The 142,327-nt window shown below is 41.6% G+C and overlaps 6 protein-coding genes and 14 non-coding genes across 20 annotated transcripts; 5 read left to right on the top strand and 15 right to left on the bottom strand.

Moving 5' to 3' along the window:
• Window positions 1-1,738: 1,738 nt before the first annotated feature.
• trnav-aac lies at window positions 1,739-1,811 on the bottom strand. Its single transcript has one exon. It is a non-coding gene; the product is annotated as a tRNA-Val (tRNA).
• Window positions 1,812-3,596: 1,785 nt separating this feature from the next.
• On the bottom strand, window positions 3,597-3,669 carry trnav-aac. Its single transcript has one exon. It is a non-coding gene; the product is annotated as a tRNA-Val (tRNA).
• A 2,020-nt stretch (window positions 3,670-5,689) lies between these two features.
• LOC116040340 lies at window positions 5,690-9,623 on the bottom strand. Its single transcript, XM_035995202.1, has 5 exons — window positions 9,504-9,623; window positions 8,775-8,860; window positions 7,462-8,512; window positions 7,210-7,375; window positions 5,690-6,977 (listed from the first exon to the last, which is right to left on the bottom strand). Exons 1-5 carry the CDS (start codon window positions 9,621-9,623, stop codon window positions 5,926-5,928), a joined length of 2,475 nt encoding a protein of 824 aa, XP_035851095.1. The 3' UTR covers window positions 5,690-5,925.
• Window positions 9,624-35,773: 26,150 nt separating this feature from the next.
• LOC116040341 (trace amine-associated receptor 13c-like) lies at window positions 35,774-36,949 on the top strand. Its single transcript, XM_031285650.1, has 2 exons — window positions 35,774-35,946; window positions 36,082-36,949. Exons 1-2 carry the CDS (start codon window positions 35,774-35,776, stop codon window positions 36,947-36,949), a joined length of 1,041 nt encoding a protein of 346 aa, XP_031141510.1.
• A 23,231-nt stretch (window positions 36,950-60,180) lies between these two features.
• On the top strand, window positions 60,181-61,523 carry LOC116040342 (trace amine-associated receptor 13c-like). Its single transcript, XM_031285651.1, has 2 exons — window positions 60,181-60,356; window positions 60,707-61,523. The coding sequence occupies exons 1-2, from the start codon at window positions 60,181-60,183 to the stop codon at window positions 61,521-61,523; spliced, it is 993 nt and encodes a 330-aa protein (XP_031141511.1).
• An 11,804-nt stretch (window positions 61,524-73,327) lies between these two features.
• Window positions 73,328-74,734, top strand: LOC116040343 (trace amine-associated receptor 13c-like). Its single transcript, XM_031285653.1, has 2 exons — window positions 73,328-73,503; window positions 73,889-74,734. The coding sequence occupies exons 1-2, from the start codon at window positions 73,328-73,330 to the stop codon at window positions 74,706-74,708; spliced, it is 996 nt and encodes a 331-aa protein (XP_031141513.1). The 3' UTR covers window positions 74,709-74,734.
• Window positions 74,735-74,741: 7 nt separating this feature from the next.
• LOC116040304 (trace amine-associated receptor 13c-like) lies at window positions 74,742-89,330 on the top strand. The gene is made up of 4 exons (XM_035995201.1): window positions 74,742-74,763; window positions 86,654-86,883; window positions 87,843-88,018; window positions 88,370-89,330. The coding sequence occupies exons 1-4, from the start codon at window positions 74,742-74,744 to the stop codon at window positions 89,184-89,186; spliced, it is 1,245 nt and encodes a 414-aa protein (XP_035851094.1). The 3' UTR covers window positions 89,187-89,330.
• An 8,205-nt stretch (window positions 89,331-97,535) lies between these two features.
• Window positions 97,536-97,606, bottom strand: trnag-gcc. The gene has a single exon. It is a non-coding gene; the product is annotated as a tRNA-Gly (tRNA).
• A 2,373-nt stretch (window positions 97,607-99,979) lies between these two features.
• On the bottom strand, window positions 99,980-100,050 carry trnag-gcc. The gene has a single exon. It is a non-coding gene; the product is annotated as a tRNA-Gly (tRNA).
• A 2,373-nt stretch (window positions 100,051-102,423) lies between these two features.
• Window positions 102,424-102,494, bottom strand: trnag-gcc. The gene has a single exon. It is a non-coding gene; the product is annotated as a tRNA-Gly (tRNA).
• A 2,373-nt stretch (window positions 102,495-104,867) lies between these two features.
• Window positions 104,868-104,938, bottom strand: trnag-gcc. The gene has a single exon. It is a non-coding gene; the product is annotated as a tRNA-Gly (tRNA).
• A 2,372-nt stretch (window positions 104,939-107,310) lies between these two features.
• Window positions 107,311-107,381, bottom strand: trnag-gcc. Its single transcript has one exon. It is a non-coding gene; the product is annotated as a tRNA-Gly (tRNA).
• A 2,374-nt stretch (window positions 107,382-109,755) lies between these two features.
• On the bottom strand, window positions 109,756-109,826 carry trnag-gcc. The gene has a single exon. It is a non-coding gene; the product is annotated as a tRNA-Gly (tRNA).
• Window positions 109,827-112,199: 2,373 nt separating this feature from the next.
• On the bottom strand, window positions 112,200-112,270 carry trnag-gcc. The gene has a single exon. It is a non-coding gene; the product is annotated as a tRNA-Gly (tRNA).
• Window positions 112,271-114,643: 2,373 nt separating this feature from the next.
• Window positions 114,644-114,714, bottom strand: trnag-gcc. The gene has a single exon. It is a non-coding gene; the product is annotated as a tRNA-Gly (tRNA).
• A 2,372-nt stretch (window positions 114,715-117,086) lies between these two features.
• Window positions 117,087-117,157, bottom strand: trnag-gcc. The gene has a single exon. It is a non-coding gene; the product is annotated as a tRNA-Gly (tRNA).
• A 2,372-nt stretch (window positions 117,158-119,529) lies between these two features.
• On the bottom strand, window positions 119,530-119,600 carry trnag-gcc. Its single transcript has one exon. It is a non-coding gene; the product is annotated as a tRNA-Gly (tRNA).
• A 2,373-nt stretch (window positions 119,601-121,973) lies between these two features.
• trnag-gcc lies at window positions 121,974-122,044 on the bottom strand. Its single transcript has one exon. It is a non-coding gene; the product is annotated as a tRNA-Gly (tRNA).
• A 2,373-nt stretch (window positions 122,045-124,417) lies between these two features.
• On the bottom strand, window positions 124,418-124,488 carry trnag-gcc. The gene has a single exon. It is a non-coding gene; the product is annotated as a tRNA-Gly (tRNA).
• Window positions 124,489-126,751: 2,263 nt separating this feature from the next.
• On the top strand, window positions 126,752-131,314 carry LOC116063597. The gene is made up of 6 exons (XM_031318590.2): window positions 126,752-127,139; window positions 127,261-127,365; window positions 127,641-127,721; window positions 127,830-128,937; window positions 129,141-130,288; window positions 130,608-131,314. Exons 1-6 carry the CDS (start codon window positions 127,058-127,060, stop codon window positions 131,312-131,314), a joined length of 3,231 nt encoding a protein of 1,076 aa, XP_031174450.1. The 5' UTR covers window positions 126,752-127,057.
• The last annotated feature ends 11,013 nt before the right edge of the window (window positions 131,315-142,327 follow it).

Here is a 142,327-nt window from a genome sequence, read left to right as displayed (position 1 = left end):
AAGAGGTTGAGGCTCAGCTAAGGTAAGAACAATAAGGCTAAGAACAACAATGAGAGTATAAGAATTTACATAAATATTGAAATATTTTTTTATTAAAATATGCTCAATTATGTTATTTAAATACTGATAAGAATTTGGAGAAAGGACAACAATGGCGAAAAGTAAGCCCAGGGATTTACTTGCTTGGACCAACCATGAGTTGGAACTGCTACTGAAAGGCATGCAAGCTTACCTAACCGATGAAACTGACTGACGTGGGTGTCTGCATTCGTTTCCAAAGTTGTCTGGTTCTGCCTGTACAGACAACAACGCAACCCTGCAGTTTTCAAACTTAAACGGGGTGAGCAATGTTTCCAAATGTCTTTGTGTAAGGGTCGCGGAAATGCCGGAGTCGTGTGGATACAAGGCCTAAACATAGTAAAAGATATGCTTTTTTAAGGAAAACAGTATTAAAGTGGATATAGTCCAAGAAAGACAAAAGTTTTACAGCAGCATTGAGCATGTTCCTGCTATCAAAGAGAGCTTTACAATGACGATATGATCACCTACCTCAGGATCCAGGAACGTAAAACAACAACAATGAGGCTAAGAGGTTGAGGCTCAGCTAAGGTAAGAACAATGAGGCTAAGAACAACAATTAGACTATAAGAATTACATAAACATTTAAATATTTTTATTTTACAATATGCTCAATTATGTTATTTAAATACGTAGGAAGGAAGCAGGAACGTAAGACGGATCCAGGAACGTAAAACAACAACATTAAGGCTAAGAGGTTGAGGCTCAGCTAAGGTAAGAACAATAAGGCTAAGAACAACAATGTGAGTATAAGAATATACATAAACATTGAAATATTTTTTTACTAAAATATGCTCACTTATGTTATCTAAATACTGATAAGAAATTGGAGAAAGAACAACAATGGCGAAAAGTAAGCCCAGGGATTTATTTGCTTGGACCAACCATGAGGTGGAACTGCTACTGAAAGGCATGTAAGTTTACCTAACTGATGAAACTGACTGACGTGCGTGTCTGCATTCGTTTCCAAAGTTCTCCGGTTCTGCCTGTACAGACTACAACGCAACCCTGCAGTTTTCAAACTTAAACAGGGTGAGCAATGTTTCCAAATGTCTTTGTGTAATGGTCGCGGAAATGCCGGAGTCGTGTGGATACAAGGCCTAAACATAGCAAAAGATATGCTTTTTTAAGGAAAACAGTATTAAAGTGGATATAGTCCACGAAAGACAAAAGTTTTACAGCAGCATTGAGCATGTTCCTGCTATCAAAGAGAGCTTTACAATGAAGATATGATCACCTACCTCAGGATCCAGGAACGTAAAACAACAACAAAGAGGTTGAGGCTCAGCTAAGGTAAGAACAATGAGGCTAAGAACAACAATTAGAGTATAAGAATTACATACACATTTAAATATTTTTTATTACAATATGCTCAATTATGTAATTTAAATACGTAGGAAGGAAGCAGGAACGTAAGACAGATCCAGGAACGTAAAATAACAACAATGAGGCTAAGTGGTTGAGGCTCAGCTAAGGTAAGAACAATGAGGCTAAGAACAACAATGAGAGGATAAGAGACGTTTTGCTTGTTTGGCGAATGTACTATGGACACTTCGATACGTCTAGCCACAATTTCACGACAGGGAGTTTTTCATGCAGGTTATTGAGATTTTCACTCAGCAGAGTTTGATTGTGTGAAGTAAACACGAACAAAGAAACATGTTTCCGCCCAGTTTCAAACTGGGGACCTTTCGCGTGTTAGGTGAACGTGATAACCACTACACTACCAAAACTGATGAAAAAGGTTCTTTAGCATGTTCGTGGGGAAATGCACCAATCACATTGTACTGCAAATGTTCAAAATGCCGTTTCACATGTTTATTTTTGACACATAGATATGTTAAACAGGATTCAGTCATAGCTGCTCTGTCATGGATATGAGTGACAGTGAATATGTAGTGAATCTAAATGTTTCTACATATATTCACTGTAGCCTAAATGCTGGAATGGCGCCACCTAGCGACTGCCATGCCAAATCTAGGGTTTGGGCAGTCCTCGTTAGTATAGTGGACAGTATCTCCGCCTGTCACGCGTTAGACCGGGGTCCGATTCCCCCACGGGGAGATTTATCTATCAGCTGCTAATTATTTACCAAGGCTACATCGACACTACTACGTTTGCCGGCGTAGTGTGGATACGAGACCTAACCATAGCAAAAGATATGCGTTTTTAAGAAAAAAACTATTAGAGTCCATATAGTCCAAGAAAGACAAGAGTTTTACAGCAGCACTGAGCATGTTCCTGCTATCAAAGAGAGCTTTACAGTGATGATATGATCACCTACCTCAGGATCCAGGAACGTAGGAAGGAAGGAGGAACGTAAGACAGATCCAGGACCTTAAAACAACAACGAGGCTAAGAGGTTGAGGCTCATCTAAGGTAAGAACAATGAGGCTAAGAACAACAATTACCTAATAAGAATTACATAAACATTTTAATTTTTTTTCATTACAATATGCTCAATTATGTTATTTAAATACGTAGGAAGGAAGCAGGAACGTAAGATGGATCCAGGAACGTAAAACAACAACAATAAGGCTAAGAGGTTGAGGCTCAGCTAAGGTAAGAACAATAAGGCTAAGAACAACAATGAGAGTATAAGAATTTACATAAATATTGAAATATTTTTTTATTAAAATATGCTCAATTATGTTATTTAAATACTGATAAGAATTTGGAGAAAGAACAACAATGGCGAAAAGTAAGCCCAGGGATTTACTTGCTTGGACCAACCATGAGGTGGAACTGCTACTGAAAGGCATGTAAGCTTACCTAACCGATGAAACTGACTGACGTGGGTGTCTGCATTCGTTTCCAAAGTTCTCTGGTTCTGCCTGTACAAACTACAACGCAACCCTGCAGTTTTCAAACTTAAACGGGGTGAGCAATGTTTCCAAATGTCTTTGTGTAAGGGTCGCGGAAATGCCGGAGTCGTGTGGATACAAGGCCTAAACATAGCAAAAGATATGCTTTTTTAAGGAAAACAGTATTAAAGTGGATATAGTCCAAGAAAGACAAAAGTTTTACAGCAGCACTGAGCATGTTCCTGCTATCAAAGAGAGCTTTACAATGACGATATGATCACCTACCTCAGGATCCAGGAACGTAAAACAACAACAATGAGGCTAAGAGGTTGAGGCTCATCTAAGGTAAGAACAATGAGGCTAAGAACAACAATTAGACTATAAGAATTACATAAACATTTAAATATTTTTATTTTACAATATGCTCAATTATGTTATTTAAATACGTAGGAAGGAAGCAGGAACGCAAGACAGATCCAGGAACGTAAAACAACAACAATGAGGCTAAGAGGTTGAGGCTCAACTAAGGTAAGAACAATGAGGCTAAGAACAACAATGAGAGGATAAGAGACATTTTGCTTGTTTGGCGAATGTACAATGGACACTTCGATAGGCCTAGCCAAAAATTTCACGACAGCGAGTTTTTCATGCAGGTTATTGAGATTTTCATTCAGCAGAGTTTGATTGTGTGAAGTAAACACGAAGAAAGAAATGTGTTTCCACCCAGTTTCGAACTGGGGACCTTTCGCGTGTTAGGCGAACGTGATAACCACTACACTACTGAAACTGATGAAAAAGGTTATTTAGCATGTTCGTGGGGAAATGCACCAATCACATTTTACTGCAAATGTTCACAATGCCGTTTAACATGTTTATTTTTGACACGTAGATATGTTAAACAGGATTCAGTCATAACTGCTCTGTCATGGATATGAGTGACAGTGAATTTGTAGTAAATCTAAATGTTTCTACATATATTCACTGTAGCCTAAATGCTGGAATGGCGCCACCTAGCGAGTGCCATGCCAAATCTAGGGTTTGGGCAGACCTCGTTAGTATAGTGGACAGTATCTCCGCCTGTTACGCTTAAGACCGGGGTCCGATTCCCCGACGGGGAGACTTATCTATCAGCTGCTAATTATTTACCAAGGTTACATCGACACTACTACGTTTGCCGGCGTAGTGTGGATACGAGACCTAACAATAGCAATAGATATGCGTTTTTAAGAAAAAAAACCATTAGAGTCCATATAGTCCAAGAAAGACAAAAGTTTTACAGCAGCACTGTGCATGTTCCTGCTATCAAAGAGAGCTTTACAGTGACGATATGATCACCTACCTCAGGATCCAGGAACGTAGGAAGGAAGGAGGAACGTAAGACAGATAAAACAACAACAATGAGGCTAAGAGGTTGAGGCTCAGCTACCATTCGTTTCCAAATTTCTCCAGTTCTGCCTGTACAAACTACAACGCATCCCTGCAGTTTTCAAACTTAAACGGGGTGAGCAATGTTTCCAAATGTCTTTGTGTAAGGGTCGCAGAAATAGTGTGGATACAAGGCCTAAACATAGCAAAAGATATGCTTTTTTAAGGAAAACAGTATTAAAGTGGATATAGTCCAAGAAAGACAAAAGTTTTACAGCAGCATTGAGCATGTTCCTGCTATCAAAGAGAGCTTTACAATGACGATATGATCACCTACCTCAGGATCCAGGAACGTAAAACAACAACAATGAGGCTAAGAGGTTGAGGCTCAGCTACGGTAAGAACAATGAGGCTAAGAATAACAATGAGAGTATAAGAATTTACATAAATATTGAAATATTTTTTTATTAAAATATGCTCAATTATGTTATTTAAATACTGAGAAGAATTTGGAGAAAGAACAACAATGGCGAAAAGTAAGCCCAGGGATTTATTTGCTTGGACCAACCATGAGGTGGAACTGCTACTGAAAGGCATATAAGCTTACCTAACCGATGAAACTGACTGACGTGGGTGTCTGCATTCGTTTCCAAATTTCTCCGGTTCTGCCTGTACAAACTACAACGCATCCCTGCAGTTTTCAAACTTAAACGGGGTGAGCAATGTTTCCAAATGTCTTTGTGTAAGGGTCGCGGAAATAGTGTGGATACAAGGGGCCAGTCGCGTATAGGTGTAGAAGACTTTTTTCGAAAAAAAGGGAAAGAAAAAAAAAGATTTTTCCTGACCGGAAGCCTCTTCAAAAGAACAGGGTTCGAATCCCACCTTACCCCCAAAAAAATGTCCTGTATTTAGTTCAGAATATTATGCTACAGCATGTCTGTATTACACAAAACAATTATATATAAAGTTTTTAACCGTTTAATGGTAAATTTAATTCAATATTCTTTTGAAAAATGATGTGGAAACAATTAGTCTTTTAGGATGATAAGACCTCATGATTTGAAGGTTATGACAATAATACTTTTACATGCTGCTACTGGTAAAAGTTGAATTTAACTTAATAATAGTATATTATTATTTAATGATACAAAATTCCAAAGCACTATATATATTTATATGTTTAATTTTATTTCATTTTTTAAGACTTTTACTTCCTCAATCAAATAAAGACACAGTGATGCTTTGAAGATATTTTATTAAAAAACTACCTAATTCTAAAACACACCAAATAAAGATCTAAAACACACCAAATAAAAAACTAAAACACAATAAACATCTAAAACACACAATAAAAATTAACACACTTTGTATAATAAAATGTAACAAATAAATATAGAAAAATATAAAAAAAATACATAAAAATATATGATATAAACTTTCTGAAATGTTATTTATCATTAAAATATTACATATTAACAAACTTATTTACACTGTTACAGAATAGTGCCTTTGAAGCTTCTAACTGAGAGACTGTGATGTGATGATGAAAAAGTTATGATGATGATTCAGACCAGATATCCAGTGAAGGTGAATAAAGTTGAATAAACTAAAATATCACAATGAAACAATGAAAGTACAGTACTGTGTGTGTGTGTGTGTATATTTGAAGTTGAAGTGTTCATTTTTTTTTCTCTGCGACCCATCTGTCCCTTTCAGCCTCATAGAAGTCCGACAGTTTGAACTCCCCCCAGGTCATCTCCTTCCCCATGCCCTGTGTCTTGTAGAGGGAGAACACTCTGGAGGGGCAGTAGATGTATTTCCCTGGTACCCCGGGGAAGCTATCATGTGTGTGAGGACTGTCAGGGCCCTGCTTTAGGGGTTGATGACAGAACCTGCACAGGCGACCTGTTGGAAGCTGCACTGCTGACTTCCTCTTTGCCCTCTCCTCTGCCACCCTCCTCCACTCAGCCCCCCTCTGTCTGGCGCCCTCCAGCTCCCTCACAAAGAATGGAGACGCAGCAAAGTCCTCAAAAGACATCCGAGTGTTTGTGAGGCCTTCGTCTGCGTAGGTCTTAAACACCTTTGTGGAGCAGTAAAAGTATTTGATGGTTTGGGTCTGATAAAAGAAATGAACTGATGAGCCATCGCCAAGATAGTGGGACTTGGGCTGACCACAGGCTACACAGTTCCTGGTCTTTTTTTTCTGCTGCTGCTGCGGCTGCTGCTGATGTTGTTGTTGTTTGGCCATTAACTCTGCTACAATCCGCTCCACTGTAGCCCGGCTCAGGGACTCCTCCTCGGGTGGAGCAATAGGTGGAGGGTTGAAAGTTGCAGGAGGCAGAGTTATGACAGGCACGCTGGTCGTTTGACTGCCTGTAGTCAAACTCTGCCACAGCTGCTGTGTCTCCAAAACTTTCTCTGGGCTGGTATTGAGGGAGGAGCTGGTGTTTTTTAATTTGGCCAGATGCTTTACATATCTGGAGATATGTTGGCATGTGGTTGGATGAAGGAGGCTGTTGGGGTCAGTGCACGCCCTCTGGACCATGGCAGCATAGTCTGTGTCCACCCGCTTCCCATGGTGTTTAATCAGAAGCCCGTCGATGGCCGCTCTCATGGCTTCTGTCCACCGGCTGTGGTCCAAGACTTGAATAAGGCCTCCTGTCTTGATTGGTCCAGTGCGGGCGGCCTGGGGAGAGGAGGAAACAGGCAGCGGTGCTACCCCTGGATGGTCTAAACAATAAAGCATATATTATATTGTTTTCTGCCAAACTTGGATAAAACATGGATACATAATTGTATATGTTGATTGTGTGAAGAGTTAAATTTGTTACATGTATCATATATTATATTCTTCCATAGTTTTTACACTTTGGATACACTAAGTTATTCCTTATTCAATATTATCAGGCCTGTTTTATACTGTGAGGTCTGTATGAGGATGGTAGGTGGGTAAATGGAATACCTGTATCCATCAAAGACTGATTCTCTGATTTGGCTCTGGCTGCAGCTGGTATCAAGGGTGGCTGGGACTGCTGGGACTGCTGGGATTGCTGGTATTGGGAAATGGTTTCAGTGCCCTGCTGGAAAGATAGGATGGGCACCGCTCCAACTGACTCATCACTGGTCTCCTGAAATATAACATAAAATATAGTGATTTAGTCAGTCAGTCTGTCGGACGGCCAGTGATTGACAGTGAGTGTTTAGTCTGGATTACCTGAGAGTCTGTGCCCACCATAGCAGCAGGGCAGTGATCCTCTGTCTCCATGGCTACAGCAGCTGGGATGTTGGGCTGTACCTTGTGCTTGTCCCAGTTCAACACAACAGGACGACAACCTGGCTCCACAAACTGCAGTCCAAATTTCTCCCCTGTGTCCCTGTTCGTATTTTGCAGCCTGGGGTATTTAGCTTGGCCTGTTACCTTGACAGAGGCTGTGTTCAGTCCTAAAATTAACAGGGGGTCAAACACAGCTGGCAGCTCCACACCAGGCTGTTTCAGGTCCACCAGCCTCTGGAAGTTCCACCGCACCACTCCAGTCATTGCCTGGGCCTGGAAAAGTTCACAGGACACCCGGTTGCCTGTCACCCACTGGGCTTGGTGAAAGTGGAAGCCCTCCTGCTGAGAGGTGCCTCTCACTGGAATCCAAACAGGTACAGCGGCTCCTGCACCCTTGTTGTAGTTGAGCTGCAAGGTGCCACCATACCTGTAGAGAATTCCCTCCCCCACCTCAGGGTCGCTCAGGCAGCCTCTCAGGATGTGAACGTGTTGGATCCTCCACAACTTCAGCATGGAGGCCTTAAACAGGGGCACATCATTGGCGTCCTTTGCCAGGTAGAAGAGGTGCAACACATCATCAACCCTCTCCAGCAGCTCCCTCGGCTGTGGCACCTTTGTCCTGCAGTGATCTCTTATGTGCTGCTTTGTTGGATTTGCAGAAGAGATTCTGCAGAAGGTGTATGCCTCTGTGAGCCTTTGTAGATCCCTCTGGTCCACCACAACAAATGCTGCAGAGAGGAACTGGCAGAAGGAGCTGAACAGAGGGTGATGTTCAGACACACACTCCCTGGTAAAGCGCCTCGTGCAGTGAAACAAGTCTAACTTGATGACAATGTCTTTGTTAAACTTGCTCCTCGAGGCACTGTTGTTTGCCAGGTTGCCAGAGGTCGCCTTCGCCACGGTGGCCTCTGACGTCCTCCAGCAGTCCCACAGCAGGTGCTCCTGATGACCAGGGTCCAGGACCTTGAAGGCAGCACAGCAGTCCCTAAAACATTGACAAAGAATTTCATTAGAGCCACTACAATATGTTTTGTACACAGTGAGTCTTATTATATTTACAGTTTAAAAGGATATACTGTAAGTTTACTATATCATTTGTGTTTGTTTTTTTTTTATATGAACTATTAACAAGGAGAGTCAGATTACACAATAAACTGCAAATTAAGTAATAAAAAACAGACATGAAGACAACAACAAACAAAACAACATAAAAACAAGTATATAAATTTAATTTAATTTAAACTTATATTTATACCCACTGGTAGCTTGCCTTCCTCACTCCAGCTGCAGTGTAGCGCCGAGACAGCCCCTCATACAGAGGATAGAGGGACCGATCGCACTCACACACAGGGTTGTTTTATTTCTAACATTATTTTATCAACAGACATTTACATCGATAGTCTGGCGTTATAATTTATTTGCCTCGGGTGTACTGTGGAGTGTGTAAGACTGCTTTTAATGGCAGGCTAGCAGATACTGTTGACTTGAGCTAGCCTAGCACCAGCGAACTCTGCAACTGGAAGGACTGGATGAAATGTGTTGAAAACTGTCTCCACTAATAAATAACACCCTGGCTAACTGGGAAATGAGACAATGAGGACAATTATGGCGCAAAATGAACCTAGGGGTTAATAACAGATGTGTACCCACTCGATCGTTCTCTGGGACATGTTTTCATGCTAATCAAATGTGTTTGTAGCTTGAAAGAAGCTAGCACGGACCGCTGATTAGCTTACAACGCTAGTATTCGGGGCACAGGGAAAGTAAAAACAAATCGCTAATTTGTACCACTAAAAAGGCTCAAAATATCAAGTATTTATTCAACTTCCGCAGGTGTGTGTGTGTGTGTGTGTGAGAGAGAGAGAGAGAGAGAGAGAGAGAGAGATTATGACTGGTGTTGTTTATTGTAAGTGTTTGTTGCCTTTTTGGTTTCCTTTATCATTTGTGGTGTTGGCTCCCATTTGAAACAGTTCGGCTCAAACCCAGCCATTTTCAGGGTCATGATTAAGGACAATGTCCCGTCCAGAGACAAGCTGTTTCGTGTTGAAGTTTTGTTCAAACCGACCATCAAAAATACCCTCTCGGGTGATTAATGCATCCATGGCTAGGATATAATTATAAAATATGACATGGTTTTAAAAGTGACCTATAAAATCAACTATGCTATACACTTTAATTTATTTAGTGCTAATACCATTATTAAGCCTATTTGGAGAGAGAGATGGTCATAATGTGACAATATGTCAGTCGTCGTGTGATAACGAAAATATGACTAGGCCTAGACTACTTGTTCTGAGCAAGTGTTGTCAGTGAACAGGCTGTAAAACTGTTGGCTAAGTTACAGACATTCATGAAAACTGATGCTAATTATCTGGGAAACATTCTCTAACAGCAGTCAAGTCGTCATTGTTTGTGTCAAACAAGTTGTGAATTTGTTGTAACATTAAAACAGGAAATGACTTACTCTGTTCTCATGCTCGGAGCTCCAGTGGTTTCCTCTGTGGGTGAACGGAACTTTCTGGAAGATGTAGCAGAATCACGTGAACAATTCCAGGATAAGCTTTTTTTTCATTGGTTGTTGCGTTAAATGTTACCCAGATACAATAGTGCTATTTTCTGATTGGCTATTGTGTAGCCCCTTTCTTTTTTTTTTATTGGCTGATAAGTGGCAGGCTCGACTAAGAACTCCAGGGGAGATGCGCTTGATTCCTGCCGGTTCCAAAGCGAGAGCGGCGCGGCCAGAGAAATTTTGGGCGCTGCGGCATATTAAATATATTATAAATAGTTTTTCCGTGTGAGAAATACAATGTGTGGCGGGAGTGCGTGACAAAAGACCGAAATGAGTGACTGTCACGCTCAATGCGTGACACTTGAGAGCCCTGGTTTAGAAAGACAGTACCTTTCACGTATACAGGCGGGCGCCATCTTGTGAAAACAGTCCGACCAGTTGAACGACGAACGCTGTGCAACGTGAGCTGAACTGTCACATGGAATCTCCCATGGTCCGTTGTTGCCGGAAGAAAGCACTGAGCGCATAAGAGAAGCACTGAAAGCAACAGAGACTAGTGCTTCCACAGAATACACACTAAAGAGATGGCGATTTATTATTATAGACTTGTGGCTTACGGGTGGTTCTGGAGTGGGGACTTAACCTGTTAAAATCCACCTCTTTTGCCTGATTTTCGTCTATTTCTCGTTCCCAAAGGGAAAAGCTTATAACAGAAGAACTGCAAGGCCAAAGTGCATGTATGAGGAAACCTACCTTCATTTGAAACCTACATTCTTCTTGTTTATGGATATGTGCTTGATTAGCATGTGATTAAAACATAACATACACTACAGCTGTTCAAACATGGTTGAAAATAGTTATTTTGGTCCCGTCTAAAAAAAACTTAATTTTTGAGAAAAAAAAAACTGTGATAGACTTCAAGTGATCCTGCAAGTGTCCAATTCAAATACATTATTAAAAAAGAAATAGCAATATAGAGTGTTGATAGATGGGTTACAAAGTTGAAGTGTACTACAATTGCTATTATGCCTGTGTTGTTAGTGCAATTGTACAGGAGAACAGTGCTACTAATTTTCACAGCTGTGAACTTCCTATCCTTTTGAGAATAAAATAATGAACTTTTAAGAAACAATTGAATTAGCGTGAGCGCATACCTGTATGTTTGAAAAGCGAGTGTTTTATCCATAACAATGCCCTTCAAGGCACGGAAAGCAGGAGAATCATTTTTCAGCCATTTTTCCATGTTTGGTCCTCCTCTGTGAGTGAAGGATGGATGAAGACATTGGTATTCTAAGCCACCATCCTCCTCCCATCTATGAACACCACAAACCTGGTACTGCAGTGATGTCGAACGCCACACACAGTCCTGATAAACAAAATAGAGTAGACTGTGTTTTATCCTGTCACATGTTTTTTTTAAGAATACCCTAATTGTTTAAGTATGACACGATGTCTTCAGCCACACAAAATGTGTTTTCGGACATATACAATACACAGTATTTCAAAAGTATGTCATGTCAACCAGTACACAATGTCACTGTTACCTCCTCATCACCATGGCTTGAGCTGCAAGATCAATACAGGTGATTGCTGATTGCTGATTTTTCCAAGCCTTTCATCAACAACTACATCAACACTAATATATTACACACTTGTAGCTGAACTCACATCCAATGTAAATACACATAACCAAAAAACAAATCATATAGCCTACAAGTATTTGTATCAGTTCAGGTTTTGTATAGATTTGTAAAAACGAACAACCATTATTTGTAAAAATGAACAATAGAACCATGAAGTGATCGAGCTGATTGAAATGAAACAAACCAAACTGATTGAGAGGGAATTGATCAATAACTGATTAAGAGAACTGTTATGGACATTTGTATGTACATGTGTGACACTTAAACAGTGTCCAGCCAAGGTAGGGTGCGTGTGTGCACCTAGTGGGTTTTCCCCAGGGAGGTGTTCTCCTGCACACAATGGGACAGGCTGTGTGGCACAGTTTTTGCTCTTCCACGCTTTGTGTAAGGGTGGTCTTTCCTGGAGCTCTTTGGAGGTCTGCCTGCTCCGAGAGCTCTTCTTCCCCCCAAAGCTGCCTTTGGCGCGGCACTTCTGTTGGTTGCATACCAATCTTAGTGGTCGTTTGCAGAAATCCCCTTGATGTGGCACGGATCCTAGTAGGCACACAGCTGGTCTTTCCGAAGGAGAACAAAGCTGACTGAACAGCACTGTCAGTTTTCATTTTTTTTTTAACTGTCCACAAATGACTGTAGAGGTGCCTCGAATGTTCCATCCAGCTCCCTCTCAAAAGACTCTGTCGCTGTGCCTGGACAGATTGAACAGCAATTTAATTGACTATTCTGTTTAGTGTTGGTGGCAAGTGAAACAATTGGATCATGCATTTCTCGTAGACAACAATGAGGTATGTGTGAAACCAAAATGAGATTATGGCTTATTTCTCCTGTTTCTCATGTTTTTCTCCTGAGAAAAAGCCTCACAAAATCTCAAATTAGTCTCCTTTTGAGTTTCAAAATAGATCTCATCAAGCTCTGAAATAAGTCTCAGATTTTCTTAAGTTTTGTGGCTCTTTTTGATCTCAGGCAGAGATATCAGAGAGCTCTCTTTATAAACTCAATCTACTCACATCCTAGTCTAATTCATGCATCTCTTGCTGCACTCAGACAGAACAAACAAAGAGCTCTCCACAAGCACTCTCTGAATTCTCATCCAGATTTATTGTTTTCTTTAAAAATAAAAAAAATGAACTCAACTTGCCCATTGTAATGACGTTTATATATATTTATATATGACAAAAAACAAATTCCCATGACATTTTAAACAGATGTTTTGATATTTACATGGTGAAAATTGGGGTTACATAATGCAGACAAAAGCAAAATTAAGAATATTTTTCACTGCATATTTCAAAATCAATAATCTATCAATATTACTTGCTCTTGAATAGGACAAATAGACAGAACAAAACAGCTAATTGGTAACGAGGATGATAACCAGTCAGTCTGTCATTAATATCACTCAGCTCCAAGTGTCTTTCAAGTTCATAAAATTGTCACTTTCAAGACAGCATTTTAGTTGTATCAAAGCAAAATGGACCAAAATCTTAGAACTGGCTCATAACCGGTGTAAGTATATTCAGATGTTTTTTATCTTAGCATACAGGGCCCAAAAGTGACCTTTTATTTGTGACAACAGATATGCCTACAAAAATACCACTGCGAGATCACTAGTATTTGTTTCGGTATGGCATCACAATACAAATATGTCATGTTTGTCTATCAACTAGTTGCAAAAATCATGGGCTCTTCTGTTCAGAATATGACCTCCTCTTTGACTTCAAAATATATTCAGTCCCTTTCAAGTCTGTTGGGGAAATGTGCAGCAAACACGATTACCAGGCATTGAGGACAAATCAATAATTACATGTGATTACTCTCACTTATTCACTTTTGTGGTTGAACAAATTTAAAGCAAAAAGATGTGAACTTTGAACCAGCATCAGGACATTTCATTGGACAAGAGCACTGTCAATTACACATGCTGCATCATGATTGGTTAATATGAAAAGTGGGATGATTAACGTAAGGGGAACACAGAGAGCGCAGAGAAACGCCACATAGAAGACAAAAGTACTCACAAAAGGTAAAATACGTCTTTGCTAAGTATACTTTTGTAACAGAAGGTATTTATTTGGAATTGAATAAGTTTCAGAAATAGTTTATGAAACCTTTTGAAGAAAATGGTCCACATACTGTATATGGCACATACCGGTACTAAGGCTAGCTAACGTTAGCCTTAAACCTAGCTAGACTATGTGGCTATGAACATGAGAATGTTAACATTAGCTAACTATTAAGTAGCTATGAACCTCTTAAAAAAACCACGGGGAAACCCGCGACCTCGGCCAAAGGCACATAACGTTATAAAGGTTAGCTAACGTTAGCATTAGACCACATGCCTATGCACTTGTAAATGGTAACGCTAGCTAACTATTTGGTAGCTATCTTAACTACCATGCTACAATAGAGAACCTATTAAAACCCGCAGGGAAGCCTGCAACCTCGTCCGAATTACTCTCTTTCACCGTGTGCATAGGGGCCTCATATTTTAAGACAGCTCCTAGCTAAACCTGACTAGACTACGCAGGTTGTTGTGGGGATAAATTGTGTTCCAAAGTTCTACTTTGGCAGGGAGAAATTGGCATTGTTGCCCCTTTGCAGACTTTTTATGTTATTAAAATGCAGTATTAGGTAAAAGCTAACCCAAGTAAATGCTGTAAAATCATCAATTGTCAAACGTTTTGATATCAAGTCACAGCATGAATTTTTCTTAGTTGTTCCTTAAGTGCTTGGTGTCTTAATTTGGTATTTTTCAGGTATATTTGAGCATGTTTATCAATTCTTGAGTGTTGTAAAATGGTTAAATTTAGCACTGTGTCACAAAGGGTATCAGTGCAAACATACTGAGACGACGAGTAACCTAGAACTGCATTTACGTTTTCATTTACATGGGCTGTACTTTTATGTATGTCACAGAATGGATTGCCAAGAGGAGAAATCTAAAAAAGATATGCCTAAAAGAGCATGCATAAATAAATATTTCTTAATTTTAACTTATTTTGGATGATATTATGATAATAATCTAACAATATATTTAGTTTCTAGGATTAGGGCCACAATGCACTGACCACACTACCTGAAAGCCTAAATTAATTATAAATACAAGTTAAAAAAGCTACTTGATTTGCAGCATAGTAAATCCTTTGAACCTAGTAAGGACATTACTCAAACAGTAACGGAGTTTATCGCCCAAGACATGATGCCCCTTAGTACAGTCACCAAGCCTGGGTTCATGGCTACACAGAGCGTCTGGTTCATGTCTACACAGAGCGTCTGTTTAGCACCGGATAGATAGACTTGATGCGAGTATGAAGTACACTGACAGGAGCTGGATCGGAGCGGGAGTTGCTAATGGTGAGAAATCAGGATCACTATGGCTGGTAGCGACATACTCACTGCTCTTTAGTCTGCGTTGTGTGTTGCTGTTACTGACTAGAGACTGACTAGACAGTGATTAGATTTAACTTTGAGTTACCTAAATATTTTAAAAGACGTAAAGGCGTAAATTTCTCTCCTTTTATTTTCTGCATTTTTGTTTTGTTACTGACTGGAGATCAGTAAAATAAATAAATAAATAAATAAATTAGGGCTGTCAAACGATTACATTTTCTTAATCGTGATTAATCGTTGAATTTCTATAGTTAATTGCGATTAATTGGATTCCGGTGCTAAAGCGGTACTTTTAAAACGGTACCGGTGCCTGAACCGATACTTTTTAAGAAAGTAAAAAAAAAGAAGGGTACTAAACAGTTGACGACATTAAAGAATGGCTTGTTTATTGCTAAGGCCATATCGTCAAAATTAAATGTTTAATAATAATGTATAATATAATATAACAATAACTTATTTCACTAGTAAATAGCTGTTGAATGACAAAAACAACCACCAGATGGGAAAATGTCATTTAACAACAACTTTGAATGCACCACGAGTCTGTAAATTACCAGTTTCATTGAACGCACCGTCTGTGTTTTTCCGACAATAGCAGCTGCAGATTGTTACTTCCTGGTGTCGGAATCCTCTACAGTGAAATACAGACAAACTTAGTAGTAGTAGTATATATATATATATATATATATATATAGTAGTAGTATATACTTAGTAGTATATATCGAGGGCTTGGAGCCAGAGGGGCGTAAGTGGCTTTTGACAAACTTTACAGGAGAGACAAAACAAAATTTTGACCACACTTCAATCACCTGTATTATTAACCTTAAACCACAAACATTGCAACCACAGGCATACTTACATGAATGAGTATTTAAGTAATAAACTTATGGCATACTAACACAATGAACATGTTCTAAAACATTTTAAAATCAAAAAAATATGGCAAAAACGTCAGATACGCCTTTTTGACACCAAACATTTCCAAGTCTTCTATGAACATATTGGGCATATCTGCTGAACAATGCAGAAAATAATTGGTCAAAAGGGGAATTGATTGAATAATTAACACTTGAATAACACTTGAACAAGTAATTAATTTTCATTTAACTCATTCATTAATTCTTTTTTCTCATTTCACTTTTCCATTCTGGGCATCTGTAATAAAAGTCACTGAATTTGCTAAACACACTTTTGATTGGCAATTCATGAGTTGTTCAATTTATTTCATTACATTCATTAATTTTTTTTCAAATACTCTTACTCTATACAATTGACAGTTATCTCGTGTTCTTTTTACTCATTTCACTTTTCTTTTTTGTTCAACCATTTCAATTACTCTGTGAGTCTATTCATTGACCACATCCAAAGAATCATGTCGCGTCTTATTTGCTTTTCTGTTCACTAGTTTTAGTTCTACTCACTGTCCACTGTCAGAGCATTGTAGAACTCTGCGTATGTGTGAGGAATACTCCTTTTTCTTCCTCTTTGTGGTGTGTTGGCATCCTCTTCTTGGCCACTTTCAACCCCTCCCTCCTGAACAGGCTCAATGTCTGTCTCACTCCCTCGATCTTCTTCTGTCTCCTCTTCCTGGCCACTGTTAGCCCCTCCCTTCTGAACAAATTCTAGCACAATGTCTACTGTCTCAGTCCCTCGATCCTCTTCTGTCTCCATGTGTCCCTTATCAATTGCATGATCTGTCTCCCTGTCTGTCTCTCTTCCTCCATCTTCTGCTGTCTCCACGTGTCCCTCTCTCTCTTCCATCTCATCTCTCTCCCTCATCTCATGCCGTGTCCCTAAATTATATCATTAATATTTATTAATATCCTACATGAATGCCCTTATACTAATAATTCGGGGTAAGGATTAGATAAGGTGAATGTTCAAAAGTCAGAACTCACTTCCTCCATCATGTGCTGTTTCCATGTGTCCCTCAAGTTGATCTCTCTTCCTCACCTCATGTGGCTGTGTCCCTTAATGGTTAACACATTAATATTTATTAAAATAATATCCTACATGAGTGCCCTGAATCTATTAGTTCAAGGCTAGGGTAAAGTAGATTATGACAAAGTTCAAAAGAATATTCTATGTCAGAACACTAGGCTAATTAGCATGCACAGTTAGCCAAATCAGACCAAAACAATGAGATTAACGTTAGCCATGCTAGGCTAGGCTAACAAGGTAAGGCTCTCAAGGCATGATTATGTCTTACTGTCATCACTCTTGTGAGGAAATGCTTTCAAAAACAACTCTGACTCATCTTCAACTTCTTCAATATAGGATTCATCAGTTTGTTTCATAATATTCATCAAAATATTTTCTTTTCTGCCTCAGACAGTTCCATGTCTGCAGTTGTGTTAGCCATTTTGAATGCTGTTTAAGGCACCAACTACACTTACGCCCTTCTGGCTCTGAACAAAAATGTGGGTCCTACATGTATTTTTCAGAGCCAGAAGGGCGTAAGTGGACTTACGCCCTTCTGGCTCCAAACATTACTCACACTTTTGTGTTAGGTCTTTATTGTTTTGTTGCTTTATTCAATACAGGTTGATCTCAGATAGGTCTTTTTGGCACCATTGGATAGAGCTCATCGAGACCTTTATTTTGATATTAAGAACTCATATTCGCCCAAAATGCCACTTACGCCCCTCTGGCTCCAAGCCCTCGATATATATATATATATATATATATATATATATATATATATATATATATATATATATATATATATATAATTTTTTACTAATTTAACTGTTTATCGCCCAAGACATGATGTGTATATTATATATATATATATATATGCTAATCGAATATAATGCTAATCGAAGGAGTTTGGAGCTTGAAAGACGCTAGAGCGAACGCTAGTATTCGGGGCACAGGGAACGTAAAAACAAATCGCTATTTATACTACTAAAAAGGCTCAAAATATCACCAAACTTCAACGGTAGCATAATGAGGGTGCCTAAATGTTAACCGAAGCATTGAGAACTTTGTAAGTGTACAGACAGTTTATTGAAAAGATAGATTATAAAGACACTTGCGTTCATGTTTACATGCCGCCGCCGTCTTGGAAACCAGTCATGACTTACAGCTGGCGATGCAAACTAAAATCAAAATCAATTTGCTCAATATATCTGAAATAATTGCACTCTGCATAACTTGTCTAGTGTACTTACTCAGTGGATAACTGTCCATCTGGTCCCTGGTCTGGGTTTCAAGTACAGCCCTGTTTATCAGAGAGGGGAAATCTTCAGACTGTACAAAACATCATGCGTCTATTGGGCATCGCGACGCAACAGGTCCCACTCCTTGCAACACAGACAATCCTGTTCGGTGGCCATAGCTTCACAATGTCCGCAGGTACACCACCAGTTTCCCGAAGTACGAGGCTGTGTTGCGGCATTGATTACCGGTAGCTCTCTCTCTCTCTCTCTCTCTCGTAGCCCTTTCATGGAGCTCCCGCAGCTCTTCGTTCAATAAACTGTCTGTACACTTACAATGTTCTCAATGCTTCGGTTAATATTTAGGGACCCTCATTATGCTACCGTTGAAGTTTGGGGATATTTTGAGCCTTTTTAGTGATATAAATAGCGATTTGTTTTTACGTTCGCTGTGCCCTGAATACTAGCGTTGTAAGCTAATCAGCGGTCCGCCCTAGCTTCTTTCAAGCTACAAACACATTCGATTAGCATGAAAACATGCTAAACAAAGAGGAATAAAAAATCATCTTTTGGAAATTGATCTTAATGCCTTAATTAAAAAGAATGAGGAAAAATCACCCTAGTCCAAGCAAATAAATCCCTGGGCTTACTTTTCGCCATTGTTGTTCTTTCTCCAAATTAAATAACATAATTGAGCATATTTCAATACAAAATATTTAATGTTTATGTAATTCTTTTACTCTCATTGTTGTTCTTAGCCTCATTGTTCTTACCTTAGTTGAGCCTCAACCTTTTAGCCTCATTGTTGTTGTTTTACGTTCCTGGATCCGTCTTACGTTCCTCTTCCTACGTTCCTGGATCCTGAGGTAGGTGATCATATCATCATTGTAAAGCTCTCTTTGATAGCAGGAACATGCTCAATGTTGGTGTAAAACTTATGTCTTTCTTGGACCATATCCACATTAATACTGTTTTCCTTAAAAAAGCATATCTTTTGCTATGTTTAGGCCTTGTATCCACACGACTCCGGCATTTCCGCGACCCTTACACAAAGACATTTGGAAACATTGCTCACCCCGTTTAAGTTTGAAAACTGCAGGGTTGCGTTGTATTCTGTACAGGCAGAAATGGAGAACTTTGGAAACGAATGCAGACACCAACGTCAGTCAGTCTTATGGGTTATGTAAGCTTACATGCCTTTCATTAGCAGTTCCACCTCATGGTTGGTCCAAACAAATAAATCCCTTAGCTTACTTTTCGCCATTGTTGTTCTTTCTCCAAATTATTATCAGTATTTAAATAACATAATTGAGCATATTTTAATAAAAAAATATTTAAATGTTTATGTAATTCTTTTGCTATCATTGTTATTCTTAGCCTCATTGTTCTTACCTTAGCTGAGCCTCAACCTCTTAGCCTCATTGTTGTTGTTTTACGTTCCTGGATCTGTCTTACGTTCCTCTTCCTACGTTCCTGGATCCTGAGGTAGGTGATCATATCGTCACTGTAAAGCTCTCTTTGATAGCAGGAACATGCTCAATGCTGCTGTAAAACTTTTGTCTTTCTTGGACTATATCCACTTTAATACTGTTTTCCTTGAAAACGCATATCTTTTGCTATGGTGAGACCTCGTATCCACACTACTCTGGTAAACATAGTAGTGTCAATGTAGCCTTGGTAAATAATTAGCAGCTAGATAATTCTCCGCTTCAGGGAATCAAACCCCTGTCTTCCACGTGTCAGGCAGAGATACTGTCCACTGTATTAACGAGGACTGCCCAAGCACCAGATTTGGCACAATCAAACTCTGCTGAGTTAATACTTTTGCATGCACTATATTTGTCACATTCCCATCAGGGGCTTAGCCTCTCTAAAGGTCTGATCCTAGAATCGCCCCTGCTGCTGACAGCCTGCAGATTATCTGGAAGGTACACAGAACAATTGTTTGTATGTATTACACAACCTTTGGTTTTAATATTATGTTGTAGTACTGTACTTGTTTAGAGATTGTGAACTACAGTAACAAGGCTACTGAGTGTAGGATTTACAAACAGTTCAACTTTGGTACCATCCAGTGGCAGCATCGAAAAAGGGTCCTGGGCACAGAGAGATGCATGCCTCTGTTTCACAAACACACAAACTATACAATGTTTTGAAGCTTATTCTAGTTAGAATGTAATAAAGGCATTTTACCTTATTTCTAAAGAGGAGGGCATTGGATTATTTCTTGATGCTCACTGGATGTTAATGCCATCCTACCAAAGAGCACCATCTTATTTTCACAAAGACAAGTTCCAACAAGCTCCCCAGTTCTTCGTCTTTTACACAAAACATTGTGTACTTTTACTTGTAGCAGAGAATTTCTACACTGTGGTATTTCTACCCATACTTAAGTAAAGTACGAGTACTTCCTTCTCCACTGACAACCAGACCTCTTAAAAAAGAGAGAAACATTTCTAAAACAGGGAGCAGCCTGCCTCTGCATGTGTCTTTCTCTGCCACTTGATCATTGAAGCAGTGCATGCTTTCCTAACTAATTTCTTTGCAAATTATATATTTTATAGAGTCCAATAGTGTTTTGCCAACAAGTCCTCCAAAACATACAACCATATCAGTTGCTTGTTCCTACCCTCTAGTACGACCCACAGGAGCGTTTCATAAGTTAGCACCCCTTGAAGAATGTGACGGTCCTGGTTTTAAACACAGCAAGTCATAACTACTACGGCCACTAATGGGTGCCACCACTATAAACGTAAATATTAGTCGTAATTGCTGCTCGAACTAAAAAACTCTGGGAAAGTTTTTCGGGGGAGGACAGTCTCTGTTTAGTCTGTGTTGATCTGTTGTGAAGGACTCAGACAGCCTCTCCAACACAAACTAAATATTCATGTTCAACCAGAGGCCCACGGACAAGATATGTGCCATCAAGAGGAAGGAGTTTCAGTGTGTTTCAGCTTCCTGCTCACCTGACGGAGCAGCCACACCTCTTTTCCATGGAGGACCTGTTAAGGGTGAAGAAGGGTTAGCTTATGGTGCAGGCCAGAGCGCTGCTACACTCTGCTATCGACCATGCTGAAAACTGTGAGGTCAGCATGGAAATTTACAAAATACATATTTCTATTGCAGTATTTTATTATTGTTCCTTAATCTTCATGATGTATAGAGTATGTATCTGTTTCCATGGGTTAGTTTGTTTGTATTATTGTGTGACTGTGTGTGGTGTTTTTATGAAGATGAGATCAGATTCACTATACACATAAACGCATTTTCTATATCACGGCCTTCTGCAGCAAATAGAGATTCTCAGGTGTGAAAGATCACATATTTGTTTGTTGTTTGAGAGGCTGTTGTCCGTGCACTGGCTGTGGAATCAAACCTCTCTGATCTGAACCATCCTTCCGACTTTTTGAGTTCTGCAGAGAAAGAGACATCATCTTTCCTTTTCAGAGTGACACATGTAAGCGCTGTCCAGGTAAGCACTTGTTACTTTTAACCTCTTAAGCCCTAGGCCTTTGGCTCAGGACCCTACTCGAAAATGATAAATCCAAAAGGAATGGAGTATATCTCTGCAATTACAAGGTCTAATTTAATGATCTTGGTATCATATAAAGGTAATAATAAACACTTGTGGGCTTCATGTAGAGGTGTAAGCATCAATATATATGTTACTGGGTCAGAGTAAATGAAGATGAAGCACAGCATAAATTATATAATTTCCGCCTAACAAAACTATCACTTGTTAGAGGGAATATCCCTCTGGAATAATGCAGTTGCAGCTCACAACTTCTACAAACCCATAGCACAACATCTAAAAATGACCTGTGAAAAGATTTAGGCTTATAAAGTGAAGCAGAGCAAAGTTAGAGGGGCTTTAGCAGAAGCATGTTTAGGCGGACATTTGGGTACCATCTGTGCCATTTGACTCTTCTCAGGTACCAAACTTTAAAACACATTACATTTCACTTATATGTCCCTGTAGGTATTTATTCCATCTAAATATAATGTTTCTGGCTTTGATCTTAATAAAATCTATATTTTTTTTCCATTCAAGTAAAACCAAGGGAAATTAAGTTTGACTCTTACAGTTAATAAACAACAATTAATTGTACTGTATATAAAATCTAACACATTTCCATCCTGCCACTGCTGGAAGCTGTTCTTTTTTTTAACACAGGTTAGAACACAGGTAATAAACAATTACTTTTATATACATTACATATCTTCACCGTGTCACTGCTGGAAGCTGTTCTTTTTTTTAACACAGGTAAGAACACAGGTAATAAACAATTACTTTTATATACACTACATATTTCCATCATGCCACTGCTGGAAGCAGTTCTTTTTGGAGTTGAGGCACAGAGGGACCTGGCACTTTCTGCAGTAAATAGGCATCTTCACCCTTGGGTTCCCAGTATCCTGGCACTTCCTGCAGTACCTTGTGTAGTGTGTAGATTGTAGTCAGCTACAGTGTCCGGAACAGGTACAGCCTTAGTCTGCCACACACCAGCGCTTTTTACTTTCCGTTTCACGGTATGTCCACTGAAGGCTTCGTGTACTGTAGAGCACATAGTCACTTCACAGGTGTCCATCCACTTTACAAACAAAAGTTTGTATTCTCTCAGCCACCGCAAATCGCCCCTCACAGCCTTTTTGGGTAAGCTGTTCTGCTCAGTCTGTGGAAAACCAATTTGATTCTTCCTAATCGTCCCACAACAACCAATGTTTTTACGAGAAATGCTGAAAGAGGGCAGGGCTGGTGTAAAAGTTGTCTACAAACAATGTGTAACCTCCACCGAGCAGAGGAAATGGTAGACTGAGGAGTAGCTCAGACCCTGGCCTGTGGTGAACACACTGTTCCCTGTGTACACAAAAAAGTTCCATGTGTATGCAGTTAAGACATCTGCGAGAACTAACAGTTTGTATCCCCACATTGTGGGCTTGTCCTTCATATACTGTTTCATACTAATGCTGGCCTTGGATGACACCATCCTTTCATCTATGGAGAGGTTTTGATATGGCTGGAAATGTGCTTTGCAGGCGGTCACTATCTCGGTGTACAGGGGCTTGATTTTGAAAAGCCTGTCATATTCTGCAGTGTTTCTCTTGCGCTCGTTGTGTTAGGTGAAGTGAGGAATAGTGGACCCAAATGCAGGGAGAGGCAGGCAGGAGATGGCTTGAGTTCAGGGATTTGTTAGATAACAAAAAACGGCAGCTCAGAGGCTGGAAAAGCCACACAAAGAAACTCAGAACAAAATATTAAAGCAACAGGAAAAACACAGGCTGACGGCAAACACGGGCAGGAAACTAAAGGAGCAAACTTACAGGGACAGGACGCAACAGAATACAAACACATACAATGATCTGACACAGGACAAGGGGAACACAAAGACTAAATACACAGGGTAACGAGTTAACACAAGACAGGTGACACAAGGGCTGGGAAACAGGTGAAACACATTAGGGCTGGGCAGTACAATCAAAAAAGGCGGGAAAACACAAGACAAAGTAAAACCAGACTAGACAAGACAGAAAACCAAACTATCAAAATAAAACAGGAAACTGAGCAAAATACAGAACAGAAACAGACTACCAAAATAAGATAAAACACACCAACCCATAACACGTTGTCCTTGTCAAAGCGATCCTGTGTAACTTTTTCACTGGGGAAGGTAAAGTTATATGGCCATTGCTTTCTCCAGTAGTCCGCTCTGTTATGCACATTTACAAGGCCAGAGAAAATTTAAATCGCCAGAAAACATAAAAATCGCTCACCATCAGCGCTCTCCGAATAAACTTATTTCCAGCTTGAATTCTCCTGGCAGCGTTGGCATTGGTGTTTTCAATTATAGTTCTAACAACAGAAGTGCTAAAAACTGGAGTTGGAAAAGGCTCAGCGGTGTCCATGATGCAGTGGTGTCGAATGTTGGGCCAGGGACACTGGCTGGCATAAATCTGAGTGGATCTGGTCTTTGGTCCTTCTCCTCTCTGTTGTGCCAACCTATCTCTTCCTCCATCACTCTTGAAGTCACTGACCCACCCATTGACCACGCTTAGGCTGTGCCGATGTGTGTACAGCTTTTCCTTTTCTTTTTGGTTGAGTTTTTTCAGGAGACTCAGTCTGATGAGGAAGATCGTGGCTGAGGAAGAGGAGCAGATGCAAGACGCATGGAGCGCCCTGGCTGGGGCTGAGTGGTGTGACTAGATGCCGATGGCCCTGGCTGAGGGGGCAGGGTCAGTGATGGTGCAGATGCACGTCGAGTGGAGCGCCCTGGCTGTGACTGAGGGGGTGGTGCAGATGCTGAGGCAGTCGCCATAGGTGGCTCATACTCATCATTATCACTGTGGAATCAAAATGAGGGAAAAATATATTTAATTATGCTGCTTTTAAAATGTAACTACAAACACACAATTTAATTTAATAAAACATTGTATTTTATAAACTACATGTGTTTTGTAAAAAGATGTACATAACTTATATATTTTTTTCCTGCTGAGCCCACTGGAGGGTTTAAACTGACACGTTTAAATTATATTCAGGGCTAAAGTTATGCACTCTCCACCTCTTTGCCCATTTTTGGATTAGCCGACATCAGGCACTGCCAAGATGGCGACCGCCGGTACAGGTGTTGTATAAAAGACTGCTCCCCCGTCCATATGCGTTCCTCATACTAAACTTGAGGCAAACCATATCCCTAATGTTAACCATGGAGCGGGGCGCTACACATTTTAACAGGCGGGAAAACTATTTGGCAGGGGAACATACTTCCTCATAACACCGCTGGATTCCTGCCCACGTTTAGTTTCATTGTGGATTTAGTTTTACTAAAGTCATTGCAGGATAATATGATAGACCGACAATTTCACACTAAATCAATAAGTAATCGATAACAAAACAGACCTTACTGGTGATGGAATTTCATAATCGGAATCGCTACTGTTATCCAGTTCCTCTCAGTCCGGCTGGCAAAGATCATTATCTTCCAATGAAGAGTCAGTTGGAAAAACAGTTGCCCCGCTGTTGTCAAATAGTATATCCGGTACCTCTGCAGTTTTGAACATCTTCTTTTTCCTGTCTGCCATTATTTCTTCAAAAAAAAACGAGTTTTGTGGATTTCGTAGGGGAAGAATGAATATAATATGTTTGCTCTAGTATCTATGTGTGTATTTTGCATAATGCAGATGAGACAAAAGTCAGACACCGTATGCAGCACAGGCAGATATCTCGAGAATCCATTGGCCAATTTGGATAATTGACACCTCTATTGAACTGTCAGAGCCAATAGATTTGAGTGACAGTCTCAAGATCAATGTCAACAACACCAGTGGCCAACCACAACAAGGCTTATACACTGTAGGCCAATAGATGCCTCTATTTATTTCATGTTAGAAACCTCCCCCCCGAACTGTCGGAAACTGTTTCAAAGGGACACAAAAACATTGGAATAACACTTAGCAGCGTCGATATGCCTTTGAGCACAAGTTTTCATCACAAAACACCAAAGGTAAGACATAATTTATGGTTATGGCTGTATAAAGTGAGGTTACTTTTTTGCTCTTCTTTGGCTGCTATCTGAGTGTTTTTGTTGTTGTAGAGTGGTAAGACATATAGCGTTGGAATCAGTGGAGTTTCCACTTTAATATGACATATCGTTTTTGTGGATAGTATGAAGAAACAAAATCGCTAGTGTGACATAATCCTCATGTGCACTGTACTTGTGTTTTTCCCATGTGCTCATTTAGTTGCTTGGTGTTGAATTTGTATTTTGTGTAGACAAAAATGGTTATCATGGCCGTTTAGCCAAGTTCTGTCCTGTTAAGCAGATATGCTACATCAACATGTTGCTACGTGTTTAGCATGCCCATGTATGGTGTTTGTGTTTTGAGTTACATCACCGTTCCCGATACCGGGGGCGCTCGGCTTAAGAGGTTAAAGTAAAGGACAGGGTTCCCCCCCTAGAGAGGTTGTTTAGCCTGGTGGCTAGTGCTGTTTTTTTTTTCCCAATGAGGCCCCAGCTGGGGACAGTCACAGACTAATTGCAGCGTTAATGAAAAGCCAAATAGTTTCTGTGTTAACAAGACATAGACGGATTCGCGAAATTTGAATCTAAAAACGCTACAAAACAGACTCCATAGAGCCCTACATTAAGTCAGTGCTAAAAGCTAACTGGACAGGGTTAGAGGTTAGGTTAGGTTTGAAGAAATGGAATTCTGCCACCAAAGGTGGCATAATTAAAAGCACAAACCATGAACATTGGCTATTCCCAAACAATCTCATCTCTCATTAAGACCCCTAGGTAACAAGGTACCCAATTTGGTAATCCAGGTCCTTTCCACTCTCCTTCTCTGTTTTACAGACCAGTTTGGATTGGATTCCAGTATGGTGGCTCTGAGATAAGCCCACCCATGCTCCACTAAAGGGATATGCATATTTTTCTGATTATTAATGTTGTATCTATGCTGTGTGAACCTGATAAGCATTGTGTTGCCCGTTTCGCCGACAAACTGTATAGAACACTGTACACATCTGATCAAATAAACACAGTTTTTCATCAAGACCTCCTTATTACTCTGGTTTTGCCCTTGTTTATATAGTGCCTGAAATATTCACCTTGTGTTCTGGTCTTAGGTGTAGTTAACCCTTTCAGTTTAGCTTTAACCAAAATATCCCTTAGGTTGTGGTTCCTTCTGAATGCAGCAATGAGTTTATACTCCTTTAAAAAAATATTATTACCTCCTGAGAATACAAAGTTACTCTTAAGCCTCCTGACAAAGTTCACATTGGTTGCTGAGTAAGTAGTTATAATTGGTAAAATTGGATCACAGCAGATGGGTTTGATTTGGGTAAAAGTCCGGAGTGCCTGACGGAGCATGGTGAATGAGTAGCCTCTGCTGGTGAGTGCGGAGAACAGCACCTTCACAGCTTCTTTGAAATCCTCATGCCTAGTGCAAATCCTTTCAAATCTCAGTAATTGTGACTTCATGAGGCCAGCAAAAGTATGTTTGGGGTGGTAGCTGGTTTTAAACAGCAGAGCATGTGTGTCGGTCTCCTTAAAGAAAACTTTCACCTCCAATCTAAGTTCCTCTGCAAAATCCTTCCCTTTATAGGTCGTAGTGTCTAAAAATTCTATAGAATCCGGATTAAGTGTGGCTTTAAGTTTAATTGACTGTCTATGGCAAATTGGAAATCCTCTTCTGAATACTGCCAAATTCCCCATATATCATCTAAGTACCTGTAATAATGTAAATGTAGTGGTCTTTTTTGGCAGGAAGCCAGGGCTAGTTTCAGTCTTCTGTGATATTGCTGCAAATCCAGTTTGGTCTGGTCCTTGGAGCTCTTGTGGTTGGTTTTGTAGACCGATGGAATGAAAGTCAGGCCCTTATTTAATAAAATAGTCTGTGCTGCAGTCAGCTGAAAAGTCTGAGAAAGGTTGATTACAGTTTTTAACCCCGCTGTCTCTGGAGTGTTCCCGGGGCCTATGCATTTAAATGAGCCAAGGGAGAGGAGGTGAAAGTGGTGAAATCGGATCTACATCCTCTCCAGGCTGGTGCCGCTGCATCTCCTCTCGTGCAGGTGAGGTGTGTTCCTCTGGTCTCTGAGGGGCTGAATGTATCTCTCCATCGACCTGGAGTGGGACCGTACTGGGAGCCTGTCTTGGTGCTACTCTCTGCTGTAGTCTTGGCTGTCGTTGTGGCAGAGGTCTGGCAGGTCTCGGTGTTTTCTCCTCTGGAAGTTCTGTAATTTCTGTGCTCCTGTCTCTGGTCATTCTGGACTGAGCCTGTGTGGGCCTGGCACGGGGAGGGGGGGGGGACTGTGGTGGTGGTGGTGTTGCTGGAGGTTATGTTTGTGGTTGTGTAACTGTCTCTACCCCCACTGTGGCTGAGGCAGGCCTGTCAGCAATAATGTCTGGAGATGTCTGTGTTTGGACCACCTCATGTGTTGGTGCCTGTGTGTTAGGCTGAGTAGCCTCCACTAATCTGGCATAAACAGATTCCAGTGTTTCTTGACTTAACTTTTTTCCATAGTGGCTGCGAGACCATGCAGCAGCAATGGAAAAGTTCTTTTTCCAATCATTACGAGACAATTGCAGTAGAATTTGGAGATTGTTACTCAAACTGGTCTGATAATGGTCCCTGAGGATGAGGACAGTGGTGTATTCCCACTGTCTGGCATTCCCCATAATTAAGGCCCCTGTACTGGGGTCGGGGTCCGCAGGTTTAATGGACTCTTGTAGTGTCTTAGTGATCTTAGCAATGGCAGTCGGTACATTTTTGGATGAAATATTACTAAAATGATGTGCAGCTTTAATCATCCTATGTATGGTGCATAGTTTAGCTGAGAAATCAGAGTTGTAGTCGTTTTCTGATCTGTTCTGTGGGTTATGGAAGGATTTGACAAACCTTCCATTGCGTTGGTTTCCCCTAGCCCCTCTGTAGGTGGGTTGCTGCTGAAAACTGCGTCCACGCTGTTGGCGGAAATTATGAGCTCCGGTGTAAGGCTCTCTGCGTGGCTGCTGGTAGCCTCCTCTCTCTCTGTTGTTCCAATAATTGCCTCCATTGTTGTTGTAATTAATCCGGTTGGTACCTCTGTTGAAGCTACGGTCCGTTCTCTGCTCTCTCCGCTGCGCAAAATGGCGGGCCTCTCGTCTCGGCCGCGCCTCGCCACATCTGCGTAGCTGGTGTAGCCGTGGGACTGCTGTCAACGATGGTGGTACGAGGGTTGTCTGTGACAAGGGTTGTAAGACCCTCTCTGTCTGTTTCTACCTCGTTTATAACGGTTTGCCAGCCCTCGTCCTCCCAGTGGCGGTCAGCCATCTTGTGGAGTTCCGCGGCAGGAGCAATAAAAAAAAAAATACTGAATAAACTTAAAACTATCTCTAAAAAAGTTAGACTTGATGGTTAGCGTTGTCAAGGTTTTATTGTTCAAGTAGCGACGCGTTTCGACATACAAAAAATGTCTTTCTCAAGCTAGGGTTACCGGCAATTTCCACTGGATGCGGAACGTCTGCGTCCCTACTCCGTCCCAGCTCCGGCGGTCCGCAGCCCTCCGGAGCAGATACGCAGAGCTTCTATTGCCGGACGCCGGAGAGCTCCGCAGCAATTCAGCACACGGCAGATAGTGCGGGACAGGAAGTCGAGCACAGAAACAAAATAAAAATCCGGTTAATTTTCAAAGTAAAATACACTGTGCTCACGGCGGATCATATTTCCCTGCACTACACCTTGAAAACACAGCACAGAGTTGTTTCCCCTCTACTCCTCTGGATGGAAACAAACTGTTGTTGGTTTTGTGGTTCTATTCTACGTGAATTCGCGAGATCTTGTGGGTCCTCGTGACTACAGCTGTCAGTCATGGCCGCAGCCGTGCCGCAACAAATCTGGTGGCCTGGTGGGTATTGACGGACGGCGGAGCACGCAGCCGTTCTGCAGCGGGGCCGGTCCGCAGAAGTTCCGCATCCAGTGGAAATTGCCGGTTAGGGTTAGAATCTAACGGGGGATTAGGGTTAGACTCTAACTTGGGGTTTAGGGTCAGGGTTAGAATCTAACTGGAGATTAGGGTTAGGGTTAGAGGTTAGAATATAACTGGAGATTCGAAAGTATGACTAAATACATCTTACCAGGCTTGCAATACCCTGAAGGAGATATGCAAAATATAGGACTAATAGAGGCAAAAGGGCAGCAAAAACATCAAATAAAAAAGGGCTTATTTCCAGAACTAAGCTTCTGTATGTTATTGGGAGGTGGGACAATCTGGCCAAAGATCTTTTCTAGGGAGTTTGTGGAGACCAAACATAGCTAAAAGAGAGTGAATATTGCACCTTAATTCACAAGTTGACAAACACAGCATAATTAGGACGGAAGTGCCACTTTTAAGATTTAACATATTCTCGTTTTTCGGTCAAATGGCCTTTTGAATGGGAGTGCTCGGGACACTACTATGATCGCATCAAAATCACTATTTTTAAAACACTACAAACACTGAAAACACTGAAACTTTGCTCGAAGTATCACCAGGGGCTCTACCCATGAACTTGAGCATTGAGAAAAAAAATTGTGTACACAGAGTTTACTAAAAAGAAAGGTTTTGAACGACTCACTTTAGCAGTTGCTTTTTCCGGTCGCTGCCATCTCGCCAGTCAAAAAGAGTTTGTGTACAATGTTCTCAATGCTGGAGTTCATGTGTACAGCCTTTGGTGATACTTTGAGCAAAGTTTCATGTTGTGTCGAGCCTTGTTATTGTTTTAAAAATAGCGATTTTGATGCGATCATAGTAGTGCCCCTATTACTCCTATTCAAAAGGTCATTTGACCGAAAAACGAAAATACGGTAAATCTTAAAAGTGGTGCTTCCGTCCTAATTATGCTCTTGAACGAAAGTTTGACTCATGTACATTCACAAAAACTCCCTAGGTTGCATTTTGGTGAGAGTTATGCTTTAAAACGGCCAAGTTTGCACTTCAATTTAAAAGGTGATATATAAGTGTTGTGAAAATGACATTTGTAAAAATAAAAGTAAAATAAAAGTTAACAGCAAACTTGCTGTTAACTTTTATTTTGAACCCCGGTTTCCTAGGCAAAAGTCCTGCATTTGTTTGACACATCTACCCCCCAATCGCCTCCTTAGGCAAAAATCTGGCACTCTTATCCTACATCTTACTTCCTGCTTTGCAAGCAGGGACATGATTATTGTAGTTTTATAAAATTATCAACTGTATTTTTTTTTGCTTCTTGTTTTACAGTGTGTAGGGCCTGCTTTTACAAATGCTGCTTTGTGGAAAAGAACTGTCCCAAATTTATGGATCACGGATCCAATCACGGAAAAAATGTCCAGAGGATCCATGAAGTAATATCTGAACGGCTGCAGCTATGATTCATTTGCATGTCTGCAGCCATACTCCCCTTAGCGTGGTCCTACCAGACTCTCATACATTTCATTTGTACAGAGAGTCTGGCCTCTCTCCATTGACAAGTGTTAACTTCCTTGAAGGCGGGTACTCTGTTGAAGTTTAAAACTATTGGATCTGCCCAGAGCCACTCTGGATCTGCCATAACCAATCTAAATCAAACTTTTCCCGAACCCCGTGGGGAGGAGGGCAACAACATCATGGCCAGCAACACAACTCAGCAAATATTGTTCTTGCTCGGGCTTTAACTTCTGGATATTCGGCAGTGTTGCTGCCACAACGGACCGAATGGCTTCGCTCGCATCTTTCTAGTGCACGTCCTCAATGTCATCGTTCTCAGCCACTCCCTCTGTTCGAAACCCAAGAATATACTGCAAACCCAGACGGAGTAGTGAAGGAAAATGAAAATTGAGTGGAAGTACGTAGGAGGGCAGAGCCAGGCTAATACTCCCTAACTTTGATACCGCAACTATTCGCAAAGACTTTGAAACCAAAGCAGGCTTCTGTCTCTCGGTTTCAAAGACTTGTGTCCTGCACTTCTGGTGACTTTTAAAGAATAGAAATAGGCTAAATTAATAAGTACACTGCAACATTTTAGGTTAAATTATAGAATAATTTGCTCTTCTGGCTTGAGGATTTCTCTCTCTTAGTACTCTCCATATTTCTCTCTGTCTGAGGAGGACTAGGCTCTCTTTCGAGTCACGTGCATGTCACAAAAATTTGGTGTAGCTGTATAGTTGTCTGGATGGTAAAAGTAGACGTTTAGAGTCGTAGGGCTTAAACTCGCTGTGCAGTGACAGAAACAGGTTGAGATGACAAAAAGGAAAGAAAAGGTGTGAAAATGTTTCATAAATTGGGAGAAATACAGGGGAGTTGTCACCCTGGGAGGAAACAGGGAGTGGGCAAACAGGTGCCAAATGGAGGTGAATTTTGCCATTGGCGGCTAAAACTCTCAATCTGCCACATTGGCTGGTAGCCAATGAGAATTGAGTGACTCATTTGTTTTTTGCCATTAACTGTTGTTCTTTTCACATTTCAACCAAGTCTGTCATTTCCTTGAATTGAGCTAAAACATGTGATAGATCTGTGTTTGTTGGGCTAAATGACCATTTACTTTGTTGTGTATAGTGGGCATCGTCAGACATACAGTTAGGTCCCGTGAGATTTAATTTGCCTCTCTGTGAACAATGTTTTGCAGCTCATTAGTGGCTCCTAAAGGCGGTGTGCTGAACCCCTCGGGACAGGAAGTTTGTTCACACCTGCATGGGTTAGTCAGATGATGACATCTCGCGACCAATGAGGTGTCACTGCAATCAGAGGTGTGAAGACAAACAAGCATCAGCATGAACACATCAACATGTGATGCAATCATTACTGAACAGGACTGTTTTTTTCAGTTTATATTCTGTCTGACAAGTCAATAATTTAATCAATTGGAATTTTTTTGATTTAAAAAAAGGGATTCAATTATCATGTGAAATGTGAGAGGGGCAGTGATGGAGGACTCGAGTCTCTATTCTCTGGACTCGAGTCCGACTCGAGAATCTATTCTCTGGACTCGTGACTTGACTTGGACTCGCGGACTGAGGACTCGAGACTCGACTCAGACTCGAAAACGAACGTTGGATGAAGTTTCTGACTTAATAGGTTATAAAAATTTGATATAAGATGTTACACTTTTCCTTTTTCGGCCGGGATCTCTTTTTTTCCTCACAGCCACACATACGCTTCTCAGTCGGACACCGCTCGCTCTCCTTGCTTGACAACACACTCACACTCTTTTTCTTTTCTCTCACTCTTTTGTCCGGGTGGCGCGCACGCCCGCTCGCGGTGTGAGGCGCATGTCCGCGCTATTCTCCGACATGCACTCACAATCACTGCTGATAGACGGCCTTTCCTACAGCTGCCCCCAAATAGCAGTACCTATTTAAAACTATGAAAGGCTGTCCACTCTAGGTGGGGGTGGGTTGGAAGGTTGGTCCTCATCATCTGGTATAGCTGGGAGGACAACCAGCCGGGCCATGGGCCTGGTGTAGATCTTATCCTATATCGCCTAGACAGATTTTACATCCAAAGCTGGAAAGAGCAGATGGATTGATATTGAAATATATATCAATATATTAGGTCGCTGCTGTATTACTGTGTTGCAAGTGTATATGTAATCAATAAAACAAATATGCTGTGTGGCAGAAAAAAGTCAGTAAATAAACTCCCTTTGCAATCGTGACAGTGGTGTCATTTTTGTTTAATGTAGACCCTCTTTTGTAACTATATCAGCTCTTTAATGCTGCCAGAGTGGAGAAATGTAGACAGTCTTGAAATATAACACAGACTCAACCTTGATGACTTGACTTGGACTCGAACACTGGGGACTCGAGACTCGACTCGGACTCGAACTCAGGTAATGGTGACTCGACTTGGACTCGACTCAGACTCTTTGGTGATTTGGACTTGGGCTCGGACTCAACAGTTGGTGACTCGACTACAACACTGGAGAGGGGTTGCTGCCACTCACAAATCCACAGACAATTATCTCCCAACTTTGCAGCTCCTCACAGCTCTACAGAGTGTTTTTAAGTCACTGGTATTTTCATTTCATTTTATTATTTATCTCGAACAATCAAAAATATTGCAAAAGAAAAAAATTAAATTAAATTAAAACCACAAAATAACACACAAACAATCAAAATTTACCAAAAACAAAAAAAAATTAAAAAAAGGATTAGTTCGAGAAGGAGCAGGCGGGAGCAAATAGCTTATTTGGTCCTGCTACTACTTCACAATATCATATTATTACAAAACAAATAGATATGCAAATACAGCATACAATCTTTCAGGTCTTACAATAACTCACAACAATACATACAATACGTTGATTTTGGTTTTATGGCCCAAAACCTTTACTGTTTTTGTTCACTCTCACAGCTCTTAGGGGCCAATTGAGCAAGGCATTAAATAAGGACACAAAGTATAAGAGTGCCAAATTCCATGTAAGAAAGCAGGTTGGGGTGGTGGATGCATAAAAAAAACACAGGACTTTCAGCCAAGAGACCGGGGGCCGTGTCCTGTTTAAAAAATAAAAGTAGTGGGGCATATTTTCTTGCCAAGGATAGTGCTTTAATTCATATAATGCTCCTATGGGTCGTATTAGAGGGAGAAGGAATAAAAAAACTATATTGTCATATGGGTTGGAAGACTTGTTGGACACTTTAATATCCTACTGGTTCTACTTCTGCATCTTTTGGTCCTGCAGGGTGGGTGGTGAACATCCAATGGTGTTATTTTTTAGTGTTTAACAACAAGACAGCGCCAGCAAAATTCAATCAGACTGCAATGGAGAGGATAGATGGGAGGTGGGAAGGCCAGAGGCTTGCTGATTTCTGGGCTATTCTCACAGGCCGAGAATCAGAATAGTTATAAGTCGGCAGGAAATCAAGCAGAGGGCTAGTGGGCAACCTGATTGGCTATGGAGAAGTGCTAGAGGGCCCATGAAGGCACTGGAGACCTGGGAGAAAAGTTCGGAAGATTCAGAGGAGACTGGAACAGGCTAAAGAGAGCCATATTCTGGAGCAGAGCTTTCACCTGAAGAATGCCACTTGTTGGGCAAACTCTGGCATCCGCTCACAGATGGAGTGAGGAGTGTTAGGAAGTAGTGCGCAGGTGGATGGGAAAGTGTGAGGGCATCTGGTGGCAAGTCTGGAAAGTTCCTTAGAAGTGCATGGGCCTGGGGGCAGTCGCAGGAAAAGAGGGCCTGACTGAGCAGAATACTGAGGCAGCTGTCGAGACACTGAGATGGCTTAGCAAGATCAAACCGGACTGGCTGTTCTCATAAACCATACGTACATATTGCTAGAAAAGTAAACTACTGTAATTCGTATGTATTCCAGGTATTTACTACCGTCAGGGCCAGTGCCTCCGTTGGTATCTGCCTCCACAATGTCAAAAGTCAGTTTCATTCGAGCGAGCAGAAATCAACTTTGAGAGGAGAGTTTATCTGCGAGAGCATGTCTGCCCTCAAGCGCACGCAAAGCATACAGTCAGGGGCACATGGTGGCTGCTCTGTGAGCGTGATGCTTGGTTTTGTACGTGAATGTGCCATTCTTTCCCTCTCCCTATGTTTTGTTTCATGCTCTCAGCTGCCTTTACATGTTTGAAATTATATACAGTAATTTGCTCATGAGTATGTTTTATCACGCTCGGGAGATATGACATAAACCTGACGCCATAAAAGACAACGCATGAGGCTATTACTAGTAAGCTGTTGAAGACTTAAGGGTTTGGTAAGCTTAAAACAAACTGAATCACTGACCTGCCGCCCAATTGTCTAAGGATTAAAGTGCTTATATATATTATGCTGTTGCATGTGTTCAGCCGGGTCGAGATTTGGAAATATGGAATCTGGGGGTGCCAGAAGATTGACAGAAAGGCAGAACACCAGAGGATTGAAAAGAAAAATGATTATTGAAAGGCTTGTGGACTAACAGAGAAAGTGTAGAAGATGACGTGATGTGTAGAGCAAGAAAAGGACATCAGTGTCCAACAGAGACTGAGAGGGAGAAAAGGAGGGGTGGAGACAACAGTAAAAAGAGATAAATCAGTTGTATGACAGAGTTTGAAGCAGAGAGCTGAGACCTCTCTCATCCTCCCACTGATGATGGAGACACAGGACGGAGCAGAGCTCTGCTTTCCACAACTCTTCAACACCTCCTGCAGGAAGCTGACACCTCCTTGGTTTGAAGTGATGCTCATTCACATTTTGCTCTACTCCATCTCTCTGCTCACTGTAGCTCTCAACCTGCTCGTCATCATCTCAGTCTCCCACTTCAGGCAAAGATCATTGTCTCAAAAATTGAAGTTTTAGATAAATATTGATTGTTTCAGAATGAACTAACATAAAATGTTTGTTTGTCATTTAGATATGAGGACTTGTTTGTTTAATGGTGCTTTTCTCTTTCCCTCCAGGCAGCTTCACACACCCACCAACATCCTCCTCCTCTCTCTGGCTGTCTCAGACTTTCTGGTGGGTCTTGTGCTGATGCCGGGAGAAATCCTCCGAAAAACATCCTGCTGGTTTCTTGGTGACTTTGTGTGTTTTCTTTATAATTATCTTTCAAGCATCATTACCGCATCCTCAATAGGTGACATGGTGCTCATATCAGTTGACCGTTATGTGGCTATTTGTGACCCTCTGCATTACACCACCAGAATCACTGTCAACAGAGTTAAACTCTGTGTTTGTCTATGTTGGCTCTATTCTGTTTCCTACAGCTTTCTCTATGTTAAAGATGTCCTGACTCAACCGGGGAGGTATAATTCCTGCTACGGAGAATGTGTGTTGGTCATTGACTATGTCGTAAAAGCTGTAGACCTTGTTTTGAGCTTTGTTGTTCCTTTTACTGTCATCATAGCTCTGTATCTGAAAATATTTGCTGTGGCTGTGTCTCAGGCTCGTGCCATGCGCTCTCACATTACAGCTGTCACACTCCAGCTTTCAGTGACTCCAAAGGCAAAGAAATCAGAGCTAAAAGCAGCCAGGACTCTTGGTGTTCTTGTAGTTGTGTTTCTAATATGTTTCTTCCCATATTACTCTGTCTCTCTCGCAGGTGACAACTGGGTCAATGCTTCATCTGCATCCTATGTTCTTTTTATGTTTTATTCTAACTCTTGCCTAAACCCTGTCATCTATGCCTTGTTTTACCCCTGGTTTAGAAAAGCAGTTAAACTAATTGTAACTCTTCAGATACTGCAGCCTGGCTCCTGTGAGACCAACATCCTGCAGAGAGGCTGTGGAGCGATTGAGATCAGACTCGGTCTAAGGCTTAAAGAATGAACATGTTCCTACTGTTCATTGAGTGAATTATTAAATACAGAAAGTGAACATATGCTTTCCTGTCTTAACGTCCAAATAGTCTATGATCAACAAATGAAAGGCCTGTGTTTCAGCTTTTGCTTGTTGTGTATTTTCTCTCTCTGATGCTGCTATATTTAAAGAAAGAGTCATAAGCACTATATACTGTTTCTAGGTAATCACCCTGTTTAATCCAAGCTTTAAATTCACACATGTATGACACTTATGCAGAGTCATTTTTAGTTCTAGGGAACCTTTTTCCTTTGTGATAGGAAACATTTCAACCCAACACAACTAAAGAGCTACTAAAGCTTTGTATTTATGTCTCTATGTTTGGACAAAGCATCATCTCTGTGATTTATGTCCATTTTGTTGCAAACAGAAATTACAGGCCTGCTGGGCTCCTGTTTCACAGAGAAAAGATGCACATGAACAGACACACTTTCCCATCAAGTATAGAAAAACATCAGCTGTGAACAGTAATTGTTTTTCACATAAAAAAGTTATTTTAATCATTTCAGTTTAGTGTCATTCATATGTTATCCCTGTATATATTGTCTTTATGACAGAATTATTGAAAGCACTATGAAGTCCTGTTACGAGAAGTTAAAAAATAGATTATTTGAAAAGACAGGATTATCTAGAGTTCATCAGATCATTGCAGTCACATTTCCAGAGAAACATTTAATGTTAGGACAGGGAAAGTTAAAGTTTCACAAATTATGTAAAGTGTAATGGGTTGCAATTTAAAATCAGTTTTACTTGAAAAATGATCAGAATTATTGTCATTTATTTAATTTTACATAGCATAATGACTTGTTGTAAAATGACATGAAATATGATAATAAACAGAAGAAATATCCATAATGTAAGGTTGTGTCTTTTTATTAATTTTTTACAATAAGTGATATCATTTTGACTGGTCACAAAAACGATCAGACAATAACGACATGTTGAAAACTCCAGAACACAAAACAAAACTACAGTAAAAGTAAAAACAACAGTAACAGTATAAGCTTACAGAAGAGTGGGTGGGGGTTGAGATAATTTGTTCAGCATGTCTCTAAGAACATGGGTTATCAGGGGTGGCAAGCCTACAGGGCATTGATCAGTGCAAGAGACATAAAACCAGATACTCTTAATGGCCACTAGGGGTGTTAAAGGCTATTTTTCAAATTGTCTGGAAATCTCAGTGAAAGGCGATTCTGAGGTTTGAAGCTGCATTAAGTGTGTAAAAAAAGACAGCCCTCTCATTCCGTTAAATGGGATCACTCTGTTGACTCAGCAGGGCGTCGTTAAAAAAAGCAACAACAAAACAGTGGTACAACTTTTGCTGTACGTAATTTGATGTCATCCAGAAAGTGCCATGTCTGGGCTTAAAGCTTTAGTGAATTACTTTTTTATATTAATGCACGTCTGTTAAGTTCAAACCATAACAAAATCAGTTGGTTTAAAGCTAATTAAGACTTTCAGCTCCACAAAACTATTTCTATATTTCTTAGTATGGCTATGTTTATAAAACAGTGTTGTACACACGCACAAACTGTAGTGACGTTGTACATCTCTGTCCTCCTTGGTTACAAGCAACTGCGTTGAGGAGGGGTGGGTGTGGTGCACGATCACCAAAGCCTTGTGTCATGTGGATGCAATGACTGTGTTGTTGTCATTAATTTGAATTCCTCATGGGGGAGACAGAAACTATGCACTATAGCTTTAAGGTCAGGAATGGAGAGATTTTCTAAGGTCAGAGGGAGAAACTAGGGTTAGGGTTAAGCACAAAGAGATGATGAAAAAGAATTTTGATTGGCAGAGGTGAACATGGGATTCTCTGATTCCAAAGAGATGACACAGCTCCAAATTCTGTTTCTCCTGAACCCATCCAGTTGGCATCCCGGCCTGCCACCCAGTGCAATAGCTTTGATATCGTTAGCCTCCAGGCTTTCTTTCTTGAGCCGGTTAGCCCTTCCATTCCCTGATCCAGTATCACCAGAACCCAATGAGCCTTTAATGGACTAGTTGAGGTGCCAACCTGATGTCTAGCATATTTCATTGAGTATTGCCTTGGCTTTTTCAGGTTCTACCCCATGTTGGAGACCCAAGAAGAAGGCCTGGTTCCCATGGCTCCAGGGGCTGCCCTGCACCGCGTAAATTGAATCTCACATACATGTATTGATATCACGCACACAGAAATAAAACTCAAGCATTTCTGTTGTCCAAAACCGTTCTACTATGTTTTGGGAGTCAAACTGAAAAAATAAACAACTTATACAGTGGACAAAATATCTACATTTCTTCAAAAAAAGTCCAGACGCTTTTGCCCTAATGACATTCACTGATGCCAATACTCAAAATAATAATGTCATATTTATTTATATCACACACAAAGCAATGCTACACACACATTTGTTGTCTAAAACATCTCTTATGTATTTGGAGTCATTCAGTACAAAAATAGACATAATTATAGCTGCTAATTATATGCTATATTATATGCATATGCATAATTATAGCGATGGTTGGCCCGAGCATTTTAAACTCACAGGGAAGGTGTCCAAAGCAAAATGGCTGATTTTGTATAAGATGTGACATTGTGACAATTGAGCTTTGAACTCGCAAATTTCAGGTCCAAAGGCAAACACTGATCTCATTGAGGTATTGTCCAGGTGATGACTCCTCTACCTATATGGGCTATATTTTATTGAGTCAGCCTGGGTTGACTCAATAACATGACTTTCCTTAACTGGAACTGGACTGATTGTTAATCAGAATCAGGTGTGTTAATACAGATACACATTTAAAATATGCAGGGGAGTTGTCCACAGCACAATGCCTGATTAGATATATGTATTCAATTCAATTCAATTCAATTCAATTTTATTTATAGTATCAAATCATAACAAGAGTTATCTCAGGACACTTTACAGATAGAGTAGGTCTAGACCACACTATAATTTACAAAGACCCAACAATTCCAGTGATTCCCCCAAGAGCATGCATAAGTGCGTAAATGCGACAGTGGCAAGGAAAAACTCCCTTTAGGAAGAAACCTCGGACAGACTCAGGCTCTTGGTAGGCGGTGTCTGACGGTGCCGGTTGGGGGTGTGATGGACAATGGCAATAATAGTCACAATAAAGATAATGACTAGAAATAGTAGTTATAGTAGTTCATGGTGTTGCAGGGCACTGCAGGGCGCTACAGGGCGTAGCAGGGCACCGCAGGGCGTTGCAGGACGTAGTAGGACGTGGTAGGACGTAGCAAGTCGTAGCTGGGCATTGCATAGCATAGCAGGGTGTAATAGGGCACAGCAGGGCGTTGAGCAGGACCACGGGGACAAGCAGTCTTAAACTATAACCGCATAACTAGGGCTGCCTTCAACCTCCTACCTAACAGTCGGCTCTATCGCCTAGTTTTTATTATACTAATAAAGTGTTTTTAAAAAAAAAAACAAAGATACATTTTTACGTGTAAGTAAGTATTAGCCTCACGCTAATTTATCAAGACTAGGCCTACCGGCTAAACTAACGCTAGCTTCATGGCAACCTCTACACCTGGCGAGTCCCCACTCCCCCTCAGGATTTCCTCGTTGTTTAATAATACAAACAAAGAAATTGCTGACCTCAGGGAAGATGTTCGTCGGCTTAAAAGGACTTAAAAACCAAAGATGCTTTGTTAACCGCCTGCTTGGACGTGGCTCATAATCAGTCGCTCCGGATCTCATCTCTCTCGGCGGCCTACCAGGATACCGCGCCATGGGACCCAGCTGCCTGCCCACGCCCATCGTCCTGCTCAACACCGGTTATCAAGCCACCCTGGACTGAGGTGGTTTGCGCCCGAAAGAGAGTCTCGGGTAGGGCTCCATCGCCTCCTACCCTCAGCCTCTCCAACCGCTTCAATGCCTTGTCGGAGTCGGAGCCGGTGGCGGCCAATGCGGCTCAACGGGCTCGCCCCGCTTCAAAGCAGACTGACCAGCCATTGTCACGGAAGACGATTGCTACCGCGCGGAGAAAGCTTCTGAAGGATGCGGTAGTCAGACGGTCCGGTGGCCTACACTGCCTGGATCGGCCAAATGACAACGTTCCTCAAAAACAATCCCCACAACCGAACGGTAAGCAATCTTCCTCTTCTTTTCCCTGCCCATCTGAAACTGACACTGACTGTTTTGCTCCCGTCACCGGCTATCCACACCCCCCCACTCCTCGTCCGCTCTTCCCCCTAACCACAGTAATTATTGGGGACTCCATCACTAGAGACCTACGGTTTCATAATGGTGTCACACACTGTTTTCCTGGAGCCAAAGTTGCAGACATCCTGGCTAAAGTTATGGACCTGATACCCTCATTTCCGACCTCTATCAAACGCATCGTGGTCCATTGTGGACATAGCGACATGTCCACTCGGATTCAGGAGTGTGAGCGCACAAGGCGAGACTTTACCACTCTCATTGAGGCTTTAAAAAGCACTGGGAAGTCGGTTTTTATTTCGGGCCCACTTCCATCTCTAGGTCGCGGATCATGCCTCTTTAGTAGACTACTCTCCCTTAACACCTGGCTCCAGCTCACATGCAGCATTCACAAGATAGGTTTTATTGACAACTTCAATCTGTTTTGGGAACGTGGCTCCCTGTTCAGCAGGGATGGGATTCATCCCAATACACGCGGAAGCCAGATGCTACGTGGAAATTTGCACCACGCCCTGCATACCCAGACCTCTGATTGACTGTTTACATCCCGTAAACACTCCCACAAGCACACTGACCAGACACACTCTCCCAAAGTCAATAATCAGAGATACAGCGCTACACGCCCCTCTGTGCTCCCTTCAGAGCAATCACCCATTCATAATCCCATAACCACCGTGTCTGTCCCCCGACTGAGACCGTTTAAACAAAACACTAACAAAAGAGGTGCTATACTAAACAACCTAATTGGAATTAAAACAACCACTGCAACGATAGAACAGAATAGGAAAATCAAATGTGGACTATTAAATATTAGATCTCTGTCATCGAAAGCATTATTGGTAAACGAATTGATATCAGATAACCACATTGATTTATTCTGCCTCACCGAAACCTGGCTGGGCCATGACGAATATGTTAGTTTAAACGAAGCCACCCCTCCCAGTCATAATAATACCCAAATTCCACGAGGCTCAGGCCGAGGAGGGGGAGTTGCAGCCATATTTGACTCGAGCCTGTTAATTAATCCTAAACCTAAACGATAACGTTAATTATAACTCGTTTGAAAGCCTTGTTCTTAATCTTCAACACCCAACATGGAAAACAGTACAGCCAATTATATTCGTTGTTGTTTACCGAGCACCAGGTCCATATTCTGAGTTTTTATCTGAATTCTCAGAGTTTTTATCATGCGTAGTCCTTCAATCAGACAAAGTACTTATTGTAGGTGATTTTAATATACATGTGGACATTGACAGCAATAGCCTTAGTACTACTTTCAATTCACTGCTAGATTCTATTGGTTTCAGTCAGAGGGTGCATAAGGCCACGCACTGTTTTAACCACACCCTCGACCTTGTGCTAGAATATGGCATCAAAATTGACGATTTAATAGTATTTCCACAGAATCCTTTATTATCAGACCATTTTTTTAATAACTTTCGAATTCCTACTACCAGACTATACGAAATTAAATAAAAGTTTCTACACTAGATGCTTATCTGACAGTGCTATAGCTAAATTTAAGGAAGATATTCCAACAGCACTTAACTCAATGTCATGCCTTAATATAACAGAGGACTGTTTTGTTAACTTTAGTCCCTCCCAACTTGATAACTTTGTAGACGCTGCTACGGCCTGCCTACGGACTACTTTAGACTTGGTTGCTCCTATCAAAAAGAAGATGATGAAGCAAAGGAAACTAGCACCTTGGTATAACTCCCAAACTCGCAAATTAAAACAAATCTCACGAAAACTTGAAAGTAAATGGCGTTCCACCAAACTGGAAGAATCTCGTGTGGATTGGCAAGATAGTCTAAAAAATTATAGGAGGGCCCTCAGAAATGCCAGATCAGACTACTACTCAATACTAATAGAAGAAAATAAGAACAACCCAAGGTTTCTTTTCAGCACTGTAGCCAGGCTGACAAAGAGTCATAGCTCTGTTGAGCCATCTATTCCTATAGCTCTGAGCAGTGATGACTTCATGACCTTTTTTAATGATAAAATTATAACAATTAGAGAAAAAATTCATCACCTTCTGCCCACAGCTTCTAACGACTCACCATTGGGCGCAGGAGGGCTAGAGAGAACGATAAGACCTGATACTTATTTAGACGGCTTTTATCCTTTAGACCTCCAACTATTAATGTTAAGGGTCTCTTCAGCTAAGTCAACTACCTGTCTCTTAGACCCCATTCCAACGAGGCTACTTAAAGAAGCACTACCCATGGTCAATACCACATTACTAGATACGATCAATATGTCCTTATTAACGGGTCACGTACCGCAGTCTTTTAAAGTAGCTAAGATAAAACCTATTCTGAAAAAACCCACCCTCGACCCTGAGGTCTTAGCCAACTATAGACCTATATCTAACCTCCCGTTTCTCTCCAAAATCCTTGAGAAGGTAGTCGCTAATCAATTGTGTGACTTTCTGCATAGAAATAGTCTATTTGAAGACTTTCAGTCAGGATTTAGAATGCATCATAGCACAGAGACGGCACTGGTGAAAATCACTAACGACCTTCTAACTGCTGCTGACAAAGGACTTGTCTCCATACTTGTCTTATTAGATCTTAGTGCTGCATTCGACACTATTGACCATACCATCCTCTTACAGAGACTGGAACATTTAGTTGGCATTAAAGGAATCGCACTAAGCTGGTTTAAGTCCTATTTTTCTGAGCGATCCCAATTTGTTAATATTAACGATGAATCCTCCAAATACGATAAAGTTAGCCATGGCGTTCCTCAAGGCTCAGTGCTTGGACCAATTCTATTCTCTTTATATATGCTTCCTCTAGGCAATATTATTAGGAAACACTCAATTAACTTTCACTGTTACGCAGACGACGCCCAATTATATCTGTCAATTAAGCCAGACGAAAGCGGTCAGTTAGCTAAACTTCCAGCGTGCATTAAAGATATAAAATCCTGGATGACCCACAATTTTCTGATGTTAAACTCAAACAAAACGGAAGTTATTGTGCTGGGACCCATGCACCACCGAACTTCATTATCTAAAGATATAGCTACCCTAGATGGTATTGCCCTGGCCTCCAGCACTACTGTCAGAAATCTAGGAATCATTTTTGACCAGGATCTATCCTTTAACGCCCACTTAAAACAAACCTCAAGAACAGCCTTTTTCCATCTTCGTAACATTGCCAAAATCAGGAACATCCTCTCGCAAAACGATGCTGAAAAACTAGTCCATGCATTCGTTACTTCCCGGCTGGACTACTGTAATTCTTTACTATCAGGCTGCTCAAATAAGTCCCTCAAGACCCTCCAGCTGATCCAGAATGCTGCAGCACGTGTTCTGACAAGAACTAACAAAAGAGATCACATTTCTCCTGTATTAGCTTCTCTGCATTGGCTTCCTGTAAAACCCAGGATTGAATTTAAAATCCTTCTCCTGACTTACAAAGCACTAAATGGTCAAGCACCATCATACATAGAAGAGCTCTTAGTACCTTATTGTCCCACTAGAGCACTGCGCTCCCAGAACTCAGAGCTACTTGTGGTTCCTAGAGTCTCTAAAAGTAGAATGGGAGCCAGAGCCTTCAGCTACCAGGCTCCTCTCCTGTGGAACCAGCTCCCAACTTGGGTTCGGGGGGCTGACACCGTCGCCACATTTAAGAATAAACTGAAAACCATCATCTTTGATAAAGCTTATAGTTAGGGAGTGAGGAGTTGCAGCATAGTAGAGTAGAGTAGAGGGAGGCAGGAAGTACAAGCCCGTTCCGGCAAGGGAGAGTACGAGCCCGGTCCAGGGCCCCTCTCTTTAGCCTGCCTCTCTTAGTTATGCTATTATAACTCTAGACTGCTGTGGGAAGCTCCTTCCAAGGACACAATGAGCCGCTCCCTCTTCTCTCTTTTCACTTGTCTCCTTTTGTGTGCATCTTAGTCCCAGAAATGCCTGTTACTAACCTAGCTCTGGGGAGTTTTCTCCCCGGAGTCCCTTTGCTTCTTCTTCACCCAGAACATCGCCTTGGAATTGGGTGGCACCTACACCGGGGTCCTGGGTGCAGCTGACGCTATGGACTTACTACACCCTGCTACGCTCTGCGATTCCGACTGCGTCCTGCTGCGTCCAACCGCGCCCACCCAGGCTGCTGTGCCACACTACACCCCGTAACGCCCTGCTGTACCCTACTATGACATGAACTACTACGACTACCATTGTGATCACTTTATTATTGTGATCTTTATTATGACTATTATTGCCACCATTCACCACTCCCCCAACTGGTGCCGTCAGACACCGCCTACCAAGAGTCTGGGTCTGTCCGAGGTTTCTTCCTAACAAAAAAGGGAGTTTTTCCTTGCCACTGTCGCAATAGCTACTGTTAATGCTTGCTCTTGAGGCAACCACTGTAATAGTTGGGGCTTCGTAAAGTACAGAGTTTGGTCTAGACCTACTCTATCTGTAAAGTGTCTCGAGATAACTCTTGTTATGATTTGATACTATAAATAAAATTGAATTGAATTGAATTGAATTGAATTAAGGCCCAGCACAATAACTTCAGTTTTGTTTGAATTTAACATCAGAAAATTGTAGGTCATCCAGGTTTTCATATCTTTAATGCATGCTTGAAGTTTAGCTAACTGACTGGTTTCATCTGGCTTGATCGATAAGTATAATTGGGTGTCATCTGCATAACAGTGAAAGTTAATTGAGTGTTTCCTAATAATATTGCCTAGAGGAAGCATATATAAGGAGAATACAATTGGTCCAAGCACTGAGCCTTGTGGAACGCCATGGCTAACTTTAGTGTACCTGGAGGATTTATCGTTAACATTAACAAATTGAGATGTAGAAAATCACATAACTGATAAGCGAGTCCACGGTAGCGATTTCTCAGCTTTACAAGGCATGGTATATGGTATTTTGCCTCAATTGCAATTAAATCTCCTCCAATTATCTTGTCATAAGCCTTGTGACCTTAAGTGATCATGGTTTGGATATTCCTGTCAGTATCAAATGTTGATACTTCATGGAGAGCACCTTGATCTATGCCACCCTCACAGAAGAAGCACTTTCGAACATCCAGTCGTTGGCGTTTCATTGGCTTTCCCCCTCCAGATTCAACAACGTTCTTCTTTGTTGCTTTCATGCGCTTTGAATTGTTAAACTTTAGGTGGCAAGATTTGTGCCAAGAAGCAGAATGTGAAGCAAAATTGCTAGCAGTTTCATAATTCCCCAAATACAGTTTAGTTGGAAGATTGTCAATCGCCCTGAATTGCTCGACATTAGTAAGAAATGATCTATAGTCATCAGATTTATCACCACTTGTCCCAGGTGTTTGAAAGGGACATCTCAGAGGTTAAGAGGTGTCTTTCTGGCAAATAATACATAGAGCCCAATTGAGCTCCATGTTGAAGTCTCAGAAACTAATGTTATGTAAGCATAAAAGAACGAACGAATCAAGACATTCTGACCTGCAACACGTCTACAATAGGAAACCAAAATAACTGAAAGTACATCTAGCTATGTACTGTCACACACAAATAGGATTTAACATGATGTGATGTAGCCTAACATAAAACTAATGACCAAACTATGAACTCAGTAGATAGCTATATGAATGACCTAGTTGAATTGAAAAATAAGAGAAAACCAAGATCTCTTAACATTTAAGCATTTTTACTGCCTTTTTTCATAATTCCGCCTATATTATACAGGGCTTTTTGAGGTTTTTTGAGGTATAAGGTGTCTTGGCACTCTATTTTACACTTATAATTTGGAAGATCTACTGGCCAGAGCACAAATAAACAAAAGGAAGCTTATTCAGTGGTCTTAAAAGGCCAATACCCTGAAAGTTTTACTTGAGAGGAAAAAAAACAAAAAAAACATTTTTCATGAATATAGTTTTTTAAGTGATTTGACACTGAATTTCAATATTTCTGCTGGGCTCCTAGGCTGAAATCATTCAGGAGGTCCTAGAGAAGCTTCATGTAAAATGTTGTGCTTTTATCACCTCGGTAACGGTGTTATTTAATATGTGCACTACCCAACTGGACTAGAGGGAGAGAGGGATGCGCTCATAAAAGTTAAAACATTTAGAGACTGACAACCCCGTTAACATTCCCCGTTGGGTATTTTTATGAAATATATAGATTTTAAAGGGAGGGAATTACATAGGCTATCGGCATCTTGAGCTGTGTGTTGCCAATGCGCACATCGGTGTGAATTATGTTTTTATATTTTTTATTTGCTCTCACGATCGCTTCTACTGCCAGGGTTGCAACTGATAATATAATAGGCTAAAGCAACGACAGTTTATGTGTAATTATTGTCAGATCTAGTGCCTGACTGATCGGGAAGTGATATTGATAAGCGTTGTGATTTACGCATTTACAGCGTCGGCTATTTTTTTTGCCAGCTTTCCTCCTGTTTTAGGAAGCAGCGACTGTATTGCATTTTGCCTGTAAACCTGTGTCTGTGTTCTTCATATTTATGTAGAATTATAGTTTGCTCTTCTTGTTTAAAATATGCGGCTCTGGTAGATGTTTGCGATTGGTCATGCTGTGCAAACACCGCCTCTTTTATGTGAACGCGCGTGCTGGATTGTGAAACCCTGGGTTGATTGAACTAGTTGTTAACCACCATCGTGACACAGCTTATGCGGGACCGCGGTTGCTAGGGTTAGTGAAGCCGGGTAACTGAAAGAAATCCAGGGCATGTTGATCTTGATTCGTATTACAGGCCTCATAACTCTAACCCTTGCAGCTATACTTTCTCATTCTTTTTCCAGTAAATAAACAAAAACCTATCAGCACAATTGTATGTACTGCAAACTAGAAACAGGCAGAACTTCTAAACACAAGGTGCGATGACGAACTGACACCAGACAAAGGGGAGCACACGAGGCAACAAGGGCTGTAACAAGAGACAGGTGACCTGAAGGCTGATGAACAGGTGAAACACATCAGGGTGAACAGACAATCACAAAGGTGGGAAAAAAAACATAAGGAAGGAAGTCAAACAAGACATCAAAAAAGAAATGATAGTTCTAGTAGGCCAACAAGAGTTCTCAATCCCAATTTAGAAAATACGACGCTTGGGCAGTGCCCGTCAGCATCCATTACGATGCAAAAAGCACCACTCAGCACGTATGGAACACACCGCAGCAGCAGCAGCAGCAGCAGCAGCAGCAGCTCCACAGCGCTTTAAGATGACTTAGTACAAAGAGCAACAACAAGTATAAAAAGCCGGAATTCTGTGGCCGGGTTGGCTCAGTAGTAGAGCAGGCGCACATATACTGAGAGGTTTATGCCTCGACGCAGAGGTCCAGGGTTCGAATCCGACCTGTTACAATTTCCTGCATGTCTTCCCCCTCTCTCTCACCTAGCTGTCCTGTCAAACATTAAAGGTGGAAAAGCAGGGGCGATTCTAGGATCTGACCTTTGGGGGGGCTCAGCCCCTAATGAGCAGTTGATAGCAGTTAAGCTAGGGGCGTCTGGGGGTATACCCTTAAATCATGACTTCTGGTGAATTCTGGGGAAAGAAATAGACAGATTGAGACATGCAATTATGACAAACTATCAACAGTTTCAAGGCATCTGCTGTGAAAAAAGATGGCAACTACAAAGCATGATTATTGCAGTACATACCTAGGGGCGTCGGACTAGGGGGAAAAAGGGGACTGAGTACCCAGGGCCCTCATGTGAGGAGGGCCCAAAATATGCTAGAATGAATAGCTGTGGATGCAGGCAAGGGCCCATAGAAAATGCCTTTCTACAGGGCCCAGAAATTTGAGCTACGCCCCTGCACATACCTTGAACTGGTAAAATAAGCCTTAACATATTTTTAGACAGCATTATTCATGTTTTTTCTGCTATTATTTTTCAACTTTTTCAGTTACATCATTGATAGAAACTGATATGGTTATACAGCTACATGATGAATAATCTAATCTAATAATGCCTCTGAACCAGATGGAGAAAATCCAACATCTCTTTTTCTTAAGAGCCTGGGCCTGATAATAAAAGCATTTACTGTAATACAACAACTACATTATATGATAAGTAAGACATCAATAAATCTGAGAAGACCAACTTTAATGATGAGCCACAAAACAATATTATGCAATACAGGAATAGGATGTATATAGCACAAAAAAAAACACTTAAAGAGGGTAGAAAACTAGTCCTCCATGAAATGCATATGTAAAAATAATGTGAATGGAATATTTTAAGTGTTTTAAATGTTTTTGCCCATACAATATATGTCCACTTTCTCACCTGGTTCTTCCAGATCCCTCTCTTTGTCCACTTTCTCTCCATCCTGCTCTCTCTCTCTCCATCCTCCTCTCACCCTCTGTCGTATCACTGACAATCACATACAAAACATTTTGTAATCAACTAGAAAAAAATCTTCAAATAAAAGAGAAAACAAAACACAGTAGTCCTACTATATATATATATATATATATGTCTTGTAGGCTACCTAGCCATTTTCTCACCTTGTTCATCTTGCTCTCTGCCCTTCAGAATCAGAATCAGAATCACTTTATTCGCCAAATGCATCAGCAGACACACAGGAATTTTACATGGCAATCAGTAACACAGCTTGACAAACAATATATACGCATAGCTGCATGGACATGCTTAAAAACAATCAATAAAAAATAGTGACGTTGGAGGTGGGGCCGCACATTGATCAGCTATTCAAAAGGGAAATGGCTCTTGGAAAAAAGCTATTGAGGTGGCGTGAGGTCCTTGTCCTCATTGCCCTGTACCTTCTTCCTGAGGGAAGCAGCCTAAAAATGTCACTTGCTGGATGGGACTGATCAACAGCAATTTTAGCTGCCCTCTTCCTGACTCATACAGTTCACTGATTGACAGCTGCCTCTGTCCAGTCAGCCTCTCTGCTGTGCGCACAATGCACTGCAGTCTGTTCTTCGCCTGGGCCGATGCTGATGCAAACCATACAGAAATGGATGTTGACAGAAGGCTTTCCACAGTGGCTCTGTAAAACCTAGACCGAACAGAGCTGGAAACGTTCAGTTTGGTTAACTGCCTTAGGAAAAACATTCCACTGTGAGCCCTCTTAATAATAGAGGAACTGTTTTCCTCCCATTTCAGGTTGTTTGTGATGATAGTGCCTAAGAATTTAAATGACTCCACCTCCTTCACAACAGAGCTCTTGATGGTTAGGGGTGAGAGAGAGGAGGGGGATCTGCGGAAGTCTATCACCATTTCCACTGTCTTTTGTTGGTTAAGCTCCAGATTGTTATTGTCACACCATCCAACCAAATGAGACACTTCCTGCCTATAAGCAGACTCGTCATTGTCCTTAATAAGGCCGACCAAGGTGGTATTGTCTGCAAATTTAATCAACTTGATGGAACTGCTGTTGGAAGTGCAATCATTGGTGTATAGTGAGTAAAGAAATGGTGACAGCACACACCCCTGAGGTGCTCCAATGTTGGTATACTGGGGATCAGACATGTGCTGGCCAAGCCGCACCTGCTGTTGTCTATTGCTAAAAAAATCCATTATCCAGCGGCAGATAGAGGGTTCCACCCCCATCAGTGACAGCTTCCACCGTAGCCGTTCGGGTAGGATGGTGTTAAAGGCGGCACTGAAATCCACAAACAGCATCCTTACATAGGAACCAGGAGAGTCGAGGTGGTCCAGAGCATAATGCAGGCCTAAGTTAACTGCATCATCCACTGAGCGGTTTGCCCTGTAAGCAAACTGCAGTGGATCAAGATGGGGAGCTGTGATGGGTTTAAGATGAAACAAAACCAACCGCTCAAGACATTTCATGACCACTGATGTAAGGGCCACCGGTCTGTAGTCATTCAGACCCACAGCGCTGTTCTTCTTCGGTACTGGAATAATGGTTGACGACTTAAAACAAGCCGGAACCTTGCATAAGACAATCGACTGATTAAAAATGTCTGTAAAAACTGGAGCGAGCTGACTGGCGCAGTGCTTCTGGGTGGCAGGCGATATCCCATCGGGGCCACCTGCTTTCCTTACATTCTGCCAGCTAAATAGCCGGTGCACGTCCTTCTCCTCAATATCAAAGGGGGTTTGGTTTTGAGAGGTGGTGTTCTCCCCCTCCCTGAATGGGACTCCATGATTATGAGGCAGTGTGGGAATGACACCCAGATCCCACCTGGAAGGGGGATTCTCCTCACTCCTTTGTGCTGTCAACCAGAAGGCAAATGTAATCAACTAATCAACAGAGAATGTATTGTGTAGGCTACCAAAGGTTATACATTCACCTATTTATAACATATGTGAATATGGGGTTGCTGTTCAGTGCAGTGGGATAATGTTAAAGGCTTATCTTATACTTTATCACCTGAACCTGGCTGTTTTCTTTTAAAAAAAGAAACGTATATCCATTATTACATTACATTACATGTCATTTAGCTGACGCTTTTATCCAAAGCGACTTACAATTAAGTGCCTTCAACTGTGAAGGTTCAAACTCCAGGCAACAAGTAGTAAGTGCAAATACATTAGCCTTAAATAGGCAAAGCTACAAAGAGACATATGAAAGTGCAGGTTCAAGAATTTTAATTTTTTTTTTATCCGAGGTGTAGTCGGAAGAGATGTGTTTTTAGCCTTCGGTGGAAGATGTGTAGGCTTTCGGCCATCCTGATATCGATGGGGAGCTCGTTCCACCATTTGGGAGCCAGGACAGTGAACAGTCGGGATTTCGTTGAGTGATTAGTTCTCCCTCGCTGTGAGGGGGCAGCAAGCAGTTTGGCTGATGCAGAACGAAATGGGCGGGTTGGGGTATATGGTTTGACCATGTCCTGGATGTAAGCTGGGGCTGATCCGTTCGTGGCCCTGTACGTCAGTACTAGTGTCTTGAAGCGGATGCGGGCCGCAATTGGTAACCAGTGAAGAGAGCGGAGGAGCGGTGTAGTGTGAGAGAACTTGGGGAGGTTGAAGACAAGCTGAGCTGCTGCGTTCTGCATGAGCTGCAGGGGTCGGATGGCACATGCAGGCAGGCCAATCAGGAGGGAGTTGCAGTAGTCTAGACGTGAGATGACTAGAGCCTGAACCAGAACCTGAGCCGCCTTCTGTGTTAGAAGGGGACGTATCCTTCTGACGTTATGCAGCATGTATCTACACGATCGGGTGGTTGCAGCAATGTTAGCAGTGAAGGAGAGTTGGTCGTCAAGTGTTACACCCAGGTTTCTAGCAGTCTTGGTGGGGACTACCACAGAGTTGTCAATTGTTGTAGTCAGGTCTTGGGTAGGAGAACCCTTCCCTGGAAGGAAAAGGAGCTCAGTCTTGTCGAGGTTGAGTTTCAGATGGTGTGTAGACATCCAAGAAGAGATGTCAGTCAGACAGGCCGAGATACGTGCTGCTACTTGAGTTTCAGACTCAGGAAAGGAGAGAATTAGTTGGGTGTCATCTGCGTAGCTGTGATAAGAAAAGCCGTGCGACTGAATGACAGACCCGAGAGAGTTGGTGTACAGAGAAAAGAGGAGGGGACCCAGGACTGATCCCTGAGGAACACCAGTTTTGAGTGGGCAAGGTTCTGAGCTAGATCCTCTCCAGGTTATCCGGTAGGTTCGGTCTGTCAGGTAAGATGTGAGCAATGAGAGCGCAGAGCCTGAGACACCCAGATTTCGGAGTGTCGAAATGAGGATCTGGTGGTTCACTGTGTCAAAGGCAGCAGAAAGATCCAGAAGGATGATGATGGAAGAGAGAGAGGTTGTTCTAGCGATGTGAAGCTGCTCAGTGACAGCAAGGAGGGCAGTTTCTGTAGAGTGACCAGCCTTGAAGCCAGACTGGTGGGGATCAAGAAGATTGTTGTGGTGGAGATAGGTAGAGAGTTGATTATAAATGGCACGCTCAAGAGTTTTAGATAGAAATGGAAGAAGGGAGACGGGTCTATAGTTATTTTCTTATGTTATTTATAGGAGTCGAGTGTTGGTTTTTTGAGCAGTGGGGTCACTCTTGCCTCTTTGAGGGCATCGGGGAAACAGCCAGTTGACAAGGAGATGTTAATGAGATGGGTGAGGAAAGGAAGGAGGTCAGGAGCAATGGACTGGAGAAGGTGAGAAGGGATAGGATCCAGGGGGTAGGTGGTTGGGCGGGCAGAGGTAATCAAAGTAAGAATTTGGTTCCATCTATGGGGAAACAGACTGTGAGTCAGGGTTTGTTGTTCCAGTGTTTCAGTTCTGATATGAATGAGTCTGATGATCCGTCAGGTCGAATTATTTATTTTTCATTGGCATTGACAGTTAAAAATAAGAAAGTGTCTGGTAGGGAGGTAACTGTAGCGGTGGCGCTAGGCTATTTTTAGCGGTGCTCAAGCTGTTACGGCAGGCTATTAATAGCACACTTTAAAAACTTGTTGCAGGCTACTACTAAGCTACATTTGCCTACAGTTAGCAATTTTGTCTAATGTTGCACAACAAAACTAGACTCCGTGGTGAATAAGCTAGGCTAATTCAGATATGATTGCCATCATTGTGATCAGGGAATCACAGATTGGTTCCACAAATACCTGTAGCCTACTTAACGTGTTCATCCGATTAGATTTAGATTTTCACTCCAAGTAGTTGAAAGTAGCCATACTATGACGACTGAATTCCCCAAAGTTATCTGTGCAGACTTAACAGTAGGCTGAGGTGCCCTCGTTCAGGGAATCGTAGATAGACTGTTGACTTTAGGCTACAACTGAGCTGAGCCTGTCGTCATTTATCCTATTCCATCGCTACAATGAGGTTTGCAAAAGCAATAAGGTTTGAGCACTAAACGATTTCATAAAATCACAATGATAAGGACTTTATTTTTCAGGGGTGCTGAGATGATTTTTAGAGGTGCTTCAGCACCCCTAAAAATGCAGAAAAGCCCAAAAAATAATCTTAAAAAAAAAAAAGAAAAGCTGAAATTCTGTGTAGGGAGGTTGGTTGGGGTGTTGGATGGGTCAAACAACACAGGACTTTCACCCTGGAGACTGGGGTTCGTGTTACGTTGTTGTCCCACGTGTCACGGAAACATATCTTTTATAAGCACACCCACAACCGTTTCCTAAAGCTAACTGTCCCGTTTTTGTGCCACATGCCAGTTAAACGTAGCTACGTCCTTACCGGTATGTCCTAAGTGACGTGAATAGTCCCGACCAAGCGCGTTTAGATAAAGCGTGTTTGGATATGACGCTAAAGGAGACTTTTACTGTCAAAAACAACAGCAAAGGCACATGGTACACACATAGTAGATGTTCGAGAAGGCGCAGAAACTCTCTAGCCGCTTCTCTTTCAGCTCTGCAAAATGTATGCTTTATTGTTTATTTTATATTAGTTTTGCTTACTGTTGTTGACATTTGACAGTGATGGCTTGTGGCTATGAGTCGTTTATCAACCCACCAGGCTCCTGCTGACCTCGCTGATCAAAGTTTTCAAATGTAAACATTGGAGCAAACACAGACACGGTTTTAAATTGTTGCAGTTTGGTTATGTTTAGCTAGTTTAGTTTATGTTTTTTTACGAAACTTCACTTCTGTACACATGTGAAGCAAAAGGGGTGACATAGTTTCGTAAAGTAAAGAAAATAGATCACCATTTATTTTCAAACGGCCTTCTGGGTGACAGTCCTCGGTTTAAATTTGAAGATACGACCTGCTGCTGGATTACAGGTCAAAAGATGATGCTTTGGCTTTTTCCATTAATGTTTATGTAGGAACAATATGTGTCCAAATCACAGAGCAACATAGGAAGGAAGTGCTGAGACCGCCTAAGGATCAACGTGTATCCTAATTTGAGAAACACCAAACATAAAATACAAGTGAACAACCACAATGATACCCCTCAAACTTATAACCAGGGCCTGAAATCAACACCCAACCACGTGCCAAATGGAGGTGAATTTTGCTATTGGCGGGTAAAACTGTCTTCCACATTGGCTGGTAGCCAATGAGAATTGAGTACCTCAGTTGTTTTTGCCACTTACTGTTGTTCTTTTCACATTTCAACCAAGTCTGTAATTTCCTAGAATTGAGCTAAAAAATGTGGCGGCACATCACTGGGGTGAAGAGGCTGGCAAAAACAATCAACCGACAAAATGATGAGGATCATTAAAAAAAATGTAAAAGAAGACGTTTTCAGTACCAAACGGGACAGTTGGCGACAATGGCGAGGTTCGTGGCTGATTTACGACAGCAGTTAATCGTAATAACTTGACAACACTTAAATGTGTATTCTTAACAAGTTCAAGAACAATGCGATGAAAGACAAAAGGACAGTCCTGACACCATCGCCCACGACACCTCCCTACAGCTACAGCCACTGTGCATCACCTCCACCTCCCTCACCTCAACAGGGCCCTGGGCCCCCCCACCAATGCCCTCCTTAAAGGTCCCCCCCTCCACCCACCTCAGTGACGACTCTCTCCATCCACGAGAGGGACATCAACAGACTCTTCAGGAGACAGAACTGCCGCAAAGCTGCTGGACCGGATGCTGTCTCCCCATCAAGCTTGAAGCACTGCACTGATCAGCTATCTCCAGTGTTCACAGACATTTTTAACATCTCACTGGAGACATGCCACGTGCCAGCCTGTTTCAAGACCTCAACCATTATCCCTGTCCCCAAGAAGCCAAGGACCACAAGACTTAATGACTTTAGACGCGTCGCCCTGACCTCTGTGGTTATGAAGTCCTTTGAGCGCCTTGTGCTTTCACACCTCAAAGACATCACCAACCCCCTCCTGGACCTCCTGCAGTTTGCCTACAGAGCCAATAGGTCTGTAGACGATGCAGTCAATTTGGCCCTCCACTACATCCTCCGGCACCTGGACTCCGCAGGAAACTATGGTCTCCCAGCTAGGCGTGTCTGACTCCACCTGCAGGTGGATCACTGACTTCCTGTCTGACAGGAACCAGCATGTGAAGCTGGGGAAACACGTCTCCGACTCACAGACTCACACTGATGGTGACGAGGTGGGAGCCTGAACACCTGGTGAACTGGTGCAATCAAAACAATCTAGAGCTCAACGCTCTAAAGACAGTGGAGATGGTTGTGGACTTCAGGAAGAACCCAGCCCCACTTGCCCCCATAACCCTCTGTGGCTCCACAATTGACACTGTAGAGTCTTTCCGCTTAATGGGAACTATCATCTCCCAAGATCTCAAGTGGGAGGTGAACATCAGCTCCCTCGTCAAGAAAGCACAACAGAGGATGTACTTCCTGCGGCAGCTGAAGAAATTCAACCTGCCAAAGACAATGATGGTGCACTTCTACACAGCAATCATTGAGTCCATCCTCACATCCTCCATCACCATCTGGTACGCTGCTGCCACTGCCAAGGACAAGAGCAGACTGCAGCGTGTCATTCGGTCTGCAGAGAAGGTGATTGGCTGCAATCTGCCGCCACTCCAGGACCTATACGCCACCAGGACTCTGAAGTGTGCTGGAAGATTGTGGGCGATCCCTCCCACCCTGGACACAAACTCTTTGAGACACTCCCCTCTGGCAGGAGGCTGAGGTCCATTAGGACCAAAACCTCACGTCACATGAACAGCTTTTTCCCCTCCGCCACTAGCCTTATTAACAAGGCCCGGAAACCACCCTGACTCTCCACCCCTGGCTCTTCATTTCTATCTTTATTTTTAATTTAATTTAATACATACTGTGTACATATACTTATACTTATATTGTTTATACCTATACTTATATTGTTTAATATTCCATCTAGAGAATGTGTGACGTGCACCAACAACACCAAAACAAATTCCTTGTATGTGTTAAAAAACGTACTTTGCAATAAAACCTTTTCTGATTCTGATTCTGATGCTGGTGCTTCCTTTGAGGCAAAACACTGGCTGGTAAAAAGCCTGTGTGGCTGGTGGCCAAAAAAGTTAACTTCAGGCCCTGCTTACAACCATATGGTACTAAAAAGAAAAACTGCATTCAAACAATGTAGTCTTCAGCAAGTTTAAAGAGGCAAAGTTCATGTGAATGCTACAGTATGGTGTCTTAATTAGCAAAGCTAAAACTGAAGTGCCAAACTCATCTCCCAATAGATCACTGTTAGATGGGGCTAAATGACTATTTACTTTGTTGTGTATAGTGGCATCGTCAGACACTCAAACAGTTCTCAACAGGTCCCATGAGATTTAATTTGCCGCTCTGTGAACAATGTTTTGCAGCCCATTAGTGGCTCCTAAAGGCGGTGTGCTAAACCCCTCGGGACAGGAAGTTTGTTCACACCTGCATGGGTTAGTCAGATGATGACATCTCGCGACCAATGAGGTGTCACTGCAATCAGAGGTGTGAAGACAAACAAGCGTCAGCATGAACCCATCAACATGTGATGCAATCATTACTGAACAGGACATATCAACAGTTTTTTCAGTTGATATTGTGTCTGACAATGCAATAATTTAATCAATTGGAATTTTTTTGATTTTTTTTTTACAATAAAAAGGGATTCAATTACCATGTGTAATGTGAGAGGGGTTACTGCCTGTCACAAATCCACAGAGAATTATTTCCTGACTGTGCAGCTCTTCTCAGCTCTACAGAGTGTTTTGAACTCACTGGTATTTGGGTTTTCAGGCCCAAACCTTTACTATTTTTGTTCACTCTCACAGCTCTAACGATGATAATAATAATAATAATTCCATACATTTACATAGTGCTTTATCATAAACACTCAAAGCGCTTCGGGGGGGGACCACGCTCTTACCACTAATATGCCTTACGATGCCAGACGTTTACCACTCATCAGAGTTCATTTTAGGACTCTAAAACCCACTGTACCAAAGAGTTTGGTGTAGCTCAGCAGCAAATAGACAGTTAGAGACCAGCTGGTGAATAAAGTGGAGGATTTAGCAGGTAAAGAGGGTTGTAGTGCTGCCGGAGTACACCAAAATGTACGGAAGAGGCTAATTAAGCAAAGCATTAAATAAGGACAGAAAGTATAAGAGCGCCAAATTCCGTGTAAGAAAGCAAGTTGGGGTGGTGAATGGGTCAAACAAACACAAGACTTTCAGCCAGGAGACGGGGGACCGGTCCTGTCTGAAAATAAAAGTAGTGGGGCACAAATTCTTGCCAAGGATAGGGTGTTAATTCATATACTACTCCTATGGGTAGTATTAGAGGGTAGGAATGAAAAAAAATTGTATATTGTCATACGGTATATTGTCATATGGTTTGGAAGACTTGTTGGACCCTTTATTATCCTACTGGTTCTACTTCTGCATCTTTTGGTCCTGGGTGGTGAACATCCAATGTTGCTTTTTAGTTCTTAACAACAAGACTGCGCCAGCCAAATTCAATCAGACTGCAATGGAGAGGATAGATGGGAGGTAGGAAGGCCCGAGGCTTGCTGACTGTTATCAGTCTAATCAGAATAGTTATAAGTCAACAGGAAATCAAGCAGAGGGCTAGCTGGTAACCTGCTTGACTACAGAGATGTGCTAGAGGGCCCATGAAGGCACTGGAGTTCTGGGAGCAAAGGTCAGAAGATTCAGAGGAGACTGGAACAGGCTAAAGAGAGCCAGGTTCTGGAGCAGAGCTTTCACCTGAAGAATGCCATTTCTTGGGCAAACTCTGGCATCAGATGGCAGTGAGGAGCTTCAGGAAGCAGTGCGCAAGTGGATGGGAGATAAAGAGATATTTCTATTATTGTAGACATAATTATAGAATATTAACAGTTATAGTTACATTTGGGCACGTTGCAAAAAGAGCTGTGAGCAAATAATTGAGGAAGTGATTAGAATGACCTCTGTTGCATAGAATGTTCAGCTGTTAAAGTCATAAACTCAGTTTAGGCTTTTATGAGTTGGTGGTATGAGATAAGCAGGGACACAGAAGAGGTAATTAAGGTTGCAGGGGGTACCATATGGTTAAAAGTTTATCCAAAGATTGTGTGTTTCTGTGTGAGAGGGTTTATGGCAGGAAATAGTCAAGTTGCGTGGTCAGGCGTTTGGTCAATAAGGTCACGACAAGGAGACAGGGTGTCTGTCAACCCCATTTGGAGGAATGAACAGACAGCTGCCATCCCGGGATGCATGAAGCATCCCCCATGCTGAGGAGGAGGACCAAGTGCCCAGAGGGAACTATAACTGTTAAGAAGGGGCTCATTTGACTTGGGAGGTGTCGAAAGCCTCAGTTAGTGAGCCCACATGTGCCTTGTATCTTAAAATACTGTGAGGTGAGGGCCTGTGAGCCTGACGGTGCAGAACAAGAAATAATCCTCTTCAGTTACCGATGGGAAAGTGTGAGGGCATCTGATGGCAAGTCTGGCTGTTCTCATAAATCATACATACATATAGCTATCAAAAGTAAACTACTGTAATTCGTATGCATTCCAGGTATTTATTACTGTCAGGGTCCTCCGTTGGTATCTGCCTCCACAATGTCAAAAGTCAGTTTCATTTGAGCGAGCAGAAATCAACTTTGAGAGGAGAGTTTATCTGCGAGAGCGTGTCTCCCCTCAAGCGCACACAAAGCAGACAGTCACAGGCACATGCTGGCTGCTCTGTGCGTGTGATGCTTAGTTTTACACACAAATATTCCATTATTTCCCTCTCCCTATGTTGTGTTTCATGCTTGCATCTGCCTGTACAACTCTCGATTGTTGAAATTATATATACATAAACTTACACCATAAAAGACAATGCATGGGGCTATTACTAGGAAGCTGTTGAAGACTTAAGGGTTTGGTAAGCTTAAAACAAACTGAATCACTGACCTGTCGCCCAATTGTCTAAGGATTAAAGGGCCTATACCTGCACCAGGCCACGCTGTTGCATGTGTTCAGCTGGATTGAGATCTGAAAGTTTGGAATCTGGGGGTGACAGAAGATTAACAGAAAGGGAGAACACTGGAGGATTGAAAAGAAAAATGATTATCGAAAGACTTGTGGACTAACAGAGAAAGTGTAGAAGATGACGTGATGTGTAGAGCAAGAAAAGTCCTCAGTGTCCAACAGAGACTGAGAGGGAGAAAGGGAGGGGTGGAGACAACAGTAAAAAGAGATAAATCAGTTGTATGACAGAGTTTGAAGCAGAGAGCTGAGACCTCTCTCATCCTCACACAGATGACGGAGACACAGGACGGAGCAGAGCTCTGCTTTCCACAACTCTTCAACACCTCCTGCAGGAAGCTGACACCTCCTTGGTTTGAAGTGATGCTCATTCACATTTTGCTCTACTCCATCTCTCTGCTCACTGTAGCTCTCAACCTGCTCGTCATCATCTCAGTCTCCCACTTCAGGCAAAGATCATTGTCTCAAAAATTGAAGGTTTAGAAAAATGAACCCTGTGTCAGTTTCAGGGTCCTGGTATTGTGCATGCTGGCTTGATGTTTCACCGTCATGGCATAGTGGGATGCTTGAGGGAGCTATTGATGATGTTATTATAATGTAACACCTTTTCTTTTCATACTGTGATAATCAAACTGACTGCTCAGAATAAGGCCTGTTTCTATGACAGATCGTAAAATAACTCATGAGTGTTTTTGGAATGATTTTTCAATTGTTTCAGAAAGAACTAACATACAATGTTTGTTTGTCATTTAGATATGACGACTTGTTTGTTTAATGGTGCTTTTCTCTTTCCCTCCAGGCAGCTTCACACACCCACCAACATCCTCCTCCTCTCTCTGGCTGTCTCAGACTTTCTGGTGGGTCTTGTGCTGATGCCAGGAGAAATTCTCCGAAAAACATCCTGCTGGTTTCTTGGTGACTTTGTGTGTTTTCTTTATAATTATCTTTCAGGCATCATTACCGTATCCTCAGTAGGTGACATAGTGCTCATATCATTTGACCGTTATGTGGCTATTTGTGACCCTCTGCATTACACCACCAGAATCACTGTCAACAGAGTTAAACTCTGTGTTCATCTGTGTTGGCTCTGTTCTGTTTCCTACAGCTTTCTCTATGTGAAGGATGAACTGACTCAACCGGGGAGGTATAATTCCTGCTACGGAGAATGTGTGTTGGTCATTGACTATGTCTTAGGAGCTGTAGATGTTGTTTTGACTTTTTTTCTTCCAGTTATTGTCATCATAGCTCTGTATCTGAGAGTATTTGCTGTGGCTGTGTCTCAGGCCCGTGCCATGCGCTCTCACATTACAGCTGTCACACTCCAGCTTTCAGTGACTCCAAAGGCAAAGACATCAGAGCTAAAAGCAGCCAGGACTCTTGGTGTTCTTGTAGTTGTGTTTCTAATATGTTTCTGCCCATATTTCTCGGTCTCTCTTGCAGGAGACAGCTTGGTCAATGCTTCATCTGCATCCTATGTTCTTTTTGTGTTCTATTGTAACTCTTGTCTAAACCCTGTGATCTATGCTTTCCTTTACCCCTGGTTTAGAAAATCCGTTAAACTCATTGCTACTCTTCAGATACTGCAGCCTGGCTCCTGTGAGACCAACATGCTGTAGAGAGGCATTGGAGGGACTGAGATCAGACTTGGTCTAAGGATATATTAATGAATTGTCTGATGTTCAGTGAGTGAAATATCAAATACAGAAGGTGAACATATGCTTTCCTGTCTTTATGTCTAAATTGTGTATGATCAACAATTGAAAGGCCTGTGCTTCAGCTTTATCTTGTTGTGTATTTTGTCTCTCTGATGATGCATTTAAAGAGTCACAAACACCATAAACGTAAAAAGTTTTCGGGGTGGCAGTAACTCCGTAGGGAGTTGGGTTGGGAACCGGAGGTTCGCAGGTTCAAGTCCGAGTACGGACCAAAGTACGGAGTGTGGATTGGTAGCTGGAGAGATGCCAGTTCACCTCCTGTGCACTGCCAGGTGCTCTTGAGCAAGGCACCGTACCCGCTCGAGCGCTCTGGGCGCTGGTCCACTGGCAGCCCACTCACTCTGACATCTCTCCATTTGTGCATGAATAGGTCCTCAGCATGTGTGTGTGTATTTCAGGCCTGTGTGTAGTGATTTCTAACAAACAGAGTGTAAATTGTAATTTCCCCACTGGGGATCAATAAACAGTATGAAATTAAATTATATTCACACATGTATAACACTTATGAAATCTTTATTTTCCTAGGGAACCTTTTTTTTGTTGTGATAGGGAACATTTCAACCCAACACAAGAAGAGAGTTACTAAAGCTTTGTATTTATGTCCCTATGTTTGGTGCTGCAAACCATTTTGTTGCAAACATAAATCACAGGCCTGTTGGGCTCCTGTTTCACAGAGAAAAAAGATGCCCCTGAACAAACACACTTTCATGTGTATGTATGTTTCCAGTATAGAAAAAAATCCACTGTTGTGTTTCAGATAAATCTGTCGGTATAAAAACATCATGTTCCCTTTCTGCTTAGGAACAAAAGTTGTTCTAATCATTTCAGTCAAGTGTCATTCATATTTGATCCCTGTATAACATTTATTGATGATCTATGCCTTGTTTTACTCCTGCTTTAACTCATCAGTGACAACTTAATAGTTGCTTCATCTGCATCACTTGCAGTCCATCTGTATTATTGTAACTCTTGTCTAAACCCTGTGATCTATGCCTTGTTTTAGATTCAGATACTGCAGGCTGTGGACGGACTGATATCAGAATGAAAATGTTCTTACTATTCAGTGATCATATGAATTTTCACATATGAATGATGTGAAAATATGCTTTCCTGTCTAAAAGTCTAAATTGTGTATAAACAACAATTGAAAGACCTGTGCTTCAGCTTTATCTTGTTGTGTATTTTTCCTCTCTGATGCTGCTGCATTTAAAGAGGCATAAGCACCATATACAGTTTTTTAAGTAATCAAACATTTGCATATGTATGACACTTGTAAAGAGTATTTTTCCCAGGGAAACTTTTTTGTCTTTGTGATAGGAAAAATTTCATACCAACACAACAAAAGAGCTACTAAAGCTTTGTATTCCTGCACTATATTGGTGAGAGCATCATCCAAGGATTTATGTCCATTTAGTTGCAAACAGAAATAAAAAAGATGCCCCTGAACAACCACACTTTCCCATCAAGTATAGAAAAACATCAGATTTGAACTGTAATTGTGTTTCACATAAAACAGTCAACTGTCAGTACTAAAAGATCATGTTCCCTTTACAAAGTTGTTTGAATAATTTTAATTTAGTGTCATTCATATTTGATCCCTGTATAACATTTCTTGTCTCTATGATAGTAGTATATAAAGCACAATTTTTAGCAAAAAGTTAAACAAGAGTTTTTTTACTAAAATTTTACGATTCCGATGCCGAAACCAGTACTTTTAAAACTATTCCAATTCCTAAACCGTTTCTTGAAAAACTGAAAAATGATATCAAAGAAAGGCTCTTTTATAGTTTTGTTTTTTTTAAATTGAAAATTATTTTAATTTAACTATATATTAATGTTTTAAAGTGCTTAAATATATAATAAGTAAACCTAAGTCACCTAATACATAACTACAATAATTTAACAAATAACAGTTACACTATTAACAAGCAACAACAAAATAAATGTTGAGTTGGTATGCTAACCATCTTCAAACTTTAGCCGTTCTTTTGCAAAAAAATGACCATATTTGCCTTCACTGGCAAGATACCACACCTCTCCTGACTTATTACATGTCCTGCACAGGAGAAAACTCTCTCAGATGGTGTCCAAGAGGCCTGTACACACAGGTAGGAGTTTGAAAGGGCAGACTCCCCCACCACCAGGCTACAGGGTCTTGTCCTGAACGATAGACTAGCAGAGCAAGTGTAATATGTTTACTAGCGATCACGTGCAGTGAATGGTTAATATGCCTTTACATCCGTTTTGGTGAGCCCAGAGGGAAAATATGGCATTTTAAAAGTAGCCTACATTTACAATAGCGTGATATTTTTACATCTGTTTCAGAGCGTGTACAAAAAGGCATCTATCAGCAGTGATTGTAGAGTGCATGTCCAAGAATAGCGCGGACGCTCGCTTCACACCGCGAGCGGGCACGTGCGCCACCCAGCAGAAAATGGAGTACCCAACCCTAATAAAAACTAGATGATGGAGAGGTAGATGTTGAGCTGGTTGTTTGGGTGAAATGGGTCAAACTGGGGGAATGGAGTCTAGAAGGAAAGAGCTGTTGGCCACAGGGTTTGCAATAGCAAAGGCTCGAGGGTCGACAGAGGGAGGCTCTGTGGGGAAGTAAAGAGTGCTGGGGCATAGAGGAAGGAGTAGGAGTTGCTGTGGAATGAGGGGGGGAAATGAGTGTTGGAAATGGAGTAGGTTAGGTAAAGGAACCTCCAGCTGCTGCTGTTGAGGTGTTAATAGAGTAAAGCAGTTTTAAAGAGAAACTGCTTTTCATAGCAAGCACAGTCCTACACCAGGGGCTGCATCTGTGTTGACATGTTACTCCAGCTGACAGTGAGGTCATGTGACATGATCTGTGAAGTTTCAGATACAGGAGTATGAAGGCTTATTAGACACTTAAACACTTCCCAGCAATTTACGATATAAAATAATGTTTTAACTCACTGTAAAATTATCACAGTGTCAATGAAATGGCACAAGAATTGCCAGGTAAAAAGTATAATCAATCACATTCACTTTACAGTGTAGTTCATCAGGAATGGGCACAATTATTTGCCAACACAGTGCTACTTAGTATTAACCTGACGGCGTCAGATGGTTTGTGACACAGAACCATCTGAGAAGCCGTCATTGGACACTGTCTGGAAAAGGGCTTGGAGTTGAATTGACACGAGTCACTGTTTTAATGATTTGCGACTTGACAAAAAATAAATGACCTGAGACTTGACTTGGATTTGTAAGTTAATGACTCGGGACAACTTCAATTGAGGCATTATGACTCAGATGACATGCATGTATTCACAAGTTTGGACGTTAGCTGTTAAATGGCCTAAAAAATTAAATGATTTAATGTTGTCACATTTCTGTCTGACTATCAAGTATACTATGCAGCGCCAGGAGCCCAAACTGTGAATCATGTGATGGTCATAATTGGATGACTTGCTGTCAGTCATACTCATTTCTATGGCAACATGCAGGTCTGGACTGGGGTAAAAATTCAGCCCTGGACTTTTGAGACCCAGAACAGTCCGACACAATCAGCCAGACACCACCCGTCCTTGCATTCCGCTTCAGATGTGCATACTTTCCAGCCCCTAACACTGCCACGTAGCTGTGAGGTATGTAAGATAGTATGAGAGTGTACTCACTGCGTCAAAAAGGCTTCCTGGCTCTTGATGGCAAGATGTCTAAATGTTGAGGGTGGAGCATGGAGGTCATTAAGATGTCTTGTATAGTAAACAGGTAATATGTATGTAAATTAAGCTGCATTTTGTACAAGCAGTATGCAATATGTGTTATAAGTTAATGTTAGTGGAATGTGGATAAATCAGAAAGCTACAGTATAATGTTTGCAAGTGCCTTAGCTTGCTAACACATAGCTAACATTAGCTTACTAACAGCTAACTTGTCCTCGCTGACAGACAAAGGTGCTTAAATTATCATTAGACATGCTTAAATTTCGTGTTTTTAGCTAGCTACAGGCACTATGCAGTGTTGCCAGATCTCGCGAGACAAATAAGCAACCAGGCCTGTGAAAACAAGCCCAAAACAAGCGACTTTTTCTACGGAGTCCCCCTAGGTTCTGGGAAGAGAAAAATAAATAAACTGTGTGCATGGTTTTACAATCCGTGGCGACGGATTTTAAACTGTGGGTACAGATTGTCAATTTACATCCATGTGGACAGATTGGTAAACTGTGCGCAGTTTTGCAAAACTGTACACACGGTAGTTTATTTATTTTTCTCGCCCCTGAGCTTCAGGACAATGATCAAAAGAGGGAGTTAAACCACCTTTTAACATTAGAAAACCGATGGGATATCAAATATAGACTGATGTACCAAGTACATTATATACACAGTAAACCTCTGATAATTAAAATTTGCACACACAAATAAATATCATCCTGAATTCACAAATTCTTTATTATTGCAGGGACTGCAGAAGATCCCATTTTTAAATAACTATAACACAGAAACAGGATAAATTATTGATAATCTTAGTGTGTAGCAATAAAGTGGCTCCTGCTCTGATAAACAAATGAGTGAGTTAGAAAAGACTTAAATAAACTAAACTGGTTTGAAAACTATTCCAGTCAAAACCAATTTGAACAGGTGCGGATGAGGCTTGGTCTAAAACATTTTTCTTAAAACTCATAACACTTTAGCCTCATATATATGAAGAATAACACCACCATTATCTTTCAAGTTGCTTCAGGTACCAAGGTGCAAATTAAACATATTTAACAACATAACAATTCTTCAGTCTGAACTGAACCTATGACATATCTGAAAATATCTTAAATATCCTGAAACATTCAACATGTTTTAGTTCTACATCCAAATGTTCTTGATGGCCTACATTCAAACAAGAACATAATAAAATCATATAAATAATAAAAACAAACATAACAAAAACTTGTGTGAAATGAGAATGGAACTATCCTCTTGTTTAGTTGAGGAGAGTGTGATGACCCAAAGAAGTCCAATCAAAGTCAAATGTCAAAGTGGCATATGAGCTTAAGATGCCACAGGACAGGTACAGAGTAGGCAGTTTCACTCTCTGTAAAACATGGCCTTGTACTGATGTATTTGGGCAATTCTTCAGGTGTATCTTCATACCTCCACTGGTGTTTCCGTAATGTGTGTAGAGGCCAGAGCTTGTGCTGCAGAAAGAAAAGGTAAGATTTTCTAATGAGGGATACGGTCAAATTATACTTCAGCTATAACACTAGAAGATGGATGCCTAGGATTCCCTAAATCCCATTAAATATTACAGTACTTTGAGGATTATCATCATTCATCAAAAACAACTTTCCTTCTTAGCATTATATCCTGGCTCTAATAAAAAAAGATACAGTAACAGTGCTTACCTTAATCCTAAAATACCTAAAATCCATCTTCACTGTCTTCATCTGCATCCGTCTCCCTGCTCTCTGATGCTCCACTCACAGAGTCCATGCAACTATTGAAGCGCTGGAACAGCTCTTGGCTTGGGGCAAAATCCTTGCAGCATATGCCTTGTCTTCTCAGCCCGTATTTTATGTGGAGTATGCAGCTGAGAGTTTCTTGTCCCATTCTGTTCCTTAGTTTGGACTTGACCAGGCTCATCTGTGAGAACACTCATTCTACGTCAGCATTGCTCAAAGGCATCGCAAGCAATGACAGAGAAAAGAGGGCGAGTTTTTTGAAAGTGTGGTCTCCACTGCTGTCTTTGTAATTGAGCACTTCAACCCAAAAGGCCTCTGCCTGGCTGTCCTCCTTGTTTGTCCATGGGAGATATGCAACAGCCTGATACTGTGTTTCAAGAGCTGCAAGATCACCAGAGTAGAGCTTCAGCATTGAGACTGAGCTGAGCTGTGGTTTTGTTTGTGACAGGATGACAGTCGGACTGAACACAGTCATAGATTTCCATATCTGGATGTTAGCTGGGAGTCTCTGTTGCACTTGTCTGCCCGCTTCCACCAAGAAGTCACGGCACCTGCTCTTTATATTTCTCTCAGCCGTGCTCTCCATTCTTGCCTCATCAAATGCCATCATGAAGGTGACCCCATAATTGACTGCACCAACAGGTAACAAAACACTGGGATCTGTTATGTCTGTATATAATGAAATATCAGAGTGAGGGCACTGAAATAAGATAGATAGATAAGGATAGAATTATACTAGAAAAAAAATATAAAATTAAAATTAAAAAATAAATAAATACAATAGAATAGACAGTCCATGACAAGAAAACATAGACCATGCACGACATGTTAAGCAGTCTTTCCAGGAGACTACTAAAACACTGCTGCGTGTCCATTCATTGTCCAATGTGAGGTTGAGGTAGTCCAATACACAGACCCCTGTATTGCACCCAGACCACTTCCACCCTCAATTCCGTGATAGTTCCCCAGGAACAGGCCACAATGATCAGAGTGTATACACATACCTTCTAGCTACCATGTAATGAATACAATCTTAAGAACATTCCCCATTTCTCATTATATTTATCAATGTCGTTTATTATACTATAGGATATTCTTTCAAAAGCTGCTGCTTTGCCTAGCTCAGGTAGCCAGTCTTGAAACAGCAGGCCTTCTGCATCTTTCAACTTTCTCATTATCATCTGCCAATCATTATACTTGTCTGAATCCAATTGGCTAGGGGTAATTGGCAAGTAAAGACTGGGGCAAAACTCAAAATCCACTCTTATGACCTCTGTAATATTATAATGAACCCTTTTCCAAAGTGTCTGAATCTTTGGACATGACCATAGGGCATGTGTTAGGGTACCCAGCTCCCCTTCACACCTCCAACAGTCTGGTGTTTCCTTTATACCTAGCATGAATATAATAGGATTTTGAATTGAATCAATCTTATTTTGATATCCCTGGAAACTTGTTTAGTGACTCCAATAATTGTATCCCAATCGTTTTCTTCAATTGTTATGTTCAGGTCCCTCTCCCATAAGGTTTTCAGAGCTATGTTGGACGGTTAACCAGTATGGTTCATAAGCATAGAGTTATAATGGGAAGCCCCATGACCATTCTCTGCAATTTGCAAAATCTCTTTAATGAGGTCCATGCTCTGAGGTGGTGTGTGTATAGAGCCAAAAGTAGTAATAAGGAGATGTCTCAGCTGAAGATATCTCAGAATTGATTGTTGGATAGCTTGAATTGTTCAACCAGATTGTCAAAAGACTTAAGGGCACCATCTTTATAAAGATCACCCAGAGTATGTACCCCCTTAGTCACCCACTCCCTCCATATAGGCGGTGATTTATTAATAAGGAGTTTGGGGTTGTCCCACAGACCAGAGGATAAGCTTAGAAAGGGGATGATTTTAAATATACGAGACACTTTTTTCCATAGTCCCTGAAAATGAGAGAAAACAGGATGGGATCAAGCATTCGGAGGCATTCTTGCCGATAAAAATAGCAATGGAGGTGAGGAAATGCACATTGACAAGTGCCTCGGGTTGAATGATAAAATAATAGATTTGGGATTCCCAGGCCACCTTTTGCTACCGGCTTTTGCAATTTACGCAGATGTATATGAAGGTAAATATGGTGCAAAACGAGAGAGCTTGTAGAATACGATGTGAGAACTTGCAGAACAAAAAATCTGAACTTGTATGTTAAAATTTGCACTTGTAGAAAATGTTCACACACCTGTATTCTGAATGTGAAGTTACAGAAAAAATATTCACAAATGTGTAGATTGATATTTACATGAACACAATGACAGCTGCAAACTTATAATGCAACTTACTGTGGTTCATTTTCCATCACAACCACAACTCAGTGATTACAACCTCTCAAATCTGTCACTGCAACTTCACATATGTGCTCTCTCGCATCACAAAGTGGCCAATCTGTGCACCTCGACTTTCACAACACTCTTGACGATACATTTGGTGCAAAACTAGTTTGTACCTGTGGACTTAGGCTGTGGAGCTCTGAGCTAACAGAACGGGAAAAGCAGGGTTTCTATCGCCAGATGAGGGACAACTCTGTCTGGCTTATTTATGTAGCATGGAAACTTGGTGGAATAGCATGCTAGCGTTAGCTAACTAGCAGCCAGCCCGCTTCTAAATAAATACCTTTTAATTGTCTAAACAGTCAAACTAAAACACTGGCGGTGAGCTCCACGGCCTGCAGCCGCAGACGGACCGTCATCAGTGGGTAACAGGTGCCAAGTTTCGCATCCCTGCCGAGAATTGCATCCACTAGGGAAAATAATGATTTTATAAGGCAAAGTACTGTTTAAAAACTAGGCAATAGTAAATCTCTTTGTCATGTTCATCAATAATGATTAGAATTTTAGAAGGTTTAGAGACATCAATGTTTTATCAGACTCTGTAGTAGCATTTCCTTGCTACCTAGATGCAATTTTCGGCAGCAATGAATTCTGCAGAAATGATTGTTTCTGCCCAAGTGGGTGCAATTCTTAGCAGGGATGCACAACATCAGCAAAGCAAGCTCTGGTCATGGCCGGGGGATGGGCCGCTGCTACCGGATGTGGGGCTCTCCGTGTCCCGCTGGAGCTCCGACTGCAGGTCGAGGTCGGCAGCGAAGCTTTCTGGCAAAAGCAGTGTTGCTACGCTGGTCGATCCCCACTGATGACGGTCCGTCTGCGGCTGCAGGCCCTGGAGCTCACCGCCAGTGTTTTAGTTTGACTGTTAAAAAGTGTTTAGACAATTAAAAGGTATTTATTTAGAAGCGGGCTGGCTGCTAGTTAGCTAACGCTAGCATGCTATTCCACCAAATTTCCATGCTACATAAATAAGCCGGACAGAGTTGTCCCTCATCTGGCGATAGAAACCCTGCTTTTCCCGTTCTGTTAGCTCAGAGCTCCACAGCCTACGTCCACAGGTACAAATTAGTTTTGCACCAAATGTATCGTCAAGAGTGTTGTGAAAGTCGAGGTGCGCAGATTGGCCACTTTGTGATGCAAGAGAGCACATATGTGAAGTTGCAGTGACAGATTTGAGAGGTTGTAATCACTGAGTTGTGGTTGTGATGGAAAATGAACCAGAATAAAAAAAAAAGTATACGGGTAAATGTTGCATTATAAGTTTGCAGCTGTCATTGTGTTCATGTAAATATCAATCTACACATTTGTGAATATTTTTTCTGTAACTTCACATTCAGAATACAGGTGTGTGAACATTTTCTACAAGTGCAAATTTTTATTGTTACAAGTGCAAATTAAATTTTTACAAGTGCAAATTTTAACATACAAGTTCAGATTTTTTGTTCTGCAAGTTCTCACATCGTATTCTACAAGCTCTCTCGTTTTGCACCATATTTACCTTCATAGATGTATTCCTGGTCTTTTACCATTCCAAAAAAACTTGTTACAAAGTGCATCAAATCAGTTTCCAAATCAGTGCTAATTTTTTCTAGGAGCTGTTCAAAATTACATTGCACTATTTTGTCTAATTGCTTAGGGCATAATATTCCCAGATACTTAATTCTCCTAGGGGGCCACTGGAATGATCTGGCTTGAAATAATGTTTTTGGACAATACGTCGTCAAGGGGAGAGCCTCAGACTTCGTCCAATTCACTCTATAACCTGAGAAGCTAGAGAAAGATTTTATAATTTCGAGCAATAGGAATAGTAATATTCGAATAAAGGAATATATTTGCCTGGGTCCGTAATGAACATTAAAATATCATCAGCATATAGCATAAGTTGTAAGTTTGTAAGACTTGTTGGACCTTTTGTGATTCTACTTGTTCTGGTTCTGCATCTTTTGGTCCTGCAGGGTGGGGAGTAAACATCCAATGGTGCGTTTTCAGTGTTATCTTTTAGTGCTTAAAAACAAGACTGTACCAGCCAAAATCAGTCAGATTGCAGTCAGACTCAACAGAGCTGAACAACTCGGGAAGGCAGCCTGGAAACTGGACAGCAGCAAAGCAGGAGATCTCGGGCAGATGGTCTGGACACAGAAGAGTTGAAGAGCAGGACAAATCAGGCGTGTGCGCATGGCCTGAGCACAGGGGGTCGAGAGGATAGGAGAGTTTAGGTTATCAGCCACAGGGCTGGAGATCAAGTACAATAAGAAGAGGCAGCTTGGCCTAGGGAAGAGACTAGAAAAGACTCAGGAGAGCCAGGTTTGTGAACAGAGCTTTTATACAAATTCCACTTAAAGAATGACACTTCTTGGGCAAACTCTGGCACCGGCTCACAAATGGAAGTGAGGTGTTCAGGAAGCACTCTGCAGGTGGATATATGGCCATTGGGGAAGGTGTGAGGGTATCTGGTGGCATGTCTGGAAAGTTCCTTAGAACTGCAAGGGCCTGGAAGAAGTGAGAAGTGGCAGGAACAGAGGGGCTGATGGAACAGAATAGAAACTACTGAGGCAGCCGTCGAGACACTGAGATGGCCCGGCAAGTTCAAACTAGACAGGCCATTATCAACCATTCGTACATATAGCTACAAAAGTAAAGCACGGTAATACAATACCTTTTGTCATCTATACTTAACTGTAACGGCTGCTGTCAAGACCATCAACCCAACTCAGCTCAACTGTTATATGACCGGTTGACGTTTAGCAGTCGGTGGCCACCATATTTAGGGTAGATACCATACAAATTGCATTCATGAGAATGCTTTGCATCAGATTACACACCTGGTTCCTCTTAAAATTGGAAGGGAGAGTGTAATCTGCTGTTAACCCCACTTCTTCAGTTTCGTGCTTTGTTACCCAAAACTGCGATCTGGGATCTCCAGGGTGCTGGAATTTTCCCTTTCATTGGGGAAATTTGGATTGTTTGTGTCTTTGTTTATTACTGTATGGCGAAAGAATACAAGCAGCAGAGAAGGCAGAGAGGTGCCTCTGGTTTCCAAATGGGGTCTAAAAGATAACACATGGGGCAATTACTAGGACAACATGGCATCATGACTTTGCGTAAACATACACGCCACTTTCCTAAAGCCAAATGGCGTGTTATCTGTATGCATTTTGAGCTATCCACATGTATGTCTACGCTGTATACAGCGGATGTAAACATACACACCACGTGGCGACGTAGTAGTTGATAAACACCACATGCGGGATGCAATCCCAGCTCTCCTGGGTGAAAGTCCTGTGTTTTACACATCCGCCACCCCAACCAAACTCCCTATGTGGACCTCCGTCCTTTCATACTACTTGCTATGGCGATAATTCACATGTAATGTAGGTCAATGGAGGCCAAACGGAGTTGATAAACACGCTAAAAACGATTATGCGTCTTGACAACACGCAAAAATGGCATACGAATTGGCGTGTCATACATACGCCACTTAGTGAGATCAGTCTGTACTAGGAAGAGTTTGAAGACTTATTAAGGGTTCGGTAAGCTTGAAACAAACTGAATTATCTGACTTCTCACCCAACTGTCTAAAGATAAATGCGCTTATACCTGCTCTAGGCTGTTGCATGTGTTCAGCTGGGTCGACATCTGGAAGGTGGGGGGGTAACAGAAGAATGACAGAAAGGCAGATCACCGGAGGATTGAGAAGTAAATTATTATTGAAAGGTTTGTAGAAGAACAGAGAAAAAATGGAGAATGTAGAAAATGATGTTGTGATGTGTAAAGCAAGGAAGGAAGGAAGGACATCAGTGTCCAACAGAGACTGAGAAGGAGAAACCGAGGGGTGGAGACAACAGTAAAAAGAGATAAATCAGTTGTATGACAGAGTTTGAAACAGAGAGCTGAGACCTCTCTCATCCTCACACAGATGACGGAGACACAGGACGGAGCAGAGCTCTGCTTTCCACAACTCTTCAACACCTCCTGCAGGAAGCTGACACGTCCTTGGTTTGAAGTGATGCTCATTCACATTTTGCTTTCCTCCATCTCTCTGCTCACTGTAGCTCTCAACCTGCTTGTCATCATCTCAGTCTCCCACTTCAGGTAAAGATAGTCTCAATAATTTAAGTTTTAGATATATGAACACTTTGTGTCAATTTCAGGGTCCTGGTATTCTGCATGCTGGCATGCTTTTCCTACTGTCATGGCTTAGTGGGTTACTTGAGGGAGCCATTTATGATGTTATTAGTACTGTAACACCTGTTCTTCTCCTACTATGATAATCAAAATGCCTGCTCAAAATAAGGCCTGTTGACATGGCAAATCAGAAAAAAGAAATTCATGAAGTGTTTTTAAAATGATTGTTTGAATTGTTTAAAATATATATATATATATATATATATATATATATATATATATATCTTAAAACATTTAAGATTGATATTTGTCATTTAGATATGCGGAGTTATGCTTTTCTCTTTCCCTCCAGGCAGCTTCACACACCCACCAACATCCTCCTCCTCTCTCTGGCTGTCTCAGACTTTCTAGTGGGCCTCGTGCTGATGCCGGGAGCAATCCTCCAAAAAACGTCCTGCTGGTTTCTTGGTGACCTTGTGTGTTCTCTGTATAATTATTTAGACCTAATCATTATGTCTTCCTCAGTAGGTGACATGGTGCTCATATCAGTTGACCGTTATGTGGCTATTTGTGACCCTCTGCATTACACCACTAGAATCACCATGAATAGAGTTAAATTCTGTGTTTTTCTGTTTTGGCTCTGTTGTGTTTCCTACAGCATTTTCTTTACAAAAGTTGACCTGACTCAACCAGACAGGTATATTCGTTGTTACGGAGAATGTGTGTTGGTCGTTGGCTATATTGCAGGGATTGTGGACCTTGTTTTAATCCTTATTGTTCCAGTTACTGTCATCATAGCTCTGTATCTGAAAATATTTGTCGTGGCTGTGTCTCAGGCTCGTGCCATGCGCTCTCAAATTACAGCTGTCACACTCCAGCTTTCAGTGAATCCAAAGGCAAAGAAATCAGAGCTGAAAGCAGCCAGGACTCTTGGTGTTCTTGTAGTTGTGTTTCTAATATGTTTCAGCCCATATTACTGCATTTCTCTTGCAGCTGACAACTTGCTCACTGCTTCATATGCATCCTTTGTGGTCCCAATGTTTTATTTTTTAAACTCTTGTCTAAATCCTGTGATATATGCCTTGTTTTACCCCTGGTTTAGAAAAGCAGTTAAACTCATTGTTACTCTTCAGATACTGCAGCCTGGCTCCTGTGAGGCCAACATGCTGTAGAGAGGCTGTGGAGGGACTGAGATCAGATTCGGAATGAATGTGCTCCTGCTGTTCAGTAAGTAAATTATTAAGTACAGGAAGTGAAGATAGGATTTCCAGTCTTGTTGAACAACAATTGAAAGGCCTGTGCTTCAGCTTTTGCTTTTTGTGCATTTTTCCTCTCTGATGCTGCTGCATTTTAGGAGTCACAAGCACCATACACTGTGTCTAGGTAATCACCCAGTTTAATGCAAGCTTTAAATTCACACATGTATGACACTTATGCAGAGTATTTTTTTCCCTCAGAGAAACATTTTTCTTTGTGATAGGAAACATTCTAACCCAAGAGAACAAAAGAGCTACTAAAGCTGTGTATTTATGTCACTGTTTGGACAAAGCATCATCATGTGATTTGCGTCCATTTTGTTGAAATCAGATATCACAGGCCTGCTGGGCTCTTGTTTCACAAAGAAAAAAGATGCCCCTGAACAGCCACACTTTCATGTATTTGTATGTTTCCACTATAGAAAAATATCAACTGTTTAAAATTAAACTGTCCACACAAAAACATCATGTTCTCTTTCAGCTAAGGGACAAAAGTTGTTTTAATCATTTGAGTTTAGTGCCATTCTTATTTGATCCCCTGTATAACTTTTCTCTATGACACAAATATTGTAAGCAGTATGAAGTCCTTTTGGCAAGAAGTTCAACAACAGGTAATTTGAAAAGAGAGAATTATCTATCGTTCATCAGATAATTGCAGTTTCATTTCCAGAGAAACATGTAAGCATAGGACAGAGTTTCACATACTATGTAAAGTGTGATGTGTTGAAATAAGAAATCAATTTTATTAGAAAAAAGATCAGATGTAATGTCATTCATTCATTCAATGTTTACATAGGATCACTTTTTTGTGAGTTGGCATGAAATATGATAATAAACAAGACATATTCATAATGTAACTCCTTGTTTTTTATAGATTTTTCATAATAACTGATATGATTTGGACTGGTCAACCAAAACGACAAGAGACAATAATGACATGGTGCAAACCCCAGGACAAAAACAAAACTACAGCAACAGTAGAAGCATACAAAAAGGTGGGTGGGGGTTGAGAGCATTTGTTCAGCATGTCTCTATGAACAGGGGTCACCAGGGCTTGCAAGCCTGCAGGTCATTGATCATTTTAACAGACAGAACCACATACTCTTAATGGCCCCTGGCGGTGTTAAAGGCTATTTTCAATAGTCCCTAATTCTCACTAAATGATAGGCGTTTCTGAGGTCTAAAGCTGCATTAAGACGATTGTGTGTGTGAAAAAACACAGCCCTCCCGATCATTTCAATGCAGAAGATCTTGTTGATGCAGAAGAGCTTCTTTAAAAAGACAAAAACAGCAGCGTTATCTGAAAAATAATTTGATCCTGGTCCAAGTTTTGCTGGCACGTAATGTGACGTCATCCAGAACGGTGTATCGTCTGGGGTTAGAGTCAGGAATGAAGGGATTAATTAAGGTCAGAGGGAGAAATTAAGGTTAGGCTGAACAACAACGTCGTCAACAACAACATAATAACTTATTAGTGTGTGCGTGAGTATGTACAGTACCAGTCAAAGGTTCGGACACACTTTACCATTACTTGCACAATCCGAGTCAATACAAAAACTCGTCAAGGGTAACTATGTCAGTTTACTTTCAACTGAAGCAAATAAGGCACTTTTGAAATTCCTGCTGATGAAGTTCGAGGAAGAGGCTTGTTGAGACTGATTATTTCTCAATTATTAATATGAAGCACTTTGAGAATTGTCCAGTTCTTCTCTTTGGTTCTCTGTAGGGTTAGGATTAGGGTTAGGAGTGCTGGGGCATTGGGGAAGGATCCGGTAGGAGTTGCTGTGGAATGAGGGGGAAAATGAGTGTTGGAAATGGAGTAGGTTAGGTAAAGGAACCTCCAGCTGCTGCTGTTGAGGTGTTAATAGAGTAAAGCAGTTTTAAAGAGAAACTGCTTTGTATGGCAATCACAGTCCTACACCAGGGGCTGCATCTGAGTTGATGTGTTACTCCAGCTGACAGTGAGGTCATGTGACATGATCTGTGAAGTTTCAGATACAGGAGTAGGAAGGCTTATTAGACACTTAAACACTTCCCAGCAGCTAACTCACTGTAAAATGATCACAGTGTCAATCAAATGGCACAAGAATTGCCAGGTAAAAAGTATAAACAATCAGATTCACTTTACAGTGTAGTTCATCAGGATGGTCAGTTTGAATGGATCAAACTGACACTCCAAAATCCACTATGAAAACTCTTGCACACATCAAGCTAAAAGAGGTGAATAAAACAGCAAACACTAATAAGATAGTTAAAGGAGAACTCCTGGCAATTTTTATGTTAATCTTGATCGCTATAAGTATAAGAGTACTGTCAATAGCAAAAAAAACCGAGCCGAATCGGTGCTAGCAATATGGAGCTGCTACAGCTAATGCCGAGAGCTCCCACTTAGCTAAAACAGCAGTTTTGGGGGCATATCATAAAAAGTGCCTTTGTGCCTCTTTAACAGACACAAAATGCAATTAAAATGTCTGTGCAACATGAACAGGACCCTTACATGACAACAAGATGCGTTTTCAACTCAGACATTGTTTAAATTCACTTACCCTGTTAGCTGCTAGCTGCCGTCTGGAATGAGTGAGTGTGTTCAGCCAGGCTTCAGTAATAATCATCACGCAGCAGTTCTGTGTGGATTTGTAGCATATATATCCATTTTGTGTGCGGTCCATCTGGCGTTGGTGAATAGTAGTCTCTGCAGTGGCGAACTGTGTGTTAGTTGCTTTAGCCCAAGGGGGTAAGCTTCTCCTCTGACCGCGAACCTCCTATGGCACCATTTTAATGCTACAAAGCAATCACCCCCCGTTAGCATCCCATTGACTGCCATTCATTTTGACGTCACTTTGACAGAGAATAACTTTACATCTGAAGAGTTTAAAGACTCTATTTGTCCATTGTTTATTTCTAAAGAAACACGACAATGTATAAAAGGCTCCATTACCTTGTACCTCACGTTTTGGCTCCGTAGCAGACGTTTTTGTAAAAATAGGCTAACGATTGTGTCATAACCACGTGACTTACTGTCGCATAGTAGAGGAATTACCGTATAGTAAAGGAGAAGCGCGCAGGCAGTTTTGTCTCACATTAGCTGTTTAAGTGTAATTACTAATGTTAACTATCATTTTAGTTAGCAAAAATTAGCCTGTGCCTATGTTATCTCCTTACATATACCTACGCTCTCCGTCTCTGCAAGATTGGGAATGATTGAGATTTCTCTTGGCACAGCTACCAGAAGACTTAAAACTTTCAGACACGTTGCTCACGGTACATTTACGTCGTCTCTCTCAGTTGGAGGCTGCGCAGTAACGCTCAGCGCTCACCGGAAAAGTGCTTCTAACGGCCTTCACTGGTCTCCGTCCAGAGCAACGTGATCTGTTGGTCCATTCTTATATACAGTCTATGCTTTAGCCAGGCTAGCAGGCCAGACCGGCATACTTCTACTTCCTCCCCGCCTTCCCCGCCTGCCGTGGCCGACAACAATCCACGGGCGCCCGCTGGTTTGGTGGATGTCCTCCAGAGGACAGTTCATGCTTTCACGGCGAAATTTTTGCGGCGAAAAAAGTTTATTTCCCCCTCAAAAATAGGTAATTGATCATATCAGTGACTATGTAACTACATGGAAACGGGCCAAATGATGCCTGTTTCTTGTACAGTAACAGCGTTACAGGAGGCTGGCTGTAGTCTTGCTCTGAAGTCCCGCGGGAATTCAGTTGTAGCAGGAAAAGGTTAACAGCAGTGTGCAGATCAGAGCATAGTGTGTGAAGAGTGAAGAGCGGAGGTGTTCACAAGGGAAGAAGTAACTATGGAGCTAGAGCTAGCCTTCAGTAACGCTATTACTGTACAAAAAACAGGCATCATTTGGCCCATTTCCATGTAGTTACATAGTCACTGATATGATCATAACCACTACAGTGTCAGGGTTTTGGTATGTTTGTTCTGTCTTATTGTGGTAGTCTTGTTTTTCTGTTATGTTCTGTTTCCTGTTTTATTTTGTAGTCCGTCTTGTCTCCCTTGTCTTGTCTAGCTTACTTCCTGTCTTTGTTTGTTTCCCACCTTTTTTGATTGTTCTGCCCCACACTGATTTGTTCCACCTGTTGTATCACCTGTCCCTTGTTAGTGTTCATTACCTGGTGTATTTAGTCCCTGTTCTGTCTTTGTCTCTTGTCGGATCATTGTTCTGTTGTTGTGTGCTGTGTTCCCTGTTGTGAATTGCCTTGCCTTGTGGATTGTACTCCAAGTAAGTGTTTTCCTGTCTGCAATAAATCTCTTAACTGCATTTGGGTCCAAGATTCGTCTACATCCGATGCAGCACTTGACATACAGTGCTCAATTACCTATTTTTGAGGGTGAAATAAACTTTTTTCGTCGCAAAAATTTCGCCGCGAAAGCATGAACTGTCCTCTGGAGGACATCCACCAGACCAGCAGGTGCCCGTGGATTGTTGTCGGTCGCGGCAGGTGGGGAAGGCAGGGAAGAAGTAGAAGGATGCCGGTCTGGCCTGCTAGCCTGGCTGAGGCAACTAACACACAGTTCGCCACTGCAGAGACTACTCTTCACCAACGCCAGATGGATTGCACACAAAATGGATATGGATATATATGCTACAAATACACATTATTACTGAAACCTGGCTGAATACACTCACTCATCCCAGACGGCAGCTAGCAGCTAACAGGGCAAGTGAATTTAAACAATGTCTGAGTTGAAAACGCATCTTGTTGTCATGTAAGGGCCCTGTTCATGTTGCACATACATTTTAATTGCATTTTGTGTCTGTTAAAGAGGCACAAAGGCACTCTTTATGATATGCCCCCAAAACTGCTGTTTTAGCTAAGTGGGAGCTCTCGGCATTAGCTGCAGCAGCTCCATATTGCTAGCACCGATTCGGTTCGTGTTTTTTGCCATCGACAGTACTCACATACTTACAGCGATCAAGATTAACGTAAAAATTGCCCAGAGTTCTCCTTTAAGTATAATAGGTCAAACTATGCTAAGCCAAATGAAACTATTGACTTGTGTACTTGTTTTTAAGCAGGAAGAGGTACAATTATGAATACATGGTCTATAATCATAACTATACGAACTGTTAATTATTTAAATCTTCAAAATTAAAATATCTTTGGTTTTGTGTCTCCAATCCCGACATAAACATAATGCCAGAGTACACAGTGGCATGTTAACCTAGGACACAAACTAATGAGCTGATGTTTCCACAATATTAGTCAGTGCTAAAAGCTAACGGGGGATTAGGGTTAGAATCTAACTGTGGGTTTAGGGCAGAGATGGCAAAAGTACTCACTTCCCGTACTCTAGTAGAAGTACAGATACTTGTGTTAAATACTCTGGTAAAAGTATAAGTACTGATTTAACTTATTTACTCAAGTAAAAGTAATAAAGTACAGGCTTGGAAATTTACTTAAAGTATAAAAGTAAAAGTAGCCTTGCGAATGACAATCATTTTTTATGCAAAGCTACCTGGACCACACAAATGTTACCAGAGTGCAAACTGAGAAACTTCAGTGGACATGGGGAAAAAAGGCTCTTTATATGCCATTGCCTGCATTTTAAATGGATGTATGCCAATATGCCTAAAAAAAAATTACATATATGATTGTTGTGACAGAGACTGGGACTCCAGGTTAATAAGATTCTGACTGAGTAGCTATTTATGAATTCAGTTGTGATTCTGTGAAAATTCACAGATCCAGTTTCTCTTTTTTAATCTTCCCCTTAACATTTAAAGGAATCTACGGGTGTGTGCTCAAATATGGCTTCTGGAAAGAAAATAAAGGATAAAATATGAATTACAAAACAGACATTAATTAAGAAATTCCCCATACTTTAAGAGTTGCGCAGCACATTGGCCAGGAGTCATTCTTGATGCCTACTATCTCAAACATCTCTCTCAGATAAGGCCAAGGATGTCTTGCTGCTTGTCTGCCGAATTCTTCATTTTCAATCATGTCGCCATCCATACTACTATGTGCTAATGTTACCACCATCAAGCTGCAATGATTTGCCGCAAATGAATGCAGGATGCCGTCGAATCTGTTGAGTCGTCTTGTAGTGGTGTGTCAAGTACAACGGTCAGTATATTCCCATCCATTTAGATTGAATGTGGTATTGATGACGCAAAAATAACGATAACTCCAGTGAAATTATTTGAAACTTGTTAGTAAAGACTAAATTTGGACTGTATTTAAAGCTGATTCTGGTTTCCAACTTCGCCCCAGGTGTGTCTGTTAAAACACGGACGGAGACAACTTCTCTCTTTTGATGCTTTATTAAGATCAAGCAACGCAACCTAGCTAACAGGTGAAGAACACAAACAACAAAATCACTAGCTAACTTACTTTAAATTTGCAAGAACTATAGACCAATACAACAACAGGCTTAAATTAACTAACAACATAAGTTATACGACTTACAGTTCTCTGCTAGTCTCTTTTTCTTTTTGCTCCATGTGTCGCGCGCGTCTGTGCTATTCTCCGACATGACGACCTCTTGTACAAAACTAAAGTAACGAGCCAATTTTGTAAAATGTAAGGAGTAGAAAGTACCGATATTCATGTTAAAATGTAAGTAAAAGTAAAAAGTCGCCACAAAAAAATATAGTAAAGTAAAAATATCTGAAAAATCTACTTGAGTACAGTAACGAAGTATTTGTACTTCGTTACTTCCCATCTCTGGTTTAGGATTAGGGTTAGAATCTAACTGGAGATTCAAAAGTATGACTATGTCTAAGTTTCCAACCGAGCCAACCCAACGTTAAAGTAGTTTAAAAAATTCTTAAAAATACATACTGTACATAAAGAATTCCCAATGACTTTGGTGGGGTTACCAGGCTTGTAATACCCTGAAGGAGATATGCAAAATATAGGTCTGATAGAGGCAAAAGGGCAGGAAAAACATAAAATAAAAATGGGCTTATTTCCAAAACTAAGCTTTCGTATGTTATTGGGATGTGGGTAATTAGACTATCAGGCCAAAGATCCTTTCTTGGGAGTTTGTGGAGACCAAACAGAGCTAAAAGAGAGTGAATATTGCACCTTAATCACAAGTTGACAAACACAGCTCTAAATAAATCCAAGTCTTAAAACCAAAAGTTTGCACGTCAGTTTAAAAGGTGATATATCAGTGTTGTGAAAATGACGTTTGTAAAAGACCTTGCTGTTAACTTTTATTTTGAACCCTGGTCTCCTGGGCAAAAGTCCTGCGTTTGTTTGACACATCCACCCCCCCAATCGCCTCCTTAGGCAAAAAATCTGGCACTCTTAAACTACTTCTTACTTCCTGCTTTGCAAGCAGGGACATGATTATTGTAGTTATAAAATGATCAACTGTATTCATTTTGCTTCTTGTTTTACAGTGTGAAGGGCTTGCTTTCACAAACGCTGCTTTGTGGAAAAGAAGTGTTGCGAAATGTGCAAGGATCCTATCACAGAAAAAACGTCCACATGGATCCGTGAAGTGACATCTGAATGGCTGCAGCTATGATTCATGTGCATTACTTTTATCACTGTTTCACACAAAGCACTGATGCATTTCTGTACTCATCCCCTTTTTAAAATCAGGGAATACAAACTAAGGTGTTTGTAAATTTGCAAATAATTCATGTTTCCTGTGGAAATTAAAGAGTGAATTCTTTCTTCAAGCTACGACAGACTTATGTGCAAAACCCTTTCAAATTGTCTTATGTCTTTTCCTTGTTTTTTGTATGCTGTTTGTTTGGTGTTTCTTAGTCACACTGATGGACTGCAGCCATACTCCCTAACTTTGATACCTCAACAATTCGCTAAGACTTTGAAACCAAAGCAGGCTTTTGTCTCTCGGTTTCAAAGACTTGTTTCCTGCACTTCTGGTGACTTTAAAAGAATAAAAATAATAAATTAATAAGTACACTGCAACAATTTAAATTATAGAATAATTTGCCCCTCTGGCTTGAGGATTTTTCTCTCTTAGTACTCTCCATATTTCTCTGTCTGAGGAGGACTAGGCTCACATTCGAGTCACGTGCATGCCACAAAAAAAACATTTTGTGTAGCTGTATTGTCTGGATGGAAAAAGTAGACGTTTAGAGTTGTGACCCTGGGAAGAAACTGGGAGAGGGCAACCAGGTGCCAAATGGAGGTGAATTTTGCCATGTTAAACTCTCAATCTGCCTGGTAGCCAATGAGAATTGACTGAATCAGTTGTTTTTTGCCACTTACTGTTTTCACATTTCAACTAAGTCTGTCATTTCCTTGAATTGAGCTAAAAAATGTTTGTGGCACATCACTGGGGTGAAGGGGCCAGCTAAAACAATCAACAGACAAAAATATGAGGATTATTCAAAGAGAAGTAAAAGAAGAGGTTTTCAATACCAAACGGGACAGTTGGCGACAATGGCGAGGTTCGTGGCTGATTTACGACAGCAGTTAATCGTAATAACATGACAACACTTAAATGTGTATTCTTAACAAGTTCAAGAACGATGCTGGTGCTTCCTTTGAGGCAAAACATTAGAGGCAAAGTTCATGTGGATGCTACAGTATGGTGTCTTAATTAGCAAAGCTAAAACTGAAGTGCCAAACTCATCTCCCAATAGATCACTGTTTGATGGGCTAGATGACCATTTACTTTGTTGTGTATAGTGGCATTGTCAGGCACACAAACAGTTCTCAACAGGTCCCATGAGATTTAATTTCCCTCTCTGAACAATGTTTTGCAGCACATTAATGGCTCCTAAAGGCGGTGTGCTAAACCACTCTGGATAGGAAGTTTGTTCACACCTGCATGGGTTAGTCAGATGATGACATCTCGACCAATGAGGTGTCACTGCAAGCAGAGGTGTGGAGACAAACAAGCATCAGCATGAACCCATCAACATATGATGCAATCATTACTGAACAGGACTGTTTTTTCAGTTGCTATAGTGTCTGACAATGCAATAATTTAATTAATTGTAATTTTTTAGACTTTTTAAAATAAAAGGGATTCAATTACCATGTGTAATGTGAGAGGGGTTGCTGCCAGTCACAAATCCACAAGGAATTATTTTCTTCTCAGCTCTACAGAGTGTTTTTAACTCATTGGTATTTTGGTTTTAAGGCCCAAACCTTTACTGTTTTTTTTCACTCACAGCTCTAATGATAAGAATAATTCCATACATTTATATAGCGCTTTATTATAGACACTCTAAGTGCTTCGGGGGGGACCACGCTCTTCCACCACCAATATGCCTTACCATGCCAGACGTTTTCATCTCATCAGAGTCCATTTTAGGACTCTAAACCCCACTGTACCAAAGAGTTTGGTGTAAAAAGACAGTTAGAGACCAGCTGGTGAATAAAGTGGAGGATTTAGCAGGTAAAGAGGGTGGTAGTGCTGCGGTAGTACACCAAAATGTGCGGAAGGGGCCAATTGAGCAAAGCATTAAATAAGGACACAAAGTATAAGAGCGCCAAATTCCGTGTAAGAAAGCAGGTTGGTGTATGGGTCAAACAAACACAGGACTTTCAGCCAGGAGATCGGGGATTGTGTCCTGTTAGAAAATAAAAGTAGTAGGGCATATTTTCTTAACAATAGGACGGTAAAGGGATATTTCACCACTGGAAAGCTGAATATATCTTTAAATTGGGTCACTTATGTAGTATAAATGTGAAAAAAATTTAAATTGGCGCCTTCTAGGCTGAGGAAAAGCCAGGAAATGTGTTTTTGGCTCATGTGGATGAAAGACACCAAATCCCAGAATGCACTTGCTTCGCTGCTCTGAGTCCACTCCCAAGCCACGCCTACCATTTACAGACAGACAGACAGTGAGACGGTCAACACAATTCAACTGTTTTGTCATTTCAACCATATACACGAAACAACGTTTCACCGTGGCTCAAGTGGTTACACAATTCAAATATAAGGAATATAAGAAAGGACACAGGGCACGACAGCACTTATGGTCACATTTCTTTCTCCTTGTGTGAGATCTGTGGCTTCTGCAAAAGGCTGAATGACATTTAGGGACACTTTTCGTTATTTAATTAAGGGGCCACCGGAGGAGTTTTATGGCCTCTAACCTAAAAAGACTTGACCCTCCCCTCGTCAGTAATAATTTTCCTATGACAAAGAGGAATGACCCTCCCCTTACGTGCAAGTTTGCACTTAGCAAAGAAGTACAGATACCATTTGATTTTTACAGCCACGATGTACAGGAGTTAACCTCTGCCTTCTCATCTTACACATCACACTCCTCTGTTATGGTGTGGTGGCCATTTCATTTCAGTAGATTTACTCACCAACATTGTTGTGGAAACACAATAAGCATGGAAACTAAATGCACACTTCATGCATTACTGCATTACTTCAAATACTAAGTTACTCCTCTAGTAAACTAGTATTCATATGAAATAAAACAAAACATTGAGACCATTCAGCAAAGGACACTTTGTGTACAGTCTAAAGCTGACACCACCAATATCAGTAACCCAATAATTATCTGGGTTTTTCAACCTTAGCCGTACTAGTCCATGCAGCTTACCCAGACATCCAACGCCAGCAGCCCAGGTGTACATCAACCCACAAGGGGACATCCAACGCAAACTGCCGACCAAGAGGCCAGTGGCGACAACGTGCAGCATGAAGACAGAAACAGAACAATTCCACACACAGGCTTAAGTAATGCCCCACCTCTCTCAATCAAGCGGGATGAATCCCAGGTGTTCTGATGCGCGCTCCCGTTTACAGGTAAGGGGGAGGGGAAAAACCTCATCCTGCCCACTATGTATGTGTGGTGAATATGTGGTGGGTGAAAGACAGCCACCTGTCATCTCACTGGAGCCCAGCCTGAGTTGGCAACCCTATATCAGCCCAGATTGGGAAAAATATAGCTAATCAATCAGATGAGGCTACAGTCGAAATTTTGATATGCCCGACGGCACAACACCAGAGTTACATTAAGCTACTAGCTACATTAAGGCTTTAGGACTCTCAATGCTATACAGTATATATTAATTATGCTTCAGTCTAATACATGAAGCTAAAAATGTCCTGTCTGGATTGCTGACAGTTTACTTACTGACAGTTGTTACTACTACTCTAACTTATGGGATAGGGACGTGTTTCAGAGGGAAGGAGGGAAAGAGAGAGAGCGGCTTATTTTACATTGCCGTTGTCAACGTTTTTGCTAGCGTATAAATCAGGATAATACTTAGACAAGAACATGTTTCACGTTGCCATTTTACGTATTTTAGTCCAATTTCCTGTTAGCTAAAAAGTATAATCGTCTCTATCCGACTTAACATTACTTCTGACTAGCCATTATGGTAGCGTTAGCTAAAAAGATTAGGCTGACTTCATAACTTACCCTTCCTTGTGGAATTTGAAGTGTCTGATAAAATTCGACATGGTGGTGGTTGTGTCGGAAATTTTTGCACTGCAGATCTTGCAAACTGCCGTTCATTTCCTATTTGCCTGGTCATATGTGTAATCCTTATAGCCAAACTTTATTATTTTCGGTGCAGAGGGATCCATGACGTTAAGTTACTAGCCGTAGCGGCCAGTCTCGTTTAGTGCAGGTGTCGCGTCACTTGGTAATCAACGTGTTCCTGGGGGTGCAATAGCACCCAATCAGATCACCTAATCAGATTTTCTCATCTGTATATGGATTTTATAAAATCGTAAAGTTAACTCCCCCTCAATATCAGAAATAAACTAAAAGTCAAGTAATTTCAAGTAATTTGACTCAAGTCTAAGTCAAGTCATGAATATCAAGTCAAAGTCAAGTCGAGTCTTTTATGAATGTTTATCAAGCAAGTCTCAAGTCCTAAAATTTGCGACTCGAGTCTAAATTGAGTCAAGTCATGTGACTTGAGTCCCCTATGTCTGGCTAGCGGGCAACCTGCTTGACTCCAGAGAGGTGCTAGAGGGCCCATGGAAGCACTGGAGGTCTGGGAGCAAAGGCCGGAAGATTCAGAGGAGACTGGAACAGGCTAAAGAGAGCCAGGTTCTGGAGCAGAGCTTTCACCTGAAGAATGCCACTTATTGGACAAACTCTGGCACCCGCTCACAGATGGCAGTGGGGAGCTTCAGGAAGCAGTGGATGGGAGACCGATGGAAAAGTGTGAGGTACTCTAGTGGCAAGTCTGGAAAGTTTCTTTGAAGTGCATGGGCCTGGGGGTACTGGCATGAAAAGAGGGCCTGACTAAGACAGAAAAAAAAAAAACTACTGAGGTAGCTGTCGAGACACTGAGATGGCCCAGCAAGATCAAACCAGACCGGCTGTTCTCATAAACCATACCTACATATAGCTATGAAAAGTAAACTACTGTAATTCGTATGTACTCCAGGTATTTATTACCGTTAGGGCCAGTGCCTCTGTTGTTATCCGCCTCCACAATGTCAAAAGTCAGTTTCATTCGAGCGAGCAGAAATCAACTTTGAGAGGAGAGTTAACCTGCGAGAGTGTGTCTTCCCTCCAGCACACGCAAAGCAGACAGTCACAGGCACATGGTGTTGTGCACGTTTTGTTTCATGCTCACAGCTGCCTGTACAGCTCTCGATTGTTGAAAGTATATAATTTGCTCATGAGCATGTTTTATCGCGCTTGGGAGATATGACATAAACTTACGCCATAAAAGACAACACATGGGGCTATTACTATGAAGCTATTGAAGACTTAAGGGTTCGGTAAGCTTGAAACAAACTGAATCACTGACCTGCCGCCCAATTGTCTAAGAATTAAAGTGCTTATACCTGCTCCAGGTATAAGCACTTGTTGTATAAGCATTGTTTTCAGCTGGGTCGAGATCTGAAAGTCTGGAATCTTCGGGTTGCCAAAAGATTGACAGAAAGGCAGAACACCGGAGGATTGAGAAGAAAAAATATTATTGAAAGGCTTGTGGACTAACAGAGAAAGTGTAGAAGATGACGTTGTGATGTGTAGAGCAAGAAAAGGACATCAGTGTCCAACAGAGACTGAGAGGGAGAAAAGGAGGGGTGGAGACAAAGGTAGAAAGAGATAAATCAGTTGTATGACAGAGTTTGAAGCAGAGAGCTGAGACCTCTCTCATCCTCACACAGATGACGGAGACACAGGACGGAGCAGAGCTCTGCTTTCCACAACTCTTCAACACCTCCTGCAGGAAGCTGACACCTCCTTGGTTTGAAGTGATGCTCATTCACATTTTGCTCTACTCCAGCTCTCTGCTCACTGTAGCTCTCAACCTGCTCGTCATCATCTCAGTCTCCCACTTCAGGCAAAGATTATTGTCTCAAAAATTGAAGTTTTAGATATGTGAACCCTTTGTGTCAGTTTCAGGGTCCTGGTATTGTGCATGCTGGCTTGATGTTTCACCGTCATGGCATAGTGGGATGCTTGAGGGAGCTATTGATGATGTTATTATAATGTAACACCTTTTCTTTTCATACTGTGATAATCAAACTGACTGCTCAGAATAAGGCCTGTTTCTATAACAGATCAGAAAAAAACTCAAGAGTTTTTGGAATGATTGTTTTGATTGTTTCAGGAAGAACTAACATATCATGTTTGTTTGTCATTTAGATATGAGGACTTGTTTGTTTAATGGTGCTTTTCTCTTTCCCTCCAGGCAGCTCCACACACCCACCAACATCCTCCTCCTCTCTCTGGCTGTCTCAGACTTTCTAGTGGGCCTCGTGGTGATGCCAGGAGAAATCCTCCGAAAAACATCCTGCTGGTTTCTTGGTGACTTTGTGTGTTTTCTTTATAAGTATCTTTCAAGCATAATTACTGCATCCTCAATAGGTGACATAGTGCTCATATCATTTGACCGTTACGTTGCTATTTGTGACCCTCTGCATTACACCACCAGAATCACTGTCAACAGAGTTAAACTCTGTGTTTGTCTATGTTGGCTCTGTTCTGTTTCCTACAGCTTTCCCTTTGTAAATGATGCCCTGACTCAACCGGGGAGGTATAATTCCTGCTACGGAGAATGTGTGTTTGTCGTTGACTATGTCTTAGGAGCTGTAGACCTTGTTTTGTCCTTTCTTGTTCCAGTTATTCTCATAATAGCTCTGTATCTGAGAATATTTGCCGTGGCTGTGTCTCAGGCTCGTGCCATGCGCTCTCACATTACAGCTGTCACACTCCAGCTTTCAGTGACTCCAAAGGCAAAGAAATCAGAGCTGAAAGCAGCCAGGACTCTTGGTGTTCTTGTAGTTGTGTTCCTACTATGTTTCTGCCCATATTACTCTGTCTCTCTTGCAGGTGACAGCTTGGTCAATGCTTCATCTGCATCCTATGTTCTCTTTGTGTTCTATTCTAACTCTTGTCTAAACCCTCTGATCTATGCCTTGTTTTACCCCTGGTTTAGAAAAGCAGTTAAACTCATTGTTACTCTTCAGATACTGCAGCCTGGCTCCTGTGAGGCCAACATGCTGTAGAGAGGCTGTGTAGGGACTGAGATCAGACTCGGTCTAAGAATTAAAGGAATTAATATGTTCCTGCTGTTCAGTGAGTGAATTATCAAATACAGAAAGTAAAGATATGCTTTCCTGTCTTAACATCCAAATTGTCTATGATCAACAATTGAAAGATCTGTGCATCATGCATGAGTCATAAGCACCACATACTGTGTCTAGGTAATCACCCAGTTTAATGCAAGCTTTAAATTCACACATGTATGACACTTATGAAGAGTCTTTTTTTCCTAGGGAAGCCTTTTTTTCTTTGTGATAGGAAACATTTCAACCCAACACAACAAAAAAACTACTAAAGTTTTGTATTTATGTCTCTATGTTTGGTTAAAGCATCATCTCTGTGATTTATGTCCATTTTGTTGCAAACATAAATTACAGGCCTGCTGGGCTCCTATTTCACTGAGAAAAGATGCACCTGAACAGACACACTTTCCCATCAAGTATAGAAAAACATCAGCTGTGAACTTTAATTGTGTTTCACATAAAACTGTCACTACAAAAAGATTGTGGCCCCTTCACAAAGTTGTTTTATTCATTTCAGTTTTGTGTCATTAATATGTGATCCCTGTATAACATATCTTTAGAATTATTTAAAGCATTATGAAGTCCTGTTGCGAGAAGTAAAAAAATTGATTATTTGAAAAGACAGGATTATCTAGAGTTCATTACATCATTGCAGTCACATTTCCAGACAACATGTAATCATAGGACAGGGAAAGTTAAAGTTTCACAAATTATGTAAAGTGTAATGGGTTGCAATTTTAAATCAGTTTCATTAGAAAATTATCTGAATTATTGTCATTTATTTAATTTTACATAGCATAGTGATTTGTTGTAAAGTGACATATGATAATAAAGCCATATTCACAATGTAATGTGTCTTTTTATCGATTTTTCACACTGATGTGAAATGACAAGAGACAATAATGACATGTTGAAAACTCCAGAACAAAAGCCTTCATACTCCTGGGCATCTGAGTGTGATTGCTGCATTCAAACCTGCCCAAACGGACCGCACCAAGGGGGAAAATCAACCCTAGTGGGATTCAACCAAACTAAATGAGGCAGGTGTTAAAGCCTGAGTCTGTTTTTTGGTGGTCCACTTTTTGGTCCACTTGGATGACAGATGCCTACAAAAACACCATTAGTATAGCAGCCTGTGCCATGCAACAATTATTGTTCAGTGTAGAGCTACATTATCTGCACACTTAAACTGCCACAGTTATTCATGAAATGCTCTGCTGACTTGCCAGAAGATGGAGCTGTTGACTTGTATTTTGCAGGATAGAAATGAAGTAAAGCAGTTGAGATGACAAGGTGATAGTGCTTAAGTCAAGTCAACCTTTGTCAAGTCCAAGACCAGCACTAGTCAAGACCGAGTCCAAATGAGAGACAGAAAAATAGAATCCTTAGATCCACTTAGATACTTGTTCATAATGTATGTGATGCAAGAGACACTATATCTTTTATTTTAAGATAATCATTTGGCATTATTTTTTTTTAATGATCCAAAAGCAAGTATAGTGTAACAACACTGTAGGATCAAATTAGAGAGAAGACACACCAGCCCGATAATCGGGCGTCGGGCCGTCTGGCGAGGTCCGTGACTGTCTGTTCCGTGTGTCCCGTGCCGTCGGCCGTCCAAGGAGCCGTCGGCATTCATTTGGGCCGACCCGACATGTTCAGTCGGGGACAGGGCAGTCGGGACTCACCCGGAAATGGGGAGCGGATGAGCCGCTCAAAATCTGACGAAAATCTTTTAAACTGACCTTTGTCAATCTGAAATGAAGACAGATTCAGCAACTGCACAGCCTATTTCTCGCTTAAAATGGTTTCAGAAACACGTTTCGTTGAACTATTTTAGTACAATATGAGATCGTATTCCGCCATGACAGTCTGGCTGTGAATTTCCGGAGAAAAAAGAACCACGTGACACGTTCGTACAATCAGCTGCCGGTTCTCATTTTCTGGGAAATAATCAGACTGTTAATGGAAACAATACAGAGCAGCGCCGCCTGCTGGTATGGAGACGTATTACCTTTCGCGCACGCGCAGAGCGTACGCTCAAGTCGGCGTCGCCTCAGTGTGTTCTGAGGCATTTTTTGGACCTCGGGACCCGACTGATCAGTCCGACTGGCTTTTCTGCCGACGGTCGGCCCGTCTGGTTGGTGTGTCGACAGGTGTCACAGGTGTCACTAAAACACAGTTATCCCTAAAATATACAAATGTTTCCACTTTTGAAACTTATCACTTGTCTTGAAGAATCCATAGTACAAAGTGCCCAGTGACATTGTGTCTGTGGCCAAAATCAAAAAAGCTTCACTGCTTGGCCACTAATAATACAGCCAAAAACAATAGGGTCCACGCAGCTTCGCTGCTCGGCCCCTAATTATCATCAAGGGATTTATTGAAAATTTCCTCGGGTATGTAAGCGATGTCAAATGTGGCACAACGCACTCATCCCAGAGCGGAGAAATATAGTACACCCAAAAGAAAGTGAAAGAGACACTCCAATGGGGTTATTTACTGAAAAAACAGCTGCCATGGAAACAATGTTTTTTTGCACTTCATCAAAGGACCAAAAATGTAGTCTATTTAGCAAAATTGTGATAAGATGTAAAAGTGGGTACACGTAACACAAGGATGAGAGCACAATAGTAGCATCAGACATAATGATGGCATAATCTTTAATAAGTGTGAATGGATCAAACTGACACTCCAAAATCCACTATGAAAACTAAAGATCAAGATGAAAGAGCAACATCAATATTGAACAGGCTGTTTTGTAGTTCACTTGCACACATCAAGCTAAAAGAGGTGAAGAAAACAGTAAACACTTATAAGATAGTTAAGTAAAATAGGTCAAATTTTGTTAAGCCAAATGAAGCTATGGACTTGTGTGCAGAAAGGGTTTTTGAGCAGCAAGAGGTAAAATTATTAGGGCTGTCAATTGATTAAAAAATGTAATCTACTTAATTACAAATTTACTATTTACAAATTTATTAATTAATCGAAATAAATCGCATACATAATTAACAGTGCCTGGACCAATACTTTTTAAGAAAGTAAAAAAACACAAGAAAAAACAAGAAGGGTACTAAACAACAGTCGGCGACATTAAAGAAGGCTTGTTTATTGCTAAGGCCATATGGTCAAAATGAAATGATTTAATAATAATGTATAACAAAAACAATAACTTATTTCACTAATAAATTGCTGTTTAACGACAAAAACAACCACCAGATGGGAAAAGGACATTTAACAATAACTTTGAATGCACCACGACGATGTAGTTTACCAGTTTCATTGAATGCACCGTCTGTGTTGTTTTTCTGACAACGGCAGTTGCAGATTGTTACATGTGTTGGAATCCTCTACAGTAAAACACAGTCAAACTTTACACCGTTTAGCGTTAGCTGTCAGCACTTTAACCATTTTTAATCCAGCTACTAGCTAGCGGTAGGCTAACGTTAGCTGCTGTTGAGTATAGTGTTAACTAGCGTCACATGCAGCGGTGTTTGTGTTGTCTGTATCGTCTGTTTCAGAGCATCAGAGAGAAGCGCAGACATATCAGTGGCACAAGATTTTGGTAGCCAACCCTATTCAGGAAGATTTTTAAATGTTCCAATCAATGATCCAGGCAGCACATTCTCGTCTTCCTCTTTCATTTTACAGTCAAATGATGGCTAGAACGGCTCTGGGTCAAACGTCAATATGGAATGGATTAATCTGCGTTATTTTTTTTTCTCAGATTAATTAATTGAAATTACTGCGTTATTTTGACAGCCCTAAAAATTATAAATACATGGTCTATTAACCATACGAACTGTTAATTATTTAAATTTTCTAAATTAAAATGTTTTTTTACAGATTTTGTGTCTCCAATCCCCACATAAGCATAATGCCAGAGTACACAGTGGCATTTTAACCTAGGACACAAACTAATGAGCTGATCATTTCAGACAGGTGTGTTGATGCTCTGAAACATCTAAAACATGCAGGGAAGGTGTCCAAAGCACAATGGCTGATTATTTATAAGATGTGACATTGTGACCATTTGAACTCGCAATCTTCAGGTACAAAGGCAAACGCTGATCTCATTGAGGTATTGTCCAGGTGATGACTCCTCTAACTATATGGGCTATATTTTATTGAGTCAGCCTGGGTTGACTATAATAACATGACTTTCCTTAACTGGGCTGATTGTTAATCAGAATCAGGTGTGTTAATGCAGACACACATTTGAAACATGCAGGGCAGTTGTCCACAGCACAACGCCTTATTAGATACACGTATGATCATCTTGCAACACCATGGGCTCGAACTCAGAATCATTGTGGTCATAGGCAGGTTCTGATCTCAGGGAGCTATTATCTGGGTGACGTCTCAAGTGGCATCGCAACACCTAGTAGACAAGGAGCAGGCTTGTGTGAAAATGCAGAATTTAAAGCTGCTGTAAATTTTTTTAATTTTAGAAAAATCTGAGAATTTGTATACTTGGTTAAGACAACATAGAGATGCCTGTATATTTATTTTCAAAAAGATAATAAATGCTAAACTGATGTTTAAAGATGCTCTATTTTTCATTGACTGCAATGCGTAGATGAGGACACAATTAAAAAAAAAAATTAAATTCTCTTTTTTAGATAAAAATCTGAAATTTTGCACACCAAATCTACAATGATCTTCGAATGTTGTGATTTTTTTGCATGAACATCAAAGATTTAGTTTGGAAGAAATTGCAGTACTGTATGGAGTAAAACGTTTTAATGCACTATGGGCTAAAGGTAAAATTGTGGAGAACAGTCTGGAGATGGAGTTGCCCAAATTTGGTGTCAATTGAAACAAACGTGGGAGGATATAGGTTTAAGAAGAGAGTGATGGACTTCAAAAATTGCTACATGTTAACAGCAGAGCATAGTTTCTGCTCTGTTGGGGTTACAGTTTGGCATAAGTTGCGATGTTGTAGCATGTATGGCTGATTTGTTATGCATTTTTAAAGTTTAGAAATTTTGATGGCTGGTGTAGCGCCACCATCAGGACACTTAGCACACAAATCACACTGATTAAGTTTAGCATAGGACTGGACTTATGTGCAAAGTTCGGTGAGTTTTCGTGCAGGGGAACATGGATTTCTTAGGAAGAAGAAATAATACACGAAAATACAGTAAGGTCCACACAGCTTCGCTGCTCGACCCCTAACAATAATACAGGCTCATATGAAGCAGCCAGGAGTATAGGTGACCAATATCAGTGTCCGTTCTAGATGGATTTTGAGTTAAACTAATACCTGTTTTCTGAACAAGCACGCTTCAATGGTTTTGTTTTGAAGGAGAAAGTTACATGTTAAAACATGAAGTGCTGGACTCGTTCAAGACCAACTAGAAAATTTGGCGAGACGAATGGTCAAGTTCGAGACAAGACCGAGTGCAGTTACCAACGAATCCAAGACAAGTCTGACGCAATAGGGAAACGTCTGGAGTCCAAACTCTAGTCCAGCCTAGTGCTACGGCATTGCAAGGTGTTTGAAGAGTCTGGGTCTGCCGAGGTTTCTTCCTAAAAGGGAGTTTTTCCTCGCCACTGTCGCAATAGCCACTGCTAATGCTTGCTCTTGGGGGAACTATTGGAATTGTTGGGGCTTTATAGAGTGTGGTCTAGACCTACTCTATCTGTAAAGTGTCTCGAGATAACTCTTGTTATGATTTGATACTATAAATAAAATTGAATTGAATTGAATTGAATTTGACAGATGAGTTAGACAGCATTTACACGTGGCCGGCTATTTTAATAAACGGACATTTAGAACCTCTACATTTTCAGAAAAGTGTTCGTTTACATGTACCCGTGTATATATGCCGTCAATGTCGTTAAGAGCAGGCCACACCTGTAGGTGGCATTGTAACGAGAAGCTCAAGCCCATGTTAGCCAATCACAATCCCGAAAATAGCAACATCAGCAACTAATCACTTCCTCTTTCTCTCTCTCGGCTGCCTAAACCTCCGTTTGTTTAAGTTTACATGCAAACGTGCAAACAAAGTTTTCCAAAATCTCCACTTTGGCCGGAGTTTTTAGAGATAATCGTTTTCTGTGATAAAAACAGGGTTTTCGTGTAAATGAGAGGCCAAACCGCAGGAAAATATCTGCATCTTCCCTTCGTGTAAACGGGGTATTAGTGGCAAACAAAAAAAATAAATGTCTAGAGTCCAGAATCAAACAAACGTAACAGCAGACAGACTTTAAAAAAGAATCATCTACTGCAGAGCAGTTTAAAGATTCCTCCCTCCTCTTGTCAAAGTCCACACACTGGACGCTGCTGAATGATAATGATGCACACCTGTTTTCACTAATGAGCACAATAAGGGTACATCTCAGGTCGTTAAATTGCATCAACGTTTCCTTCACTTACTTCCCTTCCTCGCGTCTTAGTCCGGTGCCGGTTGGGATGGTGGCCCCACCCATATCATTTTTATTAAACTTAGGCCATCTCTGGTGGCAGTTATTCTCTCCTGAGGACACCATTACATGGCCAAACGTAGAGAGCTCTACTTTTAAGTTCTTTTACAACCTTATAATGGCATCTTTTTAACGTGGATTTTAACCCCTTTTTTTAAAGCAGTGATTGCTTTTAATCTCACAAGAGGATTTTAAACTGCAGCAGCTCATTTTAATGAAGGATTGTTTTGAAGCCAGCAAGCCAGGAAACCTAAGGGGTGACTCAGCTGAACTTATTGTGTGTGCACACTGAAGACTACTAAACTCCCCACCTATACAGGATGGCCTTTTATCAACTTTTAGTGCAACTTTTTATCCTCTTTTAATAGCTTGGAGACTGTGTGGACCCAGCACTTAGCTTCTTAGGAGCGCTCCAGAAAGCTTAATTACTTTCCCCATTTTCTAGTTTAGACATTCAATCTGGAAAACCATTTATAAGACATTTTTTAAACGCTGCCGCTCTAGCCATCTCAAAAGCCCACTCTTGGATTGATGGCATCCCTTCATTCCACCATCCTCTTAGAATAATCTGTCTGGTTATCATTAAACTAGTTTGGACCCAACTTCTTATGTGCTTATCAATCCCGCTTAAGATTTACCCATCTCCCAAAACAAATAGCCTAGTGCTGAATGGAACCAATCAGACATAGGTTATCCTGTGTTATCCTAGGTTATCCTGTGTACCAGTCCAAAATTCCTGGACCTTGTCAAAGGACAAGAGGACATGATTTAATTGGCCATTCCCTGTCTTACATTTCCAACAATTTTGAGTGTCTTTCATTCAAAGTCTAAACAATCTGCAGGGAGTCCAATAGAAGATGCGTGATCTTGAACTGAATGAGGCACATCCTCACATCTCCTGACATAGTTTTTTTAGTATTCCTACAAATTCTGTCCCACTCCTAATCATCCATTGTAATATTCAGTTCCCTTTCCCGTGTCTTCTTGAGGGCTGACCAGGCTCCATCCGACAGGTTCTGAATGAGCATAGAATAATACCCAGAAGCCTCATGACCTTCACCATATTTCATCAACATCTTATCTAAACATTCTGGTGCATATGGGGCTGAAGAAGTGGATCCACAAATCCCTAATAACAGAGTAAGAATTTGCAAATACCTCAAAATTTGAGACCTGGGGTTTCCAAATTGCTATACCGCAGCCTCAAAGGATTTGAATACGCCACCAAGATACAAATCCCCCAGGGTAACAATTCCCTTTTCCAGCCAGTCCCTCCAAAGTACGTAGGGGGGCATTCGATCTGTTTTGAGGAAATGGGGAACAGATGCGCATGAGTGTTAACTTTACCTTAAATGAGATAGGATTGGCAAAGCCTATGTTTGTGTATGCAGTAAGCGGTTAGAACCAGTGTTTAGGGCAAGATTGTATCTTAATTGTGTGAAGTTCACGCTGCCCGCACAAGCTACATAAGTTGTTTGTCGCTCAGTATGAAGACAGATGTGAATCCTCTGTTAGGCAGATTGCGTCATTTGCTGCATGATTATCGTGCAAGTAACTTTTTGTTTTGGGCAAGATTGAAATTATAACAAAGAAAATGTAACCATCGGAAAGAATTCAGGATGGCAGAGCGGTTGAAGGTGCAGCGTCTCCCCTGCAGGCCTGGACTTTTGATGAAAACGCTTCCGATTGAACCATGTTACTTTGAAAATGCACAGCGCAATTGAAAGGAGTCTTACTTGTTTTGGTGTACAGTGTGTCTCTGTATTCAGCAGAACAGACGATGGTGTAGCCTTCACAGGTAAGTAGCAGCTCTACATCAGCACTGTTTGTGCAGTTACACGACAAAGTTAAAACTGTCCCTGCATTGGCCGGGAATCGAACCCGGGCCTCCCGCGTGGCAGGCGAGAATTCTACCACTGAACCACCAATGCTCGGTACGTGTACCTTCTGTGGACCGCCACGCCCATTCTTCTGGCAAAGTTGGAACCTGGCCTCCCTCCAGGTGAGAGTTCGACCGCTGAACCAACAGTGCTTAACACTAGCACCGCCGGCCACTTTAGGGGTAGGCCTACTATAACCGCCAAGTCCGACGCCCAAGAGCATCTGTATCATTCCGTTTGCGCTGATGGGCCTTTAAAGGGCCATCCCTATCTATCACTATTGCAGCCTGTTTTGAATTGAAAGCAGCGTATAACCTGCATCGTAAAATAAAAAAGGCATGAAACAAATGCTGAACCATTGCAATAAATTTCAGCATTTTTATTTTGGCAAGTAGACTAAATGGAAAATGTAATCGCCGCGCAAATTATTACATTATCCCATTGTGTCTAACGATAAAAATTACATTAAGCCCCTACAACATTTATATTTGCTATCCCAACAAATATTGATTGGATGGACATGACGTTTTGTACATGAATTTATGGTCGCCAGAAGATGAATCCAACTGGGTTTGCTGATCCCCTAACTTTTCCTAAAGCGCCACGATGAGGCTCAAATTTGTGAGTTTGTGTGAAGTGTCTCGTTATCGTGCAGGTATGTTCTTTATTTTGGGCATTTTCCTGTAAGCAAACAGAAAACTTGTCAGGTGAAAGAAAGTGCATTTGCTCTGTTTTTATAAACAGAATACAAACATACAATTTACAACACAAACATCACCCCAACTCACAACTCGTTATCACCACCTACGCAGACAAAATCTCGAGAAAATATGATGTAATAACCACAACATTCAAGACAACACAACGAAATAACAAAATAGACAATAAACTGCAAACCAAATAAACATATGCATACGTTTCAACAATAAGCAGATAGTATACGCTTTTCCCCAGCACTTAGCTTCTTAGGAGCGCTCCAGAAAGCTTAATTACTTTCCCCATTTTCTAGTTTAGACATTCAATCTGGAAAACCATTTATAAGACATTTTTTAAACGCTGCCGCTCTAGCCATCTCAAAAGCCCACTCTTGGATTGATGGCATCCCTTCATTCCACCATCCTCTTAGAATAATCTGTCTGGTTATCATTAAACTAGTTTGGACCCAACTTCTTATGTGCTTATCAATCCCGCTTAAGATTTACCCATCTCCCAAAACAAATAGCCTAGTGCTGAATGGAACCAATCAGACATAGGTTATCCTGTGTTATCCTAGGTTATCCTGTGTACCAGTCCAAAATTCCTGGACCTTGTCAAAGGACAAGAGGACATGATTTAATTGGCCATTCCCTGTCTTACATTTCCAACAATTTTGAGTGTCTTTCATTCAAAGTCTAAACAATCTGCAGGGAGTCCAATAGAAGATGCGTGATCTTGAACTGAATGAGGCACATCCTCACATCTCCTGACATAGTTTTTTTAGTATTCCTACAAATTCTGTCCCACTCCTAATCATCCATTGTAATATTCAGATCCCTTTCCCGTGTCTTCTTGAGGGCTGACCAGGCTCCATCCGACAGGTTCTGAATGAGCATAGAATAATACCCAGAAGCCTCATGACCTTCACCATATTTCATCAACATCTTATCTAAACATTCTGGTGCATATGGGGCTGAAGAAGTGGATCCACAAATCCCTAATAACAGAGTAAGAATTTGCAAATACCTCAAAATTTGAGACCTGGGGTTTCCAAATTGCTATACCGCAGCCTCAAAGGATTTGAATACGCCACCAAGATACAAATCCCCCAGGGTAACAATTCCCTTTTCCAGCCAGTCCCTCCAAAGTACGTAGGGGGGCATTCGATCTGTTTTGAGGAAATGGGGAACAGATGCGCATGAGTGTTAACTTTACCTTAAATGAGATAGGATTGGCAAAGCCTATGTTTGTGTATGCAGTAAGCGGTTAGAACCAGTGTTTAGGGCAAGATTGTATCTTAATTGTGTGAAGTTCACGCTGCCCGCACAAGCTACATAAGTTGTTTGTCGCTCAGTATGAAGACAGATGTGAATCCTCTGTTAGGCAGATTGCGTCATTTGCTGCATGATTATCGTGCAAGTAACTTTTTGTTTTGGGCAAGATTGAAATTATAACAAAGAAAATGTAACCATCGGAAAGAATTCAGGATGGCAGAGCGGTTGAAGGTGCAGCGTCTCCCCTGCAGGCCTGGACTTTTGATGAAAACGCTTCCGATTGAACCATGTTACTTTGAAAATGCACAGCGCAATTGAAAGGAGTCTTACTTGTTTTGGTGTACAGTGTGTCTCTGTATTCAGCAGAACAGACAATGGTGTAGCCTTCACAGGTAAGTAGCAGCTCTACATCAGCACTGTTTGTGCAGTTACACGACAAAGTTAAAACTGTCCCTGCATTGGCCGGGAATCGAACCCGGGCCTCCCGCGTGGCAGGCGAGAATTCTACCACTGAACCACCAATGCTCGGTACGTGTACCTTCTGTGGACCGCCACGCCCATTCTTCTGGCAAAGTTGGAACCTGGCCTCCCTCCAGGTGAGAGTTCGACCGCTGAACCAACAGTGCTTAACACTAGCACCGCCGGCCACTTTAGGGGTAGGCCTACTATAACCGCCAAGTCCGACGCCCAAGAGCATCTGTATCATTCCGTTTGCGCTGATGGGCCTTTAAAGGGCCATCCCTATCTATCACTATTGCAGCCTGTTTTGAATTGAAAGCAGCGTATAACCTGCATCGTAAAATAAAAAAGGCATGAAACAAATGCTGAACCATTGCAATAAATTTCAGCATTTTTATTTTGGCAAGTAGACTAAATGGAAAATGTAATCGCCGCGCAAATTATTACATTATCCCATTGTGTCTAACGATAAAAATTACATTAAGCCCCTACAACATTTATATTTGCTATCCCAACAAATATTGATTGGATGGACATGACGTTTTGTACATGAATTTATGGTCGCCAGAAGATGAATCCAACTGGGTTTGCTGATCCCCTAACTTTTCCTAAAGCGCCACGATGAGGCTCAAATTTGTGAGTTTGTGTGAAGTGTCTCGTTATCGTGCAGGTATGTTCTTTATTTTGGGCATTTTCCTGTAAGCAAACAGAAAACTTGTCAGGTGAAAGAAAGTGCATTTGCTCTGTTTTTATAAACAGAATACAAACATACAATTTACAACACAAACATCACCCCAACTCACAACTCGTTATCACCACCTACGCAGACAAAATCTCGAGAAAATATGATGTAATAACCACAACATTCAAGACAACACAACGAAATAACAAAATAGACAATAAACTGCAAACCAAATAAACATATGCATACGTTTCAACAATAAGCAGATAGTATACGCTTTTCCCCAGCACTTAGCTTCTTAGGAGCGCTCCAGAAAGCTTAATTACTTTCCCCATTTTCTAGTTTAGACATTCAATCTGGAAAACCATTTATAAGACATTTTTTAAACGCTGCCGCTCTAGCCATCTCAAAAGCCCACTCTTGGATTGATGGCATCCCTTCATTCCACCATCCTCTTAGAATAATCTGTCTGGTTATCATTAAACTAGTTTGGACCCAACTTCTTATGTGCTTATCAATCCCGCTTAAGATTTACCCATCTCCCAAAACAAATAGCCTAGTGCTGAATGGAACCAATCAGACATAGGTTATCCTGTGTTATCCTAGGTTATCCTGTGTACCAGTCCAAAATTCCTGGACCTTGTCAAAGGACAAGAGGACATGATTTAATTGGCCATTCCCTGTCTTACATTTCCAACAATTTTGAGTGTCTTTCATTCAAAGTCTAAACAATCTGCAGGGAGTCCAATAGAAGATGCGTGATCTTGAACTGAATGAGGCACATCCTCACATCTCCTGACATAGTTTTTTTAGTATTCCTACAAATTCTGTCCCACTCCTAATCATCCATTGTAATATTCAGATCCCTTTCCCGTGTCTTCTTGAGGGCTGACCAGGCTCCATCCGACAGGTTCTGAATGAGCATAGAATAATACCCAGAAGCCTCATGACCTTCACCATATTTCATCAACATCTTATCTAAACATTCTGGTGCATATGGGGCTGAAGAAGTGGATCCACAAATCCCTAATAACAGAGTAAGAATTTGCAAATACCTCAAAATTTGAGACCTGGGGTTTCCAAATTGCTATACCGCAGCCTCAAAGGATTTGAATACGCCACCAAGATACAAATCCCCCAGGGTAACAATTCCCTTTTCCAGCCAGTCCCTCCAAAGTACGTAGGGGGGCATTCGATCTGTTTTGAGGAAATGGGGAACAGATGCGCATGAGTGTTAACTTTACCTTAAATGAGATAGGATTGGCAAAGCCTATGTTTGTGTATGCAGTAAGCGGTTAGAACCAGTGTTTAGGGCAAGATTGTATCTTAATTGTGTGAAGTTCACGCTGCCCGCACAAGCTACATAAGTTGTTTGTCGCTCAGTATGAAGACAGATGTGAATCCTCTGTTAGGCAGATTGCGTCATTTGCTGCATGATTATCGTGCAAGTAACTTTTTGTTTTGGGCAAGATTGAAATTATAACAAAGAAAATGTAACCATCGGAAAGAATTCAGGATGGCAGAGCGGTTGAAGGTGCAGCGTCTCCCCTGCAGGCCTGGACTTTTGATGAAAACGCTTCCGATTGAACCATGTTACTTTGAAAATGCACGGCGCAATTGAAAGGAGTCTTACTTGTTTTGGTGTACAGTGTGTCTCTGTATTCAGCAGAACAGACAATGGTGTAGCCTTCACAGGTAAGTAGCAGCTCTACATCAGCACTGTTTGTGCAGTTACACGACAAAGTTAAAACTGTCCCTGCATTGGCCGGGAATCGAACCCGGGCCTCCCGCGTGGCAGGCGAGAATTCTACCACTGAACCACCAATGCTCGGTACGTGTACCTTCTGTGGACCGCCACGCCCATTCTTCTGGCAAAGTTGGAACCTGGCCTCCCTCCAGGTGAGAGTTCGACCGCTGAACCAACAGTGCTTAACACTAGCACCGCCGGCCACTTTAGGGGTAGGCCTACTATAACCGCCAAGTCCGACGCCCAAGAGCATCTGTATCATTCCGTTTGCGCTGATGGGCCTTTAAAGGGCCATCCCTATCTATCACTATTGCAGCCTGTTTTGAATTGAAAGCAGCGTATAACCTGCATCGTAAAATAAAAAAGGCATGAAACAAATGCTGAACCATTGCAATAAATTTCAGCATTTTTATTTTGGCAAGTAGACTAAATGGAAAATGTAATCGCCGCGCAAACTATTACATTATCCCATTGTGTCTAACGATAAAAATTACATTAAGCCCCTACAACATTTATATTTGCTATCCCAACAAATATTGATTGGATGGACATGACGTTTTGTACATGAATTTATGGTCGCCAGAAGATGAATCCAACTGGGTTTGCTGATCCCCTAACTTTTCCTAAAGCGCCACGATGAGGCTCAAATTTGTGAGTTTGTGTGAAGTGTCTCGTTATCGTGCAGGTATGTTCTTTATTTTGGGCATTTTCCTGTAAGCAAACAGAAAACTTGTCAGGTGAAAGAAAGTGCATTTGCTCTGTTTTTATAAACAGAATACAAACATACAATTTACAACACAAACATCACCCCAACTCACAACTCGTTATCACCACCTACGCAGACAAAATCTCGAGAAAATATGATGTAATAACCACAACATTCAAGACAACACAACGAAATAACAAAATAGACAATAAACTGCAAACCAAATAAACATATGCATACGTTTCAACAATAAGCAGATAGTATACGCTTTTCCCCAGCACTTAGCTTCTTAGGAGCGCTCCAGAAAGCTTAATTACTTTCCCCATTTTCTAGTTTAGACATTCAATCTGGAAAACCATTTATAAGACATTTTTTAAACGCTGCCGCTCTAGCCATCTCAAAAGCCCACTCTTGGATTGATGGCATCCCTTCATTCCACCATCCTCTTAGAATAATCTGTCTGGTTATCATTAAACTAGTTTGGACCCAACTTCTTATGTGCTTATCAATCCCGCTTAAGATTTACCCATCTCCCAAAACAAATAGCCTAGTGCTGAATGGAACCAATCAGACATAGGTTATCCTGTGTTATCCTAGGTTATCCTGTGTACCAGTCCAAAATTCCTGGACCTTGTCAAAGGACAAGAGGACATGATTTAATTGGCCATTCCCTGTCTTACATTTCCAACAATTTTGAGTGTCTTTCATTCAAAGTCTAAACAATCTGCAGGGAGTCCAATAGAAGATGCGTGATCTTGAACTGAATGAGGCACATCCTCACATCTCCTGACATAGTTTTTTTAGTATTCCTACAAATTCTGTCCCACTCCTAATCATCCATTGTAATTTCAGATCCCTTTCCCGTGTCTTCTTGAGGGCTGACCAGGCTCCATCCGACAGGTTCTGAATGAGCATAGAATAATACCCAGAAGCCTCATGACCTTCACCATATTTCATCAACATCTTATCTAAACATTCTGGTGCATATGGGGCTGAAGAAGTGGATCCACAAATCCCTAATAACAGAGTAAGAATTTGCAAATACCTCAAAATTTGAGACCTGGGGTTTCCAAATTGCTATACCGCAGCCTCAAAGGATTTGAATACGCCACCAAGATACAAATCCCCCAGGGTAACAATTCCCTTTTCCAGCCAGTCCCTCCAAAGTACGTAGGGGGGCATTCGATCTGTTTTGAGGAAATGGGGAACAGATGCGCATGAGTGTTAACTTTACCTTAAATGAGATAGGATTGGCAAAGCCTATGTTTGTGTATGCAGTAAGCGGTTAGAACCAGTGTTTAGGGCAAGATTGTATCTTAATTGTGTGAAGTTCACGCTGCCCGCACAAGCTACATAAGTTGTTTGTCGCTCAGTATGAAGACAGATGTGAATCCTCTGTTAGGCAGATTGCGTCATTTGCTGCATGATTATCGTGCAAGTAACTTTTTGTTTTGGGCAAGATTGAAATTATAACAAAGAAAATGTAACCATCGGAAAGAATTCAGGATGGCAGAGCGGTTGAAGGTGCAGCGTCTCCCCTGCAGGCCTGGACTTTTGATGAAAACGCTTCCGATTGAACCATGTTACTTTGAAAATGCACAGCGCAATTGAAAGGAGTCTTACTTGTTTTGGTGTACAGTGTGTCTCTGTATTCAGCAGAACAGACAATGGTGTAGCCTTCACAGGTAAGTAGCAGCTCTACATCAGCACTGTTTGTGCAGTTACACGACAAAGTTTAAAACTGTCCCTGCATTGGCCGGGAATCGAACCCGGGCCTCCCGCGTGGCAGGCGAGAATTCTACCACTGAACCACCAATGCTCGGTACGTGTACCTTCTGTGGACCGCCACGCCCATTCTTCTGGCAAAGTTGGAACCTGGCCTCCCTCCAGGTGAGAGTTCGACCGCTGAACCAACAGTGCTTAACACTAGCACCGCCGGCCACTTTAGGGGTAGGCCTACTATAACCGCCAAGTCCGACGCCCAAGAGCATCTGTATCATTCCGTTTGCGCTGATGGGCCTTTAAAGGGCCATCCCTATCTATCACTATTGCAGCCTGTTTTGAATTGAAAGCAGCGTATAACCTGCATCGTAAAATAAAAAAGGCATGAAACAAATGCTGAACCATTGCAATAAATTTCAGCATTTTTATTTTGGCAAGTAGACTAAATGGAAAATGTAATCGCCGCGCAAACTATTACATTATCCCATTGTGTCTAACGATAAAAATTACATTAAGCCCCTACAACATTTATATTTGCTATCCCAACAAATATTGATTGGATGGACATGACGTTTTGTACATAAATTTATGGTCGCCAGAAGATGAATCCAACTGGGTTTGCTGATCCCCTAACTTTTCCTAAAGCGCCACGATGAGGCTCAAATTTGTGAGTTTGTGTGAAGTGTCTCGTTATCGTGCAGGTATGTTCTTTATTTTGGGCATTTTCCTGTAAGCAAACAGAAAACTTGTCAGGTGAAAGAAAGTGCATTTGCTCTGTTTTTATAAACAGAATACAAACATACAATTTACAACACAAACATCACCCCAACTCACAACTCGTTATCACCACCTACGCAGACAAAATCTCGAGAAAATATGATGTAATAACCACAACATTCAAGACAACACAACGAAATAACAAAATAGACAATAAACTGCAAACCAAATAAACATATGCATACGTTTCAACAATAAGCAGATAGTATACGCTTTTCCCCAGCACTTAGCTTCTTAGGAGCGCTCCAGAAAGCTTAATTACTTTCCCCATTTTCTAGTTTAGACATTCAATCTGGAAAACCATTTATAAGACATTTTTTAAACGCTGCCGCTCTAGCCATCTCAAAAGCCCACTCTTGGATTGATGGCATCCCTTCATTCCACCATCCTCTTAGAATAATCTGTCTGGTTATCATTAAACTAGTTTGGACCCAACTTCTTATGTGCTTATCAATCCCGCTTAAGATTTACCCATCTCCCAAAACAAATAGCCTAGTGCTGAATGGAACCAATCAGACATAGGTTATCCTGTGTTATCCTAGGTTATCCTGTGTACCAGTCCAAAATTCCTGGACCTTGTCAAAGGACAAGAGGACATGATTTAATTGGCCATTCCCTGTCTTACATTTCCAACAATTTTGAGTGTCTTTCATTCAAAGTCTAAACAATCTGCAGGGAGTCCAATAGAAGATGCGTGATCTTGAACTGAATGAGGCACATCCTCACATCTCCTGACATAGTTTTTTTAGTATTCCTACAAATTCTGTCCCACTCCTAATCATCCATTGTAATTTCAGATCCCTTTCCCGTGTCTTCTTGAGGGCTGACCAGGCTCCATCCGACAGGTTCTGAATGAGCATAGAATAATACCCAGAAGCCTCATGACCTTCACCATATTTCATCAACATCTTATCTAAACATTCTGGTGCATATGGGGCTGAAGAAGTGGATCCACAAATCCCTAATAACAGAGTAAGAATTTGCAAATACCTCAAAATTTGAGACCTGGGGTTTCCAAATTGCTATACCGCAGCCTCAAAGGATTTGAATACGCCACCAAGATACAAATCCCCCAGGGTAACAATTCCCTTTTCCAGCCAGTCCCTCCAAAGTACGTAGGGGGGCATTCGATCTGTTTTGAGGAAATGGGGAACAGATGCGCATGAGTGTTAACTTTACCTTAAATGAGATAGGATTGGCAAAGCCTATGTTTGTGTATGCAGTAAGCGGTTAGAACCAGTGTTTAGGGCAAGATTGTATCTTAATTGTGTGAAGTTCACGCTGCCCGCACAAGCTACATAAGTTGTTTGTCGCTCAGTATGAAGACAGATGTGAATCCTCTGTTAGGCAGATTGCGTCATTTGCTGCATGATTATCGTGCAAGTAACTTTTTGTTTTGGGCAAGATTGAAATTATAACAAAGAAAATGTAACCATCGGAAAGAATTCAGGATGGCAGAGCGGTTGAAGGTGCAGCGTCTCCCCTGCAGGCCTGGACTTTTGATGAAAACGCTTCCGATTGAACCATGTTACTTTGAAAATGCACAGCGCAATTGAAAGGAGTCTTACTTGTTTTGGTGTACAGTGTGTCTCTGTATTCAGCAGAACAGACAATGGTGTAGCCTTCACAGGTAAGTAGCAGCTCTACATCAGCACTGTTTGTGCAGTTACACGACAAAGTTTAAACTGTCCCTGCATTGGCCGGGAATCGAACCCGGGCCTCCCGCGTGGCAGGCGAGAATTCTACCACTGAACCACCAATGCTCGGTACGTGTACCTTCTGTGGACCGCCACGCCCATTCTTCTGGCAAAGTTGGAACCTGGCCTCCCTCCAGGTGAGAGTTCGACCGCTGAACCAACAGTGCTTAACACTAGCACCGCCGGCCACTTTAGGGGTAGGCCTACTATAACCGCCAAGTCCGACGCCCAAGAGCATCTGTATCATTCCGTTTGCGCTGATGGGCCTTTAAAGGGCCATCCCTATCTATCACTATTGCAGCCTGTTTTGAATTGAAAGCAGCGTATAACCTGCATCGTAAAATAAAAAAGGCATGAAACAAATGCTGAACCATTGCAATAAATTTCAGCATTTTTATTTTGGCAAGTAGACTAAATGGAAAATGTAATCGCCGCGCAAACTATTACATTATCCCATTGTGTCTAACGATAAAAATTACATTAAGCCCCTACAACATTTATATTTGCTATCCCAACAAATATTGATTGGATGGACATGACGTTTTGTACATAAATTTATGGTCGCCAGAAGATGAATCCAACTGGGTTTGCTGATCCCCTAACTTTTCCTAAAGCGCCACGATGAGGCTCAAATTTGTGAGTTTGTGTGAAGTGTCTCGTTATCGTGCAGGTATGTTCTTTATTTTGGGCATTTTCCTGTAAGCAAACAGAAAACTTGTCAGGTGAAAGAAAGTGCATTTGCTCTGTTTTTATAAACAGAATACAAACATACAATTTACAACACAAACATCACCCCAACTCACAACTCGTTATCACCACCTACGCAGACAAAATCTCGAGAAAATATGATGTAATAACCACAACATTCAAGACAACACAACGAAATAACAAAATAGACAATAAACTGCAAACCAAATAAACATATGCATACGTTTCAACAATAAGCAGATAGTATACGCTTTTCCCCAGCACTTAGCTTCTTAGGAGCGCTCCAGAAAGCTTAATTACTTTCCCCATTTTCTAGTTTAGACATTCAATCTGGAAAACCATTTATAAGACATTTTTTAAACGCTGCCGCTCTAGCCATCTCAAAAGCCCACTCTTGGATTGATGGCATCCCTTCATTCCACCATCCTCTTAGAATAATCTGTCTGGTTATCATTAAACTAGTTTGGACCCAACTTCTTATGTGCTTATCAATCCCGCTTAAGATTTACCCATCTCCCAAAACAAATAGCCTAGTGCTGAATGGAACCAATCAGACATAGGTTATCCTGTGTTATCCTAGGTTATCCTGTGTACCAGTCCAAAATTCCTGGACCTTGTCAAAGGACAAGAGGACATGATTTAATTGGCCATTCCCTGTCTTACATTTCCAACAATTTTGAGTGTCTTTCATTCAAAGTCTAAACAATCTGCAGGGAGTCCAATAGAAGATGCGTGATCTTGAACTGAATGAGGCACATCCTCACATCTCCTGACATAGTTTTTTTAGTATTCCTACAAATTCTGTCCCACTCCTAATCATCCATTGTAATTTTCAGATCCCTTTCCCGTGTCTTCTTGAGGGCTGACCAGGCTCCATCCGACAGGTTCTGAATGAGCATAGAATAATACCCAGAAGCCTCATGACCTTCACCATATTTCATCAACATCTTATCTAAACATTCTGGTGCATATGGGGCTGAAGAAGTGGATCCACAAATCCCTAATAACAGAGTAAGAATTTGCAAATACCTCAAAATTTGAGACCTGGGGTTTCCAAATTGCTATACCGCAGCCTCAAAGGATTTGAATACGCCACCAAGATACAAATCCCCCAGGGTAACAATTCCCTTTTCCAGCCAGTCCCTCCAAAGTACGTAGGGGGGCATTCGATCTGTTTTGAGGAAATGGGGAACAGATGCGCATGAGTGTTAACTTTACCTTAAATGAGATAGGATTGGCAAAGCCTATGTTTGTGTATGCAGTAAGCGGTTAGAACCAGTGTTTAGGGCAAGATTGTATCTTAATTGTGTGAAGTTCACGCTGCCCGCACAAGCTACATAAGTTGTTTGTCGCTCAGTATGAAGACAGATGTGAATCCTCTGTTAGGCAGATTGCGTCATTTGCTGCATGATTATCGTGCAAGTAACTTTTTGTTTTGGGCAAGATTGAAATTATAACAAAGAAAATGTAACCATCGGAAAGAATTCAGGATGGCAGAGCGGTTGAAGGTGCAGCGTCTCCCCTGCAGGCCTGGACTTTTGATGAAAACGCTTCCGATTGAACCATGTTACTTTGAAAATGCACAGCGCAATTGAAAGGAGTCTTACTTGTTTTGGTGTACAGTGTGTCTCTGTATTCAGCAGAACAGACAATGGTGTAGCCTTCACAGGTAAGTAGCAGCTCTACATCAGCACTGTTTGTGCAGTTACACGACAAAGTTTAAAACTGTCCCTGCATTGGCCGGGAATCGAACCCGGGCCTCCCGCGTGGCAGGCGAGAATTCTACCACTGAACCACCAATGCTCGGTACGTGTACCTTCTGTGGACCGCCACGCCCATTCTTCTGGCAAAGTTGGAACCTGGCCTCCCTCCAGGTGAGAGTTCGACCGCTGAACCAACAGTGCTTAACACTAGCACCGCCGGCCACTTTAGGGGTAGGCCTACTATAACCGCCAAGTCCGACGCCCAAGAGCATCTGTATCATTCCGTTTGCGCTGATGGGCCTTTAAAGGGCCATCCCTATCTATCACTATTGCAGCCTGTTTTGAATTGAAAGCAGCGTATAACCTGCATCGTAAAATAAAAAAGGCATGAAACAAATGCTGAACCATTGCAATAAATTTCAGCATTTTTATTTTGGCAAGTAGACTAAATGGAAAATGTAATCGCCGCGCAAACTATTACATTATCCCATTGTGTCTAACGATAAAAATTACATTAAGCCCCTACAACATTTATATTTGCTATCCCAACAAATATTGATTGGATGGACATGACGTTTTGTACATAAATTTATGGTCGCCAGAAGATGAATCCAACTGGGTTTGCTGATCCCCTAACTTTTCCTAAAGCGCCACGATGAGGCTCAAATTTGTGAGTTTGTGTGAAGTGTCTCGTTATCGTGCAGGTATGTTCTTTATTTTGGGCATTTTCCTGTAAGCAAACAGAAAACTTGTCAGGTGAAAGAAAGTGCATTTGCTCTGTTTTTATAAACAGAATACAAACATACAATTTACAACACAAACATCACCCCAACTCACAACTCGTTATCACCACCTACGCAGACAAAATCTCGAGAAAATATGATGTAATAACCACAACATTCAAGACAACACAACGAAATAACAAAATAGACAATAAACTGCAAACCAAATAAACATATGCATACGTTTCAACAATAAGCAGATAGTATACGCTTTTCCCCAGCACTTAGCTTCTTAGGAGCGCTCCAGAAAGCTTAATTACTTTCCCCATTTTCTAGTTTAGACATTCAATCTGGAAAACCATTTATAAGACATTTTTTAAACGCTGCCGCTCTAGCCATCTCAAAAGCCCACTCTTGGATTGATGGCATCCCTTCATTCCACCATCCTCTTAGAATAATCTGTCTGGTTATCATTAAACTAGTTTGGACCCAACTTCTTATGTGCTTATCAATCCCGCTTAAGATTTACCCATCTCCCAAAACAAATAGCCTAGTGCTGAATGGAACCAATCAGACATAGGTTATCCTGTGTTATCCTAGGTTATCCTGTGTACCAGTCCAAAATTCCTGGACCTTGTCAAAGGACAAGAGGACATGATTTAATTGGCCATTCCCTGTCTTACATTTCCAACAATTTTGAGTGTCTTTCATTCAAAGTCTAAACAATCTGCAGGGAGTCCAATAGAAGATGCGTGATCTTGAACTGAATGAGGCACATCCTCACATCTCCTGACATAGTTTTTTTAGTATTCCTACAAATTCTGTCCCACTCCTAATCATCCATTGTAATTTTCAGATCCCTTTCCCGTGTCTTCTTGAGGGCTGACCAGGCTCCATCCGACAGGTTCTGAATGAGCATAGAATAATACCCAGAAGCCTCATGACCTTCACCATATTTCATCAACATCTTATCTAAACATTCTGGTGCATATGGGGCTGAAGAAGTGGATCCACAAATCCCTAATAACAGAGTAAGAATTTGCAAATACCTCAAAATTTGAGACCTGGGGTTTCCAAATTGCTATACCGCAGCCTCAAAGGATTTGAATACGCCACCAAGATACAAATCCCCCAGGGTAACAATTCCCTTTTCCAGCCAGTCCCTCCAAAGTACGTAGGGGGGCATTCGATCTGTTTTGAGGAAATGGGGAACAGATGCGCATGAGTGTTAACTTTACCTTAAATGAGATAGGATTGGCAAAGCCTATGTTTGTGTATGCAGTAAGCGGTTAGAACCAGTGTTTAGGGCAAGATTGTATCTTAATTGTGTGAAGTTCACGCTGCCCGCACAAGCTACATAAGTTGTTTGTCGCTCAGTATGAAGACAGATGTGAATCCTCTGTTAGGCAGATTGCGTCATTTGCTGCATGATTATCGTGCAAGTAACTTTTTGTTTTGGGCAAGATTGAAATTATAACAAAGAAAATGTAACCATCGGAAAGAATTCAGGATGGCAGAGCGGTTGAAGGTGCAGCGTCTCCCCTGCAGGCCTGGACTTTTGATGAAAACGCTTCCGATTGAACCATGTTACTTTGAAAATGCACAGCGCAATTGAAAGGAGTCTTACTTGTTTTGGTGTACAGTGTGTCTCTGTATTCAGCAGAACAGACAATGGTGTAGCCTTCACAGGTAAGTAGCAGCTCTACATCAGCACTGTTTGTGCAGTTACACGACAAAGTTAAAACTGTCCCTGCATTGGCCGGGAATCGAACCCGGGCCTCCCGCGTGGCAGGCGAGAATTCTACCACTGAACCACCAATGCTCGGTACGTGTACCTTCTGTGGACCGCCACGCCCATTCTTCTGGCAAAGTTGGAACCTGGCCTCCCTCCAGGTGAGAGTTCGACCGCTGAACCAACAGTGCTTAACACTAGCACCGCCGGCCACTTTAGGGGTAGGCCTACTATAACCGCCAAGTCCGACGCCCAAGAGCATCTGTATCATTCCGTTTGCGCTGATGGGCCTTTAAAGGGCCATCCCTATCTATCACTATTGCAGCCTGTTTTGAATTGAAAGCAGCGTATAACCTGCATCGTAAAATAAAAAAGGCATGAAACAAATGCTGAACCATTGCAATAAATTTCAGCATTTTTATTTTGGCAAGTAGACTAAATGGAAAATGTAATCGCCGCGCAAACTATTACATTATCCCATTGTGTCTAACGATAAAAATTACATTAAGCCCCTACAACATTTATATTTGCTATCCCAACAAATATTGATTGGATGGACATGACGTTTTGTACATAAATTTATGGTCGCCAGAAGATGAATCCAACTGGGTTTGCTGATCCCCTAACTTTTCCTAAAGCGCCACGATGAGGCTCAAATTTGTGAGTTTGTGTGAAGTGTCTCGTTATCGTGCAGGTATGTTCTTTATTTTGGGCATTTTCCTGTAAGCAAACAGAAAACTTGTCAGGTGAAAGAAAGTGCATTTGCTCTGTTTTTATAAACAGAATACAAACATACAATTTACAACACAAACATCACCCCAACTCACAACTCGTTATCACCACCTACGCAGACAAAATCTCGAGAAAATATGATGTAATAACCACAACATTCAAGACAACACAACGAAATAACAAAATAGACAATAAACTGCAAACCAAATAAACATATGCATACGTTTCAACAATAAGCAGATAGTATACGCTTTTCCCCAGCACTTAGCTTCTTAGGAGCGCTCCAGAAAGCTTAATTACTTTCCCCATTTTCTAGTTTAGACATTCAATCTGGAAAACCATTTATAAGACATTTTTTAAACGCTGCCGCTCTAGCCATCTCAAAAGCCCACTCTTGGATTGATGGCATCCCTTCATTCCACCATCCTCTTAGAATAATCTGTCTGGTTATCATTAAACTAGTTTGGACCCAACTTCTTATGTGCTTATCAATCCCGCTTAAGATTTACCCATCTCCCAAAACAAATAGCCTAGTGCTGAATGGAACCAATCAGACATAGGTTATCCTGTGTTATCCTAGGTTATCCTGTGTACCAGTCCAAAATTCCTGGACCTTGTCAAAGGACAAGAGGACATGATTTAATTGGCCATTCCCTGTCTTACATTTCCAACAATTTTGAGTGTCTTTCATTCAAAGTCTAAACAATCTGCAGGGAGTCCAATAGAAGATGCGTGATCTTGAACTGAATGAGGCACATCCTCACATCTCCTGACATAGTTTTTTTAGTATTCCTACAAATTCTGTCCCACTCCTAATCATCCATTGTAATTTTCAGATCCCTTTCCCGTGTCTTCTTGAGGGCTGACCAGGCTCCATCCGACAGGTTCTGAATGAGCATAGAATAATACCCAGAAGCCTCATGACCTTCACCATATTTCATCAACATCTTATCTAAACATTCTGGTGCATATGGGGCTGAAGAAGTGGATCCACAAATCCCTAATAACAGAGTAAGAATTTGCAAATACCTCAAAATTTGAGACCTGGGGTTTCCAAATTGCTATACCGCAGCCTCAAAGGATTTGAATACGCCACCAAGATACAAATCCCCCAGGGTAACAATTCCCTTTTCCAGCCAGTCCCTCCAAAGTACGTAGGGGGGCATTCGATCTGTTTTGAGGAAATGGGGAACAGATGCGCATGAGTGTTAACTTTACCTTAAATGAGATAGGATTGGCAAAGCCTATGTTTGTGTATGCAGTAAGCGGTTAGAACCAGTGTTTAGGGCAAGATTGTATCTTAATTGTGTGAAGTTCACGCTGCCCGCACAAGCTACATAAGTTGTTTGTCGCTCAGTATGAAGACAGATGTGAATCCTCTGTTAGGCAGATTGCGTCATTTGCTGCATGATTATCGTGCAAGTAACTTTTTGTTTTGGGCAAGATTGAAATTATAACAAAGAAAATGTAACCATCGGAAAGAATTCAGGATGGCAGAGCGGTTGAAGGTGCAGCGTCTCCCCTGCAGGCCTGGACTTTTGATGAAAACGCTTCCGATTGAACCATGTTACTTTGAAAATGCACAGCGCAATTGAAAGGAGTCTTACTTGTTTTGGTGTACAGTGTGTCTCTGTATTCAGCAGAACAGACAATGGTGTAGCCTTCACAGGTAAGTAGCAGCTCTACATCAGCACTGTTTGTGCAGTTACACGACAAAGTTAAAACTGTCCCTGCATTGGCCGGGAATCGAACCCGGGCCTCCCGCGTGGCAGGCGAGAATTCTACCACTGAACCACCAATGCTCGGTACGTGTACCTTCTGTGGACCGCCACGCCCATTCTTCTGGCAAAGTTGGAACCTGGCCTCCCTCCAGGTGAGAGTTCGACCGCTGAACCAACAGTGCTTAACACTAGCACCGCCGGCCACTTTAGGGGTAGGCCTACTATAACCGCCAAGTCCGACGCCCAAGAGCATCTGTATCATTCCGTTTGCGCTGATGGGCCTTTAAAGGGCCATCCCTATCTATCACTATTGCAGCCTGTTTTGAATTGAAAGCAGCGTATAACCTGCATCGTAAAATAAAAAAGGCATGAAACAAATGCTGAACCATTGCAATAAATTTCAGCATTTTTATTTTGGCAAGTAGACTAAATGGAAAATGTAATCGCCGCGCAAACTATTACATTATCCCATTGTGTCTAACGATAAAAATTACATTAAGCCCCTACAACATTTATATTTGCTATCCCAACAAATATTGATTGGATGGACATGACGTTTTGTACATAAATTTATGGTCGCCAGAAGATGAATCCAACTGGGTTTGCTGATCCCCTAACTTTTCCTAAAGCGCCACGATGAGGCTCAAATTTGTGAGTTTGTGTGAAGTGTCTCGTTATCGTGCAGGTATGTTCTTTATTTTGGGCATTTTCCTGTAAGCAAACAGAAAACTTGTCAGGTGAAAGAAAGTGCATTTGCTCTGTTTTTATAAACAGAATACAAACATACAATTTACAACACAAACATCACCCCAACTCACAACTCGTTATCACCACCTACGCAGACAAAATCTCGAGAAAATATGATGTAATAACCACAACATTCAAGACAACACAACGAAATAACAAAATAGACAATAAACTGCAAACCAAATAAACATATGCATACGTTTCAACAATAAGCAGATAGTATACGCTTTTCCCCAGCACTTAGCTTCTTAGGAGCGCTCCAGAAAGCTTAATTACTTTCCCCATTTTCTAGTTTAGACATTCAATCTGGAAAACCATTTATAAGACATTTTTTAAACGCTGCCGCTCTAGCCATCTCAAAAGCCCACTCTTGGATTGATGGCATCCCTTCATTCCACCATCCTCTTAGAATAATCTGTCTGGTTATCATTAAACTAGTTTGGACCCAACTTCTTATGTGCTTATCAATCCCGCTTAAGATTTACCCATCTCCCAAAACAAATAGCCTAGTGCTGAATGGAACCAATCAGACATAGGTTATCCTGTGTTATCCTAGGTTATCCTGTGTACCAGTCCAAAATTCCTGGACCTTGTCAAAGGACAAGAGGACATGATTTAATTGGCCATTCCCTGTCTTACATTTCCAACAATTTTGAGTGTCTTTCATTCAAAGTCTAAACAATCTGCAGGGAGTCCAATAGAAGATGCGTGATCTTGAACTGAATGAGGCACATCCTCACATCTCCTGACATAGTTTTTTTAGTATTCCTACAAATTCTGTCCCACTCCTAATCATCCATTGTAATTTCAGATCCCTTTCCCGTGTCTTCTTGAGGGCTGACCAGGCTCCATCCGACAGGTTCTGAATGAGCATAGAATAATACCCAGAAGCCTCATGACCTTCACCATATTTCATCAACATCTTATCTAAACATTCTGGTGCATATGGGGCTGAAGAAGTGGATCCACAAATCCCTAATAACAGAGTAAGAATTTGCAAATACCTCAAAATTTGAGACCTGGGGTTTCCAAATTGCTATACCGCAGCCTCAAAGGATTTGAATACGCCACCAAGATACAAATCCCCCAGGGTAACAATTCCCTTTTCCAGCCAGTCCCTCCAAAGTACGTAGGGGGGCATTCGATCTGTTTTGAGGAAATGGGGAACAGATGCGCATGAGTGTTAACTTTACCTTAAATGAGATAGGATTGGCAAAGCCTATGTTTGTGTATGCAGTAAGCGGTTAGAACCAGTGTTTAGGGCAAGATTGTATCTTAATTGTGTGAAGTTCACGCTGCCCGCACAAGCTACATAAGTTGTTTGTCGCTCAGTATGAAGACAGATGTGAATCCTCTGTTAGGCAGATTGCGTCATTTGCTGCATGATTATCGTGCAAGTAACTTTTTGTTTTGGGCAAGATTGAAATTATAACAAAGAAAATGTAACCATCGGAAAGAATTCAGGATGGCAGAGCGGTTGAAGGTGCAGCGTCTCCCCTGCAGGCCTGGACTTTTGATGAAAACGCTTCCGATTGAACCATGTTACTTTGAAAATGCACAGCGCAATTGAAAGGAGTCTTACTTGTTTTGGTGTACAGTGTGTCTCTGTATTCAGCAGAACAGACAATGGTGTAGCCTTCACAGGTAAGTAGCAGCTCTACATCAGCACTGTTTGTGCAGTTACACGACAAAGTTTAAACTGTCCCTGCATTGGCCGGGAATCGAACCCGGGCCTCCCGCGTGGCAGGCGAGAATTCTACCACTGAACCACCAATGCTCGGTACGTGTACCTTCTGTGGACCGCCACGCCCATTCTTCTGGCAAAGTTGGAACCTGGCCTCCCTCCAGGTGAGAGTTCGACCGCTGAACCAACAGTGCTTAACACTAGCACCGCCGGCCACTTTAGGGGTAGGCCTACTATAACCGCCAAGTCCGACGCCCAAGAGCATCTGTATCATTCCGTTTGCGCTGATGGGCCTTTAAAGGGCCATCCCTATCTATCACTATTGCAGCCTGTTTTGAATTGAAAGCAGCGTATAACCTGCATCGTAAAATAAAAAAGGCATGAAACAAATGCTGAACCATTGCAATAAATTTCAGCATTTTTATTTTGGCAAGTAGACTAAATGGAAAATGTAATCGCCGCGCAAACTATTACATTATCCCATTGTGTCTAACGATAAAAATTACATTAAGCCCCTACAACATTTATATTTGCTATCCCAACAAATATTGATTGGATGGACATGACGTTTTGTACATAATTTATGGTCGCCAGAAGATGAATCCAACTGGGTTTGCTGATCCCCTAACTTTTCCTAAAGCGCCACGATGAGGCTCAAATTTGTGAGTTTGTGTGAAGTGTCTCGTTATCGTGCAGGTATGTTCTTTATTTTGGGCATTTTCCTGTAAGCAAACAGAAAACTTGTCAGGTGAAAGAAAGTGCATTTGCTCTGTTTTTATAAACAGAATACAAACATACAATTTACAACACAAACATCACCCCAACTCACAACTCGTTATCACCACCTACGCAGACAAAATCTCGAGAAAATATGATGTAATAACCACAACATTCAAGACAACACAACGAAATAACAAAATAGACAATAAACTGCAAACCAAATAAACATATGCATACGTTTCAACAATAAGCAGATAGTATACGCTTTTCCCCAGCACTTAGCTTCTTAGGAGCGCTCCAGAAAGCTTAATTACTTTCCCCATTTTCTAGTTTAGACATTCAATCTGGAAAACCATTTATAAGACATTTTTTAAACGCTGCCGCTCTAGCCATCTCAAAAGCCCACTCTTGGATTGATGGCATCCCTTCATTCCACCATCCTCTTAGAATAATCTGTCTGGTTATCATTAAACTAGTTTGGACCCAACTTCTTATGTGCTTATCAATCCCGCTTAAGATTTACCCATCTCCCAAAACAAATAGCCTAGTGCTGAATGGAACCAATCAGACATAGGTTATCCTGTGTTATCCTAGGTTATCCTGTGTACCAGTCCAAAATTCCTGGACCTTGTCAAAGGACAAGAGGACATGATTTAATTGGCCATTCCCTGTCTTACATTTCCAACAATTTTGAGTGTCTTTCATTCAAAGTCTAAACAATCTGCAGGGAGTCCAATAGAAGATGCGTGATCTTGAACTGAATGAGGCACATCCTCACATCTCCTGACATAGTTTTTTTAGTATTCCTACAAATTCTGTCCCACTCCTAATCATCCATTGTAATTTTCAGATCCCTTTCCCGTGTCTTCTTGAGGGCTGACCAGGCTCCATCCGACAGGTTCTGAATGAGCATAGAATAATACCCAGAAGCCTCATGACCTTCACCATATTTCATCAACATCTTATCTAAACATTCTGGTGCATATGGGGCTGAAGAAGTGGATCCACAAATCCCTAATAACAGAGTAAGAATTTGCAAATACCTCAAAATTTGAGACCTGGGGTTTCCAAATTGCTATACCGCAGCCTCAAAGGATTTGAATACGCCACCAAGATACAAATCCCCCAGGGTAACAATTCCCTTTTCCAGCCAGTCCCTCCAAAGTACGTAGGGGGGCATTCGATCTGTTTTGAGGAAATGGGGAACAGATGCGCATGAGTGTTAACTTTACCTTAAATGAGATAGGATTGGCAAAGCCTATGTTTGTGTATGCAGTAAGCGGTTAGAACCAGTGTTTAGGGCAAGATTGTATCTTAATTGTGTGAAGTTCACGCTGCCCGCACAAGCTACATAAGTTGTTTGTCGCTCAGTATGAAGACAGATGTGAATCCTCTGTTAGGCAGATTGCGTCATTTGCTGCATGATTATCGTGCAAGTAACTTTTTGTTTTGGGCAAGATTGAAATTATAACAAAGAAAATGTAACCATCGGAAAGAATTCAGGATGGCAGAGCGGTTGAAGGTGCAGCGTCTCCCCTGCAGGCCTGGACTTTTGATGAAAACGCTTCCGATTGAACCATGTTACTTTGAAAATGCACAGCGCAATTGAAAGGAGTCTTACTTGTTTTGGTGTACAGTGTGTCTCTGTATTCAGCAGAACAGACAATGGTGTAGCCTTCACAGGTAAGTAGCAGCTCTACATCAGCACTGTTTGTGCAGTTACACGACAAAGTTTAAACTGTCCCTGCATTGGCCGGGAATCGAACCCGGGCCTCCCGCGTGGCAGGCGAGAATTCTACCACTGAACCACCAATGCTCGGTACGTGTACCTTCTGTGGACCGCCACGCCCATTCTTCTGGCAAAGTTGGAACCTGGCCTCCCTCCAGGTGAGAGTTCGACCGCTGAACCAACAGTGCTTAACACTAGCACCGCCGGCCACTTTAGGGGTAGGCCTACTATAACCGCCAAGTCCGACGCCCAAGAGCATCTGTATCATTCCGTTTGCGCTGATGGGCCTTTAAAGGGCCATCCCTATCTATCACTATTGCAGCCTGTTTTGAATTGAAAGCAGCGTATAACCTGCATCGTAAAATAAAAAAGGCATGAAACAAATGCTGAACCATTGCAATAAATTTCAGCATTTTTATTTTGGCAAGTAGACTAAATGGAAAATGTAATCGCCGCGCAAACTATTACATTATCCCATTGTGTCTAACGATAAAAATTACATTAAGCCCCTACAACATTTATATTTGCTATCCCAACAAATATTGATTGGATGGACATGACGTTTTGTACATAAATTTATGGTCGCCAGAAGATGAATCCAACTGGGTTTGCTGATCCCCTAACTTTTCCTAAAGCGCCACGATGAGGCTCAAATTTGTGAGTTTGTGTGAAGTGTCTCGTTATCGTGCAGGTATGTTCTTTATTTTGGGCATTTTCCTGTAAGCAAACAGAAAACTTGTCAGGTGAAAGAAAGTGCATTTGCTCTGTTTTTATAAACAGAATACAAACATACAATTTACAACACAAACATCACCCCAACTCACAACTCGTTATCACCACCTACGCAGACAAAATCTCGAGAAAATATGATGTAATAACCACAACATTCAAGACAACACAACGAAATAACAAAATAGACAATAAACTGCAAACCAAATAAACATATGCATACGTTTCAACAATAAGCAGATAGTATACGCTTTTCCCCAGCACTTAGCTTCTTAGGAGCGCTCCAGAAAGCTTAATTACTTTCCCCATTTTCTAGTTTAGACATTCAATCTGGAAAACCATTTATAAGACATTTTTTAAACGCTGCCGCTCTAGCCATCTCAAAAGCCCACTCTTGGATTGATGGCATCCCTTCATTCCACCATCCTCTTAGAATAATCTGTCTGGTTATCATTAAACTAGTTTGGACCCAACTTCTTATGTGCTTATCAATCCCGCTTAAGATTTACCCATCTCCCAAAACAAATAGCCTAGTGCTGAATGGAACCAATCAGACATAGGTTATCCTGTGTTATCCTAGGTTATCCTGTGTACCAGTCCAAAATTCCTGGACCTTGTCAAAGGACAAGAGGACATGATTTAATTGGCCATTCCCTGTCTTACATTTCCAACAATTTTGAGTGTCTTTCATTCAAAGTCTAAACAATCTGCAGGGAGTCCAATAGAAGATGCGTGATCTTGAACTGAATGAGGCACATCCTCACATCTCCTGACATAGTTTTTTTAGTATTCCTACAAATTCTGTCCCACTCCTAATCATCCATTGTAATTTTCAGATCCCTTTCCCGTGTCTTCTTGAGGGCTGACCAGGCTCCATCCGACAGGTTCTGAATGAGCATAGAATAATACCCAGAAGCCTCATGACCTTCACCATATTTCATCAACATCTTATCTAAACATTCTGGTGCATATGGGGCTGAAGAAGTGGATCCACAAATCCCTAATAACAGAGTAAGAATTTGCAAATACCTCAAAATTTGAGACCTGGGGTTTCCAAATTGCTATACCGCAGCCTCAAAGGATTTGAATACGCCACCAAGATACAAATCCCCCAGGGTAACAATTCCCTTTTCCAGCCAGTCCCTCCAAAGTACGTAGGGGGGCATTCGATCTGTTTTGAGGAAATGGGGAACAGATGCGCATGAGTGTTAACTTTACCTTAAATGAGATAGGATTGGCAAAGCCTATGTTTGTGTATGCAGTAAGCGGTTAGAACCAGTGTTTAGGGCAAGATTGTATCTTAATTGTGTGAAGTTCACGCTGCCCGCACAAGCTACATAAGTTGTTTGTCGCTCAGTATGAAGACAGATGTGAATCCTCTGTTAGGCAGATTGCGTCATTTGCTGCATGATTATCGTGCAAGTAACTTTTTGTTTTGGGCAAGATTGAAATTATAACAAAGAAAATGTAACCATCGGAAAGAATTCAGGATGGCAGAGCGGTTGAAGGTGCAGCGTCTCCCCTGCAGGCCTGGACTTTTGATGAAAACGCTTCCGATTGAACCATGTTACTTTGAAAATGCACAGCGCAATTGAAAGGAGTCTTACTTGTTTTGGTGTACAGTGTGTCTCTGTATTCAGCAGAACAGACAATGGTGTAGCCTTCACAGGTAAGTAGCAGCTCTACATCAGCACTGTTTGTGCAGTTACACGACAAAGTTTAAACTGTCCCTGCATTGGCCGGGAATCGAACCCGGGCCTCCCGCGTGGCAGGCGAGAATTCTACCACTGAACCACCAATGCTCGGTACGTGTACCTTCTGTGGACCGCCACGCCCATTCTTCTGGCAAAGTTGGAACCTGGCCTCCCTCCAGGTGAGAGTTCGACCGCTGAACCAACAGTGCTTAACACTAGCACCGCCGGCCACTTTAGGGGTAGGCCTACTATAACCGCCAAGTCCGACGCCCAAGAGCATCTGTATCATTCCGTTTGCGCTGATGGGCCTTTAAAGGGCCATCCCTATCTATCACTATTGCAGCCTGTTTTGAATTGAAAGCAGCGTATAACCTGCATCGTAAAATAAAAAAGGCATGAAACAAATGCTGAACCATTGCAATAAATTTCAGCATTTTTATTTTGGCAAGTAGACTAAATGGAAAATGTAATCGCCGCGCAAACTATTACATTATCCCATTGTGTCTAACGATAAAAATTACATTAAGCCCCTACAACATTTATATTTGCTATCCCAACAAATATTGATTGGATGGACATGACGTTTTGTACATAAATTTATGGTCGCCAGAAGATGAATCCAACTGGGTTTGCTGATCCCCTAACTTTTCCTAAAGCGCCACGATGAGGCTCAAATTTGTGAGTTTGTGTGAAGTGTCTCGTTATCGTGCAGGTATGTTCTTTATTTTGGGCATTTTCCTGTAAGCAAACAGAAAACTTGTCAGGTGAAAGAAAGTGCATTTGCTCTGTTTTTATAAACAGAATACAAACATACAATTTACAACACAAACATCACCCCAACTCACAACTCGTTATCACCACCTACGCAGACAAAATCTCGAGAAAATATGATGTAATAACCACAACATTCAAGACAACACAACGAAATAACAAAATAGACAATAAACTGCAAACCAAATAAACATATGCATACGTTTCAACAATAAGCAGATAGTATACGCTTTTCCCCAGCACTTAGCTTCTTAGGAGCGCTCCAGAAAGCTTAATTACTTTCCCCATTTTCTAGTTTAGACATTCAATCTGGAAAACCATTTATAAGACATTTTTTAAACGCTGCCGCTCTAGCCATCTCAAAAGCCCACTCTTGGATTGATGGCATCCCTTCATTCCACCATCCTCTTAGAATAATCTGTCTGGTTATCATTAAACTAGTTTGGACCCAACTTCTTATGTGCTTATCAATCCCGCTTAAGATTTACCCATCTCCCAAAACAAATAGCCTAGTGCTGAATGGAACCAATCAGACATAGGTTATCCTGTGTTATCCTAGGTTATCCTGTGTACCAGTCCAAAATTCCTGGACCTTGTCAAAGGACAAGAGGACATGATTTAATTGGCCATTCCCTGTCTTACATTTCCAACAATTTTGAGTGTCTTTCATTCAAAGTCTAAACAATCTGCAGGGAGTCCAATAGAAGATGCGTGATCTTGAACTGAATGAGGCACATCCTCACATCTCCTGACATAGTTTTTTTAGTATTCCTACAAATTCTGTCCCACTCCTAATCATCCATTGTAATTTTCAGATCCCTTTCCCGTGTCTTCTTGAGGGCTGACCAGGCTCCATCCGACAGGTTCTGAATGAGCATAGAATAATACCCAGAAGCCTCATGACCTTCACCATATTTCATCAACATCTTATCTAAACATTCTGGTGCATATGGGGCTGAAGAAGTGGATCCACAAATCCCTAATAACAGAGTAAGAATTTGCAAATACCTCAAAATTTGAGACCTGGGGTTTCCAAATTGCTATACCGCAGCCTCAAAGGATTTGAATACGCCACCAAGATACAAATCCCCCAGGGTAACAATTCCCTTTTCCAGCCAGTCCCTCCAAAGTACGTAGGGGGGCATTCGATCTGTTTTGAGGAAATGGGGAACAGATGCGCATGAGTGTTAACTTTACCTTAAATGAGATAGGATTGGCAAAGCCTATGTTTGTGTATGCAGTAAGCGGTTAGAACCAGTGTTTAGGGCAAGATTGTATCTTAATTGTGTGAAGTTCACGCTGCCCGCACAAGCTACATAAGTTGTTTGTCGCTCAGTATGAAGACAGATGTGAATCCTCTGTTAGGCAGATTGCGTCATTTGCTGCATGATTATCGTGCAAGTAACTTTTTGTTTTGGGCAAGATTGAAATTATAACAAAGAAAATGTAACCATCGGAAAGAATTCAGGATGGCAGAGCGGTTGAAGGTGCAGCGTCTCCCCTGCAGGCCTGGACTTTTGATGAAAACGCTTCCGATTGAACCATGTTACTTTGAAAATGCACAGCGCAATTGAAAGGAGTCTTACTTGTTTTGGTGTACAGTGTGTCTCTGTATTCAGCAGAACAGACAATGGTGTAGCCTTCACAGGTAAGTAGCAGCTCTACATCAGCACTGTTTGTGCAGTTACACGACAAAGTTAAAACTGTCCCTGCATTGGCCGGGAATCGAACCCGGGCCTCCCGCGTGGCAGGCGAGAATTCTACCACTGAACCACCAATGCTCGGTACGTGTACCTTCTGTGGACCGCCACGCCCATTCTTCTGGCAAAGTTGGAACCTGGCCTCCCTCCAGGTGAGAGTTCGACCGCTGAACCAACAGTGCTTAACACTAGCACCGCCGGCCACTTTAGGGGTAGGCCTACTATAACCGCCAAGTCCGACGCCCAAGAGCATCTGTATCATTCCGTTTGCGCTGATGGGCCTTTAAAGGGCCATCCCTATCTATCACTATTGCAGCCTGTTTTGAATTGAAAGCAGCGTATAACCTGCATCGTAAAATAAAAAAGGCATGAAACAAATGCTGAACCATTGCAATAAATTTCAGCATTTAGTAAGTATCAGTCTTTTGGGTCCGTGTACTTGGTGGCCAACGGATTTTCGTTTTGAAAGGAAAAAAACAAAAACGAAAAACGGCCAGTTTCCCAATTACCATTAGTAAATAGGAAAACAAAAAACGAAAACAACCCATTATTCGTTTTTTGTTTTGATATTAAAAAACGGAAAACGAAAAACAATCTCGTTATCCGATTGTCTTTGATGTATTTTTAGATGGAACTCGGAAATTAAAATACGTGTGTATAAGTCGTATTCCTTAATTTTGCATTGGTATTTTTTTCGTGACCCGGAAGTTACTCCCGCCACGCCAAGACCCGCCCTTCAATAGCATTTATTGGCCAGTACTGCCTGTAAGATCCGTTCTGTGGATGCGCATAATTACGTAGTAGAAAACTAACAATGTCCCTGTGCGATTTGTAACTGTCGGTACACGATCCGTTCTGCCTGCACGATAGACTGTATATAAGTAACATGTGTCAACACTTTATGACCAAACATTACAACTTTTTTATTAAATCTTTATTATACAATAGTCATAGCTACAAACATTCGAAACTTGTCACTGATCCAAAACCGTGTAGCGACATCGTTGTTGTGTTGTTTACGTTAATGTTTTTACCTAATACTTCTTTTTGACTAATAACCATAGACTGTCTATTATTAATGCGATGAAGTGTAAACGTACATAAGTGTCCTTTTGAAGATGGGATGACAGCTCTCCCAGCCACCACTGCTGTATACCACTATAGTAGCTACATGCTAACGGCAGTAAACACTATAGTAACTACATGCTAACGGTCATCTTAGCTGGCAATGTTGTTAAATTCTCCCCAATTCCGGGTCACATTCCTGCTGAAACATGTCCGATTGTGTAGTATTTGGTCTGCGATTTTTGACGTTAGAAAGTGCTGCTTCGTTCCACTACAATCTAACGTTACCATACTCATAGCTAACTATTGTAGCTGCATGCTAACGCGACATAGCGGAGCATATATAGCTAGCTATGTACGTATATAGCAGGACTTTGTACCGTAAAAAATCACCAATAAAGGCTTCTAAACCAAATACTAAACAAATACAAATACAGTAAAGTGACCGGAATTAGGGGTGAAATGTCCAGCATTGAGCTACATAATAGTTTGCTAGGAGTATGCTGGTCTCTCACAGAGATCTCATTTGTAGCCCTGTTTTTACCTGATACTTTCATAAAAGTACAAACACATGAAGTGAGAGGTATACACATGCTTAAACTTTATTTAAAACATGGTTAACCTGAAGCAGGACAGAGTCATGACTTATAACACCAAAACAAGGCTTCTAGCTCAGGTTAGCTAGCGTTAGCAAATTACTTTCAAAGTTGTAAAGAAATGACGAAACGTAAAATTTGAAGCCTTTATTTAATTTGCTACATGGTGTTGTACTGGATGGCCGGACGACCTCCGTATATCATTAACAGATACTTTAGGCAACTCCAGCAAACACCTTGTAAACTTCATCTTTGCCATCATAACGGTCTACTGTCACTGTCTAATGTTTTCTTGTCCAAACAAGAATGTCCAAACATCCTTATGCCAATGCGTGCATAGAGCTGTGAAGTTTGCCGGTGTTCGCGCAAGCGTAGAACTGATCAGGCAGTGCACAGAACGGATTTTACAGGCGGTACAGATCGGGTACTGACAAAGGAATAAGATTTATACACACATTTTAATTTCCGAGTTCCATCTACAAATACATCAAAGAAAATCGGATAACGAGATTGTTTTTCGTTTTCCGTTTTTTAATATCAAAACAAAAAACGAATAATGGGTTGTTTTCCGTTTTTTGTTTTCCTATTTACTAATGGTAATTGGGAAACTGGCCGTTTTTCGTTTTTGTTTTTTTCTTTTCAAAACGAAAATCCGTTGGCCACCAAGTACACGGACCCTTTTGCTTATGTGGATGAAAATATATGATACGTGTAAAATTGCTGTGGTTACTAACACTTGAGTGCATGTGTTTGCATGTACAGTATGTGTGTCATGTTGCTTCCCCTGCTTAGGCTAAATTCTAATGAGTGACTACTAAATATTAATCCTTTAAAAAAAAATGATTGCATGTGTATGAATGAACATATTCTTTATATATTATTATAAGAAACAGTCCGTTTCACTATATAAGACTGAGATAAGCAGGTGAAGTAAAAGATGGGTGCCTTAACTTACTAACACAAATTTTTGTATTTTGCCAAAAATATAAATGACTGAAAATACTTTTTCTGTTGTAGCACCATCAGCTACACAGTCTAGAACAACTACATTGAAGAGCTCACAAGAAGATGGTAAATGCACTGTATTTTGCTTCATCCATTTAAAGCTTTCTGTCATATTCTCTATGCTTTTGTCCGTTATAAACTAATAATTGATTTTTTTGTTGTTGTCCTTCCCTCCTTGCAACCCAAGCCCTGCCAACTGTAAGGAGACCTGTGCCCCTTCCTCAGGAGCTGAGGTTTCTGATGCCAAAAACAGCAGGTCCTCTGCCAACAGAGACAACTGTAACAGTTCCAGGTGTGTATTATTTTAACTGTATTTGCGTCTTTAAAAAATATCCATATGTTGTTCCATCCATATGTTGTGTCCATCATAACTGTTGTAAATCCTTTAAAATATGTTTAATTGTTGTATATCAGATACTGTTCCACAGTTTTAAGACAAGCCAGCATTTAAGTGTACAGCCTGCTAAGTTTCAGGGACTAAAATGTAGATGTAAAGTGTAGTGTCATATTACTTTTTTACTTTATCTTACCTGTAAATAATAATGAAATGTTTAATATTCTATATAGTGTCAGAGGCACTTGTGATTACTCCGTCTGCAGAGCCCAGTCAACCGGCGCTGCAGCCACCGATTGCACAGAGAGCTCAAAGTACGTTTTTGAATGTTTTTTATTTGAATTGTGTGCGTTTCATAAAGATAGAATCAAGTCAAAACAAAATCTTAATAATTTTCCTTGTTATTATTCTTGTCTTACTAGGTCAGCCGGTACCCAGGCCATCAAGGGTCCCTAGCATTCCTCCTCCACAGCTTCCTGGCTATGACCATGATGTCAGTCAGTGGAACTGTTCTCAACAGCAGAGGATCTGGATGAAGACAGAGCTGGAATCGATGGGTCTCTGGCCGGGCTCCATTCCTGTGCGCAACCCCATGAAGATGGTGTCATTGTGGCGTTTCCCTCCCCAGCCAGAATTAATTGACAGCATCTCTGATCTTCCATCCCCAAAGTACTTTCAGCTCCATCCCTTTTTTATATGGAAGCCAGAGAATGACTTAATGGCAAGGCTGAGGAACAACGACACTCTGCCATGCATTGAAGGTTGCGCTCAGGCCCAAGTTGCCTCTGCAGGTGTTGGTAGACCTCGTGTGATTGTTGGCATCACTGGACAGTACTACCTTTTTTCATCCAGGCTGTGCTGTAAAGTTTGCCGGAAGAGGTGGTATGCTGACAACCCACTGTGGCTGGAAAAATTACCAAAGAGGTTCACAAACCTGTTGCCGGCAATACTGACCTACAAGAAGGCCATCTGTAAATCCGTAATGGACGAGCTCAGGCGCACAGGTAACTCACCCACCGACATGGCAAAGCAGATCATGGAGATGATGCACCTGAAATACGAACGTGCTCACCTGGCCTTCCTCCTTACCTGCCAGAACATCATGGATGGTGAGGCAGGAAAATATGACCTAAGAACCATCACTCAGTTCATAAGACAGGAAACCAAGCCAGCTCCCTTTGGAGAGTATGGGGATTCAGATGGCTGGAATGGGATCTCTGTGTCTGCACACTACCTAACTGACTGCCTACTGCATGAGTACCAACACCAAGAGGGTGCTATCGCAAAGCTTCTTCAGGGCACCTTTGGACAGGCTTTCCGCTCAGACCACACACGGAAAGTTGCTAGGAAGGTCACCTTTTCATCTGGGACCATGTCATCATATGCAGTCATGAATGAGAACTGGATGATCCTTTCATGGGTGATGGTGCAGTCTGAGACAGAAAAGTCACTGAAGCCCATGTATGAAGGTATAGCACACCGCTACAGCACTGCAGGCATAGAGAAGGCACACTACCAGTGGGTAGACAGGTAAGATATAAACAGTATATTTTGCTTTCATTGGTGACATGAACAGCTAATAATCACAATTAACTTGGCTTTTAATTTTTCATAATTTCACTTTGCATTCATTTTATTTTATTTTCATGACTGAATACACTGAAGTGTAAATAGGGATTGATATCACTGCTTTAACATTAATGGCTATACTGTGTCTCTATTTCTTCTTTCAGGGATTGCTGCGCAGCATTTAAGGTTGCAGAATCTTACACAGGAGAGCATATGAACTGGGATGCTTGGACAACTACTAATGACATTGTTGCTGATGCCACTACTGGTGACCTGCTGAACACTTGTGCATCAAGATCCCACTACAATGAAAACATAATTATCAAGCTGGACTTGTTCCACTGTTTGAGACGGTTCCTCCGTGAGTGTGTGTCAGAGCATCATCCCCTGTACAGTTCCTTTGCTCAGTTCCTGTCTGCAGCCTTTTCAGTGGTGGATCAGGAAGACCTGCAGAGGCTTAAAGAGGCATATGCCTTCTGTGGAATTCAGCCTGCCAACCCAACAAAGGCACACATTCGCGAGCACTGCAGGACCAGAATTCCACAGCCTGAGGAGCTTGTCAAGAGAGTCGAGGGAGTTTTCCAGCACTTTCACCTCACAACTGATCCAAACGGCGTTCCTCTCTTCAAGCCCTCTATGCTGAAGACATGGCGCATTCAGCGCATACACATCTTGCGTGGGTGCCTGAGTGATCCTGAGGTTGAAGGTGGGATCTTGTACAGGCACGGAGGAACACTGCAGCTTAACCACGTGCAGGGGGAAGGTGCTAAAGTTCCTGTGTGGATCCCCATCAGAGGCACTTCACAGCAAGAGGGATACCATTTCCATCAGGCTCAGTGGGTCACTGGAACACGCGTCTCCACAGAGCTGTTCCAAGCCCAGGGGATGACAGGGGTGGCACGGTGGAATTACCAGCGCCTGGTGGACTTGAAACAGCCAGATGTTCACCTCCCAACTGTCTTTGATCCAGCTTTAATGGCAGAACTAAATGCAGTCTCTGAAAGAGTGCTGGGGCATGTGAAGTATGCAGCTTTTCATTTCACTGGCAGAGACACTGGAGAGAAGTTTGGCTTGGAATATGTTGAGCCTGGTTGCCGCCCAGTTCCTCTAGACTGGAATAAGCACAGGAGCAACACAGACTTAACCCATGCCCAGAATCCCCCTCCTCAAAGCAGCCCACCCACTGCCCAGGCTGAGCTTCCTCAGTCATCCTCCAGCTCACCACCCAAGCTGTTTCAGTTTGCTGCATGCCCTCCTGCTGTTAAACCAGATGTGACTCCAAGTACAACTCCTGAGCCTCAGACAGAGCCAGGTAAACATTTGACAGACAAAGTGGTGGACAAAACTTCAGTATCAGTAGCAGTGCCTAGGTTTCAATCATATTAATAGCCTTTATAAATAAGTTACATCTTTCTTTTCTTAGAGAGTTAACAATATGAGAGCTTCATGTAATGTGTTATTGAATAGACGTTTACATAAACATAATCATCCATCAGCCATTGTCTAAACAAACTTACCAACTGGAAAGTGAGTTTTCACCCATACAAGTGTATGAATTGTTTTGTGGTTTGTTTGTTTTATCTTTTTTTGGGGCAGAATGACTTATTGTACTCTGTCTTTTGTTGTTATAGAAACCAGAAGTCCGCTGTCTCTCCCCTTGCTTTCCTCACCATCTGGTGCTCGCACTGGACCTGTGAAGACAGGTGGGAGGGTGTTTGTGTTGGACCACAAGCGCTGGCCAACCCCTATGAAAAAGGCTATTGACGACCTGCTTAATAAACACCGTGGCCAGAAGGACATGCTCAAGCTTGTAGACCAGGACTATGCTGGTCTAGTTCACAACTCCTGTAAAGACCCAAACAGCATGCTCCACCCAACAACCAAACTACATATTGCACAGTATTTAAAGCACCTCAGCAAATTGTTAAACACCAGCTCCTCTTTAAATACCAGCCCAGAAAAACTGCAAGAGAGGCAGGAACTCTGGCACTCTCTGACCAAGGGGAGTACGACTACCAGTGTGCCAGTTGTTACCATGCCTGCTGCAGTTGTTAATCCACCACCACCTGTGCAGACCCTGGCCACACCTCTAACTCAAGACTCTATTGAGAAAATAGTTAAAAACATAATGGACAAGGAGCAGCAGCAACAACAGCCGGAACAAAAAAAGGCACAGACAAAAACATGTCTTTCCTGTGGCCAGCCAAAGTCGAGGTATCTTCCATCCACTTCTTTTACCAGCAAGGCTCTGTCAGGTATTTCTACTGCTCCACTAAGGTTTTTAAAGCCTATGCCTTTAATGACTTTACACAGACAGAGTTCTTTCAGCAGGAACTAGATGCCACAAAGAAAAGGGTGGAGGACAGAGGACAGCAAAAGAGGAAAAGGACCCCCACAGAGGAGTCCCAGCCCACAGGTCGCAAGTGTTGGTTTTGCAGAATGGAACTGAAGCAGGGCCCAAACAGTCCTCATATTCACACTGGATTCCCTGGAATTCCCACTGGAAAGTACATTTACTGCCCTGCTAAAGTCTTTTCTATTTACAAAGACCAGGGCATGGAGAAGGAGATGACCTGGAAAGAGTTCCAGGAGTCTGCCTTTTATAAGTCAGAAAAACTGAGGTGGGAGGTCGAAAAGGGAAAATGACGGACATTGAGAGGGGTGGGTTTAGTGTTGTATATACTGTATATTTTGCCCATTTCGTATTTATTTTACATATTATTTTATTTTGTGTATGTGTGACCTTGCACTATGGGGCTTGGTGTGTTTAAACTGTCATTGTTGTATTTAATAAACAAGACATTGCATTAACCAATATTTACGTGTCTCATTACTAAGTGCATAACGTTAACAGAACAGTAAAATGTCTATAATTGAATGCAAAGGTTTTAAGAAATTGTAATGTTACACATACTAAGAAAACTGTAATATTAGTGGTTAATAGCCATGAGTAAGTCAAGTATTTGATACAACCATGTCATTATATATTTTTAGTATATCAGCTTTTTGTTTAAGGTATTTACTTGACTAAAGATTTAAAAACAAAAAACATACTAATATATACCTATTTATCTTTAATAATGCATCACAGACATTGCCCCAACTGGGATTCGAACCTGCGTCCAGATAATAATTATTAAATATGCAGGAAAAAACTCCGCTTCTTCAGTACCTTGGACAGCGTTAATAATGCCGCAACTTCATCTAAAGGATCGTCCACGATCCCAAACGGCACCTCTGATTCATATTTAGATAATTTAATAACAGTTAAACGTAGAGACTTACTGATTGTTGCAGCTAAAAGCTAACGAGTTAGCCGTCACAGGGGTGTCTTTGGTGTCTTTCTAGCCTTTACAGGTGATTTTCTATCCAGCCTGGAACTTGGGCCTTTTTTCGGGGTTGTTGAGCATTAAATCCAAACTGTTACATCCAAGATTTATCCACTTGATGTCCATAATTCATCACGTTTTCGGTCATTTCTGCCGCTAACTCCGTGCTACCCATAGACAGTAGGTGCTACCAACAAGGGAATCTCCCATGATGCCTTTGTTTATGTTTTCAACCAATGGGAAGGCAGGTCCGTCACACATTACGCCTTATATGGGCATCCAAGCGAGAACAAAGAGTATAAAGTGGGAAAGATAGATCCCTCCAGGTCAGAGATCGTCTGTTACCGCTCTAAACCGTTCTACAGAGAAGAATGGCGTCACTGTTTTGAGATTTGGCATACATTTGGGCCTTTTTTGAAGAAATGTAAATTGTTTGTCCTTTATATGAATTATAATGCTCATTATGTCTATTTTTGCACTGGATGACTCCAAATATGTAGGAGAACTGTTTTAGACAACACACACGCTTGTGTAGCATTGCTGTACAGTTAAACAGTTACATGTTGAGTTTAACTGTTTTTATTTGTTATTTATTACTTTTTGTTTCAGTTTGAATGAATGTCTTTTATTGACTTAAATATTTATTTATATTTATATATTTATTTCATTTAGCATGTTTTCATGGTTCAATACAGTTTTTTTATTTTTATAATAAAGTTCAGCACTGTTTTACTGGAGTGTCATGTTTGTTTTTATCCAGTATCAATTCTAAATACTATCGGTCGATTAATCGGTTATCAGCAAATACGGCCCAACCTAGCTATCGGTATCGGTAAAATCCACTATCGGTCGACCTCTAGTAATAGTCCAGTCATTTGCACTCTGTGTCATTCAGTTCAGTCAACAATCAACAGTCAACACAAAACCTCACATCACTCCTCTGATGGAACCTGGTCAGCGTACGCCCCCGACCACCAGCAGTCCTTTGAGGGAACCCATCTGGCCATTTTTTCTGGTACCAGTGTTATTCCAGTTCAGCCTCCAGATGGGCTCTGCCTTGGCCGACCTGCTCGGCCTCTAGAGGGGCTCCACCTTCGTCGACCTGTTCGGCCTCCAGAGGGTTTCCGCCTTCGCCGCCGGCAGCCAGAGGGATTCTGCCTTCGTGCTCGGCCGCCAGATGGCCCACTGCCCTTTGTCCCCTGATTCCCCGAGTCCCACTGCCCTCAGTCCCCCGAGTTTCCACTGTCCTCAGTTCCCAGCCCCGTTGACTGTCCCCAGTTCCCGAGTTTCCACTGTCCTCAGTTCCCAGCCCCGTTGACTGTCCCCAGTTCCCGAGTTTCCACTGTCCTCAGTTCCCAGCTGTTGATTGTCCCCAATCCCCGAGTCCCACTGCCCTCAGTTCCCCGAGTCCCACTGCCCTCAGTTCCCCGAGTTCCATGGTCCTCAGTTTTCAAGCCCCATTGACTCTCTGCCTCCCCCGGACCCTCTCCGCCCTCCTTGGGCCGTTTTGCTTTTTGTGGGCATTTTTTGTTGTTTTTTGACTTTTCGGGTCATTCCTCCTCCGGTCCCCCTCCGCCCTCCCTGGGTTGACTTTGTGTTTTGGACGTCTGGGATCCGTCCCTTGAGGAGGGGGTACTGTGATGACGGTGTATGTTTCTGTTTCCTGTATGTTTCTGTTTCCCTGTTGTTGATTGATTCTGATGGTGATGTATGTTTCTGTTTCCTGTATGTTTCTGTTTCCTTGTTTTTGATTGAGTCTGATGTTGGTGTATGTTTCTGTTTCCTGTTTTATTTTGGTAGTCTGTTTTCTGTCTTGTCTTACTTCCTGTCTTTTAGTTTTCCCGCCCGTGTGATTGTCAAATATGTTCCACCTGTTCCCCAGCCCTAGTGTCACCTTTCCCGTGTTTGCTCGTTACCTAGTGTATTTAGTCTTTGAGTTTCCCTTGTCTTGTGTCTTTTACAAGATTATTCTTTTGTAGATTATTCTCGTCTGTTGCTGCATGTACTGTTTTTTTTGTGTTCTTGTGTGGAGTTCCCCGTGGTCTCTTTGTTCCCGTTTTGTTATCCCGTTCTTTTGGTTTGTTCTACATTCTGGACTGTGTACTGCCTGCTGCCCTCAGGACTGCTTGTGTTTTGTATGAACTTTGTTTTTTGTTAATAAATCCTCAACCTCAACCTACGTCTGCCTGCTCTCTGCTTTTGGGTCCTTAAATTCCCTGAGTCGTAACAATATTCTTTTAAACTGTAAATATAATAAGACTCATTGTGTACAAAACATATTGTAGTGGCTCTAATGGAATTCATTTTCAATGTTTTAGGTACTGCTGTGCTGCCTTCAAGGTCCTGGACCCTGGTCATCAGGAGCACCTGCTATGGGACTCCTGGAGGATGTCAGAGGCCACCGTGGTGAAGGCGACCTCTGGCAACCTGGCCAACAACAGTGCCTCGAGGAGCAAGTTTGCCATCAAGTTAGACTTGTTTCACTGCATGAGGCGCTTTACCAGGGAGTGTGTGTCTGAACATCCCCCTCTGTTCAGCTCCTTCTGCCAGTTCCTCTCTGCAGCATTTGTTGTGGTGGACCAGAGGGATCTACAAAGGCTCACAGAGGCATACACCTTCTGCAGAATCTCTTCTGCAAATCCGACAAAGCAGCACATAAGAGAGCACTGCAGGACAAAGGTGCCACAGCCGAGGGAGCTGCTGCAGAGGGTTGAAGATGTGTTGCACCACTTCTACCTGGCAAAGGACGCCAATGATGTGCCCCTGTTTAAGGCCTCCATGCTGAAGGTGTGGATGATCCAACACGTTCACATCCTGAAAGGCTGCCTGAGCGACCCTGAGGTGGGGGGAGGGAATTCTCTACAGGAATGGAGGCACCTCTCAGCAGGAGGGCTTCCACTTTCACTAAGCCCAGTGGGTGACAGGCAACCAGATGTCCTGTGAACTTTTCCAGGCCCAGGCAATGACTAGAATGGTGCGGTGGAACTTCCAGAGGCTGGTGGACCTGAAACAGCCTAGTGTGGAGCTGCCAGCTGTGTTCGACCCCCTGTTAATTTCAGCACTGAACATTTCCTCTGTCAAGGTGACAGGCCAAGCAAAATATCCCAGGCTGCAAAATACGAACAGGGACACAGGGGAGAAATTTGGACTGCAGTTTGTGGAGCCAGGTTGTCGTCCTGTTGTGTTGAACTGGGACAAGCACAAGGTACAGCCCAACATCCCAGCTGCTGTAGCCATGGAGACAGAGGATCACTGCCCTGATGCTATGGTGGGCACAGACTCTCAGGTAACCCAGACTAAACACTCACTGTCATTCACTAACCGTTCGACAGACTCGCTGACTAAATCACTATATTTGAGGTTATAATTCAGGAGACCAGTGATGAGTCAGTTGGAGCGGTGCCCATCCTATCTTTCCAGCAGGGCTCTGAAACCGTTTCCCAATCCCAGCAGTCCCAACAGTCCCAGCCACCCTTGATACCAGCTGCGGCCAGAGGCAAATCAGAGACTCAGTCTTTGATAGATACAGGTATTCCATTTACCCACCTACCATCCTCATACAGACCTCACAGTATAAAACAGGCCTGATAATATTGAATAAGGAATAACTTAGTGTATCCAAAGTGTAAAAACTATGGAAGAATATAATATATGATACATGTAACACATTTAACTGATCAACTCTTCACACAATCAACATATACAATTTTATCCATGTTTTATCAAAATTTGGCAAAAAACAATATAATATACACTTTATTGTTTACACCATCCAGGGGTAGCACCGCTGCTTGTTTCCTCCTCTCCCCGGGCCGCCCGCACTGGACCAATCAAGACGGGAGGCCTTGTTCAAGTCTTGGACCACAGCCGGTGGACAGAAGCCATGATAGCTGCCATCGACGGGCTTCTGATTAAACACCATGGGTCAAAAGATTTTTTGAAGCGGGTGGACGCAGACTATGCTGCCATTGGCCAGAGGGCGTGCACTCCAACATATCTCCAGATATGTAAAGCATCTGGCCAAATTAAAAAACACCAGCTCCACCCTCAATACCAGCCCAGAGAAAGTTTTGGAGACACAGCAGCTGTGGCAGAGTTTGGCTACAGGCAGTCGACCAGCGTGCCTGTCATAACTCTGCCTCCTGCAACTTTCAACCCTTCACCTATTGCTCCGCCCCAGGAACAGATTAATGGCAAAACAGCAACATCAGCAGCAGCAGCAGAAAAGACCAGGAACTGTGTAGCCTGTGGTCAGCCGAAGTCCCACTATCTTGGCGATGGCTCATCAGTTCATTTCTTTTATCAGACCCAAACCATCAAATACCTTTACTGTTCCACAAAGGTGTTTAAGATCTACGCAGATGAAGGCCTCACAAACCCTTGGATGTATTTTGAGGACTTTGCTGCGTCTCCATTCTTTGAGAGGGTGCTGGAGGGCGCCAGACAGAGGGGCACTGAGTGGAGAAGGGTGGCAGAGGAGAGGGCAAAGAGGAAGTCAGCAGTGCAGCTTCCAACAGGTCGCCTGTGCAGGTTCTGTCATCAACCAGTGAAGCAGGGCCCTGACAGCCCTCACATACATGACAGCTTTCCCGGGGTGCCAGGGAAATACATCTACTGCCCCTCCAGAGTGTTCTCCCTCTACAAGACACAGGGCATGGGGAAGGAGATGACCTGGGGGGAGTTCAAACTGTCTGTTTGTGCACGGGTGTTCTGCCGTGGGTATCGAGCCCAACAATGGAGATATTTTTCTTCCTACTTCTGGCAATCGTGCTGAACATCGCTCGGGGTTTGTTTGTCAAGCCCGATAGGATCCAATATACAAAGGAATTTCTCCTGGGATCATCATCATCAATCCTAAGTGGTGCAATGGTGCCACTGTGCGCGAACGGATTTGTTTACCGGACACTGAGCAGCTGTCGGTGTCTGTTAGACCATTCTATCTGCTAGGGAACTCCCCCAAATATTTCTAACAGTAGTGTACATTCACCCCAGAGCAGACACAAAAACCGCTTCTGATGTCATCTTTACAGTAGCTCAAAGACTACAATCTATCTTGTCTTTTTGAGACTCTGCAGTCCTGTGTGTGAAGTGAAGCCGTCATGGAGAAATCGAAAAACTTCCGAATTGACGCCCTGCTTGCTGATGAGACCAACTGTGTGAGCCGAGACCTCTCCCCTGTTCTGAGCAGCGGCAGCCCAGCAGGCAGCCTGTTATCCTGCCACCCCGTTCTCCACAGGCCGCACAACTTCAAGGAATAATCCACAAACCGGGTGTCCTATATCTCCCGCATCCAGGTCTCGCTTCCCGGCATGTATCATGCCCCTATGTACCCATTATCCACGTTGGGTGGACAGCACCCCATGTTTGCATACACCGGTTTCACACAACTAACACAGACCTACCCAGAGCACCTAAAGGCAGTTGCCATGGCGGGATCTCTGCCCCTGGAGCACTGTATCCGCGCCTGTATCATGATGCCTCGACTACCAGATTACAGCAGTAGGCTAAGTATATGATGAAATAAAAATGACTTTATAGGCTGAAAATATCCAGACTTTAAACACAAGAGAATTAGTACATACATACTGTTTATCCTGACCAGATTTAATTTTCCAAACACAGGCACACATCTGTCACTCAAGAACCGTTTTCCGTTATCAGTTTTTACAGTTTTTATTGAGCTCTGAAGAACCGCTGAGGTGTTGTAAACTCATTGAACACACTGTCAAATAAAACTGCTGTTAATTTTTGACTTATAGTGAGTAAATATACTGAAATGGCCACCATCTTGGTGGAGTGTGATGTGTAAGATGAGAAAGCAGAGGTTAAGTCATGTATGTCATGATTGTAAAAAAAAACAGTGGCTATCTGTAGCCTACATCTTTGCCAAGCAAACCAGTACAGAAGGCATCAATAAATTGTTGGGGAGGGTCATGCCTCTTTTCCCAATCATTTTAGAGGGTCATAGAAAAATGTATTGCTGTCGAAGGGAGGGTCAAGTCTATTTTAACAAAAGATCCCAAAACTCCTCCGGTAGCCCCTTAAATAAAAAACGAACAGTCCCTTAAGTGGTTTTAATTCTGATGAGCAGTTAGCAAATGAATTAAATAGCTTTTATATGAGATTTAACTGATTTTAGTGCAAGAATCAGTCACATGAGTGAGAATTTGGTCAATGACTCCTCTGTTTTTGATTTTGATATTGATCTAAGGTCAAATCATTATTTAAAAAAACTAAGGTTAGGAAAAGTCCTGGCCCTGACAACATCAGTGGTCGAGTCCTTAAGTCTTGTGCTGGTCAGTTAAGTGAGATCTTCAAAGTGATTTTCACTCAATCACTCCAGATGCCAACAGTGCCAAAGATTTGGAAACATTCTACAATCATTCCTGTGGAACCCCACAGGAATGATGAAAGTGTAAGAACCCCAAGGTCTTAAATTACTTTTGACCTGTAGCTCTCACCCAGTGGTGTAGTCTAATGTATTGTAGTGGGTATACTGCACTGTATATATATATATATATATATATATATATATATATATATATATATATATATATATATATATATTGACCAGAATCTGCCTTTTGTTCGGGGGGTTCCTCCCCCAGGGACGTTTTGAACATCAAAGACTTCATTTCCTGTATTTGGATACACTTTAATGCACCAATTTACGGTGGAAATACCTTTATTTAGCCTATATGAAGAAGAAAAACACAGATGACAATTCAAAATATATCAAAAATATAATGGAAAGTATGTTGTTGCGTGTCATTGCGCATTTTTAAGTGGGTATATGGAAATCCTGGAGCTTTCTTAGTGGGTATACTGTGTATACCTAGGTATCACATAAAAAAAATTAAAAAAAAACTTGCCGCTAATTCAAAAAAAGGTCCAGTTTAAATGTACAGGTACATTGTCAGTAAACAGACTTATTTACATCCAGAAATAAAAACAAAGTGCTGCTCTCACCTCATTGGTGATGAAGACCTTTAAGAAGTCGGTTAAGCAGGAGTTACTGAAGCAGGTGGAGGAACAGTTAGACCCTCTCCAGTTTGCTTATAGGGCTGGCAGAGGTGTTGAGGATGCAATAGGTACATTGTTAAATTCCCTTGCCAGCGTTCAATACCATTCAGCCCTACTTGTTGGCTGAGAAACTTCAGGCTCTTTTTAACTTGAACCCTAACTTAATTGGCTGGATACTGGATTTTCTGTTGAATAGGTCGCAGTGTGTTAGGGTTAATGGTGAGTTATCCTCAAAAGCCCTTACTTCCACAGGCTCTCCACAGGGCTGTGTTCTTTCACCATTGCTTTTTATTACATACACATACACAAATAACTGTAGGAGTAAGTATGAGAATAGGCACTGTGTGAATTTGCAGATGACGCTGTTATAGTGAGCCTTTTGAACAATGATGAGGAGGGGCATGGTCCTGTAGTTGATGATTTCATTGCTTGGTGTGAAAACTTGTCTATCAATGTTTCCAAGACAAAGGATATGATTATTGATTACCGTAGACCACAGCACAATGTTTCACAAACGGTTATTCATAACATGAATGTTGAGACAGTAGAGGAATATAAATATTTAGGAACCATCATTGACAGCAAACAGAACAACACATATGCTGCCTGTAAAAAGGCCCAACAGAGACTTTTCTTCTTGAGGAAGATGAAATCATTAAGCGTGTGCTCTCTCTTGGTCCTAGAGAAGTCTTTCAATGACCAACAAGCGTAAGCTAACAACGCAGGTAAATGTAGCGTCTAAGGTGGTAAAATAAATTAATAAATGCCGGCATGCGATTAAAAAAAATTTATCGCATTGCGTCGGCCCTTAATCGCATCGCGTCGGCCCTTAATCGCATCGCGATTAACGGGTTAACGCTGACAGTCCTAATATATATATATCATTTTTTGTGTAATACCGACACACTGTAGCATAATGTTCTAAAATTAAATACAGGACAATTTGTTTGGGTAAGGGGGGATTCGAACCCTGTTCTTTTGGAGAGGCTTCCGGTCAGGAAAACATCTTTTATTTTCTTTCCCTTTTTTTTTTAGAAAAAGTCTTCTACACCTATACGCGACTGTTGAAACAGGGCAGAAACATTTTTCTTTGTTTGTGTTTACTCCACACAATCAAACTTTGCTGAGTTTAAATCTCGGTGACCCAGATAGCAAATGGCACTATTTGAAGTATGCAATGTCACTGAGATGCTTTAAATCCTTTGCTTGGTGCAGCAACTCAATCCCAACCCTGTGCAAGCAATCCTCTGCTTTGGTGACTAATCACAAGCTAATTGAAAACTCTCCCCATCATGAAATCATGGCCAGACCTCCTGAAGTTTTCATAGTGCAGTAGTCATCACATTCGCCTAACCTGAAACGTCTCAGGTTGGAAACTGGGCAGAAATACATTTGTTTTCAAATTTTTACACTGAGTAATAAAATCAAATGGTTCAGTTTAAATCCTCAGTAAACCAGACAATTTATGGCAATATGTCAGCAAGAATAAACATGGATAGAAAGATAGCACAGGTTTTTATGGCTTTACTCGTGCATATTTAAATAAAACATTAAGTAAATGTTTATAGAATTTTTTCAGCCTCATGTGTTGTTTTCTTACGTTGCTCGATCCTGAGGTAGGTGATCATATTTTCACTGTAAAGCTTTATTTGATAGTAGGAACATGCTCAGTGCTGCTGTGCAACTTTTGTCTTTTTTCGTGATTAATCAGCAACTGGTAGATAACTATCCCGATTGGGGAATTGAAGCCCGGTCTTCTGAAGTTTCAGTAGTGTAGAGGTTATCACGTTCGAACATGTAACACTATTTTAAGTATGCTATCAAGATACTTGAACTTCCTCACTTGGGGCAGCAACTCACTCCCAAGCTGATGGGAGCAATCCTCCGCTTTCAGACTTGGAGGTGCTGACTTTCATCCCTACTGCTTGACACTGGAGTGCAAACTGCCCCAGTGTGTGCTGTAGATTGCGGTCTGATGAAGCCAACAGAACCACATTATCTGCAAAGAGCATAGAAGCATTTCTAAAGTCCCCAGACTTGGCACTCTCCCACCCACTGCACCTTGGGACATGTTGTTCATGTCCAGGAGTTGTGCTCTTCCATCGCTTGACAATATTCCCATTTAGGGTCAGGAGTTCTCCTCCCATGCTGAACACAGCCTGAGCCAAGGCCTGCTTTCCCCTCATGAGTCATCCAATGGTTTTGCCAGGACTTCCTTACGGCCAACCGAAAGTTCTCCTCCATAGCCTAAATCAACATGTGGTAGGAATATCACATTTCATGGACAAATAATTTCATGTAATACGATGTTGGTAATGGTGAATTGGTGCAAATAACATTAACAATAAAGAAACCTCTGTGTCAAAAATAAGCATGTCTATCGGCATTTTAAACGTTTGCAGTAAAATATGAATGGTGCATTTCCCCATGAACATGCGAAAAATCACTTTTCATCAGTTTCTGTAGTGTAGTGGTTGTCACGTTCGCCTCACGTGCGAATGTTACGTGAACGCGATAACCACTACACTACGGAAACTGACAAAAGGTACTTTTTCGTACGTGCGTCTGGCAATGCACCGTTTATATTTAACTGCAAACGTTTAAAATGTCGGTAGAGATGTTTTGAGATGCATTTTAGACACAGATTTTGAACTGGATTCAGTCACAGCTGCTTTGTCATGGATTTGAGTGACATTAAATGTATAATGAAACTTAAATACTTCTACATGTATTCCCTGTAAACACTAGAAGAGCACCACCTAGTGAATGATGTGCAATAATAAGTGCGTGATCAGACCTCGTGCAGAAGACCGAGGTTCGATTCCCCCGACGGGGTGATCATTCTACCAGCTGCTAGTTATTTACCAAGGTTATGTCTACACTACTAGGTTTTACATTTTTACCAGTGTTTTTAAAACAAAATCATCTCCGTCCGTCCACATAAGCACTCATGTTCCGTATCAACGCAAATCACATGTCCATTCGCATACACTGGGCAT

Source organism: Sander lucioperca, chromosome 19 (genome assembly GCF_008315115.2).
Source record: "Sander lucioperca isolate FBNREF2018 chromosome 19, SLUC_FBN_1.2, whole genome shotgun sequence".
Taxonomy (NCBI): Eukaryota; Metazoa; Chordata; class Actinopteri; order Perciformes; family Percidae; genus Sander; species Sander lucioperca.
This window is presented reverse-complemented; position numbering and strand designations above follow the sequence as displayed.

What these genes read in the sequence shown, in the direction of transcription:
- LOC116040340 (XM_035995202.1), bottom strand. Translation starts at nt 9,623, where the DNA reads ATGGATGCATTAATCACCCGAGAGGGTATTTTTGATGGTCGGTTTGAA. An exon ending in ATGACCCTGAAAATGGCTGG is followed by an intron (nt 8,861 to 9,503) that starts GTTTGAGCCGAA and finishes CCTGTGTGTGAG; the next exon opens with TGCGATCGGTCCCTCTATCC. An exon ending in TGGTGGGCACAGACTCTCAG is followed by an intron (nt 7,376 to 7,461) that starts GTAATCCAGACT and finishes GTTATATTTCAG; the next exon opens with GAGACCAGTGATGAGTCAGT.
- LOC116040341 (XM_031285650.1), top strand. Translation starts at nt 35,774, where the DNA reads ATGGAGACACAGGACGGAGCAGAGCTCTGCTTTCCACAACTCTTCAAC. An exon ending in ATCTCAGTCTCCCACTTCAG is followed by an intron (nt 35,947 to 36,081) that starts GCAAAGATCATT and finishes CTTTCCCTCCAG; the next exon opens with GCAGCTTCACACACCCACCA.
- LOC116040342 (XM_031285651.1), top strand. Translation starts at nt 60,181, where the DNA reads ATGACGGAGACACAGGACGGAGCAGAGCTCTGCTTTCCACAACTCTTC. An exon ending in ATCTCAGTCTCCCACTTCAG is followed by an intron (nt 60,357 to 60,706) that starts GCAAAGATCATT and finishes CTTTCCCTCCAG; the next exon opens with GCAGCTTCACACACCCACCA.
- LOC116040343 (XM_031285653.1), top strand. Translation starts at nt 73,328, where the DNA reads ATGACGGAGACACAGGACGGAGCAGAGCTCTGCTTTCCACAACTCTTC. An exon ending in ATCTCAGTCTCCCACTTCAG is followed by an intron (nt 73,504 to 73,888) that starts GTAAAGATAGTC and finishes CTTTCCCTCCAG; the next exon opens with GCAGCTTCACACACCCACCA.
- LOC116040304 (XM_035995201.1), top strand. Translation starts at nt 74,742, where the DNA reads ATGAATGTGCTCCTGCTGTTCA. An exon ending in GAATGTGCTCCTGCTGTTCA is followed by an intron (nt 74,764 to 86,653) that starts GTAAGTAAATTA and finishes ATGTCTGGCTAG; the next exon opens with CGGGCAACCTGCTTGACTCC. An exon ending in TGGGAGACCGATGGAAAAGT is followed by an intron (nt 86,884 to 87,842) that starts GTGAGGTACTCT and finishes ATCCTCACACAG; the next exon opens with ATGACGGAGACACAGGACGG.
- LOC116063597 (XM_031318590.2), top strand. Translation starts at nt 127,058, where the DNA reads ATGACTGAAAATACTTTTTCTGTTGTAGCACCATCAGCTACACAGTCT. An exon ending in CACTACCAGTGGGTAGACAG is followed by an intron (nt 128,938 to 129,140) that starts GTAAGATATAAA and finishes TTCTTCTTTCAG; the next exon opens with GGATTGCTGCGCAGCATTTA. An exon ending in TGAGCCTCAGACAGAGCCAG is followed by an intron (nt 130,289 to 130,607) that starts GTAAACATTTGA and finishes TTGTTGTTATAG; the next exon opens with AAACCAGAAGTCCGCTGTCT.